This window comes from Rhineura floridana, chromosome 19 (assembly GCF_030035675.1).
Source record: "Rhineura floridana isolate rRhiFlo1 chromosome 19, rRhiFlo1.hap2, whole genome shotgun sequence".
Taxonomy (NCBI): Eukaryota; Metazoa; Chordata; class Lepidosauria; order Squamata; family Rhineuridae; genus Rhineura; species Rhineura floridana.
In genome coordinates this window covers 22,955,380-23,099,558 of record NC_084498.1, presented here as the reverse complement: position 1 = coordinate 23,099,558, position 144,179 = coordinate 22,955,380, and the positions used below count along the sequence as shown (strand labels likewise).

The 144,179-nt window shown below is 44.7% G+C and overlaps 1 protein-coding gene across 2 annotated transcripts; it reads right to left on the bottom strand.

The window, feature by feature from the left end:
* Window positions 1-50,302: 50,302 nt before the first annotated feature.
* TBX5 (T-box transcription factor 5) lies at window positions 50,303-127,955 on the bottom strand. 2 transcript variants are annotated; one of them, XM_061602480.1, is made up of 9 exons: window positions 127,871-127,955; window positions 84,555-84,727; window positions 78,678-78,772; window positions 76,018-76,137; window positions 72,787-72,934; window positions 66,576-66,728; window positions 63,742-63,833; window positions 59,101-59,327; window positions 50,303-50,977 (listed from the first exon to the last, which is right to left on the bottom strand). In XM_061602480.1, the coding sequence occupies exons 2-9, from the start codon at window positions 84,699-84,701 to the stop codon at window positions 50,391-50,393; spliced, it is 1,569 nt and encodes a 522-aa protein (XP_061458464.1). In that variant the 5' UTR covers window positions 84,702-84,727; window positions 127,871-127,955; the 3' UTR covers window positions 50,303-50,390. The 2 variants fall into 2 exon arrangements, with proteins under 2 accessions (XP_061458464.1, XP_061458465.1); XM_061602481.1 differs by lacking the exon at window positions 127,871-127,955 and adding an exon at window positions 92,431-92,471.
* Window positions 127,956-144,179: the final 16,224 nt, after the last annotated feature.

Here is a 144,179-nt window from a genome sequence, read left to right as displayed (position 1 = left end):
CATCTTTCCCAAGGTGGTGGAGAGAGGGCGGGCGGGAGGGGACTGACTAGGAGCAACAGAAAGTTCTCCTTGAAGGATGGAAATGCCCCTTGTTCACACATGGATGCAGTTTTTCTCTGCATTTAAGAACATTAGAAGAGCCCTGCTGGACCAAGTCAAAGGCTCATCTAGTCCAGTGTCCTGTCTGAGAAGGGCCATAGCCCAGTAGTAGATCATCTGCTTCACATGCAGAAGGTCCCTGGTTCAATCCCTGACATCCCTAGGCAAGGCTGGGTGATACTCTCTGCATGAAAGCCTGAAGAGCTGCTGTCAGTCAGTGTGGACAGTACTGAGCTAGATGGACCAATGGTATGACACAGCTTCCTGTTTTCTCACAGTGATCAGTCAGGGCCTATGGGAAGTCCGCAAGCAGGACTTGAGTGCAACATCACTCTCCCCACCCACAGTTCTCAGCAGCTGGTATTCAAAGGCATCCTGTCTCCAACACTAAAAGAGCATTTAGAAGAGCCACGGAGAGCCTGATCCTCCATGGATTTGCCTAATCCTCTTTTAAAGCCATCCAGCATGGTGGCCATCACGGACTCTTGCAGGAGTGAATTCCAGCAAGCAGATAGCTGTACTTGTGATTGCTGCCCTGGACTCTCCTACTGGGAGTAAGGGAGAGATATAAATTTAATAAATATTGATTGATTGATTGATTGATTGATTGATATCCTGCCCTTCCTCCCAGCAGGAGCCCAGGGTGGCAAATAATAATAAATAGCAGATGAATGGGCAGACTGTGGCCATATCCACACTACATGCTTATTCCATTATTTTTCCACTTGAAACAGTCATAGCTTCCTGCCAATGAATCCTGGGAACTGTAGTTTGTTGCGGGTGCTGAGAGTTGTTAGGAGACTCATATTCCCCTCATGGAGCTACTGTTCCCTGGAAAGAGGGATTGATTGTTAAACCACCCTGAGAGTTGTAGATCTGCGAGGGGAATAGGAGGTCTCCTAACAACCCTCAGCATCCTACACAAACTACATTTCCCAAGAAATTTCCCCCAGGCACCTGGTTGGCCACTGTGAGAACAGGATGCTGGACTAGATGGGCCACTGGCCTGATCCAGCAGGCTCTTCTTATGTTCTTATGTTCTTAAGATTATTTGGGGGAAAGCCATGACTGTTTCAAGTGAAATAATAATGGAATAAATGTATGGTGTGAATGTGGCCTGTGTCTCTCACAAAACCTTTCCATATGAGTGACTGGGAAGCCTTGTCTCGGTGGTTGTACTTGCAGTGACCCACAAAGTCATCACGTGATGCGGCAGTGATCAAGTGACGAAGAAGGCCTGCGTGGAACCATTAGCACCCGAGGCCATACTCACAGGTTAGGAAGTAATCTTGGAGGATGCTCATAAAAGCTTTGAGGAGATGAGGGTGAGGGTCCTAATCAGGGGTTAATGAGGAAAATGGGTTTCTAGCTTGGAGTATATACACTAACCCAGCTGGGGTACTTCAAAGAACTCTGAACACACTATCTGTCAGGCCTAATGGATGGTGGGGTCCATCCTAACAGGTCTGGAATTTCCTTAGTTGAACTTTGTGACAAATATAGGCCCAGGGAAGCAGTGGATGGGGTGGGGGGTGGGGAGAAGAGGAGGTGTTTAACAGCATTGAGGAAATACTTTCCCCTTCTCAATGTGGCTTTGTGTGTTACTGTTCAAGTTTAAAAGCTACGCCGTAACAGGGTAGGGAGAGACACTCCATTTAGTTCACATTTAACGCTGAACCTATCCAATGCACTCTTTCCGGAAACACCGCACAAACAGAAACACCGCCATCCTTCACCGTTCACAGCTCTCCGAATTTTGCCATGAAGTTCTCCAGTCAAGTAACGTGTACAAAAATAACAAATGTTAGGGCAAAGTGTACATAAAAATGCACGTTAACAGCAAACATAACATACCGGAAAAAAGCATTATGTTTGGGAAAGCGGCTTTGCAAAAAAGTGCATTTTAAGGAAAACGTCATTAGAAATAGGAATATCCAGAGAAATCCACACTGATGAACTGTCATGATGACTTGTTAAATAAATAAATAAACCTCAAACTGGTGGGGAAACGTCAAGGATGGAACTTAAGACTGGAAAACTGAGAAACTACGAGAAAGCAAGTTTGACTGATTCTCCCATCCCTGCATAAAAATGTAAATGTACTGCCTTCAAGTCGATTCCGGCTTGTGGCGACCCTATGAATAGGGTTTTCATGAGGCTGAGAGGCAGTTACTGGCCCAAGGTCACCCAGTGAGCTCCATGGCTATGTGGGGATTCAAACCCTGGTCTCCCAGGTTGTAGTCCAACACCTTAACCACTATGCCACACTGCATAGCCACTGTCTTTTTTTAAAAAACTTTTATTTCAGAGGAGCAGCTAGGTTTGTGCATTTCTTATTTTTATAAACAGCAGGAGGAGGTTGCCAACGTTTCCCTGCAGTCTTTGCTCTTGTGCGCTTTTCACAGCGGCCCGACATACACACAGGCAAAGGTTTCCCCCATCTCATTGGTCTCCATGCCAGGAAAAGCTTCATTTGCTCGACAGCTCCATGCCAGGAGGATGCTGTTAGCTGCAGAGGAGCAGGAGAAGAGGGGAAGAAAAGGGATTTCTTAGTTTAGAGAAAAGGCAAGTAAGAGGAGGCACGCATGGCGTGGAGAAAGCGGGTGGAGAAAAGTTCTTCTCCCTGTCTCGTATTATGTTAGACCTTGGGGACATACAATGAAGCTGAATATTGGAGGACAGACAAAAGGAAGGACGTCTTCACACAGAGCATAGGTAAACTGCGGGATTCACTCTCACTAGATGGCTTCAAACTTGGATGGCTTGAAAAGAAGATTAGACAAATTCGTGGAGGACAAGGCTATCAATGGCAACTAACCATGATGGCTGTGCTCTGCCTCCACGTCCGGAGGTAGCGTGCTTTTGAATGCCAGTTGCTGGAAACCACAGGAGGGAAGAGTGCCTTTGCATTCAAGTCCTGCTTGTGGGATTCCCATAGGTCTCTGGCTGACTGCTGTGGGAACAGGATGCTGAACTAGGTGGGTCATTGGATTGGTCCTGATCCAGCAGGAGCAGCAGCAGCTCAGTGGATGATGATGATGCCCATGTTTGGGCTCTTGGACAGATAGGGAATTTTAGGCTCAGAAGCCAAAAGCAGCCCCCCAGGCCTAGGAATGGAAAATTCTGTCAATTTCGGTCCTCTCACTTTCTCATTTTTCCAATCTTAAATTCAGTTCTCCACATTTCTGCAGCAATTTGCGTGTTTTTTTTTAAATCCTTGTGAAAATTCCCCAGCATTTTCGTGCAAATTTATCCTAATAAAACACATTTTTGTAAGCCATTTTAACTAATGGACACATTTTTTGCAAGCCATTTCTCACCACAGAATACATTTTTGTATGCTATTGTCACTCATATATTCATCTGTATGCACACTTTCCCCTAACAAATGCATTTTTGTAAACATTGTTTGGATGGCAATCTGCACTGCAAAATTTGAATAAGTGTGAATTTTGAAGGATGGCCTTTTCAGCTCTTATATTGTTTCGGCAAGTGCAAATTTGACAGATTCAGCTTGAAATGCAATCTGAATCAAATGTCTTGCCCACCCCTACTCCAGGCCTATCTATCCAGCCCTTGGGACTCTCCCTAGACTACACCTCCTCTCCCTAGGCCATACTGCACCAGCCCTGAACTTCACCCCCCTGTGAGGGCTTTTGCCTAGCCAGGATGTGTCCTTGGTAGGGATAAGGGAGACATTCAATTTAGTTGACATTTAAAAGCAAGTCTACCTAACTCTCATTGTGAAACTGAAATACAGAGTTAGGTAGACTCGCACTTTCAAAACTGAAACACAGCTGTCCTTTGCAATTTGCACTTCTCAGAATTTTGAAATTCAGTTCTCCAATCAAGTAAGGTGTACAAAAATGTACATACACTGGGGTAAAGGGAGGGGGGGAAGGGTTAGCAGAAACAGTGAGAAGGAATGAGAGGGAATGGGTGACAGAGAGAGAGAGAAGTGTACTACCCACTTTTGGCTCTGGTCCCACTTGCCACTGGTCCTGCCTACATACTAGCATATGTACCCCAAAGGATTGTCATTCAAGGGATGTAGCCCTCAACAGAGAAAAAGAAAAGGTTTCCCTGCTCCGGTTCTGGACCTAGGAATCTTCCTTATACCGGGTCAGACCATGAGACCATCTAGTTAAGTACCATCTATGCTTATTGGCAACAGTTCTCCAAAATTTCAGGTAGTGATCTTTCCTAGCCCTACCTGAAGAAGTGGGGAATTCACCTGAGACCTTCTGCATGCAATCAGATGTTCTACCCCTGAGCATAGGTCTGTCTACGCCAAGGCACTTCTAGCCCATTGCACAGATTTACCAGCTGAGCCTCTGCTCAATTTTAAGCCTGTTTTGTTTTTGGATAGAGATGGCTGATTTTAAGGGAGTTGTGCTGCCTGCAAGGCTTTTGGTGTGACATCATTGCTAAGATGCACTTTGAAAATGATCAAGTCAACACCTGCAAAGCAGAAGGAGAAAGAGAATGAAAGAAAAATCAGATAGGCCAGTTAAAATTATTACCCTTTGCCGTGCAAATCCATTTAAGCTCTCACAGTTGTACGAAAGATTAAACTGAGCCCTATGGATTCCAGGCTCGCTCTTTAATAAAACCATTTCCTTATCTGTTTCTCTTGATCCTCTTTAACCTTTTCAGAATGAACCTTGCAAAAAACAAAACAAAACCACCTTCTCTTCTCTTTTCAGCATTAGGGTTGCATTTGAATCCTTAGCCTGCGTCAAGGGCTATCTTGCTAACCCAAGAATGTTTACAGTGAGTTGCAAGTACAATTACACCGACTGATCTAATAGTCCTCTCTGTATATATTACCAAGTACTTAGGGTCTTTTTTTCTCTTCCCTTTTTTGAAAAGAAAGCCATTATGCTCAAAGCCCTTTTGAGGGTCTTTGTTTTGACAGAAGGGCATTAAGGGGGTGAAACTGATAGCATAAGTACCACTTACAGACTTTGATCATCCTGGCTCATAATTCTCTGAAGGAAAGTCTTGTATATATTAGAAGAGGAAATTAATTTTATTGCTGCTGCAGGTTCTCCCCTCCCCCCCTTCCCCCTCCATTCCAAGTTCAGGGTGAAACGAAAGTTGAATAGGCCTTTCCCAATCAAAAGCCAGCCCTCAAGAATCAGAAATGGTTTCAGATTCAGCAGGGACTGAGATGGAGCTCGCAGTTAAGATTTCCTGTCCTTGGAAAGGCAAGAGGACTGTTGGAACATCACAGGAGTGGTGGTGGGTGCCAATTGGGGCTGGTAGGGTGGAAGGCAGGGAGGCCAACAGTAGGTGGCACCAGAGTCAATGGCAGATGAGCTAACTAATTCTAGTTTTGACCCCATCCTCCTCTCTGCTGAGTTGTACAAGGGCAGCACTGAGACTAAGGAAGAGGAAGAAGCTGACAGCCAGGAACACCTCCTGGGCTGGTTATACATAAGAAGGCAGGCAAGTTTGGGCTGGCAAGTGAGGGCAGGCTGAGGTGGGTGGGACAGTACCTCACTAGCCCCAATAGACTGGCCTCCACTGCATCACAGCAAGTGATGGGCAATGCCCACCACCCCTGCAGCTTGGCTTAGAATTTGACCGTGTACCCACCATATATTTAAAGCACATTTCCCTCCCCCACCCCAAGAATCCTGGGAACTGTAGTTTGTTAAGGGTGCTGGGAATAGTAGCTTTGTTAGAGGGAAACTACTGCTTCTGGGATTCTTTTTATTTTTTATTTTGGAGGGGAGATCAAGCTATTAAAAGGAAATCAAACACACACAAACCTGACAAATAGCTTCCTACCCTCCACCACCACCCTAGCCTCGGGCAAGAGAACATTTTTCAGTCCAAGGGCCATATTCCCTTCTGGGCAACCTTCTGGGAGCCACATGCCAGTGGTGGGCAGGGCCAGAGTCCCAAGTGGGGAGAGCCATGGTTGTAAATGTTACCTTTGTCTAGTCGGCTAATTTCTCCACACAGGCACGTCTCTGGGCAAGCAAGAGGCGTTCTAGCCAGGCAAAGCACACTCAAGGAAGGTGCGCAGCAGGGTCAGTAAAGGACGTGACCTGGGGAGAGGGGCCTGTGGCTAGGGAGAGGGTGTGGCCTGGGAAAAGTCCCGAGGGCCAGATAGAGGAGCCCCGGGCCGGAGGTTCCACACACCTGCCCTACCCCATTTCTGAATATAAGCTGTTGCTGTATGATGGAGCTTCCTTGGTCTTTCATGCTGATCAGAGCCAATCAGAGTGAAAAGAGGCGAGTCAGCCACTGAGAAGACTCTCCTCGGTAGCGAACACTCTTCCCTTTCATGCTTATCAGATGTCTGTTGTTGTGGGAGAAGACATTAACCTGGATGTTGTTCTCAACACAGCAGCAAAAATGGAGGGTGTGGTATGGCTGTGACTATCATGAAGGGACCCTGCACTTCTGAATTTGCCACTACACTACTGCTCAGGTCTTACTTACGGGCTTCTCTGATATCTGGTTGACCACTGTGAGAACAGGATGCTAGACTAGATAGTCCATTGGCCTGATCCAGCAGTCATTTTCTTATGTTCTTATGAGGGGGGGTCCACTGTCCCCATGAAGGAAGAACTGACCCAAATGAGGCCCCTTGAGTTCAATTTGCATTTGTTGCAAAACCCAATGGCAACAATAGGGACAAATGGGGTTTGTTTTCTGTTATCTCATTTGCATCCACCTGCTAGTCATAAGATGCTACCTGGAATTAAAGGGCAAAAGAACACACCTTATACCTAGGCGTGTAGTGGTCCAGGGTCTCAGGGAGTCTTAGAGCCTTTACTTTTTTGGGAGCAGGGTCCCAATGTCTCTAGCATCCCACAAGCTAATCAGCATGAAAGGGGAGTGTGTTAGCCACTGAGAATAATCTTCTAACATGCTTCCTTGACTTTTCCTGCAGATTGGAGCCAATTGGAGGTGAGTAAGTCACAGAGAAGACTCTTTTCAGTAGCTAACACTCCTTTCATGATTCTTGGCTCCTAGGGCCGTCTGATGTTGTGGGAGAAGGCATTAACAAGGATCTCATTCTCAACCCCACAGCAAAAAAGGGAGGGAGTGGCTGTGACTAACATGAAGGGACCTGGCACGTCTGAATTTGCCACTACACTACTGCTTATACTGAGTCAGACCATTGGTCTGCATAACTCAGTATTATCTACCTTGACTGGCATCTGCTCTCCACGGCTTCTGGCATCTGGAGATGCCAGGGATTGAACATGGTACCTTCTGCATGCAAAGCAGATGCTCTGCCACTAGGGATGGGGGATAAATTTGATTCAGTTCGCATTTAAAGCTGGATCTATCAAATCCACACTCTCCAAAACAGTTTAAGACATAAGAACATAAGAACATAAGAACATAAGAACATAAGAAGAGCCTGCTGGATCAGGCCAGTGGCCCATCTAGTCCAGCATCCTGTTCTCACAGTGGCCAACCAGGTGCCTGGGGGAAGCCCGCAAGCAGGACCCGAGTGCAAGAACACTCTCCCCTCCTGAGGCTTCCGGCAACTGGTTTTCAGAGCATGCTGCCTCTGACTAGGGTGGCACAGCACAGCCATCACGGCTAGTAGCCATTGCTAGCCCTGTCCTCCATGAATTTGTCTAATCTTCTTTTAAAGCCATCCAAGCTGGTGGCCATTACTGCATCTGTGGGAGCAAATTCCATCGTTTAACTATGCGCTGAGTAAAGAAGTACTTCCTTTTGTCTGTCCTGAATCTTCCAACATTCAGCTTCTTTGAATGTCCACGAGTTCTAGTATTATGAGAGAGGGAGAAGAACTTTTCTCTGTCCACTTTCTCAATGCCATGCATAATTTTATACACTTCTATCATGTCTCCTCTGAGCAGCCTTTTCTCTAAACTAAAAAGCCCCAAATGCTGCAACCTTTCCTTGTAAGGGAGTTGCTCCATCCCCTTGATCATTCTGGTTGCCCTCTTCTGAACCTTTTCCAACTCTATAATATCCTTTTTGAGATGAGGCGACCAGAACTGTACACAGTATTCCAAATGCGGCCGCACCATAGATTTATACAACGGCATTATGATATCGGCTGTTTTATTTTCAATACCTTTCCTAATTATCGTTAGCATGGAATTTGCCTTTTTCACAGCTGCCGCACACTGGGTCGACATTTTCATCGTGCTGTCCACTACAACCCCGAGGTCTCTTTCCTGGTCGGTCACCGCCAGTTCAGACCCCATGAGCGTATATGTGAAATTAAGATTTTTTGCTCCAATATGCATAATTTTACACTTGTTTATATTGAATTGCATTTGCCATTTTTCCGCCCATTCACTCAGTTTGGAGAGATCGTTTTGGAGCTTATCGCAATCCCTTTTTGTTTTAACAACCCTGAACAATTTAGTGTCGTCAGCAAACTTGGCCACTTCACTGCTCACTGCCTTTGAAATTTGCACTCATCCAAATTTTGTGACGCAGGTCTCCAAGCAACCAACGTTTACAAAACTGCACATATTAGGGGGAAACGCACATAAAAATGAATAGAGCAGTGAACACAATGTAGATAAATGCGTTGCTTTGTGAGAAACGGCTTGCAAAGATGTGTGTGTCCGTCAACACTGAGCGCAAAAGATGTGTTTATTCAGAGAAATGCACCCTAAACCGCTGGAGAATTTTCATGAGGATTGAAAAAAACCAGCAACCCGCAAATTGCTGCAGAAATGTGAAGGAAGGAATTTAAGACTGGAGAAACTACAAAATGAGAGGACTGAAATTGACCGATGAACGGTCCCTCCCCTGTCGTAGGAGTCAGCCTTACTGTGAGTCAGATCCATCTAGCTCAGTGTTGTTTACCCTGACTGGCAGCAGCTCTCCAGGGCTTCAGACAGGAGTTTGTTTGTTTTGCCCCCTAGCCTTAACTGGAGATGCTGAGGACTGAACCTGGGGCCTTCTCTACCTAATGGAAGCTTCGAGGCAGGTCCCATCCATGGCATCCCTCTGTTTATAAACTAGCTGCTGCCTTCCCCCCCGTCTCGCCCCTTTTCTGCTAAGCAAACCCTCTGCGTCTGAAAAAGGAAATGCCTGGGCAGAGATAGGACCCCTAGCCCAGCCCAGCTCACCCCAGCCGTGTCATTAATCTTCCTTCTTGCAACCTCTTTCCCCCCCACACACACACATCTCTTTCACTGTCCTTTGTTGCTGGGAATTGTTTCTTGCAAGAATAACACTTCCATCAACCCTTTCGAGATGTCGAACAACTGTTCAGCTGGGTTTGAGCAAATAGGAACTGTTTATTTTGAAAGATTACCGGTTATCTCTATACTTTCAACCTCTCTCCCAGGGTTGAGCTGAAACCCGTAGCTCTAATGAAGAAGAACTGTTTTCCCCCCAGAGTTATCTCCCAACGAAGCTTGGGGGGATGAGTCATGGGGATCTGAGAGTCTCCTCTCCCGGCAAGCATCGGTCTCTGCCCATGAAGCCTCTTTCCAGACCAGACATCACCTTGTCTTGGACAGGGAGGAATTCTTTGTAATTTTCAGTCTGGCAAGCTCTGATTCAGGGGTTTCACTGGGATGGGGGGTTTCACTGGAGATGGCTGGAAATTACTGAAGCTCACCAGTCACAAAATGATGACAAATGGAGGCAGAGTTTGACATGACCCTCTGACAATTACTGACACCATTTTCCACAGACCTCTAACTGGACTTTGGAAATGGCTAAATTCTTTGTCACTGCGTTTGCTCTGCAGGAAGGAGTTCCACAGCTTAGCTTTCCTCAAGCTAAGTACAGACTTTTGCTTTGGTGGTGTTGCAATTCAGCCTCCTCATTTTAGGGAGGATTTGCTGATCCAGAGACTCTAACAAGTGAAAGGTTTTTTTCTTTAACATTTTCCCTTCACACCTACCCACCCACCCTCTATGCATCTCAAAGTATTTTTTTTACCCATCTCCTATGATTTCTTCTCCTATTCTTTCACACTCATCTTGTACCTTATCCCCCCCTCCAATCGCTAGTTCCTTTCATCCCTCTTTCTTGATCCTTTTACATTATCTTCTTCCTTTAACAACACTTCTCATTTTCCTTCCCTTTCTATTTCTAGTTTATTTAAATGCTGCTGCTGCTGCTGCTGCTTCTACTAGACCTTTTGTTGCATTTTCTAATTTCCTTCAACACCTCTTCTGCCCCTTTCTCCTCAGAGGAGGGAGACTTTCCTTCACTCCTCCTCACCCCTCTAAACTGCTCTGGGTCATGACCGCCTTTACTCAGTGTGCAAGGAGTTGCTGGTGCTGGTACCGACCCAATCAAAATGTTATGCCATGGCCAGGGGGTGGGGCAGGGAAATGAGGAGGCACCTGGCAGGTTGTGGCACTGAGGCTCACCTGAAAGTGGCCAAAGCTCCACTGGTGGGTGCCCTCCCACTGTTTGAGAAACATTTCCCTCCACCCGGAGGCTTTTCCACAAAACAATGCTGAATTTCTAAGAAGAGATGGGAGACAGACGTGTTTCTAGAAGCCTTCTATATAACCTCCTGTTGCTCAGCGATGACGGGAATGCACTCTGCATTTCCTCAGGAACACTTGAGACTTTCACTTAGTTCATCTGTTCAAGGCTTGAGTTCAGGATGCACCCTTGTATTTAACGTGCAGAATTTTTTAAAATGCAAATTGTGTTAGCTAGAGGTAGATAATAATAAAAAGTATCAGATCAGGGAATTTAACCCATTCCTTTCCTGGTGTGAACTTTAAAAATATCCTTCCTCTGAACATGCTGTTGGTCTTTTTTGGGGGGGGGTCCCCTACTGGCACCAGTGGGAGAATCCCACCCCCATGCAAATTCAAGCTTCAGAGTTGTTCCTTAGGACCGAAGTAGAGGAAGAAAGGGTTAAATCTCCTCTCCACACCTCCCCTGATGGTGTTAATTATCAGCCCTCCCAGCTGATGCAAATTACATTTTTTTAAAAAACAAAAACAAAACCACCTGAATGTTAAATGAAATAACATGACATTTATTTTGATTCTCAGACACTGAAAACAACTTGGCACAAATTAAGCCCTATCATTAATATAAGTCACACCGATGGCTTCACATCACCAATCTTGCAAAGCACTATTTTAAGGTGTCCCGACAGAACACACACACTCATGGTGACTTGTACGTCTTCCAATTAAAGAAAACGTTGACGGTTCAGAGTGTGAGTTTTAGCCAATTTAATCTATCGGTCAGTTAAATCAGTCTGCATGCATCTTCCTGTGAGAATGTGCGTACGCGTGGGCAGTTTGGAAAGTGATGGAGATGTTCATTGAAAAGTTTGGGATGAACACATGACTAGTGGAAAGATATATAAACACCCCACAACCAAATCAGGATGAAGGAATTGTTGTCTGCGGAATGAATGCTCATTGCTGTATGACCTCACTGCAGACAAATCAGAATGAATGCTGAATAAACAGGTTGCCTAGAGAATGTCTGAATGTGTGGCTTCAAGTGTATCCTATTGATACAGGCACCAGCATTGCCTTATATCAAGTCAAACCAGTACACCTTCTAACCAAGTACTGCCTGCACTGACTGGCAGTAACTCCCTAGGCTCTCAGATGGGAGACTTTGGCTTTTTTTTAAAAAAAAATGTGAACTGTTGAGTGGTAGTTTTCAGCTGTAAAACATTGAATAATAGTTCTTTTTATCTTTCGTTGCTTTTGATCATGAGCCAATTTGGATGGGAGTTTGCTCAGAAAAACAGGCTAAAAATATTTCAAATACATAAAATGAGATGAAAGCCCTACCTGGAGATGTTACTAGGGATTGCTGATGGGGTCTTCTGCATGCAAGGTTGTGCTCTCTGCCACAAAACAACAGCCCTTCCTGTTAGGGATGAAGTTGTGGTTGATAAACCTGGGTTGTACCTAAGGATGGAAAGATCTGTCTATTTCAGTTTGCTCAGTTTCTCATTTTCCCAATCTTCAATTCAGTTCTCCAAATTTCTGCAGCAATTAGTGGGTTTAAAAAAAAAACTCTTCAAGAAAATTCTCCAGCCTTTTAGTGCAAATTTATCCAAATAAATACATTTTTGTAGGCAGTTTTGATGACGGTACACATTTTTGCAAGCAATTTCCAGTTGTATAATGCATTTTTGGTATGTTATTATCACTCCTATATTCATTTTTATGCACACTTTCCCCATAACATACGCATTTTTGAAAACATTGGTTGGCGAAATTCAAATAAGTGTGAATTTTGAAGGACGTCTGTGTTTTGGTTCTCATATCGTTTTTGGAAAGAGCAAATTTGATAGATTCGGCTTGAAACGATAACTGAATCAAAATTTTCACCCATGCCTAATCGTAGCCAATGTTAGCCCTACTCAGAGTAGATCCATTGAAAGGAAATGACATGACTTACTTAGGTTCATCAATTTCAACGAGTCTACCATGAGTGAAATTTAGCAGTATGCAACCCTCTGTGTTTGTTGGTGTGTGATTTGTGAAATGCCCTCCAGATGTTACCAGCTAGATTTCTATTTCTAGATTTTTAATTTTTTTAAAAGGGGAGGGGAAGTGGAAGATAGGAAAGTGAGGAATCTTCGATCAGCTTCCTGGCCACATCTTGAAATTAGTGAAATTCAAAACTCTCTTGATCCTGTAAGAAGCAAAACGAAGACAGTCTGGGACGCTTGAAGAATCTGTGGATGGAGGTGCGCCACCTTAAATTTTACACCCTGGTGTCCAATAATCCCATTTGATTTACGAGGACTGTCCATGCTGTGTACATTTCACTTTGCGTTCACATATAAACAGTGGAAGTTTTGGAAACAAAGGGAAAAGGTTAGCTATTTAAAGGCCACAATCAACTGCAGTCAGAGTCTCTCCTACCCCAGGATTCTTTATCTGATTTTTACATATGCTGCTTCCATATGCTTTCTGGAACAAATGTATAAAGTGAACGGATGTGTTCCCATGGGTAGAAAATATTCTAATTCACTATGCAGCTGGTGTATTGAACACAAGAACATAAGAGCCCTGCTGGATCAAGCCAGTGGCCCAACAAGTCCAGCATCTTGTTCTCATTGATAGCCTTTATGAATTTGTCTCCTCTTTCCAAGCCATCCAAGTTGGCGACCATCACTGCCCCTTGTGGGGACAATGGTTTAGCTATGCACTCTTTGCAGACATACTGAGTGTAACTACGGTTATTATACTTATAGCACAATCCTAACCATGTCTACTCAGAATTATTAAATTCAATGGCTTACTCCCATTGAGGTTTAGATGGCAACCTTAATTAGTTAAGTGAGGTTTAGATTGCAACCTTAATTAGTTATAGAGCACCACTGACGTACGTGGATGGACCTTGCAAGATATAAGAGGCTAGGTCTCTGCCCTGAGGGGCTAAGTGTCTAAAATTCACTGCAGTGGAGACAACAGAGGAGGGGGGTGGGAATGTTATTGTAAACATAGCAGTGTGCAATATTTCAATGTATGATGATAAAATATTGCTTGTCTTTGTACATGTGATGTTTTTATACATATTCATTTGACACCTCAAGAAATAAATCGGGGGGGTGGGGAGAGAAGGCATGGAAATCTGTTTCCATTTCAGCAAAACATAAAACTAACGGTTGTTAATACAAAGTGGGTGGGGTTAAACTTTCCTGTTGTTCAGACAGTGGTAGCTGCTGGCCATTGGAACAGGTGGGCGGAAGGCTGGCAGCCCCACAGTAGGTGGAGCCAGAACCAATGACAGGCAGGGCCAACTAATTCTACTGTTGTCCCTATTCCCCTCCCTACTGAGTTCTACAAGGGCAACACTGAGATGGAGGAGGCAGGAACTCACAGCTACTGCCACCTCCCTCCCTGGAGAGTTGGGCTGGCTGAGTGCAGACTGAGGATGGTGGGGCAATGCCTCATTTGCCCTTAAGGACTAACCTCCAGTGTTTTCAGACTGCAGCAGGGATGAATGGATCATTCTGTTTTTGGTGCGCTTGTTTCACATATGTTAATTCATTAGTTTGTATTGTTTTTACACTAGTCTCTCCATGAAAAAGGTATTTGAAAATTTGTATGAAAAATTATAATTAGCCGAGAGCCTTAGCAGACCAACCACAAAATATATATTTTGTCACAAGATACGTATTTAAATATACATTTTCTTGCAAAATATTATTTCTATTATTTGTCACATTTGTTAATCACTTTATGCAAAAAGAAACATCTCAAAGTGAATGAACAACAAAGTACAATACAAACAGATAATAATCAATTAAAAAGCCAAATTTAAAATGCAAGAAGGACAAGTCCTACCCCACCTTATGAAAATATGTGCATCGTAATTTAAAAACATATTTTATCTCAATGTACATGTTTCTAAATGTGCTGCCATGCATTTTGAAACACATCTGGGGATTAAAAGAAAAAGATAACTGGAACACAAAATTTTAATGAGTACAGAATCTGAAGGATAATTATGCCCCAATGCTCACACTAGTCTAGGAAGTTCAGATCAAGTAGTTTGCATCAGAATCCACAAGAATCAAACTCCTCAAGTATCCATAGACACTAGTTACTTCAAATCAAGAGTGACACACAAAACACGAGGTAATTGATTTGGAGCACTGCAAAAGAACTTTCTTCAGTGAGCAAATACGACACATTTCCATGTTGCTGGGCTCCAGCTATGGAGAGATCCCAGAGAGCCTGCACCACCAGAGGGAGCCATTAGCCACTATCCTGATCTTCCATCTCTGCAACAGACAGGGGACTCTTGCTCCGGGCCAAAAAAGTCCTCATTTTCTGGCAATTAGTTGCAAATTCTGCAACTTTAAGGGAACAAACTCTTAGCACCATTCAGCATTATTGGGATCTGTGGGGCTGCTGCAACAAGATCGGGCCATAAAAGAACGTACCTGTGCACAGCCCATTTGCTGTAATCAGCTCATGACTGCAGGAGTTTTTCTTCCTGTTCCCAAAACTAAAGTGTCATTCAGTCACCGTGCGAGGAAACCCTCAGACAACTGAGCTATCCTGTTCACATTGCCATGACATAGAGAAGACCTGCTGGATCAAAGCAAATGGGTCAAACTAGTCCAGCATCCAACAGTGGTATCCAAATGGAACACAGGAGGCTGCCTTATTCCAAGTGAGACCGCTGGTCTACCTAGTTCAGTATTTTCTATATGGAGTGACAGCGGTTGCTCAGGCTTTCAGGCAGGGATTCTTTCCCAGCCCTATTGGAGACACTGAGGATTGAACCGGGGACCTTCTGCATGAAGGCAGATGCTCTACCACTGGCTACAGCCCATCACTAAAGTGAGCCAGACCAGAAACCAACAAGCAGGGCATGAGTGCTCAATAACCCTCTGATGCTCTTGTTCCCCATCAACTGGTTTTCAGAGGCATGTTACCTCAGATACTCAAGGTTGTCCATAGCCATCATGGCTAGCAGCCATTCATGACTGGCGTCCATGAAATTGTCTAATCACCCTTTTAGAGCTGTCCAAGTTGATAGCCCTCCCTACCCCCTTGCTTGAGTGACTTCCATAGTTTAGCTATGTGCCATGTGAAGAAGACCTTCCTTTTGTCTGTCCTGAATTTCCCAGTATTAGGCTTCATTGGATAACTGTTGTGCTCCAGTATTATAAGAGAAGGAGAAAAATTCCTCCCATCCACTTTCTCCCATGCATACTTTTATAAACGTCTATCATTATTTATTCTTTAGTTATTTAATTCATTTATATCCTGGCCATCCTCCCAGTAGGAGCCCAGGGCGGCTATCATGTCTCCTCCTCTGTCGTGCTTGCCTTTTAAAAACAAACTCAAAAGCCCCAAGCATTGTAATCGTTTGCTCATAGAGAAATTGCTCCAGCCCCTTTGGGATGCCCTTCTCTTCAGCTCTCAGAAGATAGGAAGATGCCTTATACCAGTTCAGATGATTGATCCACCTAGCTCAGTATTGTCTACACTGACTGGCGTATTGTCTACACTGACTGGCAGGGTTTCAGACAGGGGACATTCTCATTACTCCTGGGGATTAACCCTGGGGCCATCCTCGTGCAAAACAGATGCTCCACTGCTGAGCTTTTCCAGTTTTGTAATATCCTTCCCCCCCCCCCCGGGATATATGTGCATGAAAGAGAGGAGGGAGGGGGAGAGAGAAAAGTGCTTAGGAGGACACAGAGAGAAGCAATCTACTAGACAAGGAAAGCAGAGGGGAAGGAAGGTAGTCCCAGACCAAACCAGGTGCATCTTTGAAGCACAGAGAGAATGCGGTCACAGGCAGGCTCTACAGCACCCGGACAGCTCCCAGGTAGCAGTCAACTTGTTCCAACAGGTTCTGGAGGCAGACTGAGTCCATATACTCCAGGGATGGGGAACTTATGGCTCTTCAGAAGTTGCAGGACTCCAATGCCCAACAGTCCTAGCCAGCATGGCCAATGCTCAGGCATGTTGGGAGTTGTAGTCTAATGACATCTGGGGGGACCACATGTTCCTGACTCCTGTTATATGCCCATCTGCCCTGTTCTCTGTCCCAGGCTCTGCCTTCTCTCTGAGGAGTGGAGCTCTTTAAAGGGGCAGCCTTGTCACCTGGAGTCTTACTCTCCATCACCATTTTGTTATCTCCAGACAGGTTCATTGCCATATCTGGGGGGGAGAGGACCAAGAGGTCACAGAGGCTCTTGGAGGAGAGTGTGCCAGTTCTTTGGGAGAGGAGCTCCTGGTTTGACCTCAGGTGATTCCAGCTTTGGGGGTTCTGACAAATTGTCTGCAGGGTCTGGGTTATTGGGTTCCAGATCAGTACCCGTGTTGCTAACATGATGCCCATGTTTTTTGCCTGGCTTGAATGCGTCCCTGAACAGGAACCTAAGAACCTAAGAAAAGCCCTGCTGGATCAGGCCAATGGCCCATCTAGGCCACCATCTTGTTCTCACAGTGGCCAACCAGATGCCTATGGAAGCCTTCAAGCAGGACATGAGCGCAAGAGCACTCTCCTCTCTTGTGATTCCCAGCAACTGGCATTCAGGGGCAGACTTCCTCCAACAGTGGAGGTACAACCTAGTCATTGTGGTTATGTAATAATGTTTCTGGCCTTTCGCCTCCATCCTCCATACTGATAGCAGCACAGACACAGGGATGAGCTCTTTGCAGGAGAACATTGCGCAAGAGATGGAGCGTTTTGCCTGTTTGGTGCTGCCATCCTCGTCCATCACTGGATGCCTTTGGAAGGGACTCCAGTTCAGAGACCACAAACGTCTCCCTCTCTCTCGGCACCACGGGAGGCGGCAGCTCTTTCTTCGTTGGCTTTTGCAGCACATACACACAATGAGATCATCTTGTCAGCTCTCCATCACCTGTCTCCTGGGAGGCCATTGACCAAGAACACCAGAGCGCCTGACATGGTAGGCAGTGATCCAGGTTCAATCCCAGGAAGTGCAGTTTGACAAATGTACTGGTAACATCAAATGAGACTTCAGGGTTCTCCAAGGACTTGGCTCGGTTGGGCTTTAGGGAGGGGCCAGCATGACAGAGGACACCAGGAAGGAGTTGGAAACCATGCTTACTGAGGTCCCTTCTGGGCCCACTCATTCTCCCTTGGACAAATTCAATGAATCTCCGTCCCGATTTAGGGAGATCAATGTGGTGCTTGCTGTTTTATGCACACATCCACTCACGGAGTTCTACAGCTAAGGAGTTTCCCAGCAGTATTAATTCATAATCTCCCTCTCTCTCTCTCTCTCTTCTCCCTTTTCCTGTTAACTGTGCTGGGTTTACATGGTGACATAACCCCACTGCTGCAATGGCTGGACCCGGTGATAACTCACTCGATAGAATGGATGGAGGAGATACTCAGTTTGGCTCACGTTCTGATGTGAACTTGCCTGATTCACAGTTGCCGAAACAACGTGGAAACTGAAACACGGCCACCCTTCAAAATCCACACTTTTCTGTATTTTGCAATGCAGTTCTTCAAATAATGTGAATGAAAGTCTGCACGTCGGGGGAAACGCATACACAAAAATGCATGTATCGCTCAGAAATGCATTACATTTGGGACAATCGCATTCAATAGTGTGTGAATTGGTGGAAATTGCAAACAGAAATGTGCATATGAGGGGGAAAATGCATGCTAAAAGGCTGACCAAAAGAAAAAGGAGAAACTCAGATGGACAGATTTGAACTTGGAAGAAAGCCCCACTGAATCAGAAATACTTTCCCCCTCCCCCGGCTTTATTTATAGACTGCTTTTTGGCTCAAAGGCCCCCAAAGCAATGAACAGAATATTAATGCAAAAGAAAAAATGTAATAGAAGTACTATCAATACAACCAATCAATGCAACGTAAAATAGCAAAATCACTGGATACGCCTTCATGAAGTGCATTCATGCTCTCACCGCTGATGCATTTTCTCAGCATTCCACTTCTCACTTGGAAGGTTTGTCATCTCGTATCTTCCCTGCCACCACCTGCTCCAGTTTCTCACTGAGAAGCAAGCCCATCTGCAACCAAAGACCTTACAGAGTGTCTCCTTGCCCTAATCACACCCTGAAGGACTGACCCAAAGGGATGACTCCCCTTTGGTGCCTGTCCCTTTGAGTCTTTCCCATCAGGACTGACCCGCTACCACCAGCAGCCTCCAAATAAAGAGGCCTGAACAGCAGCCGCAGCCGCAAACAGATCTTGCTCTTCATGGGCAGGGACAGCTGATCAAACAGCAGGTTGCTGTTCTCCAGGCATAGCGGCAACAGAGAAGGGCTGGGTGAGCTTCCTTCCCAGACTTACCGTGCAATCCTATATATACCTGTATTCAAGGATCTGCACTGGCTGCTGATTCATTACAGAGCCAAGTTCAAGGTTTTACTGGTGGTGTATAAAGCCTTTAACAGTTTGTGACCAATTTACTTGAAGGATTGCCTGGCCCCATATGTGCCCACTTGACCACTTTGATGCATGGAACTTGATGGTCCTCCCTGGTGTGAGGCAGGGGTCCTCACACTATAACCCGCACACCACCGGTGATCCACGAGTTTCAGTTAAATGGTTTGTGGTGTGCCTGTGAAAATGCCACGAAAAATCATGCAGCATCTAGCACCATGCGTTACACTTACTACAACAAAAAGAAAAATCATGAAACGGTCTGCCGCGACCCTTAGCCATTTTCAAGTGGTCCATGGGGAATAAAGTTTGGGAACCACTGGTGTAAGGCAGCTAAGAATGTTCAGCTACAGATTGGACATCCCTTTGGTCTCTGCGTGTCCTGAACGATAAGATCAAAAGACCCTGTCATCTTGTCTCACCGATAAGCACTTGCCGTTCTCGTGATACTGAAATGCAACTTCCTGTTGCACACTGACAATTGGCACGCACGACTGCTTTCAGTGCAACCCCTTCCCCTTCTGTGCACTGTGGGGTATGCGTGGGTGGCTGACCTCTCTCTCCTACAACTGGGGCGCAAGGCAACCCACCAGGTCACTTCGGCGTGGGCACGTGTCCCACAGACCCAGCATTAGCCAGCCCCGGGGATGTTTTAAACCATTCGCTTAGGCTTTTCACTTAGTGCATTCCCAGCTCATCCACTCTGCATTTCAGCTGGATCGGCTACACCAGATGGAACAAGCCGACCTCTGACCCCTGAGGAGCAGTAATGGATTGGAGTATTGATCCCGGCACTTGTCACAGCAAGCCGAGGTGCCACAGTTAAATCCCCCAACCTTTAAGCGGTGCCTGGTTTCTGTATGTCCCTGCTTCCCTAATGCAGATGCAAGTGAACATGATGTCCGACAGCCTGTCCCCTGTCAAAACACACAAGGTGCTACAGCCCCCCCCCCCCCGGAATGCCACTGATGGCAATCTCCACCTCCACCACCCAGTGCTGCTGCAGCAGTTCTGGAAGCATCACGCATAGATGAATTCAAGTGTAACGAAATCTACTTGCACCGGTCAGAAAAGAGAAGGTGGCCTACATTAAAGGTGGACTGACTTCAGTCTTGCATGTCTACCTGGTTTACTGGCATTTGGTTGATTCCATTGTGTGCTATATTTTACAGAGCAAGAATGCACGTGCAAGATCTCTTCACAGTTAAGGCAGAACTTGCCTAATATGGCTTGGGACACTAGGATCTCATAGAACGTCTCACTTGGCATGAATCTACTCAGATCCTATGAACACAGGAACACAGGAAGCTGCCATACCGAGTCAAACCATTGGTCCATCAAGCTCAGTATCGTCTGCACTGACTGGCAGCGGCTCTCCAGGGTTTCAGGCGGGGAGCCTTTCAGGACATTCTGCATGCCAAGCAGATGTTCTGGTGGCACCTGTGTTGTGGAATGCCCTCTCTGACGAGAAGTCCCATCAATATTGGCATTCTGCTGGCTCCTGAAGACATGCCTGTTTAGGCAAGCATCACCCTGACCCTGAACTTCTGATTTTATTAACTGGATTTTTTAAAAAGTGTTTTAACTGTCATGCTTTTTGACTGTTTGTTTTATTGTATACTTTAATTAGGGATGTTTTAAATGTTCTGACTGAATTGTTGTTGTGTATTTTAATGACGTATGTATTTTGTAATTGGTTTTATAGTTGTAAAACACTTAGAAGCCATTTTGGCATATAAGCAATATATTAATTAATTAATTAATAATAGGTTGTATCCCACTAAGGTCTACTCAGAGTAGTTCCGTTGAAATTAATGACCCTAAGTTAGTCATGTTTATTACTTTCAATGAATCTACTCTGAGTAGGACCATCACTGAATACCCCATCACCATCATCACCATCACCATCATCATCATCATCATCATCTGCAGATGTCACGCAGCTTTATCTCTTTAGATATTTGAAAACAGCTGGCATGTCACGCTTTCTCTTCTGCAGGCTAAACAAGGTCCAGTTCTTTCAACTGTTTTTCAGAAGACTTTATTTCCAGGCCTGTTACTATCCTGGCTGCACTTGCTGAGGTGGCGGGCAGGCGAGTGCACCTCGATGAAAGGGTGAAGCCACCTCACTGTGCATTATGTTCCTTTAAAAAAAAATGCTAACAAAAAGAAAAATATAAAAAAACCCACTGCCAGCTAACATTAACTATAAAAATATGCCAATGATCCCAACTTCATTGTATAGATTAATATAGATCGGGTTGGGGAACTTGTGGCCCTCCAGATGTTGTTGCACTATAACTCCCTTAGTCCTTGGCCATTGGCCATGCTGGCTGAGGTTGATGGGAGTCAGAGTCCAGCAACCACTGGAGGGCCACAGGTTCCCCACTTCTGGTACAAGCAGTCCATGTGTCCAAAGAGGTACCTAAATAAGACTGACAATAAGCCATTCATTCATACTAGGGGCTCCACCCCTGTGCGCTTCACTTGCCAACCCCACTTACCATCATACTCTTTCCCCCCCCCAGGCTGCCAAAGCCCCCTTCCCCTGTGGGCCACTGGAACTCCAACCTCCGGCCACCAAACCTGCTGCCCAGCCTCCATGCTGCTGCTTCTACCACCACCACCCTCCCACCCAGCCTCCCGCCCAGGCTGCAGCCACCAACTTCCTGCCCAGCCTTCTTATGTAGGGCACGGCCACTGAGGCCCAGGCTGTGTGGCTTGCTGGCTTGCCCTGCCCCCATGGTGACATGACAGCTTTGATTTCTATATATATAGCAGTAGCCATATAACCTTACATGATCTGTCCCCTCTGCTCATATTGAATAAGGAACCGAACCAAATAAAAATGACAACATTCTTGAGCCTTTCTCAGATGCTGCCAAAGAAATAGTCTTGGTGGAGAATCTTTTTCAGTCCAAGGGCCACATTCCCTCCCAGGCAACCTTTTGAGGGCCACATGCCAATAGTGGGTGGGGCCAGAGGAAAAAGTAGGCAAAGCAACAATTGTAGTTTTTTTTTTTAACCTTTGTATGGTAGGCTAGTTTCTACACCCATGGAACACACCCCACTCTGTCCTTCATTGAGGCAAGAAAGAGGCATTATCAGGGTTCAGAGACACATTTCAGCCAGGCAAAAAAACTTGGGGTGCAAAGCAGGGCCAGTGAGGGGTGTGGCCTGGGGGAGGGGTGTGGCCTGGGGAGAGGGGGAATAGGAGAGCATCAAGGGCTTTACTGGGAGGAAATTTTTGGGGATGGACAGTGGGGAAGGGGGATGCTGTGAGTGGGGGAGGATTCAGCATTCTCCCCCTTTGCACCCCTTGTATTTCATGTGCTTGGGGCAGAGTCATGTTTACATACACAGGTCTCTCTCTGTCATGTTGAGTTTGGTCTTAATGATCAACAGGATCCATTCCATTAGAGCCTCGAATGCCATTTATTTCCAGTCTCGGGGAGGCGCCTCACAAGGATTCCTCCCCTCCGAGAACCCTCTTCCCCCATCCTCACGATAAAAGGAAGTCAAGATGCTCAGCAACCTTTGGTGACACCTGCAGCCATCCAGCCCTTGAAAAGATACAGGAGGAATTCTTAAAATATATTTCTCAGACCACAATACATTCCATATGCTTCGAAAGCGGGCAAGAGAGTGAAAGTGGTGCGCTCAGCTACCTCTGGCAAATGTTTCATTCCCACACTGGGGAAAACCTTATCAGTGAGTCTCCCCATCTTCACAGCTGGAAGGAATTTAGAGGCAAATCCTACCATGCTGTTGCAGAGGAAAGCTTAGCTCAGAGAAGCACTTAAAACCCACAACTGCTTGGAAAGAAGCAGAGCTTGGGGTTCCCATTAAATATCGGTCAACAAGCCTTCTGTGAACATACATCCACTCTCTATGGAGGGCGCAACCTGGGGAACTAAGCCCATCAAAGCGCCTGACCAGTGGCAAAAGTAGTTTGTGCAAGGAGCGTGTGTGTGTGTGTGTGTGTGTGTGTGTGTGTGTGTGTGTGTGTGTGAGAGAGAGAGAGAGAGAGAGAGAGAGAGAGAGAGAGAGAAGACGGAATCCTTATGGAGAGAAGAGGGATGGCCGGAGTCACAACAGACAAGATGGTAGATTTCACCAGCTATAGTGACAGCTACCGACTTGGATGACTACAATAAGAACACAACAAGAGCCCGGCTGCCAGATCAGGCCAGTGGACCGTCTAGTCCAGCATCCTGTCCTCACAGTGGCCCACCACATGCCCCAATGGGAAGCCCGCAAGCAGGACCTGAGCGCAACAGAACTCTTCCCTCCTGCGGTTTCCAGCAACCTGCATACTGCCTCCAACAGTGGAGGTAGAACATAACCATCAAGATTAGTAGCCATTGATAGCCTTATCCTCCCATGAACATTAACAGAGGATGAGGCAAATTCATGGGGATAAGACCACTATCCATGATGGTCTACATTCTACATCCAATGGCACAGGCAGCCTACCTCTGCAAACTAGCCACTGGGTGGGGACAGCACTGTGGCATTCAGGTCCTGCATGCGAGTTTTCCTTAAGCATCTGGCTGGCCACTGTGAGAACAGGATGCTGGACTAGAGGGGCCTTTGGCCTGACCAAGCAGGGCTATTCTTCTTTATTTTTGTTTATTTAAAAGCATTTAAAAGCACTTACAAGCTGCTTAATACTTTAAAAATCCCTAAACCGTTTTCTTAGGATAGATTCCAAGGCCTGAATATTTAACTCAGGGCAATCCTATATATGCTGATAGTGAACACTTTCCCTGACAGCTGGTCTTTTTACAGCATCGCCCATGCAGACAAGAGAGCCATCACTAGGATTGGGGGAAAGTTCATAGAAATACAAAAAGTATTTAGGAGAAAAACAATTCAGGAAGAGGGGGGAAAACAAAGCAACAGCCCAATCAGAACTGAGCATATCCCTAATGCAGCCTTTGCATAGCTGTTGCCTGGCAGAGGTTTTGGACCACAATTCCCATCAGCTTCAGCAAGTGCAGCCGGACTCACATCAGCCCTAGCCAAATACAGCCCTCGTGCTGGTTGAGGCTGATGGGAGCTGTAATCCAAAACCTCTGCAGGGCATCAGGTTGGCGAACACTGCCTTAATATATGAACTTTGTGTTGGGTTTTAAACTACATTTGTCATCAAGCTGAGCTAAAATGTAGGGTACAAATATATATTTATTAAATTGATATACCTCCAAGAAGGAGCCCAGGCCGGCAAACAAAAACACTAAAAGCACTTTAAAACATCCTAAAAACAAAAGGTTTTAAAACATATTAAATCAAAACATCCCAAAAACAACTTTTAAAGCATCTTAAGAAGCCATTCCAACACAATCGCAGACTGGGATAAGGCCTCTACTTGAAAGGCTTGTTGGAAGAGGAAGGTCTTCAGTAGGTGCTGAAAAAGAGATGCCGCCTGTCTAATATTTACATGATTCACTAGAAAAGACAATAATGCTGGGAAAAACAGAAGAGAGTAGAAAAAGAGGAAGGCCAAACAAGAGGTGGATTGATTCTGTAAAGGAAGCCACAGACCTGAACTTACAAGATCTGAACAGGGTGGTTCATGATAGATGCTCTTGGAGGTCACTGATTCATAGGGTCGCCATAAGTCGTAATCAACTTGAAGGCACATGACAACAACAATATTTAAGGGGAGGGGACTTCAAAGGGTCGGTGCCACAACACTAAAGGTCCGGTTCCTATGTTGTGGACACTGAGTCTTCAGCTGCTCCTGATAAGATGGTATCTGTAAGAGGCCCTCATCTGCACAGCGCAGTGATCAACTGGATATATAAAGGGTAAGACGATCTTTCAGGTATCCTGGTCCCAAGCTGCACAAGAACTAGAACCTTGAACTTGGTCAGGTAGCAAATGGGCAGCCAGTGCAATTCTTTCAGCAGTGGGCAGAGCTTGGAAAAGTTACTTTTTTGAACTACAGCTCCCATCAGCCCAATCCAGTGGCCATGCTGGCTGGGGCTGATGGGAGTTGTAGTTCAAAAAAGTAACTTTTCCAAGCTCTGGCAGTGGGGTAACATGTTGGCAATACCCTGCCCCAGTGAGCGGTCGCACTGCTACATTTTGCACCAGCTGCAGCTTCCAAACCAACCTCAAGGGCAGCCCCACATAGAGAACATCACAGTGATCAAGCCTGGAGGTTACCAGTGCATGGACAACAGTGGTCAGCCTATCCTGGTCCAGAAACAATGACAGCTATCTCACCAGCTGAAGCTGGTAAAAGGCACTCCTAGCCACTGAGGTCATCTAGGCCTCTAGCGACAAAGATGGATCCAGGAGCACCCCCAGACTACAAACCTACTCTTTCAGAGGGAGTACGGCCCCATCCAAAGCAGGCAATTAACCAATTATCCAAACTCGGCAACCATCAACCCACAGAGCCTCCATCTTCCTAGGATTCAGACTCAGTTTATTGGCCCTCATCCAGCCCACCACCAAGTCCAGGCACTGGTGCAGGGCTTGCACGGCCTCTCCCAATTCAGATGTTACAGAGAAATAGAGCTGGGTATCATCAGCGTACTGCTGACACCTTGCCCCAAATCTCCTGATGATCACTCCCAAGGCCTTCATATAGGTGTTAAATAGCATGGGGGACAAGATGGTCCCCTGCAGCACCCCACAGCACCACTGGCAGGAGGCCGAAAGACAATCGTCCAATGCTATTCTCTGAAAAAGACCCTGAAGGTGGTCTACATCCAGCATTCTCTGTTTGCTAGCAGACGTGCTCTTGCACTAGCAGGTGGGTGCATTTTAATGTGCAAGAGAGGAATCAAATGCAACAGTTGTGCTAGCAGAAACTCGTTGCACAACAGCTTGCACAATCTATTTGACAACAAAGTTACCAGTAACCTGCTTATTCATACTGTTGCACAACGTTTATTTATTATTTGATTTATATCCCACCCTTCCTCCCAGCAGGAGTCCAGGGCAGCATGTTCCATGATGCGCATGGGCACACACAAAATCATCAGCAGAACAAGCATATCGCGAAGTGACTTTAACTTAGCGCTGCGTTGGACGCAACCTGGTATCATTAGTTAACAAATAATTGGCATTGCCAGTTCATTGGAGTGTTCCATCAGCGGAATTCCCAAATTCAGGGAAGGAGAGGTCCCACTTAGCAGATCACCTGGACCTTAGACACAAGTTTTCAAGATGATGCTAATCTGATATCCCAAGGACAGCCGGGGTGGAGACAGTACAATGTGATCTCTAATGGAAGCATAACTTTGCTGATGGAGATAGACTGAAGAAAGAGGTGGTGGCTACAGCAGGAATCTTCTGCAGAACCAGCCTCTTGGCCACGCCTCTGCATATCTGCAAAGTGAAACGGATTAGCAGCTCACTTTCAATCAGGCTGAATTACGAGCTCAACGATTTGCCGGACATTTTACATGAAGCAGAAGACGTGTTATCTGATGAAAATTGCTTAATTTAATATCCTAGGCTTGACAAGGTAGCGAACTGTACATCTCTGGGAGTATATGCCAGGGCAGATGATTTTACTTAGCTGGGAGGATTAAGCAATCCACCCCCTTTGCTTCCATTACCCACACACACGTACAAAACCCAACTCCTGCAGAATTGCTAGAGAGATTCTCGGACCCTGGTAGTGCCATCAATAGCAAGATAAACACAAGCCACTGTGATTAGAGCATCTGGCTGTGATGCTTGCTCAGACTTTAATACTTAACCTTAAACCATTTACTTAACCTTTTTGAGCAAGCAAGCAAGCCCTTTCAGCATCTTGTATTCACCATTCAGTTAAGGTAAGGCAGGGCTGGGGGAACTTTTCCAGTCCAAGGGCCACATTCCCTTCTGAGCAGCCATCTGGGGCCGGATGACAGTTGCTGGCTTGTGCAGTTGTGGCAAGCTGAGTAGGCCCTAGCCAGCTGGGGAGGACTAGCTTCAGAGGGTGGCAATGGGAACCCCCCTCTGAATACCAGCAGTCCATTTCCACATTCAAGCCAGACAAATCCAGTTGAAAAGGGTATTGAGCAGGACCATTGGTGGGTGTGGCCTGGGAAGACAAGGTGTGGCCTGGGGAGGAGGTGTGGCCTAGAGAAAGCTGCAAGGGCCAGACAGAGAGCCTGGAGGGCCACATTCATCTCCAGGACTTCAAGTTCCACTACTGAAGAAAGACATACATACTCATCCAAGCCTGGCAGGCACCCAAAATTGAAGAAGCGGTTCTTTAATTTTTGACATGGGGGTCTAGAATGAGTTTCTGACAAGGCTAAGGACTGCATTCTTCATAACTGCTAAGCTGCTTGTTGTTATATCTATTTGTGCTTGTCCCTGGCCCACTGAGACAAGAAGGAACTAGCTGACCACTGCCTTGTCCAGGCAAATATTTGGCTAGCATTTCTGGTCTCTTCCCTGGCCAAGCATTACAGGAAAAGGGGAGGTGGTGGCTCAAACGAGTTTGAAGCATGCGCAGCTGGCCTACCTCACAAGGCAGGTGTATACATGGCGATCATAACTCCTTCTTGGAGGACGGGTGGGGTACAAATTTAACAATGAATGATGATGTTGATTTAAGGGTGGGGGGGAATTCAGTTTGGGTCACATTTGAGTGAGAATCTGCCTAATTCAGATTTCCAGAAACAATATGCAAACCAAACCCAGTTATCCTTCAAAATTCACATGCCTCTGAATTTTGCAGTGCAGTTCTCCAACCAAAAATGTGAACAGAAATATATCTGAAATGAAGTTGTATACATTCATGAAAATAACATACAAAAAATGCAGTATATCCTTTTTTCAGAATGAGACACTTCAAGTTGAAAAAAGAGTTTAAAAGTTTTAAAAACACGAACAAAACAAATACATTTTGTTAGAGAAAATTGCTTGTATCTTTCTCTCCAAATACACCATTCTAAACGTATGTTATCCAAAAATATACATTGTAATATGTATTTAGCTGCATGCTTACGTGTTTGCATTGGACGGCAACATTCAATGTGAAATCTGAAGGATGACTACATTCAGAGCCACTTTTTAATCTGTTCATATTGGGATTTGCAAAAAAACCCCCAAACCCACAAATTTCGCAAGCGTCCCTGGATTGTAAAAAACTGCCCGTCAGATGCAGCTCAAGGCTAGCAACTCTCCTGGCCAAAGGATCATTGCAGGAGTGCCTCTATGAGTAATAAAGTTGCGCTTCCCATAAAATTAAAGCAGCTGGAAAGAGTTAAAGCCCCCTCCTTTTCCAGAAGTTGATGGTGATAGATCCAGGAGTTAATGGGAATCTTTTTTTATTATAATTTTCAGGGTCTCACATCTTTATGGGGAGATGTGCAACAGCATTGCCTTAGGGCAGGCTGCAGAATAATCCCGAAGATAAGAAACATTTGGCAAGCCTGTGTGAGAAGCTTGCTGGCCTTCCATGAAGGGATCCACCCACGTGACGGGGAAAGATTTACTGTAGCCAAGGGTCTGCATTTAAGCAGAGATGACAGCTTGCCTCAGCTTGGATGGGCCTTGATGGATTTGCTATTCATGCCAAGAGGCGTTCTGAAAGACCTACAAACATATTTAAGCGACCTGGAATTTCATCTGATTGAACTGAAAGAGGCTGGTTCCTTAGAACTGCCTCACTAAAGACCATTTTGCTTGGATTAATATTAGTTATAGTGTAATCAACAATACGGAAGCTTTGGGGGGGGGTCCCCTCCCCAGATGACTCGTCATCATGAAGATGATGTCAATGCTGCTAGGATAAGGGGGCTAGGGTTTTTTTCAGGCTTCGATTGCTACAATTGCAGAAGGTCGTTGCAGATGTAACATCCAGATAGAATGAACAAAGGTGAGAGGTGGACCACACCCCATTGGTGTCACCATCAAGAGTCCACGTCAGCAAGGGAGTCAGCTATAACACCCTGAAATCCTAGAAGCTAGAAATCCTGATTTGTGATGCTGTGTGGGCTTTTATTTCTCTTGTTATGTAGAGGGTTAGTTGGTAGCTTGGTGCTCACCTGACCTCTGTTTGGTCATGTCATGTCTGCTTTCTGGGGGGTAGAGGGGGAGAGACAAGGCAGTGGTACCAGTGCTCTCGGGGACTGGGGGGGCAGCTCTACCTCCTCCTCTGACATTTCCAGACGTTCTTCCTCAGGCTCAGAGGACCCCTCAAGGGGATCCTTGGAATTGGATTCAGGGGGCCCTGCCTGTTCCTCAAGATCCCTGTCCTGTGTGGTGGCTAGCTTGTCCTCCGAAGATTCAGTGTCCAGCACCTGGTCAGGGCTAGGCACAACAGAGATCACACTACCACTAAACTATGGCCCTTCCTCTATTTATGTATTTATTTATGTATTTAAAGCCCCACCCCTTCACTGGATGGTCCCAGGGTGGGCTGCCAAAAAAAAAAATCACATTGCTTTAACATTGATTGGTATGGTTTTTACACTGCTGAGAACTTTTTAAAAGTGCCAAGCGGCTTCAGAAAACCTCTGATAAATCTAGAAACGCCAAACCTCAGTATGGCAATGACAAAATAATGACAGATTCTACATCCATATCATAAATAGCAATGGCAGTGACAAAATAAGCAAAGGGCAGCACAGAATAGCGATGTTGAATAGCGATGGTGTAGTGGTTAGAGTGACAGCCAGTGTGGCATCGTGGTGAAGATGCTGGACTGCGACCCGGGAGACCAGAGATCGAATCCCTGCACAGCCATGAAGCTCACTGGGTGACCTTGGGCCAGGCACTGCCTCTCAGCCTCAGCAGAAGGCAATGGTAAACCCCCTTTGAATACCGCTTGCCATGAAAACCGTATTCATGGGGTCACCATAAGTCGGGATCGACTTGAAGGCAGTCCATTTCCAATTATTGGTTAGAGTGTTGAACTAGGACCTGGGAGACCAGGGTTCAAATCCTCACTCAGCCATGAAGCTCATTCAGTGACATTGAGCCAGTCGCTGTAACCCGCTCCACTTTATGTACCTCACCACAGGGTTGTTATGAGGATAAAATGGAGAGGGGACAATCATGAATGCCATTGGGCTCCTTGGAGGGATATTTATTGTTGTTATATGAGCTGCCACTTTGAGTTAGATTTCTGCAAACCGTTCCTTTAAAAAAGAAATTTCCTCATTTCCCCCATTGCTCTTCTTTTCCCATTCAAAGCAAACTCACCCCTGGCTAGCCACAAGAAAGAACAGCCCCCTCTCCCATTTATCAGGCTTGCAAGTTCTTAGGCACTGGCAGGCTCAACGGCCATATGGAATGAGTTGCCCCTTTTCATTCCTTATCAGAGTGCAAGACGGTGGGGAGGGGAGGGGGAGAGAGAGCGAAAAAAAAAATCCTTAGCTTTTCCTCAAGTACTCCTACAGCTATGCAAACAATGGGATACTTTAACCCTTCCTTGGCAACATATTTTATTTATTTTTTAAAAGGTAATCCGAGGCAAAATGCATACCTTAGATATTGATCTAGGTGTTACAGGAAATGCCTCCAAATGGAATGAATGTTTGCAACTGAAGAAGCAGTTTTGTTCATGCATCAAAATAGATTTAGGGATATATCCATTGCAAGAATGTAATAAGTGAGGTTGTGGGGGAAAGAATGAAATCCGTTTAGTGTGGTACTGAAGCAGAATATGAAAACAGAGAAATAATTAAATTGACTGTTCTTGTGAAAGGTTCTAAAGGTGCCTCCAGGCAGTCAGTAGTATTTCACGAGGGGGAAATTTAGGCGTGCACAATTAAAGTGGATTCAAGTGCTCTGTCACCCTGGAACAGCAGTTTAGCAATAAGGAATGGCCTTTTTGCGATTTGTAAAGTGACGGGGAAATGCATCGAAAAGCGTGGAATGCATGAAAGATGGATGTGCAAGCAAATTAGGATGAATGTTCATTGTTGCATAATCTCCACTTAAGCAAATTGGAAAGAATGCTCAGTAAATACCTCGCATAATCTAACCTCCACGTAAGCTTTGTGTGAACAAATCAGGATGAACGATCAGTAAATAAGTTGTCTGGAAGAACCCTTAAAATTACAGGTGGAAAAAAGAGTTCCCCAAATCAGTATATTCAGTATATCAGACAAAAGTTGGATTTTTAAGGAGCAGAAACAGAGCTGTTTTAGAGGCTTAGAAAAAACAGAAAGGAAAAAAGATTAGTGAGAGATGGAAATGTTTGGTTGTTTGTGTGTGTGTGTGTGTAAGTAGAAAACTTTTTTTATAAGCTGTGAACCATACCTTATAAAAGTTATGCAAGCATATGGGTGTATTAACCTGAACATTTATAAATAATTTTCTAAACAGAAAGAAAGAAATGGCTATTGTTGGAAGTGGGGCAAGAGCAGCTCCTGTTTTGTTCTTTTGTTCATGTTCCAGAAGGGAGATAGAGTTAGGATGGATAGGCTTGTTTACCTTTACCTGTGATGCTCTGACTTCCTTCCTTCCATTGCTAGACTGATAACATCTTAAGGGAAGCTTATTTGCCCCTCCTCCTTCTACCCTTTCCACTACTTTCTTCTCCGACTGTCTGGGAGAGAGGAGACATCCTTTGTCTCTGCTCTCTCTCCTAGCATGGGGCTAACTCCCACACCTGGGAGTTACACCTCTAACTTAGTTAGTTAGTTAGAACTAGGTTTGCCTTTTTATCTACTATGTATTTCCATAAATAAAGTAGCTTTTCTTATTTTACTAAGTCTCAAGTCTCAGTGATCCTGATGCAGGGTAAAACCCTGCTTTCTTAGGTAAATGCACGCACACGCCGGCACACTCGCATTTCAACATTCACTGTTACTCTCTGCTGCTGTTGTGCTGCTTTAAACAATTTTAGCAACACAAACACACAGCAGCAGCTATTTCCTCCATTTGGGAGCATAGATATCATGACTATTCACAATCAGATTGCTCAGCACCTTGGACAGCTCCTTGAAAGTTTGGAACAAAACCCAGAGTGGATTCCACTGCCCCACTGACATGGAGCCACGAGCTGCCCTTGTTCAGGCCCACAGACTGCTGACCATGACCCAGTCCTGACATTGGTTAGGAGGGAGGTCTTGAGCCAAGTGTCCCCTCAAGCCTAGAGCCGGCAAGGCCAGGATGTGCAGCAGCCAGTGGCAAAGGCCATTGTAAGCTCCCTCTTGTTCCAGGCATCATTCAGATTGCCAGCTACTGTCATTCCTCTCCCTTATTACTTGTCTTTCTTTCTCTATGAGGAATAGGATTCAAGATGCTCAAAGACCAGAAACGATGAAAGTAATTTGCTTCAGCTCTGGCCAACTTTTTTTTTTTCATTTCAAAGAGACCCATTTTTGTGTTTTTCTAAATCAAATTTCCCTCCTCTCTCTGACCGAACACGCAGCTTTGAAAACACGTTTTTAAAGCCTCCTTTTCCTCTTTCCCTGTGTCTATGCCTTCTTCCCTAAGCCCAGGCTATGGTGAAAGTCAGCAAAATGGGCTAACCTGAGCTTTCAAAGTCATTTTCTTGGACACAGACCATGAGAATATGTCCAAAAGCGCTTCTCTGTGGAGGGATTTCCTTTCCATTTGAGTCCACTTCAAGGCACTGTGCGAGCTTAGCCAAGTTATTTCTTTTCCCTCTCTGTCTCTCTCCAAAATAATATTTGAACCCATCAAAGTAGGATTTACAGAATGACTGAGATGCCTCTGCAAAAAAAAAAAAAAAAATGAAGCCGTTTGTGTGTCTCCCTAGAGATGAGCCGTAAGACTGCTAACTGGTCAGAAGATGAAGAGGCCTGGACTGGATTCAGCAAGGAGGAAAGGGGAGCTGGCACAAGAATACGCAGAGCTGTTGGCTGCAAAGGAAGTTCAACACCCAGGACTTCTGTTCTAACGTTGTCTATGGCCCCATCTACAGTTTAGAAGTCCTGGCGTCCCCCAAAGAATCCTGGGAACTGTACTTCATTAAGGGCCCTGAGAGTCATTAGGAGACCTCTGTTCCCCTCACAGAGCTACAATTCCCAGAGTTCTGTGGGAAGGAGGATTGATGGTTAAACCAATGGGAACATAGGCAGCTGCCTTCTGCTAACAACCTAAGAACAACTTGCTGGATCAAGCCAGTGACCCATCTAATCCAGCATCCTGTTCTCACAGTGGCCAACCAGATGCCTCCTCTGGGAAGCCCACAAGCAGGACCTGAGCGCAAGAGCCCTCTCCCCTCCTGTGCCCAAAAGATTAAAAAGTGTGATTTTAAGGTAATTGATGTTATATAATGTAATAGTGATTTGATTGTAGATTGTGTTTGCTTTGTTTGTTTAGGCAAGCCTATCCACACCTATAGATGTCAATGCGTTTTAATAGTTTTAGTCTGTTGCAAATTTTAATTGTTTTAAAATATGTTTTTTAATTACGTGTTTTATCAATTTTAGGGGTTTGCTTTTTATAAACAGCTTAAGAGGTCTTTTTATACAATCAAGCAGGATATAAATTCTGTTAAATAAATAAAATAATGTTTTAAAAAAGCACCAGCATTTATTAATATGATTCAGACATGCCGAAGAGCAACATATATCAAACAGACACAGCAGCGGAGCACCAAAGAAAGTGCAGACCAGGGAAATGGGGGAATCCTCATGCTTCCAACCGAAACAAAATGCAGGATTGGAAAAGGAATGAAGATGATTTATTGTAGCCCAACGCATTTCGGGTTAACATGCAACCCTTTATCAAGGGCAAACTTAAGGAAGTTTAAGACTAGTTCCTTGTAAAAATGACAAGTAAAGTTCAAAGGTGCATCATACTGGTCCATCATTCAGCGGGTCCAAAGAGCCGCAGCCAGATTGTCAACTTGGACCTGTTACAGGCAGCAGACGACTCCCCTGTTACAACAGCTTCACTGGCTACCGGTCTGCTTCTGAGCACAATTCAAAGTGCTGGTTGTGACCTATAAAGCCCTATGCGGCTTGGGTCCAGGCTGTCTGCAGGACGGTATCTTCCCATATGATGATGATACTTCCATTTATAGACTGCTCACTCTCTCAAAGATCTCAAAGCGGTTTACAATAGAACACACAAGGTACAATAAAAACCATATCAAATCAATTTACAAAACAATATACACGAACAATATATATGTACATAAACACAATATAAAAGTCAAAGTATTGCAAGCGGTATAATATAAATAGCAACCAATATAAATAAAAAAAAAATTTCCCCCTTCTCCCAGGCATTTTAGCATGTGTTTTAAATTGTGTTTTAAAAGATGTGTTTTTAAATTTGTATATTTGTTTTTTAATGTTTTTAGTTATTGTAAACTGCCCAGAGAGCTTTGGCTATGGGACGGTATATAAATACAATAAAGAAAGAAAGAAAGAAAATGACACACAGCACAATACAACCATTTACCATCTATTCCATGCAGCCACCACCATCACTCGCTACCTGAAACATATCAACCAACCACTCATATAGTAAGCCTCTCATATGAGCCTGTCTGAGCCCTGAGATCATTGGAGGAGGCCATTCTTTCGATCCCACCACCCTCACAGGCACATCTGGTGGGAAGACAGGAAAGAGCCTTCTCGGTGGCTGCCCCAGGCTTTGGAACTCCCTTCCGAGGGACTGGCTCCCTTCCTGCTGTGCTTCTGTCAGCAGGTGAAGACTTTTCTGTTCCGACAGGCTTTAAGAGTCCAACCTTATGGCCCTAATCTATTTCCACCTGTTGCAGGACCTGCTAGAGCAAGAACCCAAGAATCCCCCTTTAAAAACCACTGGTGATAAAAAAGCATTTTGTAGACTGACAAATCCAGCTTTCTTTGGTTTCCTATACCTGCTCTGTGTCAGTCCTCCCTGCCACCCACTGTCTCTTCCCGTATTAAATAAAAATGTCTAGCGCTCGCTCAATGTATATCTCCTATAGCCTAATAATGGCCTCATTGATCTCTTTGGCAGCCTCTGCCATTTCACAGCTCTTGGGGAGCACACCCATTCTGAATTGTTAGGCTGTGCCCACCTGGCTTTAGAGCCTCCCCTTGCCCTTCTCTTCTCAGAGCCAGGGTGAGTCATTGATCTTGTCTGGGGTTGCATTGCTTTTTGAACCTGGAATTATTGTGGACACCTCCTCTTCTTCCAGGCAGAATAGCCTTCTTGCAACCGCAAGTGACTGCAGCTCTTATTTTAATGTGGTTTAAAGTCTTGGCTTGTGCAGAGAGGCGGTAACCATATCCCTTTTCTTGGCTCCTCTGCAGTCCTCAGTAAAAGGTCTTTCTTTCCCTTAGATTCCCTTTGATTGCAGGCGGAGGTAAATCGGAAGCCACACACACACACACACACACACAAGACTTTTGTGATTTATGGCATGTCCCAATCTTTTCTCTATCTCCCTTTCCTGTTGCATTTGACTCCAGGTACTGATGTGAAGCAGCCTCAAAGAATAGCTGCTCTATCGTCTCATCATATGGAAGTCAGATGTAGAGGGTTCTTCTGCCTCTCTGCCCTGCCTGTGGTATTTAAAATGTCCCTTGCTCAGATTAACGAAGAAGCAGCGTTCGTGTTTATTAACATAAATGTATTAGTTGCTGGCATAAAAGCTGTTGTGGTTCAGTGACGTTATTAGGAGATGGCCTGGAGAGCTTGTGTCCAATTGCCAATAGATAAAGATGTTTCAATGGTGGTTGGTGCCCATTGAGAGCCAGTGTGGTGTAGTGGTTAAGGTGTTGGACTATGACCTGGGAGACTACGGTTCAAATCCCCACACAGCCATGAAGCACACTGGGTGGCCTTGGGCCAGTCACTGCTTCTCAGCCTCATGAAAACTCTATTCATAGGGTTGCCGCCATAAGTCGGAATCGACTTGAAGGCAGTGCATTTACATTTTTGGTGCCCATTGGGACTGGTGGGGTGGAAAGCAGGGAGCACAGCAGTAGGTGGCGCCGGAGCCAATGTCAGGCAGAGCCCAAGTAATTTGAATTTTGTCCCACGTCCTCCCTGCTGTGTTCTGCAAAGGCAACACTCAGACTAAGGAGGAAGAACCTGACAGCCAGGGCCACCCCCTGGGCTGGTTCTAGGTAGGCAGGTTAGCGCTGGCTGAAGATAAACTGAGGATGGAGGGGTAGTGCCCTATTTTGCCCTAATGGACCAGTGTCTCCATTGATTTGACTGTGGGCATGGACTGCTAGAAAAAGTTTGCTTAAGGCAGGGATGGGAAGCCTGTGCCCTTCCAGATGTTGCTGGATTCCATCTCCCATCATCTCTGAACACTGGACAAACTGGAAGATGGAGTCCAGCAACATCTGGAAGGGCACAGGTTCCCCATCCCTGGCTTCAGGATGCCTCAACGAAGGGCAAAGATGATGGCCAATAAGACAATTTTAACAAAAGCATCACCTGCAACTCTCCAAAAGGCAAAATATGGAGATACAGGGAAAGCGGGGTACAAGTTGAATTGCCAAAGGTCTCAGGGGGTTGACATGAAGTATGGCATCAGTTTTAGCTTCCTCCTTAAGATCTCAAGGAGAAGGAGGGAAATCTCAAGGGGAAGAGCCAGGATCAGGGGCTGTGCTATTTTCTCTTTGGGTGGATGAAAACTTTTGCTGGTAGCTCCATGTCAGTGGAGCAGCAGAATCCACTCCAGGTTTGGCCCAAACTTTCAAGGTGCTGTCTAAGGTGCTGAACTGTGGACAGCTCCTTGAAAGTTCAGACTAAAACACAGATGATTCCATTGCCCCATTGACGTGGAGCCACCGGCTGCCAATGCCCCATGGCCATCAGCTTACATCTTGTACTGCCAGGATCTTCACCCAAATGTAGCAAGCTCCACCCATACCCACCAGGCTCCACTCCCAATCTGCCATGTACTGCCCCTTCTCTCTTGGATTTCTCTTCCTAAGCCTCAGAATCTTAGGCACTGAAGAGCAGGCCCCCCCAAGGAAAATTACTAGAAAGTAAAGGCTATCCTTTGCAAAGAGGGACGTTTGGACCATATTTAACAGCAGTAAATGAGTAATATCAGTATTGCTGCTGAGTGCTGTTGCACTCAGGTCCTGTTTGTAAGCTTCCCAAGGGCATCTAGTTGGACACTGTGAAAACAGGATGCTGGACTAGGCTCCAGTAGGCTTGTCTTGTGCGATTATTATTATTATTATTATCAAAATAAAGAATGATTTAAAACACGCTACAGTTAAAAAAATTTTTTTAAAAAGCCTTTTAAAGCTTTAAAATATCAATACCCACCATTCAAATATGCAATAGGACAATCCCGTTAAAACAGGAGGGTCAGGTCAAGAAACCAAGGGAATGCCTGCATAAACAGGTGTGTCTTCAAAAGCCGGAAGGATGAGATCTCTCATATTTCAGCAGGGAGTGCATTCCGCAACACCAGTGGCCCTGATGAAAAAGCCTTTCTCCACATCACCACAAGGCAATAATCACAAGGCCATGTTAAGACTACTTCTACCACAACTACTAATTAATGATGAAGGTATTACATCCATCTTTAGTGAAGGCTGGTCCATTTGGGCCAATGGGGCACAGCCCCGCTAAACTCTGTCTGCTTTCAGCTGTTCCCCATCTGCCTGCCTCCTGACTTACAGTCAGTCCACTGCCCGTCAGCTTCTGTAATCTCATTGTTGCCCTTATAGAACTCAGCAGGGATGGCACCAAAATTTGAACTAGTCTGTTCTGGCCAGAGCTTGGAAAAGTTACTTTTTTGAACTATAACTTCCATCAGCCCAATCCAGTGGCCATGCTGGCTGGGGCTGATGGGAGTTGTAGTTTAAAAAAGGTTAACTTTTCCAAGCTCTGGTTCTGGCCATCATTAGCTCTGGCTCCCCCTTCACAAACTACAGTTCCCGGGATTCTTTTGGGAAAGGCTTGGCATATTTAAAGTGGCATGATACTGCTTTAAACATAAGGTGCAGATGTGACCTATATCCGACATCAGTCATGCCCACAGTTTCTCTATTCCAGAAAATGATGGATTTTGTTTTGAGTGCATCTGAAGGGCTTTGTTTTGAGTAGGAAAGTGTCCCATTAGTTTGGGATGGCCTCCCCTCTCCTAAAAGGGCTCCTGCTGGGAGGAAAGGCAGGATATAAATCAAATAATAAATAATAATAAATAAAAGGCATCTGGTAGTTTGACTCCTCAGTCCAAAACACATAGGGTTGTATCTGTCAAACTCAGAGTAGATCCATTGACTCAGATCCATTAATTTTAATGGGTCTACCCTAAACAGAACTTAGCTGGATGCAACCCATAAGATGGGAATCAGACTGAAGTTTGATTTCAGTAGAACTGAAATCTAGGGAAGTGGCTGCGATTCTTAACTCTGTTCCTTCTCAAAAGGCATTCTGAGTCTCCTGGTACCATATTGACTCAATCCCATTGAAGTTAAGAAGGCTTTCCCTGATGGAGAGCTTTGCAGATGGCAAACAAGAGCTTCTTCTTTTTTAAAAATCATGGAACCATATCAAGTGATTTTTCTTGACAAACTGGTAACTCAAGAAGAACTCTGGGCTTTTCCCCTCCAGGATTGCAGCAGCAATATTTCCATAGAACTCCTACTTAAGTGAAGCTTACTCCTCATAAATCATCTCCCTTTGCCGGCCACTTCTTGATCAATCTTTTCCAGGTGTTCCTACCAGAAACCCACTGAGGCCTGCCTTGTGGACTGGGATTTTGATTAGTTTCTAATTATCTGGTGTACTCAAAAAGCGTGATTTTTAACTTGGCAAAAGCCTCTCACTCGCAGCCTTTGTAAGTGCAAACGTCAAATGTGATTGGAATTTGATTAGATTGCACTAGAGCTAGCCAAGGTGGAAAACAATGTTTTTCGAGGCACCCAGCGCATTGTGAGTAGCTGCAATTCTTGTGATTTGTCTTTCCCAATTGCAGCTAGGGATGGGGGGGGAATTGGATTCAGTTCACATTAAAAGATGAACATACCCAATTTGCCCTTTCCAAAACAATATGCACACTGGAACACATCGCTCCTTTGAAGTTTGCACTTCTCCAAACTTTACAATGCAAATTGTACAAACGTGTACAAAAATGCATATACTACAGCACAGTGTGCATGTAAATGCATAAGAATTGAATATAACATACAAAGGTGTATTATACTAGGGGAAATTGCTTTGCAAAAATTTGTGTATTGGGAAAAATTGCATACACTTAGGCTGTGAGGACACTAGTCACCTACAAGAAAGGATTTCCATTGGCTACACCTGCAGAGGCAACAAGTAGATCTGCTGATCAGTGGTGAAATCTGTTTGAAGCTGATTTTAAAAAAAGAAAAAGCACACTCAGGCTGATCCAACCAGGTTTTATGGTAAAAAGGGGTGGAGTTTGACTAGCGCTGTGTGCCTCCGTTTTCACAAGAGAGAGGTGAAGACACACCTGAACCGGCAGAACAGTGAGTGTGTCTCTACTCTCTACTCAAAGTGTAGTAGGGAAGCTGCATACAAAGTATAGTTTGTACTGTGTGGGTGGGGGGCACACTGCTGTGGAAATGTGAGGAATGAAATGTGAGGAATGAAAAAATGAGCAATTGAAATTGAAATATTCACCCATCCCTAGAAGCAGGAGCCAAATGGTCATTTGTCAATGGAGGGAGCCTCTCTGCCTCGCCTCTCGCTTTGATGCAGACATGTGGAATGGTTGCTGAGGGAGACAGTTTGGGGGAGAGAGAGCTAAACAGCAGTTGCCCCAGCCAGGCACGTGAAAGGGGCTTCACAGGCGCTGACATATTCAGTGTGGATGGAACATAGTGGCCAGCGCTAAAGACAAGGAGAGCATTGCACCTGAGGCTGTTGGACAGGAACTCCCACAGGCACCTCCCAGACCACCAGGACTTATAGATCCAGAGCATGGACCCTCAAAGTCACCTTCACCTGTGTCTGGAGAACTAGGTGCCTCCCACTGCACATCACCAGTCTGACAGCACAGGAGGGAGGCTATGGAGCACAGGAGAAGTGCCTGTCTTCAGGCCACAGGATTGGCCTTTAAGGCTCTGACGTTCTCTCAAGGAGAGGTACCTGGAGGAGGTAGCCTGGAAACAGAGCCTTACAAAGCATCGGTCAGTACGCAACCTTTGTTGGAGAAAGTTGCTCACTTGGAGCTGTGTGTGATCCAGCAACCCAACCAAACCCAACCCTCGCCTTGCCATTTTTTCTTTGGGATCCAGTATCAGACCAAAACATGACACTGACCTCCCTGTTGCTTCCCCCTGTTCCTCTTGGTAAGCAACAATGAACCACCTCAATGGAGACTAGTGTAACAACTCCACCTCATCTGGTGAGCTGCTTCTGCCTAGGACAATACACACAGACAACCAGCTTCCCAAGTGGTGATATATACCCCAAAATAAGTTACCTCTTGGTAAATGGTTATCCATATTCACCCAGAGCCACAAAATAGTAGTGATCGCACAGAAGAGCCTGTTCTTTGTGGCTTGCACCCAAAGAGGTAAAACCCTCATTTGGGGGAGCTACAGTGCTAAGACGCCGAAATATGTTATGTATATATTCAGTCGGCCAAGAAAAAGCTATAAAGCACACATTTGGAATAAGAAGAAGGGAGATTTATGGGGCCTTTGCAAATCTGAGTCATATCTTACTGAATCCCCTGGGCTGGGATACGCTAATCATTAACATACTCCATGTATGGACACGCGGTGGCAGGAGAATTGTTTCCTTCTGGCTACAGCTCATGCTAAAGACATGTTAAGGATTGAGCTACCCTTCCTGACAGTTGGGTAAATGAAAGGCCAATTCATTCTGAGCTTGGAGGGGGTTTCTCTGGCTATTTTATTTGTTTTGGGGTGTGTGTGTGTTTAAAAAAAATGGGGTTTTTAATATGCTTCTTTGTTCAGCCAAAATCTTGACAAATTATTTTCTGAAGGAAGAAAAATGGATTGATTCTCAAGCATGCACTTCTACATTGCAGAAATCACAGCCATGAAAAGATCCTCCCCTCTTCACTCTACATACGCATTTGCTCACTTTTAAGAAACAGAACTGCTTGGAGACAGACCTTGCGCTTCTACCTTTGAGAAGAGATTGAAATCATAGACTTAGTTTTCAAATATAAAGGGTGGTGTCCAAGCTAGTCCTGCTCAAAGCAGACTCACTGATGTTAAGATACATGACTAACTTAGGTTCATTTATTTCAAGGGGTCTACTCTAAGTAGGGCTTAGTTGAATACAACCCCTACTATTCCACCTCCTAAATAAAAATAAAATGCTCATAAGTCCATTGCTGTGACCCACCAGTTTAAGGTGTGACCCACAAGTATGTCCCACCTCCACAGCTGTGACATAAGACATATTTACAAGCAGTGGAGGCTGGTCCATTAGGATGAATGGGGCACTAGCCCACCAATCTCAGTCTGCCCTCACCAGCCCCCACCTGCCTCCTTTCAACCAGTTGGGGGGTGACACTGCCTGCCAGCTTCCTCCTCCTTAGTCTCGGGGTTGCCCTTGTAGAACTCAGCAGGGAGGAGGATGGAGACAAAACTAGAATTACTTGGGTCTATCTGTCATTGGCCTTGGTTCCACCTACTGAGCTTGGAAAAGTTACTTTTTTGAACTTCAACTCCCATCAGCCCCAGCCAGCATGGCCACTGGATTGGGCTGATGGGCGTTGTAGTTCAAAAAAGTAACTTTTCCAAGCTCTGCCTACTGTTGGGCTCCATGCCTTTTGCTCCATCAATCCCAATGGGCACCAACCACAATTGAAACATCTTTATCTATTGGCAATTGGACACAAGCTCTCCAGGTCATCTCCTAATAACTTTGCTGAACCATAGCAGCTGTTATGTCAGCAGCTAATACATTTATGTTAATAAATGTGAACCCTTCTTTTTCATTAAGCTGAGCAAGGGACATTTCAAATACCACAGGCAGGGCAGGGAGGCAGAAGAATCCTCTGCATCTGGCCTCCTTCTTTGAGGCTATCCATCTCAATGGGCACCGGCCAATGCTGTTGATAAGAGATTCATATCACAGCCTTCCAAACCAGTTCTAAGCTTAATATTGTTGTCCTGTGGAGATGCAGTGGATATATGTAGACTAAGAATGCGGACCCTCCAGATATTGTTGGACCACAGCTCCCATCAGCCCCAGCCAGCATGGTCAAGGATGAGAAGGTCCCAGGCAGTGGTGCCTAGAGGCGCCAATGTCTGTGGGGCAGTGGAATCTGTTCTGGGTTTTAGTCCAAAACTTCAAGGAGCTGTCCAAGGTGCTGAGCCCTACTCCCATAACAGGTTCAGCACCTGGAACAGCTCCTTGAAAGTACAGACTAAAACCCAGAGCTGATTCCATTGCCCCACAAACATTGGAGCCACGAGACTCCCCAGCTCCAATGTTCCCCACTACTGGTATAGACCAACCTCTTGTCAAATATAACTCCCCACCCCACCCACAGATTTCTGACCAAGTAGGTCGGGGTGGTTGACCCCTGCACAGTTTGGGGGCCTAAGTAGGCTCACAGGACAAAGATGGTCCAGTCCTAAGCTAGTACACAGGAACACAAGCTGTTCCCAATCCCAACCTCCATGAGTGTTCTCTGCAGGATCCCATGCCTCTTCCTCTGAGGTCTCCCCAGGGCTCTGGTCAAGTGGAATTCTGACAATTATCCAGTATATGCCCTTGCTAAATCACTCCACTGTCTCCGTTTTGCCTTTTGATAATACTTGTTAAAGTATTTTTTTTTACTGTTAGTGGCTTGACCTATCGTTCATCAGGCTTCCACAGGTTTTCTAGAGGTTAAATGTCAGGGTGGGAATCAGATGTCTGAGTGTGCAAGAAATAATCTGTTTAGTTGCTCCATTCATTTTAATTAGTAGCAGTTCTGTTCCTTTATTATTCACTTGTTTGCTTTCATTTATTTTCATAACAGTTTCAGAACCAGTACACTCACTTGGGATATTCCGGCAAATTTGGATTTGCTTTCAGGAAGGCTTCTGGTGCCTGTAACTTTGGTTCTTTCCTTCTGCTGGCACGATATTTTCAGGCATCCTATTCTTTCAAGGCATCAGTCAAGCCAAGTTTCAGATGGGATATAAAAAGTAGTGCTCTTTTAGAGGCAATTTTAAAAAAACAGACGTATCCTATAAGCTTCCCATTGCTTTTGATAGGAGACCCTTCTCCTGTAGGAGACTCTTCTCTTTCTTCCAGGCACAAAAGATAATCGTTTCCCATAGGTCCTGGGCCTATAGCACTCAGGACCCTTGGGAAATGACAATGCCAAGTGATCTTGACACCTACAATGCTGTTCCTGGTCCAGATGAAGTCTGCAGAAGCAGACCTTATAAATGCCATCACCACCACTGGATAAATGTTAGAGGGCAAAGAAGTCTAGTTAAAAACTGAGTGCAAACTTCAGAGAGGTTTGGGCTCAGCACTGTCTTTAGCCTGGAATCTCTAAACTTTGGGTGCAACATTACCAGGAGCCCTTTCCAAAAACACACAAAAGATACCTCTTGACTTCTACCAGCAGCTCATTTCAAATCCTAGGGGCCACAGCAGTAAAGGCCTCGCTCCTGGCTGCTCCTAGTCTTTCAAAGGGAAGGAAAGTAGCACAGGACCTAATAGGAAGATCACAGCTGGCATGTATCTGTTTTGCATACAAAAGATTCCAGATTTAATCCCTGGCATCTCCGTGTAAGACTGGGGGAGATCCCTGCCTGAAACCTTGGAGGACCACTGTCAGACTGCGTGAACAATATTGACCAAAATGGGCCAATGGTTTAATTCAGTATGAGGCAGCTTCCTATGTTCTTGTGTAGGCCGATATATATCTGAATCTGTTACAGTGTGAAGTCCTCTAATAAATCAGAGTACTGTTCTAAAAATTATTTGTGGACAGTAACACACAATAGAGAGCCGGTGTGGAGTAGTGGTTAGAGTGTTGGACTATGGCCTGGGAGACCAGGGTTCGAATCCCCACACAGCCATGAAGCTCACTGGGTGCCCTTGGGCCAGTCACTGCCTCTCAGCCTCAGAGGGAGGCAATGGTAAACCCCCTCTGAATACCACTTGCCATGAAAACCCTATTCGTAGGGCCACCATAAGTCGGAATCGACTTGAAGGCAGTCCATTTTCCTTTTCAACACACAATCAACTAATGGCTCAAAAAATTTCTCCCAGGATCACAACAGCGCCCTTTCCTTTCCTCTATGGGTCTCTTTGTCAAAGCACATTCAAAGAGTCCTAATAAAAAAGTGTCCTTGAACTCTAGATCTTTTCTGACTAGACAGTGGGTTCAACGTTAGTGAATAGATATGTGTCATTGTGAATCGCTGGGAAATTTCTAATTTTTTAAAAAATGATTTCTATTGCATGTGGTCTTTAAAATGTTTTTTTAATGTTATGCCTATGTTTATGACCAAAGTGTTGTCTCCGTGACACTAATTTGAGTTTGTTTGAATGTTTTTAGCTCCTGAGGAAGAAATAAATTCCGATACTTGTTGAGCAGCATAATAAATCTATGACTAGCACCGGAGTTTGTATCCTCTTTTTGACCTTTGTTTGCTGCTTTCCCCCCTTTTTGTTCCTGCTAGACAGTGGGTGGCACAGAAAACCATATAACAATTATGTAAGACATGTTTCTGTGTGCATGACACGTCTACGCAATTGTTTTAAAAGCAACTGGAAAATGTCATAAATGAGCACCATTTGTTTCAGCTATAGAAACAAAGTGGAATTGAAAAGTGTGCACTCCAAATGAAAATCTCTGTGTTCTTTCATTTCAGGTCTCCAGTTCTCCTATTAATGTTATAAACATTTTTTGCAAGCAATTTTCTCTCCCATAATACATTTTTGTATGTGATTTTCACCAACGCATTCACTGTGTACAGTTTCCCCTAATACACCCACTTCTTTTCCACTCATGGGTTGGAGAACTTCCTTGCAAAAATTCAGAGAAGTATGAAGGAAAAGGCAGACAGGTTTAAAAAAAAAAAAAAGCCCCCCCCCCATACACACACTTTCTACCCATTAGGGCTCTGAAATTAGCAATTCCTCCACTGCAGACACAGGTATACATCACAAACAGAGGGGGAGACAAAGGTATCAAGATACCTTGTACTTCATAGCACATGGTATTTATTAGACACAAATGACCACACAAAAATATGGAAAGATTAGATAGCAAGAGATTTCTCCCACCCCCTTTAGAAACATAGATGTGGACATATTTGTAACCTAAGTCTCTCAGGCATGTGGACATTCATACACATTCGTTTTCTTTTGCAAGTGTACATATTTATTCTGTTTTCATTTGTAATTTTTTAAAAAATTACAGTTTGCAAAGGGGGGGAAGGAATCCAAGCTTGCAATCAAAGCATTGATAAAAATGAACCGTTTCCGACCAGCTGGGTTGCTGATTTTATTACCTGTTATGACTTATTAGACTACTGATGTGTCAATAAATAGTACTAGTAAAATATTACATCTAAAGCACCCTGCAATTATATTTTGTTTTCCCGTTTCACAAGAATCCCACTTTGCTCAGCACTTTTTAAACACAATTTTGTTTACTGCCTTGGTTCACATATGCAGATAACATTCTTGTAATTCTTTTCTTTTTAACACAGGAAAACAGAAATAATTAAAGGATCATTTTACAAATTAGATATTCCAGTTGTTAATAAACTCACAGAATTTGACTTCATCCTCCCCGCCCCAATCCTCCCCAGGTTTAGATTTTTTTAATAAAAAAAATGGTCTTATGGTAGGTCTGCACTGCTGTGGAAGTGCTTTTAAAAGACCATTAAAGGTTTGTTGTTGTTTTTTAGAGATGCATGCAGACTAGGAATGTTGTGCAGCAGTTTTCATCATTGTTGACAAATCCCTCAGTGAAAATATTTGCTTAAATTACCCTCACTTGCTTTTGCCCTCAGTTGCCTTCAGTTGCCCTCAATGACAACCTGAAGTCTGATTGGTTGCATCAACCTCCATGAATTTACTTAATGGTATTCAGCGATACATTCATAGCAGATGTGGCATCCCATTCAGCCTGACTGGGTGCCTAATTTACTAGAGAGGAAAAATCAGCAAGCAGAAGAAATGATGGTGCTGCTGGACAGTCTGGGGCAAAAATTAGGAAAGATTGACTCAATGTAAGGACGTGATCTGGTCCAAGACCTGCATATGGCAACGTGCTGGGGGATTGTTGGAAGAGTCGGAATGAGGTGGATTCTATGTCCCATAGGGACAGCAAGAAAATAATGCCATGAGGACCTGAATTCCAGACCCTCAGGCTTTTGATGGAGAAACATCTACTCCACAAACTTCTTACATTCATCCTCCCAAAATCAAAGCTGCCAAAACACTGACTAATTTAAATTGTCCCTCTGTAGTGGCTGCTTCCAGATTAAAGGGCATTTCTTGGAGGTGACGCATTACACTGAGAGGGCTCCTATCATTCCATAACATCTAACATTAGGTGCCATCTGTGCTACACTATTGTTGTTGTTGTTGTTATAATGTCCTACCCTTCCTCCTAGAAGGAGTCCAGGGTGGCATTTAAAGCAGTATCATACCATTTTAAAAAGTCATGGCTTCCCCCAAGGAATCCTAGGAACTGAGAGTTGTTAGGAGCAGAGCTTGGAAGTTACTTTTTTAACTACAGCTCCCATCAGCCCAATCCAGTGGCCATGCTGGCTGGGGCTGATGGGAGTTGTAGTTCAAAAAAGTAACTTTTCCAAGCTCTGGTTAGGAGACCCTTGTTCCTCTCACAGAGCTACAATTCTCACAACAGTTTAACAGTGAATCCCTTTTCACAGGAAATTCTGGGAGCTCTAGCTCTGTGAGAGGAATAGGGGCTTCCTAACAACTCCCAGCACCCTTAACAAACTACTGCTCCCAGGATCCTTTGGGGAAAACCATGACTGTTTAAAGTGGGATGATTCTGTTTTAAATGCATAGTACAGATGGGGGCCTCAGTCAAGACTAGGCTGATTAACTGAAGTGTATTAATTTAAAGTCAGTTGTGTACAACCCGTTGTTCCATTATAAATCCTCATTTCAGGAGATGAAAAGGACTCCCCATATGATGCATCATTCTAGACAATGTACAATCACACGGAAGCAATTTAAAATGGGCATCCAATAGCCACTTGCTCCTGGGCATCAGGGAAACAGATGGGTTATATTTACACTACAGCCATAAGCTGATTGAACCATAATAACCTCTTTTTAAAGAACCTTGGGGATTGTAGCAGGGGGCCAAGGACATGGATAAGGAGCCTGTGGCCCTTCAGATGTTGTTGGACTCTAACCCCCACCACCCCTGACCATTGATGACTGAGGCTGATAAAAGTTGGAACTCAATAACATTTGGAGGGTTGCATGTTCCCTACCCCTGTTATAATTAGGGGAGCTGGGCCTCAGTTGTATTAAATCCCAAAATAAAATAGTTTGGGTTTCTTTCAAAGAAAGCTGGTGCCCATCATCTGGTGGTCAGGGATGATGGGAGTCATAGTCCAACAGCATCTAAAGGGCACCATGTTGTGGAAGGCTGCATTAGCTCATCAACTATGTGCACATCCAGCTTTATTATGTGTTATGTCATAGACCAGGGTAGGGGACCTGTGGACCTCCTGAGGTTGTTGGACTCCAACTCCCATCAGCCCTAACCAGCATGGCCAATGGTCAGGGATGATGGGAGTTGTAGTCTACAAAAAAGAAGAAGGACAGAAACCCAACCTAGACAACCTCTGAAAAACTCAGTTGGTAATATATCTATTAAAACATCTAAAGCTGGTTGACAAATAAAAAATTTGACTGAATTTGAGAAGCCTACATTATCAAGGATTTTTACCATTCATTCACTAATCCAAATTAAAAGACTGAACAAGATATACATCTGTATAATATGTGGTGTAGGTCAGATTTATTAGCTACAAGTACTAAAAATGCCAACGGAGCTCAGGAACATCCAATCAACAAAGCCCAGGTGAGTTTTTTTTTAGCTAGAGCTGTAGTCTAACAGCATCTGGAGAGCCACAGATTTCACCATCACTACACTACAAAAAGGTGTGAGTACCTGTCGTCTTTGGGCCAGACTAAACACTTTAAACATGTAGATACTTCCACAAAGGGCAGCTAAGAGGCTATCCCCACACACAGAGTATGTGAGATCTAGCAGAACTTCCTCATATCTTAGTATTGTGATGTTCCATGTTTTCCTACCCATTCCAGCCATGACAACCAATGGTGTGATATGGAGAGAATGTTGTGATGTCGGGGCATGGATAAGTTTTAGCAGACATTAAGGTAGAAGTTTCTCCTTATGGGAGGAAGGGAGGGATAATTATAATAATAATATAATGATGATTATAATGATGATGATCATGATCATCATCATCATATTGGACCTCAGCTCCCATCAGTCGCAGCCTGCATGGCCAGTGGTCAGGGATGATGGGAGCTATAGTTCATCCACATCTGGAGGGACAAAAATTTCTCCTCCCTGCTTTAGAGGGAGCAGAATATCAGATATGTAGCTGCCATTTGCATCACATCTAGCTGAGCTCCAGGGATGAGGAACCTGTGGCCCTCCAGATTAGGGATAGGCAAATCAGCCCATTTCTTTCTTTGCATTTTTCATCTTAAATTCATATTTCCACATCAGTTTGCAAAAAAAAATGTTATGAAAAAATATCCTCATGAAAATTTATCAGCATTTTACTGCAAATTCCTCCTAACAGACACATTGCTGCATTCAATTTTTCCTATGATACACATTTTCCCCAAAGCAATTTCCCCTAAAGCATTTTTGTACCTTATTTTCACTAGTACAGTATATGCATTCATACGAAAACTTTACCCCAGTATGCGCAGTTTGGTACACATTACTTGGGCGGAAAACCCAGTAATATGGGGTTGCAAAATTCGGAAAAGTGTGAATTTCAAAGGATTGCTGTGTTCGGTTGGCGTATTGTTTCAGAAAGTGTGAATTCTGTAAGTTTGCCTTTAAATGTAAAGTGAAACAAACTCCTCCATTATACCTACTCCAGGTGTTGTTGAACTCAACTCCCATCAGCCCCACCCAGCACAGCCAGTGGTCCAGGCTGATGGGAGTTGTAGTCCAACAATATCTGGAGGGCCACAGGTTCCCTATCCCTGCTTTAGTCCACAAAAGGCTCTGCTACAGTTAGGAATGGGGGAGAAATTTGATTCAGTTCACATTTAAATCTGAATATATCAAATTCCCACTTTCTGAAACAATGTGGGAACCGAAATAAAGCCATCCTTTAAAATTCACCCTCATCAGAAATTTGGCGATGCAGTTCTCCAACCAATATTTACAAAATGCATATATTGGGGAAAGGGTGCATAAAAATCAATATATTCATGAAAATAAAAAACTACATTATATTAGGAGATCTTGCTTGCAGAAATGTGTTCATTACTCAAAACTGCAACCAAAAAAAGTTTATTAGGAGAAATTCACACTAAAATGCTGAAGAATTTAATGAGGATTTAAAAAAAATAATAATCACAAATTGCTGCAAAAGTGTAGATAACTGAATTTAAGACAGGGAAATGAGACAATTGACCAAAATTTACTGATCAGCCCATCTCTAAGCCTGTTTTGTCTTTTATGGTGCCCAAGATTCTTTGTGATTTAAAACATGAAGTCTGCACCACACAAGATCAGGGCGAGCATCTCTTATAATAGATGACGACAGAGAGCAGGCAACAGATCACATTAGAGGGAGAGGGATGAAGCTTCTCATTTTCTGAGCACTCCTTTGCTCCTATATTTTGGCATATTACTAAACAGAGTAATGGAGTACAAAATGGAGTACGAAAAAAAAATGGAGCAAAACCAAGCCATAAACTTTTCAAACTCGAAGTGCTTGTCAGAGGTAGGTACCAAATTGTTTTACCTGTGGAATATTTCCCCACCCCCTTAAAAGGAACCTTACACACACTTCAACCTCACCCTCCTACCCTTTTTAAAGTCTCTGTAAAAAGGGACAGGTTCTTTTCAAGAGACTCGGAAGAATACATAGATAGATATAGATAGACAGATATATATATATATATTATCATTTATTATATAACAATGTCAATATCAACACCAAAAAAGGAGAGAGAGAGAGAGAGAGAGAGAGAGAGAGAGAGAGAGAGATTCTAGCTGTTTTGTTTGCGCCCTTCGAGCTTGTGTCGAGGAAGGGAGCAAAACTCCCACCTTTCACCTGAAAACAAAACCATACAATAATGCAATGAGGGCACAAGTCGGTGTCGTAGCAATGCAAACTCAGTGTTGCTATGTCTGGGCATGGGTGGTGTGGAAAGGGTTGGATCAGTTGGTTGATGGTTGCTAGAAAGGGAAGAAAGCAATACAATACCATGGTCTGCCCAGAGGATTGGACGCTGTCCATCTCTCGAGTGCTTAGATATGAACATTCAGTTTAAAGCAAGTCTTGCAAAAACAACAACAACCCACCCTTAGCTGGCAGTGAAACCTCCCCAGCAAATTCTCTCCCTTTGATTGCCTTGTTAGCTGTTCTCGCTCCATTCTGGCACCATGCCCACCCCGTGCACAGAATGGTATTGGTGAGGGGAGAGGGCTCGGGGCACCCCGTGAGAATAAAGGAACTCTGCCGGCTGTAAGCTGCTCGCAGGCGACTGGATGCTTGTTTGAGGTCCACACTGCCGGATGATGGGCTGGTGAGGGACAGCGGTTTGGTGCTGGAACATGGTGTGTGTCTCCCCGATTTGGGATGAGGTATGATTGGCGACCGTAGCAAGGCGGGGCATGAGGGGGCCGGAGGTGAAATGGGCTGAGAAATGTTGGTAAGGCAGCCTGTCCATGGGCTGCATGGCAGTCACTGTACAGTTGCTGTAGGGTGGCACGGCAGACCAGGTGTTGCAGCTGATGTCTTCTAGGCTGGGCACGGGCTCCGTGGGTGGCGCAGAGCTGGCGTACATGCAGGCTTGGCGTTGAGCAGACTCGGTCCTGTACGCACTGGCATTCAGTCCCTGCTGCTGGGAGTAGGTAGAACGATAGAAAGACTCTTCTTCTGGAGGAGACGTTTCCATGTAGGGCTTTTTGTAAGGATGGTCCGTGGTAGGACATTCTTCATCTGATGAAGACACACACACAACACACACACAAACAGTGAATGGGGCAAATGATGAGAACATCAGAACAGTCTTGCTGGATCAGACCTATCTCAGGGCTAAGGAACTCCACCATACTGGAGGATCCTCATCTCACACACATGGGGCTAGGTTTGACAAGTGGGTGGAGCTGCCTGCCTGTCAATCACCTGGCATCACAATGACAAGCTGATGGGGAGTGCTGTTGCATTCGGGTCCTGCTTGCCCTTGGAGCATCTGTTGGTCACTGTAAGAACAGGGTGCTGGACTAGATGGGCCATTAGCCTGAGCCAGCAGGCAGACTCTTACATTCCATAATGGAAAATTGCTTCAGGAATTCTCAAGGAATTTATTCAGTCCATATTCTGAAGCAAATCAACCTGAGCTGCACTTCCTGGGGAAAAATAAAGAGGGCTGCACCCATTTCTCTCTCCCCCGTACAGTGAGGGATGGCATTGGTGTATCATCATATCCTGTTGCTCCTGTGGCATTTGAGGCCACCTTGATAGAATCACTTTAGTGCAGGCATATTTGAGCATGGCTTATCACATGCTGTTGCACTCAGGTCCTGCTTCTGGGCTTCCCCGAAGCCAGGAGAGGGGAACCTTTGGCCCTCCAGATGTTGCTGAACTACAACTCTCACAATCCTTGGCCATAGGCCATGCTTGCTGAGGCTGACAGGAGTTGTAGTCCAGCAACAACTGGAGGGCCAAAGGTTCCCCACACCTGCTCTAGACATCTGGTTGGCCACCATGAGAAAAGTATGCTGGACTAGATAGGCCATTGGCCTAATCCAGCAGCCAGGCTCTTCTTACATCCTTATACTTCCCTTCCTATGTGTCCAGGGTGGACCTGTGATTAAAAACACATGGCTGCCCTGCCGCATCTACTTGGGTCCTCAGCGTGCAGAGCACATGAGCTGAATAGAGATGCTCCTGAGGAACAGTAACAAGTGATCTGAAACGCTCTGTGTGTGTGCGATCCTGTTCCCCCAACGGACTCCATTTAATTGCACCCCTGCTGAGACCTCGCCACAAAATAATTGACCAGCTGCTCGAAGGGACGGTGGAAACAGCACCAGGATCAGAGAAGAGCCTATCTCTTTCTCGTTGGCTCTGTGGATGAAAGTCTAGCATTAGAGAGATGCCCAAGTCTAGCCTGAGGCCTATCATGGTGAGGGTAATAGATGCTGCCCTAATTAACACTGTAGTATAGTCAAGACATTGTCTGCAGAGCAAAAGGGAAGCCTTCTTAAGAATTGTGGAGGGCTGAGGAGGGGGAATGCCCTTGAGGAATGGTGCAGCACAAGCAACAGAGCGGCGGCAGCTGTAGGAGGAAGCCAGCATCCTCTTTAATTGGGGGAAATCCAGTGGCACTGGGAGAGCATCTATTCTGCATGCAGAAGTTTCCAGGTTTAATCCCTGGTGGTATCTCCAGATAAGGCTGGGAGAGATCCCGCGTCTGAAACCCTGGAGGTTCGCTGCCACTCAGCATAGACAGTACTGTGCTAGATGGACCAAAGGTCTGACTCAAGCAGCTTCTTAGGTTACGGTCGCAAGATGGCAGCTGGTATTTGGAAGCATCCTGCCTCCACCTATGGAGGCACAGCATAGCTATTGGAGCTGGCAGCCAATGATAGCCTTTTCCTCCACACATTTATTTAATGCTCTTTTAAATCCATCCAAGCGGCTACTAGCCATGCTGGCAGTGTTCTCCATCCACTGTTGGAGGCAGGATGCTTCTGAATACCAGTTGCTGGAAAACTGCAGGAGGGGAGAGGTGCTGTTGCATTCAGTTCCTGCTTCTGGCTTCCTATTGGGGGCATCGGATTGACCACTGTGAGAACAGGATGCTGGACGAGATAGGCCACTGGTCTGATCTAGCAGGCTCTTCTTATGTTCTTCGTCTAAGGCAGTTTCCTGTACTGCCTGATATGAAGAATGTAGGAAGGGTTTGCTGGATGAGCACATGAGCTAACGGTGAAGAAAGTACTTCTTCACATTGTTGTTGTTGTTAAGTGCCTTCAAGTCGGTTTTGACTTATGGCGACCCTATGAATCAGCGACCTCCAATAGCATCTGTCATGACCCACCCTGTTCAGATCTTGCAAGTTCAGGTCTGTCACTTCCTTTATAGAATCAATCCATCTCTTTTTTGACCTTCCTCTTTTTCTACTCCCTTCTGTTTTCCCCAGCATTATTGTCTTTTCTAGTGAATCTTGTCTTCTCATTGTGTGTCCAAAGTATGATAACCTCAGTATCATCATTTTAGCTTCTAGTGATAGTTCTGGTTTAATTTGTTCTAACACCCAATTATTTGTCTTTTTCGCAGTCCATGGTATGCACAAAGCTCTCCTCCAACACCACATTTCAAATGAATTGATTCTCCTCTTATCAGCTTTTTTCACTGTCCAACTTTCACATCCATACATAGAGATCGGGAATACCTTGGTCTGAATGATCCTGACTTTAGTGTTCAGTGATACATCTTTGCATTTGAGGACCTTTTCGAGTTCTCTTATAGCTGCCCTCCCCAGTCCTAGGACATTATTAAACTATGGAATTCACTCCCACATGAGGCAGTGATGGCCACCAACTTGGATGACTTTAAAAGAGGGTTAGACAAATACATGGAGGGTAAGGCTATCAAGGGCTAGTAGCCATTATGAAGGTGCTCTGCTTCCATGACTGGAGGCAGCACGCTTCCAAACATCAGTTGCTGGAAACCACAGGAGGGGAGTGGGCTGTTTCACTCAGGTCCTGCTTGTGAGCTTTCCATAGGTGCCTAGTTGGCCACTGTGAGAACAAAATGCTGGACTAGATGGGCCATTGGACTGATCCACAAGGCTGTTCTTCTTCTCCTTATTATTATTAAATTTTATTTATACCCCGCTTTTCAGCCAAAGGCCCTCAAGGCAGCTTACAAGAAAAATAAACACAGGCATAAAAATACAATAAAAGCAATACAATTTACAAAAATTAATTTAAATAACAAATAACATTATCATTATCGGCACTGCCAAGAAAGAGGAGGTGGTGTTAGCGGGGGCAGCAGTTCTTATGTCTCATGTGCTCTTTACTGGTTCCGTGAATCCCTCAGTAAGTCCTGCATTTTCTCTCCCCCAGTCCTTTCCAATACAGTGGCCCAGTTTTGATCTACTCAAGTCTCTCGAAAAGTTCAGCCAAGAAAGGCCAACTGATGCCCTGGAGATGTCCCATTCCGGCTATATAGAACATGCAGGGAGGTATCTGACAGGACACAGCTTCTCTACGATTAAAGCATGTGGCAGCTTTGACAAATGAGCCCTTACGCTGCCCATCAAGCTTGAGCCATTGGGGAGATAGCAAGGAGGCAAGCCCCCGCCTCCTGTCCTGGTCACCTCGTAGGGCTGGGCATGCAGCTTGGGGAAGAGATAGTCCTCTCGCCTGTGACAATATGAGGAAATTAGATAATGCGGATGAGGGGAGAGGAGTGGAGATGAGAGAAGCCACCCACTTAGTGGGAATCCCAACACTGGAAGGAAAACTTTTGTCGATTCTTTATCACTCTGTGATGTTGGGAGACAGATGATGGATTGCCTCTGTGTTGTCAGGGTACACCGTAATCAGAGTTTGGGCCAATCTTCTTTTGTTGTTAAGGCTCGCTTTGGGAAGTTTTGGGGAAGGGATGCAGGCAGTGGATAAGGAGGGTTGCATAGCTAATAAGATCATGTAGGAGCTTAAATCTGAATAGATTTGTTGTGGCATAAATTTTTGTAGATTATAACTGTGTATACACCATACATTTAAAGCACAGTGCTTCCCCTAAAGAATCCTGGCAACTCTAGTTTACCCCTCACTAGGGATGGAAATCTGTCCATTCCAGTTCTCTCGGTTTTTCATTTTTCCTGTCTAAAATTCAGTTCTCCACATTTCTGTAGCAATTTGCATTAAAAAAAACAGCCCTTGTGAAAATTCATCAGCATTTTAGAGTGAATTTCTAATAAACATATTTTGGTATGCAGTTTTGGCTAATGTACACATTTTGCAAGGAATTCCTCCAAATATAATGCATTTTGTATGTTATTTTCATTAATATTTTCATTTTTATTCATATTTTCTCCTAATATAATGCATTTTAATGAACACTGTTTGCCTGCATTGAGCAATTTTCCCCAACCTGCATTTTGGTATGTTATATTCACTGACATACACATTCTTGTAAACATGGTTTGGTTGGAGAACTGCATTGCAAACTGCAGAAAATTGTAAATTTCAAAGGATGACTGTGTTTCAGTTCCCATATTGTTTCGGAAAGTGAAAATTTGATAGATTCCCTTTTAAATGTGAACTGAAATGACTTTCCCCCCAGTTCCTTGCAGAGCTACCATACCAGCACCTTTAACAAGCTATAGTTCCCAGGATTCTTTGGAGGAAGTCATTCCCTTTAAATATGCTCTCAGTGTAAGGTGTGTTTGCAGACTGTTTCTATGGGTGTGAAACCATTGATCAGGCCGTTTTTAAATCTTTGCTGAATATTAGACAAATTCATGGAGGACAGGGCTATCAATGGCTACTAGCCGTGATGGCTGTGCTCTGCCACCCTAGTCAGAGGCAGCATGCTTCTGAAAACCAGTTGCCGGAAGCCTCAGGAGGGGAGAGTGTTCTTGCACTCGGGTCCTGCTTGCGGGCTTCCCCCAGGCACCTGGTTGGCCACTGTGAGAACAGGATGCTGGACTAGATGGGCCACTGGCCTGATCCAGCAGGCTCTTCTTATGTTCTTATGTTCTTATATACTTAGAGCACAGACTGACCATGCATCTCTGGTCAGAACAAAGTCTCACTAAATTCAGTGGGACCTACTCTCAGGTAAGGATGTACAGGATTGCTGCAGGTAAGGATGGAAAGATCTGCCGATTTTGGCTCTCTCGGTTTGTCATTTTTCCAATCTTAAATTCAGTTCTCCACATTTCTTCAGCAACTTGCATTTTTTAAAAAAGAAAATCATAAAAATTCTTCAGCATTTTTAATACAAATGTCTTCTAATAAACTCATTTTATAGACACTTTTGATTAATGTACACTTCTTTGCAAGCAATTTCTCCTAATATAATCTATTTTTGTATGTTATTTTCACTAAAATATTCATTTTTATACACACTTTCCCCCAATATATGCATTTTTGTAAACAAACGTTCAGTAGAAGAACTGCACTGCAAAATCTGGATAAGTGCATCTTTTGAAGAATATAGTAGTTTGGTTCTCATATAGTTTTGCAATGTCAAATTGGATGGATTCCCCTTTAAATGCGAACTGAATTGAACTTCTCCCCCATCCGGAGTTGCAGCCTTAACCTTATTTTCTTGAACTGATTATCTGTGACAATTAAAATATGTGTGTGGGTTTATTTTATTGTGTTTTGTTTCAAGCATAAACCACTAAGGTTTCAAATAAGGTTTTAAAATGGGTGCTGGAAACCTTCAAAATGTTAAAAATAAATCAATGGATGAACAGATTCAAAGTCAGGCACAAAACTTCGCGGCAGTCCTACTCTCATGTTCCCCATTCCCTCCCCCCCTCTCCGACTCCAACCATGTGGCCAAAGGATTGGTGGAGCCTGTGTAGTCTCTTGAAATAGCAGTAAATTTCACCCCTCTGAATAACCTTGCATTAGCTATTTAAGCATTGGAATTAATCCTGAATCCTTTTCAGAGGCCTCCCGGCCTGATAAGCTATCTTTATCCCAGGCACCAGCTATCTTCCTGGATGTGGATTCAGCTTCTCTAGAACTATGCGGCCACCTCTCTGCGTTTCATCTCTGCTGGTCTTGGTAATGCAGACTGAAATGGCTGGAATGGCGACCTGATATGAAAATCAGCTTGAGAAAGAGGAGGAGCGGGGTAGAGAGACAGAAGCAGAGACCAGTAGCTCAGTGGAAGAGCATCTGCTTTCCATGCAGAAGGTCCCAGGTTCAGTCCCCGGCATCTGCAGATAGGGCTGGGAAGGACTCCCTGCCTGAAACGCTGGAGAGCTGCTGCCAGTCAGTGTAGACCATACTGAGCTAAATAGACCAAGTGCCTGACTCAGTATGAAGCAGGCTCCTGTGTTCCAATGGAGGCAGACTAAAGATCAGATTGGAGGAATGAAGCACTGAAAGGAAAGATCAGATGGCAGGACTGATGCCTTGTTTCTGTTAAGGACTGACACATACTAGCACATAGAGATCCATGTTGCAGAAAAGATGGGTCAGGTAGGGACAGGGGGGGTACAACTGGATTCGGTTTGCATTTGAAGCCAAATCTATCAAATCTACACTTTCCGAAACCATACGAGAACTCAAAACAGCCATCCTTCAAAATTCAGAGTTATCCAAATTTTGTGATGCAGTTCGCCAAACAATGTTTACAAAAATGTATATGAGGGGGAAGGATGCATAAAAATGAACATATTCAGGAAAATAACATACAAAAATGCATTCTGTTAGGAGAACATGCTTTCCTTGCACTGAATTATTGGATTTTATTGTGTATATTTATATTCCTCTGTTGTACACCGCCCAGAGAGCTATGCTAGTCGGGCGGTATAGAAATTCAACAAATAAAAATAAATAAATAAATAAATAAATAAAAATGTTCACATTAGTCAAAGCTGCATATAAAATGTGTTTATTAGAAGTTCACACTAAGGCTGTGAGCACACCAGTCGCCAACAGCAAAGTGTTTCCATTGGCCACACCTGGAGGGGCAACTGCCCAGCAGTTAGTAAAATCGCTTTGAAGTTGAATTAAAAAAAAAAAAAAGACTTGGGCTGATCCCACTGGGTTTTACAGTAAAAATGGTGGAGGGTTCACTAGCATTGTGTGCCCCCATTTTCAGAAGAATGGTGGAGGCACATTGGAAACAGCAGAACAGTGAGTGAGTCTCTACACTAAAATGCTGAATTGTCATGAAGATTTTTTTTTTTAAAAAAATTGCAAATCGCTGCAGAAATGCTGAGAATTTAATTTAAGATTGGAAAAATGGGACCCTGGAAAGCCAGAGATGGATGAATCTGTCAGTTTCTCATATATCTTGCCATTTCTCATTTTCCCCGTGGGAAGTTCACTTCACCACATTTCTCCTTCAGCCTTCATGTCCTGTTGTTGTTCTCAAAAAGGTCTCTCCAAAAATTCATCCACATTTTAGGGGGCATTTCTCCTGCCAGACCCATTTTTATACGCAGTTCTGCCGACTAGAAACTTTTTTTGCAAGCCATTTCCCCTAATACCGTGCATTCTTTTGTACGCCATTTTCACTGATACACATTTTTACATGAGCTTCCGCCTAACACACATGCGTTTTGTCCACATCATTTAGTTGGAGAGTACATCACAAAATCTGGAGAAGGGCGAATTTCAAAGGATGGCTGCATTGTGGATCGTGTAGTGTTTGAGGAAGTGACAGGTAGATACACCTGCAAATGCAAACCAAAATATCTTCATCCCCTATGTTTTGCCCCTGCGTGCCATCTGTGTGTTCGTTAAGCGTGCAGAAAAGTGCCCTGATGTGGGAAATGCCAAGGATTCTCTCTCACTCAAGCACAGGAACATAGGACACTGTCTTATACTGAGCCAGACCAGTTGGTCTGCCTAGCTCAGTCTACACCAGTGGGTCCCAACCCTTTTCCCCCATGGACCATTTTAAAATTGCTGATGGTCTTGGAGGACCACTTGCTGGCTTTCCTGCCTGTGTTAGCCATTGTGACATGCCGTGCTAGATGCTGTACGATTTTTAATTGCATTTTTATTGGTTCTTTTAATTCTTATATTGCATTTTATAGTATCACAGTTTGCATTCCACAGAAGCAAAAGAAAAGAAGCAATTAAAAATCAAGATGAATATGTAATGTGGACATACCACAGACCATCTGAATGAAGCTTGTGGACCACTGGTGGTCCACGGACCACCGTTTGGGAACCCCTGGTCTACACTGATTGACAGCAGCTCTGAAGGCTTTCAGGCAGGGAGTCTCTTCCAGCCCTGACTGGAGATGGTGGGGACTGAATCTGGCCCCTTCTGCACGCAATGGTCTGTCGCTGAGCCACAGCCCTTCCCCAAAGCACGACACGGGAGGAAGAGTTGAAGCGCCTGACCTTTTCTCTTGGTGCAGTGGTATATCTGGCTGTGGTCCTGTGATGCAGGGTACGGGTTGGCAGGCGGGAGCAAGTCCTGAGAAGTGCTGGACACGCCGTTTTCGCACTGGAACTGAGGTCCAAGGTTGGAAGAGGCAGAGAGTGCCCGGGTCTCACCACTGAAAGGGCTGTGGCTGGAGGCCACTTTCTGCCGGATGGTGCTCCTGGGGACCACTGGGTATTCCTTGCTGAAAACACAGGCACCATATTACTTAGATAGTTAGGCTGCATTCAGACACAGGGTTCATTGCATTGGTTTGACTGATGATAACGGTAGCGCTTCTGTCCCGATTTCTAACATTTCTTTCACACTGCAGCACCTGTTGCCTTATGGAACGGTGGCTTTTTTTAACCAATCCACCACCATATCTTTCTAAATTTCATTCATGCCAGTGTGTGTGGTGGGACACAACAATGAACGTCATTGGACATGTTGCTGCTTCCCCATCCTTTCCGTACATGTAGACTTCTGTTCCTCCCATGATTCCTCTGTGAAAACAGCAGGAAAGAACTGTGTGCTGGTATCCCATTATTATTATTACCACCCCATTCACCCTGAAAATCACAGGACTAAAGTGATGAAATCCCCCAAATTTCATCACTTTAGTCCTGTGATTTTCAGGGTGAATGGGGTGGTAATAATAATAATAACAACAACAATAACAACAACAACATCCTGCCCTTCTCCCAGTAGGAGCAGGGGTGCAGTTGTCCAGAATCCCATGTCTCCAGGATCCTATGACCCAATCAGCATGAAAGGAGAGTGTGTTAGCCACCGAGAAGAGTCAGTGCACTGCTAATTAGAGTGAATCAGAGTGAAAGGAGGTGAGACAGCTATTGAGAAGACTCTTCTCAGGAGCTAACACCCTGTCCTTTCATACTTATTGACTTCTAGGGATATTTGTTGGGGGAGAAGGCATTAACAAGGATCTCATTCTCAACCCAGCAGGGGGGGGAAGAGGATGGGAGGGGTGTGGCTATCATGAAGGGCTCCTGCGCTTCTGAATTTGCCAATACATTAGTGAGTAGGAGACTAGGGTTGCAAATGGATTTTACCTGGAAGCAATTAATACGGAAATGAGCACTAAAGTTGCACTAGATTCCACTAGATTTCCAGACGTGGCTTTTCCATCATGTGAAAGATCAAATAAAATGCGAAAATTATCAGGTAAGGAAACGTCAGGGAAATGGAATGAACTGCTGTCTGAATGCAGCCTTATTGAATTAGTTAGTTAATTTCTTGGTATATATATCCCACCCTGCCCCTCCCATGGGAGCACAGATAAGTAAATTAAAAAAAGTACATCATAACAGTGAAGGTTGCTTCCAGATAGTTGCTATTTTCAGGTGGGAAATGGAAAGCTAGCAGACCCGTTGGTTCATGTAGCTCAGTACTGTTAACACTGACTGGCAGCTACTCACCACGGTTTTAGGCAGAAGCCTCTTCCAGCCCTACCTGGAGATGCTGAGAACTGAATCAGTGATGTTCTGCATGCCAAGCAGATGTACTAGAACTGAGCTACGGCCCTTCACTACACTGAGTCAGTGCCTTGGTCTATTTAGCTCAGTTTTGTCTACACTGACTGGCAGTGGCTCTCCAGGGTTTCATATTGGAGTATCTCCCAGCCCTCCCTGGAGATGCCAGGGATTGAACCTTCTGCACACAAGGCAAATGCTCTACCACAGAGTCTACAGACCTTCCCCATAATTGGGTTCATGGCAGATTTGGTACAATTAGGCCATGATGAGGGCAAAGGGGGAGGGGAATGTCTCTCATACGGTTTCCAGCTGTGCTGACAAAATCCTGAGAGTGGCTATCATCTCACAAAAACATCCCTTTAAAAAAAAGTGGGGGGGGGATGGTCGGGACCTATAAATATATATACAAGAAAAGGCAGTGCATTTAACACAGATTAGAAACATGTGCTCTTTTCTGTCCGCAAAAAGGAGACACAGTTCAAGCGCGGGATGGCTGGACCCCTTTGCGTGCTGTGCTCTCCAGAATCTCATTGTTACATTTATGTCAAGAACAAGTTGGAGTCGGAGTTGACCACCTGTTCATAATTTTTCTTTAACTGATCATATTTTAGGAGCTTTATCCATGTGATGCTGGACATACTTTTTGGGGGGTTTCTCTGCTGTTGCTGTCGTAAAGGCAGAATTGTGTCTCTAATGCTGGTTGTGTATGCACCATGTGTTTCAAGCACACGTCTTCCTCCAAATAATCTTGGGAACTGTAGTTTACCCCCTCACAGAGCTACCAGCCCCAGCCCCCTTCACAAGCTACAGTTCCCAGGATTCTTGGAGGGGAATCAGGTGCTTCAAATGTGCTTTAAATGTATGCTGCATATGCAGCTTATGTCACAGTGAATCCTGCCTTCAGTTTATTAAAAGAAGTAATCTTAGCTGATTATATGAGATATACTTCAATAATCATTACACTAAAAATGGATCCTATCTTCTTAACAGTTTCCATTCCTGACCCACCATCCCAAGATGGAACAAGAGCCATGTGACGTGTACGATGATAAGCCCCACCCCCCCATGTGTCAGTTATATACCCTATATCAGGAGTGGGGAACCTGTGGCCTTCCAGATATTGCTAGACTACAATTTCCATCAGCCCTGGCCAGCATGGCCAACGAACACAACTGGTCATGTGAATGTTCACTGCTTTTTAAAAAAAGAGTCAGAGAGAAATCAAATTGAAAAAATGGTCTAAAGCAATGATGGCTGGTTCCCATTGGGATGGTGGGGAGGAAGGCAGGGAGCCCAACAGTAGGTGGAGCCAGAGCCAATGATTGGTGGAGCCACAGCCAATGCCAGGCAGAGCCAACCAGTTCTAGTTTTGTCCCATCCTCCTCTCTGCTGAGTTCTACAAGGGCAACAGCGAGATTGAGGAGGAGGAAGGTGACAGCCAAGGCCACCCATTGGACAGCTGTAAGTAGGAAAGCAGGCAGGTGGGGGCTGGCTGAGAACGAACTGAGGTTGGTGGAGTAGTGCCCCATGTGCCAGCCTCCACTGGTCCAGGGATGATGGAGGGGAAGTGGGCTTGTTCACAGTACAGGTATTAGCCAATCGATAATGCAAAGCTGACTCATGCTGCAAAGTTTCAAGAGCCATTTTATAAACGCTCGACCCTGGAGGTGAAAAAGTGCATTTGTACACAACGTGTTTGAGTGAGTTTCCTAAGCATGTCAGCTGCTCACGGACATGGAACTTTAGGTGCACCGTGAGTCTTGGGATGCAGATAAAAGAGGGAGGAACATAACTCAGTCGTAGGGCATCTGCTTGGCATGCAGAGGATCCCAAGTCCAATCCCTGGCATTCTAGGTAGGGCTGGGAAAGATTCCTTACTTGAAACTGTGAAGAGTCTGTGCCAGTCGATATAGACAGTACTGAGCTAGAAGGACCAGTGGTCTGACTCAGGGCTTATCCACATGGGAGCGTAACTTCATACCAAAGATGCTGTTTTTACCACCGTTTACTATTTGCACTGTCCACAGTAAGGGCTCAGTGCCGGCTGCAAATACATTGTTTTCTATTTACACTGAGGGGAAGGATCAATCACACCATTTCCTAGTGACCATGCCCTCTAATTTAACATTTCCACTCCCTCTCGTTGCCTGGCAACCGAGCATGCTCAGTTTGTTCTACCAGTAAGTTTCATTTAAAAAAAACCTGGAAGTGCCATTATTTGCACTTTCACTGGTACAATACAGCTGAAATACAAATCTTTGTTTGAGCCACGTTATGCTTACGCACACAAGTTGGGGGGGAAGAAAAATAAGGCACAGTTTGCAGCAACATAAAAAAAAGCTTGCAGAACGGAGGAGAGCAGTTGTTTGTCAGTCCACAGGAAATTAAATGAAACAAAGGGAAGAGGAGGGAGCGGGCGTGGAGAGGGGAACAATTAACATACCCACCTAAAAGCATCAGAGCAAAGTGTCTGCAAGCACTAGATACGGAGTGAAGACACTTTTTTTCTTCCCTTTTTCCATTATCAGTGGATTGGGTTAGTACGAATTTACAGCAGGGAAACTGCGTGATAGCTTCTGTTTGCCAGTAACATCATGTGAACCATGAGAATTAAAAGGGGATGTGAGTAGCACCAGACACACACTAAACCACCGTGTAGATGAGCCCTTGGTATAAAGCAGCTTCCTACGTTAAGGGCACAGCTGAAAGCCAAATGCCCATCCTTTTCTTTATAAAGTAGGGTCAGGAGCCTCAGGACTGGGAGCCAAATGCAGGCTTCCTGGCCTCTCTAGCTAGCCTTTGGAACTCTCCAGAGGTCACATCCCTCACTGGCCCTTCTTTGCATCCCAAATGCTTCTGCCTGGCTGGCATGTGTCCTTGAACTCTGATGATGCCTCTTGCTTGCCTGGATAGAGATGGGGAGCCTTGAGTGTGCATAGAAACTAACCTGCTGTGCCTGCTGTACCGAGGTAGCTTTAACATTAATTTGTGCTGCTCACTTTTGCCCCTGGCCACGCCCACCACTGGCATATGGCCCTCAGAAGTTTGCCCAGAAAGGAATGTGGCCCTTGGAATCCCCATCCCTCTTCTACATAACGATATTATAATCATTATTATTTTTACCTCTGCATCCTTGACATTCTGTGCAGCTCCATGTCATCACTGCCTCTAAATCCTTTTGCAAAGGGATTGTTTTCAATCTTGAGCTGGGTGATCTGTAAGGAGAAACCAGAAAAAGGACAGTCAGAGCTTTGTTGATTCCGACAACAATCCACCATCCAGGACAAAGAGATTTGCCTTAAAGCACACACACACACACACAGAGAGAGAGAGAGAGAGAGAGAGAGAGAGCTCTTCAAAGCACAAGCCATGTACTGCAGCGTCGTGTGTGGCAGACAGTGTACCAGGGTCCCAGTAAATCTCCTGCTTCTGCAGCTGGAAGGCAGCCACTGGGATGGGTCATAGCTCAGTGGCAGAATGCATGCTTTGCATGTACAAAATCCCCAGTTTCAATCCTTGTCATTAGTGGAGACTGGTCCATTAGGGTAAACGGGGGCAGTGCCCCACCAGTCTTACTCTTCCCCTCACCTGCCTGGCTTTTTACTCACAGCCAGTCCAGGGGATGGCACTGCCTCCGAGCTTCCTCCTCCTCAGTCTGGGCAGGTCCATGCCATACCTTTAAAGCACATCCAGCACACATTTAAAGCACATGGCTTCTCCCAATGAAGCCTGGGAAGTGTGTTTTCCCCTTCACAGAGCTGCCATCAGCAGGGAAGAGGAAGGGGACATCACTGAAATTAGTCAGGTCTGCCTGCCATTGGCTCTCTGCCATTGGCTCTGGCTCCACCTACTGTTGGGCTCCTTGCCTTCCGCCCTACCAGTCCTGATGGATACCAGCCACCAATACCTGACATCTCTAGTTAAAACGAGTCCACACTACTTGTGACCTACCAAGCTGAATGCAGCCCACCTGCCACGAACTGAGGCATATTAGATGCTTGATAACACCCAGTTTTTGTAGTCTCTGGCAAGCAGCAAGAATGGAAAGTTTATCAAGCCTCTGGAGGGACACCCTAGTGTGTGGTTTTTTTAAATTAACAATCAGTCCATTACTGCTTAATGCCAAAATAGGCGTCTAAGCAGTTTATAAAACTACATTCATAAGCATAAACTATATTTTGTTTGTTGTTTTCTGCCTTCAAGTCAATTACGGCTTATGGTGACCCTATGAATCAGTGACATCCAATAGCATCTGTCATGAACCACCCTGTTCAGATCTTGTAAGTTCAGGAATATGCAATAAAACCATTCCAGAACGCAGTAAATAAAACAGAAGGCTCAGAGCTCCTCCAGGCACCCTTTTTGTCGTGTATTCCTCTGCGATATTGGAGGGCCGCTTCCAAGGCATTCCTTATGACGAACGAGTTTGTCCCTGTATGTCTGCTGATATCGAAACAATAGCTCATGTTCTTTTTGTTTGTAACCTTTATAATGCCGAACACTCCAGATTCATTCTTCCCATTATCAAAGGTTTCTCTGGTAGATCTACAGATTGGTATTTGAAATACCTATTGTCTGACACAGACAAGTCAATTTCAGTGCTAGTTGCCAAGTTTTTTAATTCAGTCCAGAGTATACATAAGATAGTTACTCTTTAAACTCGTGTGTTTTATGGTAAAGTTATCCTATATTACTGTATAGCTATACACATTTTAGATTGCTTGTCTAATCAATTGTATATTTGGTCTGTGACCGCATAATAAAATTTGATTGATTGATTGGTATCGTGTATTCATGATGATGTGAACTCACGATGGTATGGGGGCAGTTATAAATAGTCCTTCCTTCAATACTATTTGAGCTTACCAACATTTTAGGGGAGGCATAGTGCTTTATTTCCAGTCAGCGCATGTCCTGTTTCACCTTCCTGCTGAAATCCTGTGACTTTCATATCACAAACGAACGTTTTATCCTGCTTGTTGTTGGAAGTGGGGCAAGAGCAACTCCTGTTTGGGTTCTTTTGTTTGCATTCCATAAAGAAGATAGAGTTTGGGTCCTCCAGCTGGCTAGGCTTGCCTACCTTTCCCTGTGCTCTTCTCTGCCTAACTTCCTTCCATTGTAGACTGATATGCACAGGGAAGGTGACCTGCCCCTCCTTTGTCTTCTTCTTCAACTGTCCGAGGAGAGAGGTGACATCTTTGTCTTTGCTCTCTCTCCTGAGCCATGAGGGCAATACCCACGTCTGGGCATTGCACCTCCAACTTAGTTAGTTAGTTAGAACTAGGTATGCCTTACCTATCTGCTATATATTTCTATAAAGTATCTTTTCTTATTTTAGCCAGTGTGGCATTGTGGTGAGAGTGTTAGACTATGACCTGGGAGACCAGGGTTTGAATCCCCACACAGCCATGAAGCTCCCTGGGTGACCTTGGGCCAGTCACTGCCTCTCAGCCTCAGAGGAAGACAATGGTAAACCACCTCTGAATACCGCTTACCATGAAAACCCTATTCGGAGACGAGGGAATGTGGAAAAGGGGGTATGGCTGTGAGGAATGTGTGGCATGACTATCATGACAGGACCCTGCACTTCTGAATTTACCACTGCACTACTGGATCTTGGCACTATCTGTCAACTTCCTCCACCTCCTCCATTGTAGAACTCAGCAGGGGAGAAGATGGGAAGAAATCTAGAATTAGTTGGCTCCTCGAATTATTGGCTCTGCCTACTGTTTGGGTGCCCTGCCTTCCACCCTGCCAGTCCCAATGGGCACCAGCCACCGTCGCTGTCAGCCAGTTTCAAATGCTTGTCCGGTCTCCGGGGTGAGAGGAGAGGCTTCAAAAGCCAAGCGAGCCAGAGAGGAAAGAGCAGAGATGACTTTCCCTCGCCTGGCTGTTGCCCTCTGCCCCAACAAGGTTCCAGTCCCTGAGAAAGGTTTTCAAAGCGGGGGGCCGTTTACCTTATGATTCTGGTAGGAGGTCACAGCGATAAAAGCTGTCTCCGGAAAGACATGGGTGCAGAAGGCCGTGTTTTTCGAGCCGAATCCATTGTTCTCGTCTGCTTTGACGATATGGAGTCTGGGCTGGTATTTGTGCATAGAATTGAGGATGATCTGGAAGGAAAAAGAGAGTAGGTAAAAATGCAGCAAGCTCAGGGCTCTGTGTGGGCGAGTTTGCTGAACAAATTATCCTGTGAAGAAATTCCATAAAGAAAGCCTACTTTATGGCTGTGAGCACACTAGTCATGGAATCGTATGTTGGAAGGGTCCTATAAGGCCATCCAGTCCAACCCCCTGCTCAATGCAGGAATCTAGCTTAAAGCAGACCCGGCAGGTGGCTGTCCAGCTGCCTCTTGAATGTCTCCAGCATTGGAGAGCCCACCGCCTCCCTAGGTCATTGGTCCCATTGTCGTACAACTCTAACAGCTAGGAAGTTTTTTCTGATGTTCAGCCGAAATCTGGCTTCCTGCAACTTGAGCCCATTATTCCATGTCCTGCACTCTGGGATGACTGAGAAGAGATCCTGGCCCTCCTCTGTGTGACAACCTTTCAAGTACTTGAAGAGTACTATCATATCTCCCCTCTTCTTAAGGCTAAACATGTCCAGTTCTTTCAGTCTTTCCTTATAGGGCTTTGTTTCCAGTTCCCTGATCATCCTCATTGCCCTTCTCTGAATCCCTTCCAGTTTGTCAGCATCCTTCTTAAAGTGTGGTGTCCAGAACTGGAAGCAGTACTCAAGATGAGGCCCACCCAGTGCCGAATAGAGGGGAACTAATACTTCTCACAATTTGGAAACTATACTTCTGTTAAAGCAGCCTAAAACAGCATTTGCCTTTTTTGCAGCCACATCGCAATGTTGGCTCATATTCAGCTTGTGATCAACAACAATCCCAAGATTCTTCTCACATGTAGTATTACTGAGCCAGGTATCCCCCATCTCATTACTGTGCATTTGGTTTCTTTTTCCTAGGTGTAATCACTTTCCCAGTAAAAAGTAAAATCCAAACTGGGAGGATACGGAGTCAGGGACTTCCAGTCTGTCAGTGTTTTGGGATGGGATTCAATGACATATTGGCAAACTCAGGTTGTGTAGTTAAAGTTGAATTGGTGCTCAATAAACCCACTCCTCCCCCCCATCAGACTTTTTGCAATAAGGAAAGTGGTGAGAAAATGCTTTGGACAGTGTGGGATAACACTTGCTTTGATAGAAAGTCATTTAACCTCCCCTCAAACAGGTCAGAATAAATGCTCAATCAACATCCAACATCATCTAAGGGTGCTTCTATACTGTCACTATTTTCAGGTGGGATTCAATCACACACCTGCAAATTCAGGTTGCACAGAGATTGGTGATTGGGAGGTCTTGTGCAACAAACTCCCAAAGATTAGACTTTTTGCAATGAGGAAAGCAATGGGAAAGTGTGCGATTTGCTTTGATACAAAGTCATCAAGGCTTCCGTCAAACAAATCCCACCCAGTTTAATCTGAGTTTGCTTTTCCCAGGCGGAATCTAATAAGTATATACATAAATAAATGTTGCCCCCATGACCCATTTGCAATTTCTCAAATATCTGTTTGCAAATTAAGTCCCTGCTGGGAAATGCCCAAAGCGTGTTCTCTTCCACTGAACTACGGCACTTCCACTAAACAAACAGGAAGCTAAGAACATAGGATGCTGCTTTCTACTGAGTCCATCTAGCTCAGTCCTGTCTACACTGACTGGCAGCAGCTCTCAAGGATTTCAGACGGAACAATTCCCAGCCCTACCTGGAGACGTTGGGGATCAAACCTGGGCTCTTCTGCATGCAACTGCTGATCCTGTGCTGCTGAGCTATGGCCCTTACTGCAAGAAACTGTCTTGCAGCAAGTTCAGGTGATTTGTCCTTCTAGCCCATATTACCTGCTCTGGCTGGCAGTGGCTCTTCCGACTCTCAGGTCTTTGCCATCAACTCCTCCTGTCAACTCCTTTTAAGTGAAGAAGAGAAGGAAGTTGACAGGCAAGACCATCCCTTGCACTGGTTATAACTGGGAAGGGCAGGCAAGTGGGGGCTGGCAGAGGACAGACTGAGGTAAGTGGAGCAGTGCCCCGTTGCCCTAGTGGACCAGCCTCCACTGACCACAGGTTCCCCACACCTGATACTGAGAGCCCACGGAAATGGAGTGGAAATTACTCTCAGGGAAGTGAAGTGCACAGAATTGTGGCGTGAGGATTGCACTGCCTTCTCTAAGAGGGGCTCGCCTGGTGCCAACCTTGTGGCCAACCTTGTGACCTTTGTGCCACCAAGCTGAAACCTCAAGCATTTTAGGTATTGCTGTTTCACCTTGAATCTGCTTCTTCTTATTAATTGCTTTGCATTTTTCCCTGGTCAGTATCATTTGAATACTTTGCAATCTACCTTGGAATCTATTCGGATGGACGGCAGTCTTATTAATATTTTAAATAGAGAATCACCCTTCCTTAGGTCTTTAAGCATCTCTCGCTCTCTCGCTCTCTCGCTCTCTCACACACACACACACACTCTCACTCTCACTCCATTTATCTATAAAATGTTTCAGTCTAACATTGAAACTCTTTCCAGAGGGGTGGCCATGTTTATCTTTTGCCGCAAAACTAACCAACAGTCTTGTTTTAAGACTAACAAATTTATTCTGGCATATGCTAATATAATAATGGTAATAACGGAAGACGACGAGGCAGCATGCACTGTAATAAATTTGTCTTAAAGATTCTGTGAGATTTTTGATGTTTTAGACATCAAACACTTACACTACAGACACTTACTTGGGAGTAAGCCCCATTGAACTCAATGGGTCAGAGAGGACATTATAGAACTCTCTGTTAATCATTAAAACAAGAGGAGAGAAGACACAAGGCTACCTAGAGGCTTTTATTATTATTTGAGAGCCAGTGTGGTGTAGTGGTTAAGGTGTTGGACTATGACCTGGGAGACCAGGGTTTGAATTCCCGCACAGCCATGAAGTGCACAGGGTGACCTTGGGCCAGTCACTGCCTCTCAGCCTCAGAGGAAGGCAATGGGAAACCCCCTCTGAATGCTGCTTACCATGAAAACCCTATTCATAGGGTCGCCATAAGTCAGAATCGACTTGAAGGCAGTCCATCATCATCATCATTATTTATTAGGTCTAAAAGGTCTCCAAGTGCCTGAGGTTTAAAAACATAGATTATGCCATTAAGAATTACCCTCAACACCAGATATTTAATGGGGAAGTTATGATTAATCACACCATAATCCTATACATGTTTATGCAGAAATAAGTCTCACTTTTAAATGGGGCATACTACCTAATAAGTATGTGTAGGATTGCAAAAAAGGGGGGGAAGTCTGCACATGCTCAAATGCCTCAAGGCCTAACACCAGATTATTATTATTATTATTATTATTATTATTATTATTATTATGGAGATTTGTGTGTGTTGTGTCAGTCTCTAGCTAGATATCAAGATTAATTCAAATATAACCTGCCCTGGGCTCCACTTCAATCTAGGTTACTAGATCAGTTAGCATGTTTACAAGGTGCTGCTGTCTTCCATTTCATCTCACATCTCCCCTCCGTGTGTCTTCAGGCACCTCTTATACAGCCAGAGCTCAATTGGAGCCAACTGTTGACAGGGTACGGCTGCCACCAACATGCATCAAGCACACTTCCATCAAATTAAGACCAACTTTATTCACTGTTAAACACACTCCTGGCCCAGATTTCTCACCAAGCCCCTCTGCATTTCACCTGTCAGCCTCAGCTTAATCTTTTTCTCTCGCTGTTGGGGAAAAAAATCACAATTTGTTTCTTTGTTTCCATCTAAGACAGAAGAGCCCTGAAGCTGAGGTAGGGATGGGTGAATCTGTAAATTTTGGTTTCTCTCACAGACTTCCCTCCCCCCCAGGCTTCAGTTCTCCACTTTCCCACATCAGTTTGCAATTATTACTTTTTTTAAAAGTGCTAATGAAAATCCACCAGCATTGTAGTGCATATTTTTCCTAATATACATATTTTTGTATGCAGTTTTCCCAAATATAATGTATTCTGAATGTTATTTTCACTTACATGCATTTTTATACATGCTTTCCCCCAGTACATGCATTTTTTGTACACGTTACTTGGCTAAAAAGCAGCATCCCAAAATTTGGAGATGTGCAAATTTAGGCGGACGGCTATGTTTCAGTTTCTGTACTGTTTCAGAACGTGTGGATTTGCCTTTAAATGTAAACTGAATTTCTTCTCCTATCCTTAGGTTGAGGTTTGGACATAGAAATAATATTCAGGACATTGGGAAGTCTGGAACCTCTCCCTTTGGGAATCTAAACTCTGACCAGTTTTTCTAGTGATGCACATGAAAGATCACAGAGAAACTAAGAGAGTTTCTTTCTTAAAAATTAAGTGAAAATGTAAAATAATAATTTTTACATTATTTCTACTTTATTATTTTATAAACTTGGAACCCCATAAACAATACAATGTGCATAATGTTGGCTTTAATAGATATTACATCTTGTTTGAATGTGTTGTATTAGGTTTCCTTTTCTGCAAACAGAAGGAACTCGTCAACCAAGATTTCCCTGTCTAGCAGAAAACTTTACTCATTTACCTTGACTGTTTTACAGCATACACATGCATTTACATTGTTCCAAAACTATTCAGCTGAAAACTCTGTTGTCTTTTCAGTACCTACTGAAGACCTTCTGCGTTCAACAAGCCTTTTAAGTAGAGACCTTATCCCAGTCTGCATCTGTGTTGGAACTGTTTTTAAGATAACTCTAAAGATGTTTCTAAAGGTGCTTTTTAAAATATATTTATAGGATGTTTTGTTTTTAAGATTTTTTAAAATGTTTTGTCATTTGTTTGATGCCCTGGGCTCTTTGTAGTATTAGTATTATTTTCCTCTGCTGTCTATACATCTGTCTGTCAGTCTAGGCAAGGAGTGGGGAACCTGCAGAGTATTCTTTGTCCATATGCCCTGCTTGTGGGTTTCCCATGGGCAACTGGTTGGCCACTGTGAGAACAGGATGCTGGACTAGATGGGCCTCTGGCCTGATCCAGCAGCCAGGCTCTTCTTTCATTCTTATGTTCTTATGTTCAGATGTCATTGGACTCCAACTCCCATCAGTCTCTGCCAGCATAGTCAATAGTCAAAGATGGTGGGAGTTGTAGGCCAGCAACATCTGTAGGGCAGGCCACAGGTTAGCCACTCTGATCTTGCACAAAGGCTGTGAACACACAGTACATTTCAAGCACATTATTTTCCTCAAAGAATCCTGGGAACTGTTTGTTAAGGGTGCTAGGAATTGTAGCTCTGTGAGGGGTAAACTACAGCTTCCCAGGGTCTTTTGCGGGAAATAATGTTCTTTCAATCAACATTCTTAAAGTTTAAGCCCTCTTTCAACAAGCCTTTTCCATAGAGACCTTATCCCGGTCTGCGTCTGTGATGGAACTGTTTTTAAAGATGTGTTGTAAAATTGTTTTTTAACGATTTTTTTAAGATGTTCTGTTTAATATGTTTGTAAAGGTGTTTTGTTTTGATATGTTTTAAAGTCTTTTGTTTGTAAGATGTTTTAAAGTGCTTTTAATGATTTTGAATGCCAACCCGGGCTCCTTCTGGGAAGAAGGGCAGGGTATGAATTTAATCAATAAATAATAACATAATAAATAAATTCACCTTTTGTTATTGTTGTTGGTTCATGACACAAAATGCTTAATTTCTAAAATGAAAAGAAGTGCGAGGATGTGCAAGCCTGCCTAGACTTTGTTTTACTTTTGCCCCTAAACCAAAGATGAGGAATCTGTGGCCTTCTAGATATTGTTGGATTATAACTTCCATAATCCTGGGCTATGTCCAAGCTGCCTTGGGCTGCTAGGAGCTGTAGTGTAACACCATCTGGAGGGCCACAGTGTCTCCATCCCTGCCCTAAACTGAAATACTCAGAGACGGTATATGATTACTCAGTAGTGAATCAAAGACACTCTGTTCACGCCTAGAGCCACCATCTTTATTTTTTCTCATTTGTTACAGGCACTTAAAAAAAGGTTTCTGGGGCTAATGTGTCAAATATGGACCCAATGAAGCTTTGATTGAAGGGGAGGAGTTTTGCTTTGGAGAGAGCTCCAGTGTCAGTCCGCCCCAGCCAAGATGAAATGGAATCAGCCAGGTACTTACGTGGCCAAATGGGTCAAGATGATTGTTCGTCAGCTTGAGTTTTTGGAAGGAAACCAGCTGCCTCATCCAATGGGCCCCAGTGGCTGGAGAGTCTGGGTGGACGTACAGTCTTCCTGGCATGGCAGGTTCAGCTTTCCCAGTCACTGACCTAACCCAAAGCAACACAATGTTGTTGATTTTTTACTCCTTTAACCTCATTAGAAAAATTGGAAAAGCCCAGCAACTGGGGGGGGGAGGGGATTGAGAGAGAGGAAAAAAAGAATTGTTGAACTTTGTGTCACTGTGCACCTCACTGTACAGGAGAGCGAGTTGGAAGAGTCCTGAAATCATAGAATGCAGCAGAGGCTGGTGCCCATTGGGAATGATAGGGAGGAAGGCACGGAGGCCAACAGTAGGGGGAGCCACAGCAAATGGCCAGTGCTGCTAGGACATAAGAACGCCAGAAGCTGCCTCATATGTAGTTAGAAAATTGGCCTATCTAGCTCAGTATTGTCTACACTGACTGGCAGCAGCTCTCCAGGGGTTCAGGCAAGGAGTCTCTTCCAGCCCGACCTTTGAGCTATGGCCCTTCCCCAAAAATAGGCCCTGGTAGGTTGTTAGTAAGGGGGTAGGCAGGTGGGGGCTGTCTGAGGACAGTCTCAGTTTGATGGGGCAATATCCCGCTTGCCACAGTGGAGTAGCCTCCACTGATAGAACGGACTGCACCATTGCAGACTACAGCTAAGCAGAGGTGTAGTCGTGCAGGGTCTCAGGGGGTCTTAGACCCTTTATTTTCATGGGAGCAGGGTCCCAGCAGGGTACATCTGTCTCCAGCATGCTATGAGCCAAACGGCATGAAAGGGTTGTGTGCTAACCACTGAGAAGCATCTTCTAACATGCTTCCTTGTCCTTTCCTGCTGATTGGAGCCAATTAGAGTGAAAGGAGGAGAGTCAGCCCCTGAGAAGACTCTTCTCAGTAGCTAACACTCTCTCCTTTCATCCTTATTGGCTCGTAGGGACATCTGTTGCTGTGGGAGAAGGCATTAACAAAGATGTCTTTCTCAACCCAGCAGCAAAGAAAAAGGGCGGGGCATGGCTGTGACTATCATGAAGGGACCCTGCACTTCTGAATTTGCCACTACACTACTGCAGCTAAGGGAATCCCATTTGTGAACAGACAGCGTTTTGGGGATTTGTCAAGGAAGATGACCCAAATGGTACTGTCCTGCCTGCAGTCTGAAGTGATACAGTCCTACTCAGCCGCCTCGTTCTGCTGTTTGTCACTCGGTAACTTAGAGCTGCTCCACGCCGTGTGCAAAATGGCAGGATTCTAGACTGTGTCACTTTGGACTGCTCTGTTCTCCATCCCAGGCAAGGAAGAGTCATGATCAGAGCTCAAGGACGTCTTCCAGCCAGGGGACAACACTCCATGTGCAAAGCGGAGCCAGTGAGGGGTGTGGTCTAGGGAGAGTTTCAAGGGCCAGATGGAGAGGCCTGGAGGGCGGCATTTGGAGTCCAGGGGTTCTCCACCCCGATTTAAAGTATAGCGGACACAAAAATTCCTAATCCAAGGGAAAGAGAATCTCACACCACACTGAAGATTAATTGTCTCATTTGGTTTTGCTCTGGGCAGATCTGCATTTTGTTTTTAACCCTTGAATCATGCATGGTTCTTCTCTTGTTCCCAAACCAGAATTAGGTCAGCCAGTGTTATCTACTGACCTTTCAGCCAACCAGAACTATCTAGCTAACAGTGACAAAACAAACAGCTTTCAGTAGTTTTGGAGGCAGCAAAGAGAAAAAAAAGTTCTATAAACTGACCACATAAAATCACCCACTAGGGGAAGGCTATAGATCAGTGATTCTCAAACGGTGCGCCCAGGCACACTGGTGCGCCCTCAGAGGTGGCTAGGTGTGCCTCAAATGTTATGAAAGTATATTTTAAAAATGAGAAGAAACCCATTTGTATAGGGTAAGTAATAGTTTTCTATAATTTATTTTTATTCATAGTTTAAAACATATTAATATATTTTTAATTTTGTACATGAAGTGCGCCAGAATTTTTTTATATGTTTTACAGTGCGCTGCGAACAGAAAAAGTTTGAGAACCACTGCTATAGATGAAGAACCCTGGGGATGATCCAGCTAAAACAGAGTGCTCTGCAGCCTAGTTCTATTTATGCTTTTCTCAGGGGTAAGTGGGATTTATTCCTAAATGTGGATAGGATTTCAGCCTGAAAGCATAATTGATTCCAGTAGAAGAGTTAAGTTTATGCTTAACACCATAATCCTATGAACTCGTCCTTGGGAGTAAGTTCTATGAACACTTACTTGGGAGTAAGTGTCATTGCCTTGTTTCCAAGTGAACTATTTCTTCCGCTGAAAAGCAATAATCAAATCTGTGTGTGGGGGGGAAGGGTCAACCCCTTGACTTTTATTTGCCACATTTGTATCACACAATTTCCTTCAAGGAGCTCAAGGTAATACACATGTTCTCTCCCCACCCCTGGACCAGTGTTCTTATCCTCACAATAGCCCTGTGAGGTTGGTTAATCTGAGCGAAGGTGACTGGCCCATGGTTACATAACCTTGTGAGGATTTGAATCTTGGTCTCCCAGGTCACAGTCAAACACTCTAACCACTACACCACACTGGCTACTTTTGTAATAGTCCCTTAAAGAGGTGGGAGTAAATACCAATGCAAGTGACCTGAACTGGGAGGAGAGGGAGACAGACAGAAAGGCAATCTATTCTTCCTTCTGATGATTTCTCCTCTAAAGCATTTGTTGGTTTTGCAGGCTTTTCTCCTCCCCTTCCTCCCTTCTCTTCCTGTCTTTGTTCTCAGTTGGTTAGTGATGGCTCCCTGGGTGTGGGCTGCATGGCTGCTTCAGCATGTATGACTTTACCTCTTTGTAAGAATAAACCTTATGTTTCTTTATTCTTTCAATGACAGAACAGAATGGTTACTGTTGTTGTTGTTGTTGTTATTTGATTTATATCACTCCCTTCCTCCCAGCAGGAGCCCAGGGTGGCAACTTCAGCACTGTTACTTCAGCACTGCGCCGCAACACAAAAACTCTAACAGTTAGGAGGTGAGTCTTGTGAATTTTAGTAAGGAGTGGACTGTACCCGCTTCCCACATGCACAATAATTTGAGCACTGCAGAAATGTATAGGACTTTCAGGTACCTGACTTGGGCAATAACAGTTCTGTTAGCCCTAGCCATGTCACCCCCCTCTTGCGACTGCGTACCATTTATTATCTGCAAATTTGTATCTGTGGTCATCAGAGGGGACAATATCCATCAACAGAATGTACTTCGTTTTGGGGTTGAGTCCTGTGACTTTCACTTTGTAGCTGGGGAACATGCGTCTGAAAAAGGAAAGCAAATATATAAACGTCAACAGAGAACTCCACTGATCTGGGAAAGTTTATTCCAAAGTAAATCGCAACTGCCACCTATCATAGTATTAACAAGGTTCAGGAGCAAGGGGCAAACATGTAATCTGAGATCCAGTTACTGTTAAGGGGTGTGATCCACCTGTAAGTTCTCCTACACAAAGGTCATGGGTCATGCCCAAAATTCTTACAGCTGCAATCCTAAACATTTACTTTTATCCTGCTACTGCTAGAAGGCTACGCTCTGCCTCAAGAGACAGCATGCTTCTGAATATCAGTTGCTGGGAACGACAGCAGGGGAGAATGTTGTTGCTGCACCCAGGTCCCACTTGCCGGCTTCCCATAGACATCTAGCAGCCACTAGGGATGGAAAGATCTGTCAGTTTTGGCTCTCTCAGTTTCTCAGTTTTAATGTTAAATTCTCTACATTTCTGCAGCAATCTGCATTTAAAATAAAATAAAAAAATCCTTATGAAAATTCTCCACCAGTTTATTGTGAATTGCTCCAAATAAACACATTTTTGTAGGCGGTTTTGAGAAAGGTACACATTTTTGCAAGCCTTTTCTCATCATGCCTTTTTGCCTGTTATTGTCACTTGTGTATTCATTTTTATGCACACTTTCCCCTAATGTATGCATTTTTGTAAATGTTGTTTAGTTGGTGAACTGCATCCCAAAATTCTAACAAATGCGAATTTCAAAGGATGGCTGAGTTTCGGTTCTCATGCTGTTTTGAAAAGTGCAAATTTGATAAAATCTGCTTGAAATGTGAACTGAATCGAAATTCTCACCCATCCCTACTGGTCATTGTGAAAACAGGATACTGGACTAGATGGGCCACCGATCCAACAGGGTGCTTCTTATGTTCAGCTAAAGATGTTTAGAGAGCCAGTGTGGCGCAGTGGTTAGAGTGCTGGACTATGACCTGGGAGACCAGGGTTTGAATCCCCACACATCCATGAAGCTCACTGGGTGACCTTGGGCCAGTCACTGCCTCTCAGCCTCAGAGGTAGGCAATGGTAAACCACCTCTGAATACTGCTTACCATGAAAACCCTATTCGTAGGGTCGCCATAAGTCGGAATCGACTTGAAGGCAGTCCATTTCGATTTCCAAAGATGTTTAAGATTCCCGCCCCTGCCTCTGTTAAAAGAACTTGTCCAATATCTTACTCCTTTAAAGAATTTCCCAAGGCAGGGTTTATTCTAATGTGCAGCTAGACACATTTTGTGCAGTGTCAAAAAACATGTGCAGTGTAAGATAAGTTTTTGTATAGTTGAGCATAAGGGATTTAATAAGGATCTAGGCAGTTCCTCAAAAAACAAATAGATAAGGGAAGAGAAAAGAAATAGAACATGAAGATAAATGCTGGTTCCTTTCAAATCTTCATAACCTTATACTGCTTGTCAGAGGGGGGGATTGGTAAAAAATGAGGCGCTGGCCTTCATGTCTTAATAAAAGTACTGTGGGTGCCAGCACAAAATGGCATGGTCAGCAGAAAAAGAGGTGTTGACGAGTACAAAAAGGGCTGCTAATGGTATATTATGGGATAATTGCTTAACTAGTTTGAGGGCAGGCAGTATGCTGGCTGCTTGTGAAGTTGGAAACAAAGCTTAGAATAAATCCTGTCCCAACCAGACCTCTGTGTAAACTATTTTATATATATAATTCTTAAATTTGCAACCTGCCCTTCCTGCCAAAGGAGCCCAGGGCAGCAAACACCAAAATGTTAAAACAACATAATTTAGAATAAAATAAAAATTTAAAACAATTGAAAGCCATGAAAAACATGTAAAAACCTTTTAGAACATCTAAAAAGTTTTAAAACAATCACATACCCTCACAGTTATTAATTTCATGGTTGCTAATTTCAAAGACCTATGGCGCTCTCTAGGCAGAATTGTTGTTGTTATTGTTTGATTGGCCTTCCTCCCAGCAGGAGCCTAGAACCCACAACCCGCTGAAAAACACAACAGAAGCCTGCAGTGGGAACCTATGAATATTTACTCGGAAATTCAATGCAGCTCACTCTCAAGTCATCGCGCACAGAACTGCAGCCTAATAGCATTCAGTTCATATTATTAATCCTGTTCACTTCAAGGATGCAGCTGCCCCAAAGTTCACCCTGATATACACCATCCCCTTAGAAAACCTCCCCGCTGCCTGCTCCATCACGGTATTTCACTTTTTCTTCTTTTTAGGGGAATGGTCCAATCTTTCATTTTATTTTATGTGTCTCTCCATAGATCCATTAATACATCAGAAATATCTATACCCCGCCTTTGACCCCATCCCCCAAAAAACCTCTCAAGATGGCTTACATAACTACAACATAGCTTACAGCATAGACGTAACGAATACGCAACCTCGGTATAAAACCAAAACTGCAAGCAGAGATAGAAGATAAAATTAGAACACGCATAAACAAGTGGCTTTCTATTGACAAGGAGTTTTTCTCCACCACTTTCATGGGCCCTTATCTGGACTTTTCTCTCTCTCTCTCTGGATGCTTACCTTCCAGCTTTGGTTATAATCATTTCGGTTCCCACGTCATGAAATTTGAGCCATAATTCTCGCTCGTGCAAAAACACTTTGATGCCCTCCATGCCCTGGAAAGGGAAGACAATTGGGGAAGACCCAAATCATTATATTACCATAGGAAATGCAAACCATGGAGAAATCAAGGGCATTTCCCCCAATTCTCTATCAGTAGTGTAGTGGCAAATTCAGAAGTGCAGGGTCCCTTCATGACAGTAACAGCCTCTGCAGCCACCTTTTTTTTTTTTTTTTTTAGCAAAGTAGAGAATGAGATCCTTGTTAATGTCTTCTCCCTCAACAACAGGAACCAATAAGCTTAAAAGAGAAGTTAGCTACTGAGAAGAGTTTTCTCAGTGGCTGACTCACTTCCTTTCACTCTGATTGTCTCCAATCAGCATGAAAGGACAAGGAAGCATGTTATAAGGTTCTCCTCCATGGTTGACACACTCCCCTTTCATGGCAATTGGCTCATGGGGTGCTGGAGACATTGGGACCTTGCTCCCAAAAAGGTAGGAGGTCTAAGACCCCTCCTGGGACCCTGGACGACTACACCCCTGTATCCCTATCAATAGAGAAACTGTCCCCAGAAGAAAATTGGCAAGCTGTGGTGCACTTTTGTGATGTTTTATTTTTTAAGATGGTTTGTTTTTCAGTTGTTTCAAGTTGTTTTTAGAGTTTTGTGCCTTGTTTGCCTCACTGGGCTCCTTCTGGAAAGAAGGGCAAGATAGAAAATTAATAATAATATAATAATAATAATAATTTTCCCACTATACCTTTTCTAGTGTACACCTCCCCCCTCATTTAAAAGGCTTTGATCCAATGCACGCTGATTTGGGAGAAATCCCACTGAGTTCAAGGTGTCTTACTACCTAGTATACACGCATAGGGTTGGTCTACATGGCTGTTGCTAAAAATGCCAGCTGTGAACATGGGCTGGTTGCTGTGCAACATGTGAAACAACCTTGAGAGAGAGAGAAAGGTCATAAGAAGCGTAGAAAGTTGCCTTTCTATCTAGCTTAGTATTGTCTCCATGGACAGGCAGCAGCTCCCCAGGGTTTCAGGGTGACTCTCGCTGGCCTATCTGGAGATGCTGGGGATTGGGCAAAGCAGTTCTTCTGAGCTACCGCTCATCCCTATGGCCTAGGATGCATCCACCCCATACATTTGGGAGACTCATTGTGGTGTAAAGGTTAGTGTCAGACTATGACCTGGGAGAGCAGGGTTCAAATCCCCACTAGGCCATGAAGCTCACTGGGTGACCTCTCAGCTTAACCTACCTCACAGGGTTGTTGTGAGGGGGAGAACCAGGCACGCCCCTACGAGCTCCTTGGTGGAAAGGTCAAATAACAACAATAATAGCACACTGAATGTACATTTAAAGTGCATGGCTTCCCCCAAAGTATCCTGGGAGCTGTAATTTACCTCTCACGGAGCTACAATTCCCAGCATCCTTGATAACGCTACAGTTCCCGGGATTTTTGGGGGACGGAAAGGATGTTTTCAATGCGAGTTAAGGTGCTTTAAATGTATGGCGTGGATGTGACCAGTTAGCGGGAGCCCCCTCGCGGCCGCCGCTGCCGCCGCTTTTCCTATGGGGCTAGAGGACTTGGCTGCGATCCAGCCGGCTTCCCCGTTATCCCTGCCTAAACGGGGGTGGGTTGAGGTTTTTATCTCCCGAAATGGCGAGGCACGGCCATGAGGGAGGGAGTGGGCCAGAGATGGGCCAGTTCAGTTCGTGTTCAAAGCTCTCGGCCGCAGATCTGCCTAGCGCCAGCGGCCGTGGGAGCCGCTTGGAACGGCCTGATAGGAGCCGGCCTGATAGGCGCTCGGCCAAGAGCATCAAAATAGAACGGGCTAAAAGAGGCTCGGGGGCCAGGAGAGTTTTCCCTACAAAGGCGGCGGCGGTGGGGCGGGAGGAACGACCACAGAGAAAGAGGGGGGGGTCTGGAGCAGAAGGGGGCTGAAAAATTGATCGGAGGGGGTGACCCACGGTTTATCTCTGGCCAGCAGTCACTCAGAAGCCCATCCCAAGGTTTCTCTCTCTCTCCGAGATTTCATGTCCCAAAAGCGCAATGCCTCGCCGATTGCGTTTCTGGTGCAAGTTCTGGGAAGACAGGGCAACTCACTAGAAACCAAGTTGGAAGCGCATTGGATCCAGGAGTCCAGATCGTCCCTCTCCCCGCACCCACTGTGTGGTGTTTTTTTTTAATGCTTATGCATATTATCATCGTTTCGCTTTTACTATTTACAACTGCATATATAGCGTCGTCAATATATCTGTGCAAGCACCACAATTTATTTATTACATTTATATCTGGCCCTTCCTCCCAGTAGGAGCCCAGGGCAACAAACAAAAACACTAAAAACACTCTAAAACATCATAAAAACAGACTTTAAAATATATTAAAACACAACATTTTTTTAAAAAAAATCTTTTTAAAAAGCGTTAAGAACATCTTAAGTAATTCCAGCGCAGACGGAGGTTGGAATAAGCTCTCTACTTAAAAGGCTTGTTGAAAGAGGAAGGCTGTGAGTGTGTGTGTGTGTGTGTGTGCACGTCTGCGTGCATAGATATGCCAGTGCTAGTTAGAGCTGTCTTCAACCAGTCAAGCTGCAATCATTTATTATTATTATTTCTCACCCTACCTTTACCACCAGGTTGCAACGAGGTAAAAATATAACATGAAAATCCGTTGCCATTTACAAAAAGAGCAAGATGGGTCCTAAAAACCTATCTCAGGAGTCAAAGACCCAGGTAAAGAGGTACATCTGTACACACTTACCTGGGTGTCAGTCACATTGGAGTCAATGGGGCAGACTGCTGAATAGATCTGTATAGGACTCCACAGTTCCCCTCCACAGGTGGAAACAGCATACTCTTTAAGAAGCACGTGCTACCACTCATTGGATAGTATGCAATGCTCGAGAGGCCTTTGTTCATTAATTCCAATGGGTCTACTCTGAGTAGGCTTTGGTTGAAGACAACCCAAAAGCCAAGTTTAAAACTGCAGTTCTATGCACATTTATCCGGGACTAAGCTCTATTGTGTAAATGGGGCTTACTTCTGAGTAGACCTCCATAGGACCGCCCTGAAAGAGGGTCTTCCCCCATGCCCTCACACACAAGAGCTCCAAACAGGGCAGAGAGGAGTGTTCCCCACCGCTCAAAATTCGATCTGGCCGATTAACATTGTAATCAACCGACACTCTGGTTGATTAATCTACTCCCAGTCGCAGAGCAGAGGTCAGCTTCACCCCATGACGTGCTTTGGCAATGAAAGGCTGACTCATTCCCTAACTCTGGGAACTTGTCAACGCGATCCTGTGCGGTCCCAATGAAGTCAGGGGGGAGAACCTTTGAGTAAGGCTGCAATCCTGTAGTACCTACTGACCTGGACGATGCCTCTCTGAACTCAGCGGGAGTTCCTTCGGAACAGATATGGACAAGATCGGGCCCTAAAGTGTCTCTAGGACTGCATATTCTGTCATTTAAAAATAAAATTAGAATATTCAGGTACCTCTTTCCAGCTGCTGAAGTTCTCAAAGCGGTTTGCATAGTGAAAGGTAGCTTAGAAACCTATGCTCCCTTACATTTACTTAAACACACACGAGCGCTGTTGGTAATTGGTAGGGTTGACAAGAGAATGCTTTAGGCTGCATTCATTTGCTCATTTACCTGTGAGTAAGCCCCACTGAACCCATCAGAATATGGATAGGAGAAAGGGGCTAAGCCATCCAATGAACACAATGGGGCTTGCTTTCACGTAAGGCATTAGGCCACCGGTAGGCATCACCATACATTTAAAGCATACCCACCTCTTCCCAAAATCCTGGGAACTGTAGTTTTTTAAGGGTGCTGAGAACTGTAGCTCTGTGAAGGGTAAACTACAGTCCCCAGGATTCTTTGTGTGGGGGGAGTGCTTTAAATGGAATGGAATGGTATTCAACGTTAGCCCTACTCAGAGTAGACCCACTGACGCTAATGGCCGGGACTAAGGCTGCAATCCAGTACATGTCTATTCAGAAGTAAGCTCCATTGGGTTCAGTGGAACTTACTCTCAGGTAAGCGTGTATTGGATTGCAGCCTAATTTGGTTCATTCCTTACAGCGGGCCTGCTCTAAGTAGGACTCAGCTGAATATCACCTAGGGTGTGTAGGGAAAGAAAGAAAGAAAGAAAGAAAGAAAGAAAGAAAGAAAGAAAGAAAGAAAGAAAGAAAGAAAGAAAGAAAGAAAGAAAGAAAGAAAGAAAGGCAGCTAGCTGTGTTAGTTTGTCCAATTTTGTGCTCCCTAGATGTGAAGGCAGTTTTAGACAAAATACTCTCAACACATCTACAAGGACACACACACCACCATTTCAGAGCGAAAGACGGTGGTGGGCCACAATCCGAGGACACCTTTATAAAAGCGGACTTTTAAATGGGGGGGGTCCCTTATGCTGCTTCCCTTCTCCATCCGAAACGGCAGCAATTTGGCAAAAGGACTGCTCGCTGGAGAAGGAGCCAAAGCGATCGATTTTTCTTTCCTAGCAAAATCAAGGGTGCGTGTGTGTGCGTGTGTGTGTGTGTTTGCCGTAATGCGGGCGGAGAGAGAGGAGGAGGAGGAGAAGGAGGAGGAGAGGATCCGGTTCGAAAAAACAGATGTTGGTTAAGTCGGGATGAAGAATAAACCGGGGGGGTCAGGACAGAAAAGCTGACGGGCTGAAACAGGGGTTGTAAATGTATGCACACGGTCATACACACACAGATACATCCTTCCCCCTTCTGATGTTTGGATCCATACAAATACGCATCGCTCTGTATTAATACGTCGCTCCCGGTGGTGTGAGCACCGTACACGCGTCTTGGGGAGCGGACTCACGACTACTTAGCCCAGGTTAGCTCCCACTTCCCTTTCTCTACTCTTCGTCTTTAAGCGTGATCATGTCCGCACAATCAGGAAAGCGTTACGGTTTGTGGGGGTGTCTGCATTTCACTGCCACTGCGATGTGCCCAAGGCGGCCTTCGCTGGTGTGGTTGTGAGGACGGGTTCGGCAACGGCAGATTGTTCCGGGACCGATCGACAGGGTTGTGAGTTTGGCTTACATAACCGTGCCTGCCTCAAACTGGGCTAGGCAGTGCGCAGTCCCGATGCATAATACCGTGAGAGTGAGATGGCCTGCACTATTTTGCTGTCCGAGGCAGAAAATCAATCCAAATATATATGTATCCTGTACTTTTACCCCAAAATTTGCCGACTTGCGAAGGACGGCCTCCTCCTAGTCAACCTCAGGGCCCGCCCTGCTGCAGAGTCGAATAAACGCATCCCCCCCCCCCCCGGCATAGAATCAATCCAAATATATACATCTATGAGTTGCATTGTGATTTTGAAGTTGGGTTGTTTTTAATGTCTTGCTACACTATGTTTCTCCAGATGTAATTTGCCCTGGAACCTTACAGTCAAGGGTGGTGGTGATAACTACTATTACTACTGCTTTACAGTGCAATCCTAACCATGTCTGCTCAGAAGTAAGACCTATTGAGTTAAATGGGACCTATTCCCAGATAAGTGGAGCTCGGATTGCAGCCTAGCTGACCCATTATTGTTATCATCATCATCATCATCATCATCATCATCCTACTTAGAACAGACCCACTGAAACGAATAGGCATGACTTACTGGGGTCAATAAATTTCAGTAGGTCTACTCTGAGTAGTACTAACCTTGGGATCCAGCCCATCATCATCATTTTTATTTAACGAAGGGTGGAGAGAGTCATGGGAATCGTCTCTGATTTTCTTCGACCCCCTCCTTCCCCAAAGAGATCCACCTTCTGTTGCTCCCCTTCCCCTTCCAACACCCCCAAAAGCAGCTTACCTGTTGGGTGAAGGCGGCCTGGGGCGAGGAAGGCTGCTTGCTGCTGGCCCCCAGCTGGCTCTCTGGCTTCCCGTCGCTAGCCAGCTCCTTCGTGTCTGAATCGCCCGGCGTGGCTGGGAGCCCGAAGCCTTCTTCGGAGTCCGCCATGTTCCAGGCTGCTGGCCCCCCCACTCCTGGGCAACATTCACACAGACAGAAAGAGAGAGAGGGGAATGGGGGAGTCGTGAGTGGCTGCGACAAGGGAAGAACAAATCTCAACTGTCCTCTAACTCACCCGCGTCCCCTCTTTGCCCCGGGGGGATGTCTAGCTAGAGAAGCCGAGCGAGGCGCGGACAGGCCTGGAGAGAGGAGTCGTCCGCCAATGCCAATTCCAAGCCAGTTATGTTTGCATGCGTGACTGCCCCGTTGCTTCGAACGCGAGGCCCGATCGGGGAGGCCAGTTGGCGGATCTCGGCTCTTTCCTGCTTTCCGCGTCGACTGATTCCCAGATGCTCACAGACGGTCCTGGGCTGAGGACTGAGCAAGTCGTGGAGGTACGCGGCGTGGTCTCGCGAAAAGGCCAGCCCATTCTCAGGCCTGTATATGTACACATATAGCATTCTGTGTGCATACAGAGTGTGTGTGTAAAATCCCCTTTTAAACCTTTGGATACTAGGTAACATCTCATGGAGCTGTAAGTCATAACAACAAGAACCATCGCATGCTACGCCTATGTACAGACCTCGTGTATCTGCGTGTGTGTGTGTGTGTGTGTGTGTGTGTGTCGGGGAAATGTGTACACACGACCAGTGGAGCTTTCTTACAGTATCCTAAGTCTGGAGGGCTGGGACAACCCTACAGATCCTGGCTTCCTGGGAAGTAAGACCCGTTCAGGTCAACGTGACTGCCTTCTGAATAAATCTGCACAGGCTCCGGCTGGCCGACCGCTTAAACCGAGCAGAAGTCTGGGGTTTAAGGATGTCACCATAGCCAGGACTGTAATCCAATCGTGGGTTTGTTGTTTTGTTGGGCTAACGTGGCTACCAACCCTCTCTGCTGTATACACGTGATAACACTCAGACAATGTATGCATACATATAGATAGCATATATGTGTACACACATATATACATCTCTATATATGATATGTACACATGTTGTGCCTGCACACATACAAGCATGAACATGCAGAGAGTCTATATGTACACAGAAAGTTATGTATACGCACATACAAGCACGAGTACAGACACACATATATTCTATATGTGCACAGCATGTTATATACACCCATATACGGCCTTTATATTTACATAAAATATACATACATGAATGAGTGTGCATGCACATTCTATGTACACAAAATATTATATATGTACACATACAACAAGCATGAGTGTAAACACACACACACTATGTGCACAAATTATTCTGTATCCGCACAAACAAGCACAGAAATGCACACACACACATTCAAATTCCACCAGAACACAAAATATTCTGTAAGTGCACATACACAGTCTACACGTACTCATAAAATAAACACAGGTATACACCCATGAATTTAGAGGAACGTGCCTCCAATGCGTGGGCCTATATGCACACATCTATGCGCAGAGAGCTCAAGGTCAACAAAGAAAGGAAAGAGACATGAATCCTGGATGGGCTGAGGAAGTAGCGCGCTCGACTTCCATTGGAAGGTGCTTGCCAATTTTATCTAGAAAAGACCCAGAAAGATTTAAGACAAGACTTCCTTTCTGAACCTCTCAGTGGGAAGCCCTTTTCCAACAGAGGCCAATTATTGAGCCTTTTCCATTTTCCTTCCCCCCCCCATTGCTCCGTCTCAATCGTCAGAGCAATACCTACGGCTGAAGGCACTCCAAGGGCGAAGGAAAGGAATATATATATATAATCCCTAATTAAAAAACGCTCTACTTCGCAGCTTTAAAAACAGACAAATACTGGAGCCACGTGATCTACATGATGTAAACAATTTTGCCCCCACCAAAGAAGGGAGAAGTCGATTTTCTCTCTGATAAACACGAGATTGGACACAAGCGGCCCAGTTTGCTCTATTGCAAGCCGCGGAGAAAATAGTCATTGCTGGAGGAGGAGGAGGCGACCTTGGCTTTACTTTTATGATAAGTTAAATAATTTTTGACCATCGTTCCCGTGTATTAAATGCGTGTACGGCTTTGAACTTGAGAAAGATTTCTTGAAAAAGGCTCTTCTAAAAATCAGTACGAAAATAGCAAAGAAGGGAAATCCAGCAAATCCCCCCCCAAAAAATTAAGTTTCTTATAGCAAGATCCTAAAGATATGTATTTACTTGGAAGAGAAAGTGCCATTGATTTCCTTGGCGTTTGCTTACAAGTAACGGCGAATGAAATGAAGCGTCTCAGAGCAATATTACACAAAAATCTCTATTGGAAAGTGAGCCCCACTTATTAAATAGAACTTACTGACAGCTAAGTTTGTACAATATAGAATTGCAGGTTTAAACTGCAGTCCTGGCCTCACTTATTAGAAGTAAACCACATTGAAAGCAAGGTTAGAAACCGTGGTTAGAATTTAGGACAAGGTAACTCATTTTCCCCACTACATTAAAACTATAGTATATTTTCCTCGAAATGTCTATTGAAGTCAAAGGGATTTACGATTTTATTTTTTAAAAAACACTTGAAAAACAATACTGAAATGTAGGGGAAATATTTCCTGGTGGTTTAAAGTGGGTTGTTGTCATAGTTCAAGGGAGGGCGAAGCAATAGTTTTAAAGAAATGTAGAAAAAGTGATTGTATTGAAGTACCTGTTGAAACCGATTTCCAGAATATTCGACCTAGACATTTCAACCGCAGTTTTTCCCGCTTCCAATAAAACAGAAGCCCACGAACTGTAGAAAAATCGGATTATTTGTGTGCTTGTGTGTGTTGTTTTGAATAAAATAAAATATCTGAACTTGGTTCCTATCAGCAACCTTTAGCTAACATTAAGGACGTTTTCTTATTGGTAACAAGGGAGAATTTAGCACGGGGGTGATAACAGATTTCAATCCAGTAGCGGGGAAAGCGATCAGCCCGATTCAGACCGCAAACCCAGGCAGGCTGATTTGCGAGTTACCCTCCCTGAAGTCTAGGGAATTTACTTCGGAGTGAACGTTGATATAACGGGACTGCAGAAGCCGTTTCAAAGGGATCTCTTCCCACTCCGCCTCTAGAAAAAGCAAAGTGCTGTTATACCTCACCCCGGGCATTCCCGAGGGTAGTTAGCGAGAGGGAAGCGCTTCAGAGGTAGGAAGCGGGGTAGTCCGGCGGGGAGAATTAAAGCTGGTCTGAGCCTGTTCTTGAGGATGCGTCCTTGGTCATTTCTAGGCTCCGAAGGGAGGGTACCAAACGCCCAGCTCTCCTTCAATGAGTCCAGATCGCCTCCTGTCCATTTCCGATTATATCCCCCTGAAAATCCCCCCCGGCTTTGGGGGGGAGGAAATGTTGGCAAAGCGTCGCGCGGCATGAACAAAACGATCGCGAGAGGGACGCTGGCAAGCTCAGGAGCCCGCCTCTTGCAACCTTAAATCGCTCAGAGGAGGGGGGGAGAGAGAGAGTAGATATGGCCAGAGCCCCCCTCTTCCTTCTCCCTCCGAGAGTTCCGGAGAGCCTGTCCGCCTTGACAGAACCAGACCGCGGCTGGGCGAAAAATGCAGCCAGCCAGCTCGCGCGCGGCGCATGGAACCACCACAGCTCTCACCCAAGCGCTGGGGGGAAGGAATGAAAATGGGGGGGGGGGAGTTGGCTGTGTGTATGCGGGTAGGATCCACGCATGCACACACAAATCAAAGGGCCTGCAGGCTGGATCGCGCGCCCCCTCTCCAAGGTCAGGAGGCTCAAAGCAAAACACGATCTCCCAGTCATATCTCTGGGGCCTTGCTCGAAGGGTAGTTGAAATCCCCTCCCTTTCTTTCTCACTCACACACACGCGTCCAGATTTCGGTGACACCCCCCCCGCCCGGCTCGCTCCCGATCGAGCCTCGGAAGCCCGGCTCCGGAGGCGCAGAACCGCCATTACTTGCCTTCTTTCGGCCCAGATCCGTGCAGTCACCGCATCTCGCTCAGACAGCCCGTAGCCTGCAGGCAACATCGCCGCAGCCAGCCGCAGCCATTCTCGCAGCCCCCAAACGACGCGAGTGAAAGCCTTTCCTCAGGAGAGCATCAATGCGATGGCAAGGAGGGGGGGGAAAGGGAAGGGAGGGAAAGTCCTCTCCCGCCGGGGGCCCCTCCCCACCCCCCCAAAAAGGCCAGTCTCTTCGCCGCTTCTCGGCCCCTCGCTCTCCTTCCTCGCCGATCCGACTCCTGGAGATGCGGGTGTCTCAGCCGTGTCAGAGGAGCTTCTCCAGACGACTCCCTACAGCAGTGAAGAAAGGCTCTCGCGTCGTCGTCCCCCCCACAGCCCCTATTTCTCTCTTCCTGGCCGTTTACAGATCCCAAAGGCGCTTTTTTTGTGGGGGGGGGAATCAAAGGAGGGGAGGACAAAAGTTTTCTTGAAGAGGAGTGTGGAAGCGACGAAGGCACAGCCTGGAGGAGGGAGCTGGCTTTCTGGGCCGCGGGGGCAAAGGAGCGCCGGGCGGAGCGATCGGCCCTCGGAGCCCGTCGCCAGGCGAGTGCGTCGAGCCGAAAGGCAGCGCCGCTGCTCCAAGGAGCGCCCCGCGCGCTCTAGCCAACCAGCGGCGGGGGTGCCACAGGAGGCTGGCTCTCGCTCTCCTAGCCCTCCCTGCCTGATTTTAACTCCAAGGCCAAAAAAAATAAAAAAATATATATATATTTTTAAAAAAGACAAAGACACTCTTCGGGATCTCTCGATTTCCTCCCCCCGTTTCCTCCCTCCAGCTTCTAGTCATGTTTCTCAAGCAGAAAGAAAAATTCGAAGCTTGAGAAATCATCTCTCTCTCCTCCCTTTTTCTTTCAAGAAAGAAAGAAGGAAAGAAAGAAGCCGTTGGGGTCCCCCCCTTTCTAACACAAACCATCCCCCCCTGGTTTCCTCTTCAGACCCTACTACTGTGATACTACTACCCTGCGTTACGTCTAAGGAGAGCTACCCCCCCATACACACCAAAACGATTACATATATTCAAGGGTGGGGGAAAGTGTTGCCTGTGTAACACCGAATCACACACGGGTCGGTTTGGGGGTCTTGCTGAGTTCGAGGTCAGGAAAGGCAGTTCTCCCTCCAACCCCCCCCCCGCGCGTTTCATGCTGGACGTGTAACATTGCAGCTTATGGAGAGTTTGGGCCTCCAGATGCGTTTTGCAAATGGTTCCTACAAACAAATACATCCCATCTGACCCTACTTCTCCTCTTTTTAGGACAATGATTATTTTTACTACAAAGTTGTTTTTTTAAAAAAGGACCCCCTCCCTCCACTCAATCTCCTCCCTTCTCTCTTTTTTTACTCTTTTCTACCACCCACTTTTATCAAGGCAGAAGGAATGTATAGGATGAATACACACACACACGTGCTTCGAGAATGGCTACACTCAAAATAATCAACCCGTCAAGACGGCCGAGGCTGGGTGGGTGTTTTATCTGGCCTCTTAACTTTCTTTTCTTTTCTCTGAAATGTATTATTTTTTAGGGTAAAGTTGAATAGGTCAAAGAGAGAATAGACAGCCTACCAGACTCTTTCTGCAATCTGAAGAGAACCAGGTTGATAATGGCCACTAGTTATTTTTTAAATATATATATGGAGATCCTTTATTTCAAACTCTCTCTCTCTCAATCTATCCACACATGTAGTTTGGAATAAAGGATCTTCATTCAGATCTCTTGGTTTCTCCCACCACTTTCGAGCTATTGGCTTTTTTAATTTTTAATTTTCCAACATGCAATTTGAAGGTAACCAGGTGCTTACTCGTCTGTCCACTGAAACGTCCACCCGTGGGCAATGGGCCTGGGTCCTCCGAGAAGTGGGGATTCGATTGCAACAGATTCACAAAGGAGTGAGCTCCATTTGAACCACGCGGAGCCGACTCGATAGGATTCCGCTGTCACGGCTGCGATCCTACACCCGCTTGCCTCCACGAGTGAAAGGCCCATTGGAGTCAGAGGGGGGGTTACTTCTGAGTAGACAGATCTAAGGTGCCACTGTAAGTCTCATGGCTTTGCCCTCATGCCCTTAGACCCATCACCGGGTGCAGGCAAGTTCATCCTCTCCAATAAGACGCGATCTGCTTGGATCGCTTTTCAAGTAGAGGCGAAGGGGGTCGTGGAAGGGGTAGAAAGGAGCAAAGCCTCGTTCGCTGGAGTTTGCAAACGCCCCATTACAAATCCTTCCTATTCACAATCAATTTGAAAAACAACATGGGCTGTGGAAGCCTGCATCCAGTACGTAATCTTGTTATACGAAGGAAATACGTATTGTATGCCTATGTTGTACGTCGCCCAAAGTGGCTGGACAGCCAGCCAAATGGACGACTAATAAATTCAATAAATAAATAAATAATAAGTAAAGAAGCAAACAAAACACACGTGGGCACACACAGACCAGCATGTGTAACATACACACAAACAACCCATTTCTCTGCTTCCCTTCGAATATGTTAACATATGTCAGGACAACACCTATTAGAATCCATTATTTTGCTATAGATTCGCGCATCATGCACACCATGCATATTATTAATATAGAACACGTGCTTTTAATGCTCATCTTTTGCACACGTGCGTTGTATATATGCATCCCAAATGGTTGTGTCGTGAGTGCGTGTGTGTATGTATGTGCATGGATATAAATATACACATTCACCTAGCCACATGACTGTTGTGTAGGTCTGTATGCACACAGAGAGGAGTCTAGTCCTGTGCTGACCATATGCATATGTAATACAATTTACGCTGTGTGTGACAATCTGGATTTACTTGCTATGTACATTCACTGAGAGAATTCTACATTGGTAAACCCATGGCACATTTTAGAAACCAACTTGAACCTTTGACCACACCCGTTTTTTTTCCTTTGGGGTAAAATCGAGGGATTTCTGTAGGCTGGATTTTTAAATCAGGTCCCGAGGAAAATCAGTGGGGTTTCTTTCCCAGTTCGCTGCAGGTTTACTCTGGAGAAGTAAACTATTTTATCCTACCAAATTTAGAGCTGATGTAGAAACTAAATCAAAATCTCCTCTGCACATTTATTTTCTCTCACTTCATGAAAATGTCCGGAGAGATAGATAGAGCTATTCCTGTATTGTTTTCACAGGACATTTTCAATATACAAAATGTCCTGGATATATTTTTTGTTTAAAAGACAACCTCATCCTGTTTTGAAACTTGTCCACCGCTGTTCGTGTGTACTTGTTAGACCCACACAAAAAAAATGGAGGCCTGTCACTGTCCTTCAGCAAGCACAACATAAATTTGCCACAACCCAGACGAAAAAAGGTGAGCTGTGAGTTTATAGACAGAAACACAAATATGCGCACGCGCTGTGTTAAAATCCTGTTGGCTACAACGCGCTATGTTAAACGGGTCTGCAATCCTGAGCACAACTCGGCTCCCTCAATCCCCTCTGAAGTCCAAGGGCTTCGTGCAATCCCAGCCATAACTTTCCCCAAAGTAGTTTCTGTACAACATGGAGGCACGGCGAAGGATTTCTCAGGGACATCCGTTTCCTTGGGACGAAAAACCCACGTGCTTAAATCTGGCCCATTGCAATCAATGGGATCTCCGAGCGCTCCATCTTGGCTGGATCATCCCCATGCATAAGGTCAGGCCAACCAACGACTAACCATCCCGAAAACAATAACCATACAATATTCTTGCTTTCCTTCTCCGCCCCCCCCAACACGTAAAATAACGTAGCTCATTGCAGTGCAAAGAGCCTGATCCTTCACACTCTGCTAAACGAACTCTCTCACCTTCTTGAGACCCCAACCGGCTTTGCAAGGAGTCCGCAGGCGACGTGAAGACCGCGGCAGATGATGGTTCCCCTCCCCCTATCTCCCTGCTTCAGGTTAAAAAGAAACCAAAACTTTCGGGGGAGGGGGTGGGGGGAATCCCCGGCTGAGGCGCTGTACAGTTATCTGTCAGGGTGAGACAGGCTCCCAGCTCGCGAGCGATTTGTGGTCTCTGACAAAATTAAATATTACTGTTTATGACCAGCCATACGCCAACAAAATAAAGCGGGTTCGAGGCGATCGCTCCTATCTCACCAGCGCCTGCACCTATAGGACACGGAGACGTCACCACACACGCAACCAGCCCCTTTTGTCACTCTTGAGCGCAGCAGTAAAGGGAGGTTAAGTTGCCTTCTTCTGCATTAAATGTCCCATCCGTGGCTTCCCCCTTCCTCCTCGACTTCTCGCCTGTGTGTTTGGAAGGATTGCGGTGAAAAAGAAGGCAGCCCTGCTGGAAGGAGGCGTGTGTGTGAGTGGGGAAAGAAAGTGGGGGTTAGATAGGGAGGGATGAAAAATCCGATTCTCTGGAGGAGATGTGGGGCTGCAGGGCCGTAGCGCTAGACCGCAACTGCGGTGGAATTAACTGGCAAGCTGTCTGTGTTACTGGGCCTATTATTCCTCTGTATCAAAGGCGGGGGAGGGGCTTTTGCGAGGGGCGACATACAAAGGCGATCTGCACAGATCTGACATCTCAGGAGCAGAGGTGTAATCGTTTGGGGTCTCCGCGGTCTTAGACCCGCTTTTTTGGGAGGAGGGTCCCTACATCTCCAGCATCCTATGAGCCAATCAACATGAAAGGGGAGTGTGTTAGCCGCTGAGAAGACTCTTTTTACTAGCCAACACTCTCCCCATCCATGCATATGGGTTCCTAGGGGCGTCTGTTGTGGGAGAAGGCATTAACAAGGATCTCATTCTCAACCCAGATCTAGCTGGAAAGTAAGGGGTGGGGGAGAAAGTAATGGGGGCAGCACCAAAGGGGGAGCAAGGGGGCAACAGCCCCATCAAACAAGGAGTTTGCCCTCCACCTAGTATATGTTGCCCACCTAGACATATACTTAGCCCCTTCTGTGCCCCCCATAATGTTTTTTTCCTGGTGTCTGTGCCCCCCCCATTTTTTTCTAGTGCCCTTGCTGAGAAAGTCACTCCCCTCCTCACAGATCCCAAGTCGGGCTCCATATTTCCATGACAGTTTGCTTAGGAATTGTCCTCTGTTTACTGACTGGATTCAGCCAGAGCCTTCCACCTTCCACCTCTGAGGGTGTCTGTTGAGCTATTTGGGCCAAGGCCCACAGGAGGGCCTGAACACTGGTTTGGGGGAGAAGCAGCAGGCGGGGAGAGGTGGGGGCACCTCAAAGTTTGGATGAGGGCATCAGAGGGACCCCCAAAAAAAACTACCCAAGGAAAGGCCCAGAAAACAACGTCCCCTCTCTGGCCTGTGGCCTGGCTGCAGGGAATGCCCAAGCACGTTGATCTTTGGACTCAGAAGAAAACACTACTACTGAAAAGAGTCTTCTCAGATGCTGACTCACCTGTTTTCACTCTGATTGACTCCAATCAGCATGAAAGGACAAGGAAACGCATTAGAATAATCTTTTCAGTGGCCAAAAAACACCTCTTTCATGCTGATTGGCTCATGGGATGCTGGAGACATCGGGACCCTGCTGCGTCCTGGCTTCCAAAAAAGTAAGGGATCAAAGACCCTGGATGACTACACCCCTGCTCAAAACAAAGCCACCCCAGCAAATGGAAACTGATTCCCTCGTCTTCTGTATGTGATATGAGATGAAATGGACTGCCTTCAAGTCGATCGCGACTTATGGCGACTCTACGAATAGGGTTTTCATGGTAAGCGGTATTCAGAGGTGGTTTACCATTGCCTTCCTCTCAGGCTGAGAGGCAGTGACTGGCCCAAGGTCACCCAGTGAACTTCACGGCTGGGTGCTGATTCGAAGCCTGGTGTCCCAGGTCGTGGTCCAACACTTTAACCACTATGCCACACTGGCTCTCTTGTATTTGATATGCCACCATTTAAATTCTGGACCGGTATGTGTGTTGTTTGCTTCTTCTGAGGACAGCGAGGAAGATCCTGCCAGTAGACGAATTGTAGGTTTCCCCCACTTGATCTCAAGTAGAAGCCCCTGTTCCTGATTGTTTCAAATAAACAAAGTATTGCACTGCTTCGAAAGAATACTGTTTTGTTGCAAAATATCGAGACAGTCCTCTGTGCCTACTTTGCAAAACAGAGAGAACACCAGGATGAGGAGTTCTTTAACAGGAAATAGGGAACTAATGCATTTTGATAGCAATTTCGCATTACCTAGGAAAATACATGTAGAACTGCGGTTGAAATCCAAGAATTAAGCTTCACTGAACTCATCGGGGCTCGCTTCTGAGTATATATGCTTAGCATCGTACAATCTATCCCTAGAGGCGTTCTCCCTGAGAGAGATACTTATTGTAGCGCTCAAAGTATGCCCTCTGGATTTGGCTACACCAATAGCCATTCTGTGAATGAATGATCTCATAATTATACAGCCCAATAGATATGAAGCTGGATCATAAGCATATTTGCTCAGAGGAAAGCACTACTTAATTCAAAGGCACATACTGTCTAGGAAATGTGCTTAGGGATACAGCCTAAAGGATATTAGTAAAAATGCGGACGAGTAAAAATTCAGATGCTTTGGGACTAGCTGTTCCAAATCAAGGTATTAATTATCCTCCTTTTGGGTTGTGATCCTAAGCACAGCTAGCTGGAAGAAAGCCCGATTGGACTTCTGAGTAAATATGTACAGGATTGCTCTATTCCTTTTGGGTTCTTCCCACGCAACACGGATCAACACAAGTTACTGCAATTATACATCTCTACTTTTTCCAATCGGCATTTAATGGAGAGGGTTAAATAAACTCAGTAAACCATCTTCTGGTGGTCATTGTGTGTCTGCAGGACAGAGGGAGCTATTCAAATCGAACTTGTTTCCAAATGAATGTGCTTCGATTGGGAGTTCCTTTTATTGTTGTATTTCAAATAAACATAGGCAGTTTTTTTGGCAAAAGGACCACACACCTCGCAAACCAGTTTAATGTTAAAACACAATGTTGCAAGCAAAACAAAACACAAGGTCGCTTTAAAAAGGAAAGGAAAGGGGGGGAAATTGCACCATCAAGGCAGAGGTTAAGCTAAAGAACTGAAACACTTAAAAATACATTTTTTTAAAAAACGGCCCCAAGTAAAGCTTGCAGAATTTCATAGCTCTTCCTAAACGTGGTGGGACAAATTCTATTGCAGAATAAAATGTCCCAGGAAACACACAAGAGTGGGGGGGGGGGTGAAGAAGATGGTGGTTACTTCCTCTTAATATTTTTTTTGGTTTCTCTGTAAACTCCCTCTTTTGGGGGGATTTTCCTCTGTGCTCTGCACAGCTGCACTAGCTGACCCTTCTGCTTCTTCTTGCCCTTGTAAAGTTGCCATCCAAAGCAAATCAATCTCCTTGGAAATCGGTTGGACTTACGTCGGGGCCCTAAGACGACAGACTGGACCTGTGGATCTGCTCTCTTGGAGGCAAAGCGGGACCGGTTTGCCAGGCGAGTCAGGTCGAAGCGCGCCTGCATGTTGCATTTGGACTGGAGTGAATCGGATCTTTAGCACCAATTGCTGGGATGGGATTCTCCCCATTTGAGTGGCTGAATGGGCAAAAGGGCAACGAATCCGACCATGGGGCTCTGCAGCAGCCCCGTTGACTCCCGATATCTGGTTGCCGACCCCTCTCCTGTCTATCCACTATTTCTTGACTGAGAAATAAACACTGAAATCGGTGGAACTTCCATCTAAGTCATTACAATTAGGTTCGGATCCGTGCAACCAGGTTTCACAATCGCACCCATCCAATATGAATATATACAGATGGGTGAGCGTGGCATTAAGGGAAAGGCCATTTCAGCTGTTCAAACTGTGCCACTTAACCACTAAATTCTATGCACAACTTTACTCAGAAGTAAGCCAGTGTGGTGTAGTGGTTAAGGTGTTGGACTACGACCTGGGAGACCAGGGTTCGAATCCCCACATAGCCATGAAGCTCACTGAGTGACCTTGGGCCAGTCACTGCCTCTCAGCCTCATGAAGACCCTATAGGGTCGCCATAAGTCGGAATCGACTTGAAGGCAGTAGATTTACATTTAACACCTGATGTGTTCAGTGGAAACGATTCCCTAGTAAGCACACCTTCATTCAGCCGGCTGTGCCTTTGGCACCTTCCGTGTGTATCCTAGAGCCCTTTTGCTGCACTTGAAATGCTTCGAAATGAAAAAAATATATATATAATATAAATAATATTTCAGCAAGGAATCTCCCCTTGGACCCCAGGATCGTCGCTGCTGCAAAAGGCTGAATTAATTTTCCCTGGAGCTGACTCTTGTGGTTTTATTGTTTATTTCCTCCTCTTCTTGCAGATACAAGTACGCAAACCCTTAGAAAACATGATTATATTGTACAATACTACATAGTGGAGCATCAAAGACTGAATGAAATCTAACCATGAACTAGAGAAAACTCCATTGGCACAGGAAAAAAAAGCCAAACACCCCCCATGGTTTTGAATAAATCTGCATTTTTAGCAGTACAAGGCTGTTAAAAGAAAAGTGAATGTCACGTTTACTCGACATTATGCTGCCTGCAATCCACAAAGAAAAGTCTATATCTCCACTCCACAGTATTTACATAAACATACACCCCTCTTATACACAGGGGAATTTTTGAAATTTAATGAGAAATAAGAGTCATAGATTGCAATATGCGCCTTTCCCCTTTTAGGATCCTTAGGATAGTTTCTTGGGCTACTAGGCTGCACCAGACTTTAGGGCTGCAGGGAAACTATTTAGGACCTCAACTTTTACATCTCTGCAGCCTGAGTCCATTGTTAGGTAAGTTCAGTGGGGTAAGATCTGCCCCGGTGTAACCCACACTTCTTCAAAGGGTTAAAGCAACTTACCGAGAAGTGAAAGAAAGGAGGTGTAAAATGTAGGAAAACACAAAGAGAGTTTTGTAGGAAGCACCATTTACTTTGTTACTTTGAAGCTGGGAGGATGGCAACAAGGCAGAGGGCCTTCTCAGTGGTGGCCCCCAAATTATGGAACGATCTATGCAACGAAGTGTGCCTGGCGCCAACGCTGTTATCTTTTTGGCGCCAGGTCAAGACTTTCCTCTTCTCCCAGGCATTTCAGCATGCGTTTTTAAATTGTTCTCAGTTTTTTTTAAATTGTGTTTTAAATTGTTTTTGTGTTTTAAAATTTGTATGTTTGTTTTTATGTTTTTAATTGCTGTAAACCGCCCAGAGAGCTTTGGCTATGGGGCGGTATATAAATGCAATAAATAAATAAATAAATAAATAAAGGATGCAACTGAGATCTGTCCGTCCGTCCATCTGTCTGTCTAGGGGGAAGGAAGGAATGGCTGTTAGACGCCAAGCACTGCTTTGGAGATCAATGGTGTGGTGTAAATTAGTTAAGCAGAGAGTAACAGCAGTCTGAAATGCTAGTGTGCCAGTGTGCGCGTGCGTTTACCTACGAAAGCAGACTTTTGCCCTGCATCATAAGATCTGACAATGCAGGAGAATATGCGTCCAGGGCTATGCCAGACTTTCTCCATGAGGAAGTCACAGAGCACCAGACTACAGTTGTGTACAGTCCAGAACAAAATGGGGTTGCAGGACACATGAACTGGACTCTTGGACAGATGATTCTGTTGGAAGATGCACAGTTACCACAAACGTACTGGGGAGAAGCTGTGGTGACTGCCACCTACCTGCAGAAACGACTTTCTGCATCTGCAACCAACAAAACGCCATTTGAACTATGGCATGATTGGACACCAAGTGTGTCTCACCTTCGTGTATTTGGGTGCACGGCCTTTGTGCACATCCCAAAACAAGAGAGGTCAAAACTTGACAACACTGCCAGGGAAGTAGTATTCATTAGATATTCTTCAACACAGAAGGGATACCGAGTAATAGATCCCAAAACTGGGGAAGTTGGAGTATACAGAGCTGTCCACTTTGATGAAGGAAAGTGTGCACACCAACCAGAAGGGGTGCCACATGAAACAGATGACAGTGAAATGGAAGAAGAAGCTGAGTTATTCTTCCACCACAGAAGGTATAACAATAACACACCTGCAGAGGAAGGTGAGGAGCCTGATCCACAAGAGGGAACTGAATCAAAACAGGCAACAGAGCCAGAAGGGGCAGCTGAAGCGCCCAGATGCTCTGAACGCACCAACTGAGGTGTACCACCAGAAATACTTGCTTACCTCATGAGGGATGAACTTCCAGAGTCAGAGACCTGGAAAGAGATTGAAGCCTTACCCAAAGCTGAAGCTGAGAGGTGGAGGCAACCAGTCAAGGAAGAGCTGGAAGCTCTACACAAAAGTAAAACTTGGACACTGACCAAGCTTCCTCAAGAAAGGAAAGCTGTAGGCTACAAGAGGAAATTCAAGAAAAAGCCAGATGCTAAAGGAAACGTTGAGAAATACAAGACAAGCCATCAGAAAATGTTTGTATATCAGTACTGTTACCAGGCCAGATGTGGTGGTAGCCGTCGGATACCTGTGTCGAAAAACCAGCTCGCCAACCAAGAAGGACTGAGAAGCAGTAAAGAGAGTGGTGAGATATCTAAAGGGCACTACAACCATGAAACTGAAGCTAGCAGCTACCTAAGATCTCAAACTAGTGGGATATGCAAAGGCTGCTTGAACTGTTCAAAGATTTAGGCATCTCTATACCTGGGCCTGTTGTGATGCATGAGGACAACCAAGGATGCATCAGAGTCATAGAGTCAGAAGGGGTGAGTTCACGGACCAAACACATAGACGTGAAACACCATTTTATTAGAGATACCTACCGCAGAGGACTACTCAAGATGGAGTATTGTTCAGCAGAAGACATGACTGGAGACACTCTCACAAAGGCGTTGGGCAAAGTCAGACATTTCAAGCTGCGAGAAAAGATGAACATCGAAGTGGGGCAAGAGCAACTCCTGTTTTGCTCTTTTGTTTATGTTCCAGATGGGAGATAGAGTTCGGGTCCTACAGATGGCTAGGCTTGACTACCTTTACCTGTGATGCTCTGACTGACTTCCTTCCCTCGCAGACTGATATGCTCAGGGAAGCTTATCTGCCCCTCCTTCCGTCCTTTCCTTCTCTTCTTCGACTGAGAGAGGAGACATCCCTTTGTCTTTGCTCTCTCCCTCCTGAGCTATGAGGGAAATTCCCAAGCCTGGGCGTTGCACCTCCAACTTAGTTAGTGAGTTAGAACTAGGTATGCCATTCTATTTACTATGTGTTTATATAAATAAAGTAGCTTTTCTTATCTTCTTAAGTCTCAGTGATCTCAATGCAGGGTAAAATCCTGCTACTTAGGTAAATACACACACTAGCACACACACATTTCATTGATCTCTGCCCATTTATACAAATTTACATAACATTCCTGTCCTTAACAAGTAAGAGCAGAAGAAGAGCCTGCTGGGTCGGGCCAGTGGCTTACCTAGTCCAGTATCCTGTTCTCACAGGGCCAGCCGGATGATTTACCAGCGTGTGTGCGTGTGTGACCTGATCAAAGAAATCTCATGCAATTGCATGAGGATTTAGTCGATTAATCAACTAAACTATCTGCTGTATCTTCATATGGGTATAGCAAGTGCACACACATCAGTTCTGAAGCAAAGAAGCATGCCTTCTAAATCCTTAGATGACGGGCAGTGCCTCACAGCCAAGGGAGGGATTCTCTCCGGTGCATGAGAAAGGGCCTCTTTTATAGATACTGCTTGCTGCCTGCAGTTTTAGGAGTACTTATATATTTTGTTCAAAAAAACAAAATTAAAAACCCACCCATCTGTTGTCCAAGATTACTGGGATCACCCCGTCAATCAAATAAGTTTGAAATCGGTTAAACCTCGCAACCGTATTTAGAAGCAAGTGCCTTGACGTTCACCTAAGCCTGATAGCATTCAGACCCTTCCGAGTTTCTTCCCAGCCTAATCCGAGGCGTGTCTACACCAGAGTGAATCCCATTTGGATTCAGTCCGATTTACCCTCAAGTGAGTGGGCGTAGTCTGTAATCCTAACTCAGTTTAGTGGGGAGGAAGCCCTGCTGAATTCAACAGGATTTAGCTTTGCTTAGGCATGGTTAGGGTTACGCTGTGTAAATCCTGTATTCAATATAGGACAACCCTAACAGGACCAGCCCGTCACTCGCATAAGAAAAGCCTTCCCAAAGGGATATTATTAACCTTCTCCTAATGTTCAGATGCACCTATACATCATCATCATCAACAACAATAAAATATGTACACTTAAATCTCTCTCAGCACATCTGAAAAACGCTAACACAACGGTGGTTACAAAAATCTGATCCTGGGGAGCTTCCAGAGACTGTCGCTGTTTTCGGGTGAGAAGCCAAACGAGAGCCGATGACCTTCTTACAAACCATCTCCGCATATATTTCCTCTAATCGAACCCTTTCTTTCAAAAGAAATAAAAAAGAGAGAGGACATTTCCCAGCTGTAAATGATGTCTTTATATTAACGGGAGCGTGGGGGTGGGGGAGGTGGCCACCCGCTTTCTCTCCATTAAATATTTCCCAAATATCATCTGCTTTATGTGATCTACGGTTACATTTTTAAAAAGTAGCCCGTTAATGAATCCATCGGTTAAAAGCGAGACGGGTAAAGAGAGGTTTGAAGATAAGATAAAGGCCAGGAATCTGTGTGTTCGGTTCCTCCCCCCTCCCCCATGCCTCCAATTTTGATCCCCAAGTCTGAATAAACGAGAGCTGAATAAATGGGAGGCAGACGTGGTTTGGTGAGAAGGAGCAAGTGCAGGAATAGTTGCAGATTAGAACAGGCAAAACATTAAACAATCTCCAAAACAAAGCGAACCGCCGCAAAGTTAGGGCTTGGGAGGAATTCGATTTTGGTGGGAACGATTCCCTCTAGGCAGACGCTGGAGAGAAATGGGGTAGAATCCGTCCTGTGGACGCTTCTCCTTAAACTTTCAGAAGTAACAGTCCTAGAGACAGCATTTCTCCAGGAAACCGCCCCAAAGCAGGTCGTGGTAGGGAGGGACCCGTTCGCACTCCGCGGCAAGTTGCACAGAAATGAGGTCGCGGCTTGGTCTCTATTTTACCCAGCCAGGAATATTCCCGTCGATCTAGCCAAGAATCCCCCCTTTGAAAAACCCCATTGACTTAAAGCGAACGAATTAAACACGCGCTTTTGGATCACTACAGCCGAGATTTAAACGCGCTGCACTTTGCTGGATCCGGCCAGATGCCTCTATTTAAAGACATCAGAGGAGAGCATTTTCCCAAGCAAGTGAGATTGTTCTCCCGAGGAGGGTGGTTAAAGCTTTGGGGCAATCTACGGAGGAATTTAACTAGCCAGCTCTCTACCAACCCAGAATTAAGTTACACGAACCCTCGCAGGGGAGTGCGCCGCACAACCCTAGACCCACTGCGCTGGACAGGTATTGTTCCCTAGTTAAGACTTGGGGTCAAGAGTGCCGCTTTTGATATATTTACTTCGAACGTTCTAAAAACATGAACGTTACGTTTACTTTGTATTCATCTTGATCGCCCTGGGCACGTTTTCCTGTCAAGGCTGCATATCAATGGAACAAATACATTCACAAGTTGGATGGACATTTCTCAGAATTTGCGTTGTTGTTATTTATTTACTTATGATAAATCAATAGTCAGGATTTTCCTCGATATAAACATGACTTTAAACAAACAAAAGCAGGAGTGACGCGGGTTTCAATAGCAACGATTGCATCCAGGAAAGTTTGCTAAGGAAGTGCCCCAGCATAGGATTCTGGAAATGCGGCCCGATTTTAGGTCTAAATCTGTTCCGAAGTAGGTCCCACTCAATATAATGGGACTTAATCCCAAGTAAGATTGAACAGGGTTGCGGCCCTAGACCCTTCCCTTAACATAAAAGGGTGTTTGTCTAAACGAATGTGTATGTGTGAAAGGGGGGAACCACATAGGGGCAGTCTCCCCCCCCCAAGTTATCGTATTTTAGGAATGCCAATTTATCTGGTTACTATGAGTTAATATTATAGCACCGTCAGGGCACAAGGAATCCCATATCAGCCAAAAGAGAACTTCTTACTTCAGGGGAAGAACTCAGTGGCAGAGCATTTGTTTTGCATGCAGAAGGTCCCAGGTTCAATCCCCAGTGTCGTTTTAGGGATACGATATATAAAGAGAAAACTATTATATGTAACCACATGCATGTTGACTGAATTTAAAGTAATCTTGTTTATTCCTTGTCTAAACAGGAAATGTGAGGCAAATGGGGGGGGGCGGGGAGCTGCTGAGGTGTGTGCCTTGTTCCCTCTCCACCCCCCCCCATTTCCCCTCGAGACTGTAGAGCATTAAAAACCTCGTACTGTCATTGGCGGCCGTCGCTTGGCGCCGGTCAGAATAGGCTCAACCAGTTGTCCCCTAGCGTGCTACACATCAGGGAAAATTTAATCACTAGAAAGCCAGACCTAGCTTAAAATGGAAACCACAATTTCCCCCTCCCCAGCCTTTCTTTCTCCTTCCTACCCACCCCCCAACCCACCGAGGTGGAATGGTCAAGGCTTTCGTTAGGCAGGCAAACGAATTTTTTTTTTCCGGTGGTGGGGTTTGATATTTGAGGAAGGGAGCTCTTCCCCCTCTCTAGAAAAGATTCTCAAATGCAAAGATGTATCACTGAACACTAAAGTCAGGATCATTCAGACCATGGTATTTCCGATTTCTATGTATGGATGTGAAAGTTGGACAGTGAAAAAAGCAGATAAGAGAAAAATCAACTTATTTGAAATGTGGTGTTGGAGGAGAGCTTTGTGCATATCGTGGACGGCAAAAAAGATAAATAATTGGGTGTTAGAACAAATTAAACCAGAACTGTCACTAGAAGCTAAAATGATGAAACTGAGGTTATCATACTATGGACACACAATGTGAAGACATGATCCATTAGATAAGATAATAATGCTGGGAAAAACAGAAGGGAGTAGAAAAAGAGGAAGGCCAAACAAGAGATGGATTGATTCCATAAAGGAAGCCACAGACCTGAATTTACAAGATCTGAACAGGGTGGTTCATGACAGATGCTCTTGGAGGTCACTGATTCATAGGGTCGCCATAAGTCATTGGAGGCACATAACAACAAGCAGGACATCTGCAAAAGCTGTAACATGCCAGCTGAACAAAACTGCCCTTTACCTGTGATGCTCTGACTAGCTTCCTTCCGTCCCAGACTAATATGCTCAGGGAAGCTTATCTGCCCCTCCTCCTTCCTCCCTTCCCTTCTTCTCTTCTTCGACTGTCCAAGGAGAGAGGAGTCATTTTTGTCTTTACTCTCTCTCCTGAGCCATGAGGGCAATACCCACATCTGGGCGTTTCACCTCCAACTTAGTTAGTTAGAACTAGGTATGCCTTTCCTATCTACTATGTATTTCTATAAATAAAGTCGCTTTTCTTAATTTACTAAGTCTTAAATCTCAGTGATCCTAATGCAGGGTAAAAGCCTGCCACTTAGGCAAACGCACACACTGGAACACACGCAGCTCAGACCGCTGACAATCTGCTAATATCTATATAAATTTACATAACAGGTCCATCTAACGTATGCAAGCAAGATCCGTATAGAAGGACATAATAAGATTGTTCAGCATATCCACAGTTCAAAGTCGCCAACTTTCTTTGAAGGGTAAGGAGGGTGCAATTTGATTCCCGTCAGATAAGGGCAGAAGCAGCAAACTGGGTTTCCGGTCAACTGCCCCCCCCCATCTTCATCAGGACCCAAATTACGGAAGTCTGTTCAAACACAATAATAAGGGCAAGAACAGCAGTGAGAAACGACTGGGCTGTTAATAATATTATCAAGCTTTTCAGGTTGCCGCTCTTCAAAATCTGTAATGTAGTCACTCTTACCTGGGACTGGACACGTGAATTTTTTTTTCTTCATTTGCCACTGCCCCTAACGGAAGAGTTTATCTCCTCACTTCCAACACAAAGGGCTGGTTCAGACGTGCTCTCGTAATTATAATCACGTGTTATTATTTACACAACGCCAAAAAAGACGTGGGAGGGCTGCCTGGAGGAGCTTATATCTACATCAAGTGATTATTCCCACACGTGTGACTGGGCTATCTGGGCTTAAACATTACAGATCGAGCTTTAATATCGCTTCAGATCACAATACATCTCAGTGGATTCAGATCACACATTCATCCGAAGGTACACGTTTCCCTATATACAATCCTCAACCTGTTTACTCAGGAGTAAAGATTAAGAAAAGCTATTTACTTTAGATTTAGTTTCCCATCGACATTTCATTTTTCAGAAATCAATGTTATAATACTTTAGATAAAGGAAAACGGGGTCACCTTAGCTGTCAACGCCGGTGTCTGAGACGGCGGAAATAGTTTATACATGCCGTTTCCCTGCCCTCAACGTGATCCTGGATACAACGAGTGTCCCCGCCAACATCCAGGACAATTCCAGAATAAAACATGAGCGCACATATATTCCTTCACACTTACAGCAATTAGGAAAAGGGTCCTGTCCTGACCGAGAACAGGGTACATGCATTTTTTTAAAAAATCGGTTTCTGATCGTGATATTCCATAAATGGAGAGGGAAAGGAGCCCTCAATCTTTACTGGGAAATTTAGAAAAAAAAATGGGTTACCTGTCTACTGAAATGAGGGGGGGAATAACCCTTTATTCATCTTCCTCCCATTGTAAACGAAAGGAAAAATAACAGGAAAGGAATGGGAAAACAGCATAAATGGAGGACCCAAAAGAAAACAGTATAAATGACTTTCGAGAACTCTTTCTCCGAGACTTATGCTACAATCCAATACATGCTTACTCAGAAGTAAGTTCCATTGGGTGCAATGGGACTTACTCCAAGGTGTGTATTGGATTGCAGCTTTTATTCATTCTCTCTCTCTCTCTGCATTTTCACACAATATTTTATATGCACACATTTCCCCACTGCTTCTCTGACTATTTGGCATTGGGCTGTTAGATCTGCTGGGCTTTTTTAAAAATGCTGTTGTATTTTAAACTATTTGTTGTTCATTTTAGCTGCTTATGGAACAAAAGACTCACTCACATATATATAGACATGTAAGTGGTGGTGGTTGTTATGTGCCTCCAAGTCGACTACGACTTATGGTGACCCTATGAATCAGTGACCTCCAAGAGCATCTGTCATGAACCACCCTGTTCAGATCTTGCAAGTTCAGGTCTGTGGTTTCCTTTATGGAATCAATCCAGCTCTTCTTTGGCCTTCCTCTTTTTCTACTCCCTGCTGTTTTTCCAAGCATTATTATCTTTTCTAATGAATCATGTCTTCTCATTATGTGTCCAAAGTATGATAACTTCAGTTTCGTCATTTTAGCTTCTAGTGACAGTTCTGGTTTAATTTGTTCTAACACCCAATTATTTGTCTTTTTTGCAGTCCATGGTATCCACCAAGCTCTTCTCCAACACCACATTTCAAATGATTTTTCTCTTATCAGCTTTTTTCACTGTCCAACTTTCACATCCATACATAGAGATCGGGGAATACCATGGTCTGAATGATCCTGACTTTAGTATTCAGTGATACATCTTTACATCTGAGGACCTTTTCTAGTTCTCTCACAGCTGCCCTCCCCAGTCCTAGCCTTCTTCTGATTTCTTGACTATTGTCTCCTTTTTGGTTAATGACTGTGCTAACAACAACAAGCCATGCCCTTATACCAGACTCTCCATTTCAAATTTCCATTTTCTCCACCCTCATCCGTCAGTCAATATTCAGGAGTCACTGAGCATGTTCAGTCTTCACTGGGCTATTTTGTCCCCCCCCCAGTTGTGCCTCCCCCATAGAGTTTTTAGTACTTCTGTAAACGTGGAGATCATCACCACCCATAAACTTCCAGATAACTCCCAGGCTGTTTTATGAATGGATAAGGACCCACAGTTGGAGAATGAGTAGATGGGGTTGATTTTGTGAATACAGAAATGTTCGTTCATTCATTCACTCCTCCCTTTTCCAGAGGACCTTGAAACCAGGTTGTGAAGAGTTTCCAACACCACTGGTAGGATGAACATTTGGGGTCTGATCTGGACCCTGTCAGAATCACCCTATATTCACTGTATTTGGAGAAGAAAGCTCAACTCTTATTCTTTTAGGTATCACTGAGGCTTCCTCCCCGGTAGGATCGAGCTGCACGTCTCATTGCAAGAGTACTTTCAAGGTCTTCTCGAGCGACATTGCTATAAACCGCCCCGAGGCCACGGGAAAAGGCGCAAGGTAAATAAAAAAGTAAGTAATATGTACCTTGAATGTAAAGGCATACTGACTTACAGAGCTGCCCTATGTATGCCTACTCGGAAGTAAATTGAAATCACATTTCAAAATGTGTTTGAAATCAGTCGGGAAGTTATAGCCGAAGTCTTGTCGTGTTTACTCAGAGAAGTACCTTTGAGTTCAATGGGACTTACTCAGGAGTAAGTATGCACCACCCTGCACGTTTACTCACAAGAAAGCCACTCCTAGTTTGTGACTGCAGCCCTAAATAACCCCTCCCACAGCTCAGAAGCAAAATGCATTCATTTGCTGTACTGTACAATTCTCTGGAAATGATGCAAGTGTTTAAAAGTCTCCTGTGAAGGCATATAGAAATAAACTGAATCTATTTCGGTTTTTGAGGAGTATGGGGAGCCAAAATGGATGAAAGATCGGGGTGACAGTGACTGGTGTTTAATTCGAGAAACCTATCAGCGCTAAGGGCATATCATGCCAAGTGCTGGCCAATGCACCAGCAATGCTGATTGGGTCCTCAGGTTCGAATTTGCTGGGTTCGAATTTTCGCTGAGCAAATTCGAACCCTGGTTGAAGGACCCCGTTAGCATCGTCAGTGCAGTGGCCAGGAATGGTATGGTATATATTCTAGCATCGATTCGATATCTGAATTAACAACCAGCTCCCTCCCCTCCTCTGACCTTCCTGTTCGGCTGATGGTTAGAAGAACCCTCGATTTCCTGGTCAGATCAGGTCCTCCTCCCCTCCTGAGGTCTAAACTCCAGCTTGGGGGAAGCAGGGAGAGAGAGAGAGTTCTGTAGATAAGTGAAAGTGGTATTTTTATATGCTGATAAAGCCGGACTTATCTGAGTTTCTTTTCTCTCTCTCTCTCCACCCCCCATCTTCCCAAGACTCCCTAATTGGTCATTCACTCGCCTCCAAAGGGCTCAGCCTTTTTAGCATGCTATTTCGAGCCCTTCTTTTTGCCCTGGCCCAGGTGGAAAAGCCTCAGTCTGTTTCTTCTCGGGCATGCAGGCGGGCACAGGTGCCCTCCCGGACACTATCATTTATGATGCTAGCCCTCATTAAAATCATGCCGGTTTAAAAGTCTCTCGGATGGTCTTTCGGAAAGTAAGTAAATAAATAAATATAACCATAATTTTTAAGTCACTGGGTTGGATCCAGTGCCAGTCCTTCTCAGAGTAGACCCATTGAAGTTAATGTATATAGTGAAGAGGCTTATTTGTTTCAATGGGTCTTGGTAAACCACCTCTGAATACCGCTTACCATGAAAGCCCTATTCGTAGGGTCACCATAAGTTGGGATCGACTTGAAGGTCATTTCCATCCATCTCTGAGAAGAAAGTTAGAAATGAGCCATAATGCCAATCATCACAAGGTGTGTATGATTGGACTGCTGTAACCAGCCCTGAGACCTGTAGTAGTATCAGTTATTATTATTATTTATATATTATTATTATTTACTATTATTTATTTACTAGCTGTTAAGGAGGGGTAATATTCTAGCTCTGTTTCACTCATAACCCAATTCCTTGGGCCCACACGAACAAAAGTCTCCCTCTTTTTGATGATCTCTGCACCTGGTTTATTAAAACATTATTTGCTTTGCAGAGCCTGAACTAAGCAGGGGATTTGACTAGATGATCTCCAAGATCTCTTCCAACTCCTCCAAGATCTCTTCCAACTCCTCCAAGAAATTAAAAGTGGCTCATGTTCTTCCACACACACACATACATACATTTGCCCTCACAATAACATATTACAAAAACGAGGCCAGAGGGAAATGAAATGCAAAGTGGCACTTCACAAAACAGTTTTTGGTGGCACAGACATCTCAGCATCAGCAAGCCAGTTAGCACATGTAATGTGTTTCAGTGATACCACTGAAGCTTTTGATTTCAACAGGAGACTACAATATGATACCCTTGAACTACCATACCTCACTACATTTGTGGACTAGAGCTAGACCAAAGGATTTTTAGCACATGATATGATCCCCACTCAACCATGAAGTTGACTTGGCCAGTCACTCTCTTTCTGCCCTACCCATCTGACAGGACTAATGTGAGGATAAAGAGAGTGACAGAGTAATGTCATAACACCTTGAGCTCCTCAGAGGAAAGGTGAGATATCAATAAATAAGATTGCTTGATATAGTTTGGTTATAAGCACCCTCTTCTAGTCAAAGTGGTTTAAAGGTGGATATTTTATTTCATTTTTTTCATTTATACCCCACCTTTCCTCCAAGGAGTTCAAAGTTGTGTAAGAGTATCAGTTTACATGGAAGGAAGACAGGTAGATGAATACAGGTCAGGTACAGCCTAGCCACCTCGGAGGACTCTCTCTCTATCTCCCCTCTGGCATGCAAACCACCAAAACTGGAGTTGCAATTTTCCATGTTTCCAGCAGCAACAACAACAATTTTTATGTATATCCCAGCTTTCCTCAAAGGAGTTCAAGGCGGCATACATTATTATCAAGAAAATGTATACACAGCTTGGTTTTTTTTAACAAAAAAATCTCCGAAACATTCTATACATCAAACTGAAGATAACACACTTTAAATCCACAGTCTGCTCAAAACAAAAAAATACATAAAAACAACATATAGTTATTAAGAACACAACTGAAAACAAAAGATAAAGTCAGTTGCTTGTAATCCAACTAAGTCGTATTCAGAACCATTAATTTCAATGGCCTAAGTTAGTCATGCCCATTAACTTCAATGGGCCTACTCTAAGCAGGGCTAACATTAGATACAACCCAATGAAACTTTAAAACAGATATAGGTGACTAAAGTTTGAACAGGCTTGCTAAAACAAACAAAAAGGCTTTTAGCAGGCATCTAAAACAATGCAGTGACCAGCATCTGCCTGATGTTAATTGGTGGAGAGTTTCAGAGCATGGGTATCACATATAGTTCTCCTCTTTATTTTATTCTCACAACAACCCTGTGAGGACCCCACAGGCTCTCTCCAAACACAACACTAGTTCTCCCACAAGCATGCCTACAACTGAACTTACTTCCAAGAAAGCATTCAGACGATGGGCCCACAGTCCTGAGCATAATTGTTTGGATTCCAGTGTTTCTTCAATATTGGATGCCCAGATATTGTTGCACCACAATCCCCAGACAGCTTAGCTAGTGGTCAACAGAGGAACGTTGTACAAAGCTGCCTTGCACTGAGTCAGACCATTGGTCCATCTAGTTCAGTATTGTCTGCACTCACTGGCAGCGGCTCTCCGGGGTTTCAGAAAAGGATTTTCTCCTAGCCATATCTGAAGAAGCTGGGGATTGAACCAGGAACCTTCTGCATGCAAAGCAGATGACCTGCCACTGAGCTATGCCCTTCCCAAAGGGAGGAAGGATGATGGGAGTTGGTCCAACCGCATCTGGGCTCCCAAGGTTGAAGAACACTGATCTAGAAGGACCATTGCAGTCTTTTGGTCTCATTTCACATAAGCATGATTGTGATTTGGTTTCCATCATGGGAGAAATATGGGTATAAATGAAAGAAAACAACACCAACACCAAATTATAACCAGCTAAAACCCAAAGACATGGGCAGACAGCAAAACAACAGAAGCAAAGAAAAGTCCTTTGTTGACTTGGCATTTAAATATGATTATGACTTAGAAATAAGCTCAACTGATTTGTAGACAGGATTTGCTCCCAAACCCCTTACTGCTCAATGAACACCTTATCACTTTTAATATTTAAGATGCAATCCATGGCCCAGTAGCAACAGCCTCAAATGATTTGAATGATCCTGCGTCGCACCCTTGGAGGACTTTTAGCAGAGCTATGTTTTTTGTACTGATGTAACACCAGCAGGCATCTTGAATCAATTGGTGTACATAGATAGCTGGAAGGGCTTGAGTTGAAATTTGATTAAATCCACATTTTAATGTGGGATATAGGAATTAATTGAGCCCACTGCCCAGTCAATCAGCCCAAGCTTTCAGGCCCCATTTAGAGCTGAACCAAAGCTTTCAGGAACTCTTGATCAGCAGTTGCCAGTTAAGTGTGGCATATGGCTTCTGAACAGAAACAGCCTTTGGACATGTTAAGATTCCCCAATCAATCACATAGGAGAAAGCAATATCTATTACGACAGTGTGGGGAGGAGTCTGCTTGGTTTTCCTGGCTGCTTTGAGAGCTCTCAGGAAAAGGGCGGGAGACTCACCTCATTTGGGACCATGGCAGAGGCCTATTTTCATAGAAAAGAAATGGCAAACACTCCTCTTTAAATGAAAGGGAGCAGGATTGCAGCAACCCAGTGAAGGTGGTGGCTGCTATTTCCTTTTGACTCCCAGCAATTTCATTTGTATGAACAGCTGCAAGGAATTTCTCCTGCCTACAACCTCCTCCTTCAAAGGCACAAAGAGGAGAATACAGCAGATGCACGCTTGTGGCCCGTCATCAAATGTTTGGTGCTAGGAAGTAAAGAAATCAAGTGATGTTACATGCAGGTGCACAGGGAGACAGCTGCATTATAATCTTTACCCATCAGTCTCAGCGACATAGCTGGCTCACAGTGAGCTGATTAGTCCCTGTGTCCCTGTGGTGTCTTCTCTCACTGGAACGAGCCCTCCAAAATTTCAGGCAGATGGTCTTTCCCAACTTTGTGGCGACATCCTTTTAACTCGGCTTTCCCCAACTTGGAGGTGCTCTCCAGATGTTTTGGACTACAATCCCAATCACCCCTGACCACTGGCCATGCTGACAGTGGCTCCCATGCTCAAAGTGGCCAACCAGATGCCCATGGGAAGCCAGCAAGCAGGATCTGAGCACAAGAACTCTCTCCCCTCCTGCGGTTTTCAGCAACTGGTATTCAGAGGCACACTGCATCTGACAGCAGAAGGAGAACATAGCCATCATGGCTAGTAGCCACTGATGATATTATCCCCCATATATTTGTCTACTCCTCTTTTAGAGCCATCCAAGCTGGTGGCCATTATTACCTCTTCTGAGAGTGGATTCCATAGTTTTAACTGTGCACTGATTGAAGAAGTATTTTCTTTTGTCTTCTGACATTCAGCTTTGCTGGATGTCCCAGAGTTCTAGTTTTATTGGGAGGGGGAGAAACCTTTCTCTATTTATTTATTTATTACATTTATACAGTATCTCGCCCTTCCTCCTAGGGGGCAGCAAACAAAAACACTATAACCACTCTAAAATATCTTAAAAACAAAAGACTTCAAGACGTATGAAAACAAAACATTAAAAAAAAAAAAGCTTTAAAAACACCTTAATAAAGTAATTCCAGCACAGACGCAGACTGGGGTAAGGTGTCTACTTAAAAGACTTGTTGAAAGAGGAAAGTCTTCAGTAGGCACTGAAAAGATAACAGAGATGGTGCCTGTCTAACATTTAAGAGGAGGGAATTCCAAATTCTAAAGGTCCGCTTTCTATGTTGTGTGGATCGGACCTCCTGATAAGATGATATCCGCAGGAGGCCCTGACCTGCAGAGTGCAGTGATCGACTGGGTATATAAGGGGTAAAACGATATTTCAGGCATCCTGGTCCCAAGCTGCATAGGGTTTTGTACACCAAAACCAGAACCTTGAACTTGGCCTGGTAGCTAATAGACAGCCAGTGCAATTCTTACAGCAACGGGGTAACATGTTGGTGACACCCTGCCCCAGAGAGCAGTCAAGCTGCCGCATTTTGCACCAGCTTCCGGACCAACCTCAACCTTCACTTTTTCCATATCAAATATGTTGGAAGTGTGGCAAGAACAACTCCTATTTGGTTCTTTTTGCATACCTAAGGAGAGACAGAGGGTCCTCCAGGTGGCTAGGCTTCCTATCTGTACCTGTGTTCCTCTCCCTGTCTCCCTTCCATAGTAAACTGATATTCTCAGGGAGATTACCTCACTTCCAACTTGCCCAGCTTCTTCTCAGACCAGCTGAGGGAAAGTAGTCATCTTCCCTTTGTCTCTCTCCTCTGGCATGGAGGCAATGACCCAGCCTGCCATTGCACCTCCAACTTAATTAGATAGCTAGAACTAGGGCCTTTCCTATCATGTATGTATTTCTATTAATACAGTGGTCTTTTCTTATTTTTGAAACAAGCCTAAAGTCTCAGTGATTCAAAGCAAGGTAAAAGCTTGGTTTCTCTCGGGTACACTGCACACGCGCTGCACAGAACATTGAGCGAGCTACACTCAGCTAAACTCTGCTAATTTTATCTATACAACAATATATGCCTCCATCATGAGCACATTCTCATTCTGCATGCCCTGCCTCCTCCAGGTTAAAGTAGTCCATTGAAACTGCCTTGCCCATCCATCCTCCAGACCTTTGTCCTCTCTGTAAGAAACCCACTAAAGTCAGGACCATTCAGACCACGGTATTCCTGATCTCTATGTATGGATGTGAAAGTTGGCCAGTGAAAGAAAGCAGATAAGAGAAAAATCAACTCATTTGAAATGTGGTGTTGGAGGAGACCTTTGCAGATACCATGGACTGCGAAAAAGACAAATAATTGGGTGTTAGAACAAATTAAACCAGAACTATCACTAGAAGCAAAAATGATGAAACTGAGGTTATCATACTTTGGACTCATCATGAGAAGACACGATTCACTGGAAAATGCAATAATGCTGGGAAAAACAGAAGGGAGTAGAAAAAGAGGAAGGCCAAACAAGAGATGGATTAATTCCATAAAGGAAGCCACAGACCTGAACTTACAAGATCTGAACAGGGTGGTTCATGACAGATGCTGTTGGAGGTCACTGATTCATAGGGTCGCCATAAGTCATAATCGACTTGGAGGCACATAACAGCAACAAGAAACCCATAAGTGATGGATTTGAATGCTTCCCATTCCATTTATCAGGTAAGAAAAGGTAAGAGAGCAGAGACAGGATCCAAAATGTTCTAGAACAGGGCTTCCCAAACTGTGGTCTGTGGACCACCAGTGGTCCGCAAGCTTCATTCAGGTGGTCTGCTGTGTACGTGTGTTTATTTGTGGTTGAAGACATGAAATGGCACATTCATCACATTAAATATTCATATTGATTTTGTAATTGTAATTTCATTGCTTCTTTTATTTCTTATATTGAATTTTATGGTATTACACTTATGGAATTCAAGTTGCAACACGATAAAATACAGTATCAATGGCACAAAAGAAACAATAAAGATGCAATTAGAAAAGCCATACAGCACCTAGCACAGTGCATTGCAATTGGTACAACAGGCAGAAAAATCATTGAAGTGGTCCTCCAAGACCCTTGACAATTTTCAAGTGGTCCATGTGGGAGAAGAAGAAAAAGTCTGGGAACCACTGCTCTAGAAGCAGAAGCCAAGGGACCAAGCGAAAGAGGAGCCTGCCAACATTACAGAAGAAAAATAAACATTTCTCTTCTAATTCCCTGCCATTTGCAACACAGCCTCCAGCCACCCTCCTCTTCCCCTTTCCAAAGCAAGTGTACAAGATGTGGAGAAAACAAGACACATGGAAAACTGCAGGAGCTGAAGCCAAGAAACTGACATGAGCCCTATTATTTTAGGTCCTCCTTCACATGACAAAACTGCTCCTTGCAACCGAGGTGAGGTTTATGTGTGTGTTCAATAAAGTGGCTGCTTTTTTTCCTCTTCAAAGTGCCCAGGAACAGCTGGCGCATGCTTTGCAAGAGAAAAGGGGTCTGCCTATATTTATTTGTACTTTTTTCCTTTGGCTTTTATTCTCTAGTACTAAGGAAGCCATTTATTTAGGGATCCGTTTTCTAAAGGGTGATCAAAGGAACATGAATGGGCCAGAGCCCTTCCCGACACGTGCCAAGATGCTCTGTGGTTACTAGCAGTCACTGGAGCAGATAATCTCTCTTTCTGCCTGATTGTGTAGTATAATTCTTGCTTAAGGAGAGTGTGGCATTTAGTTCCTCCGTTAACTGGCCTTGTTCCAGTATGGGGTAGTGATCTAGGGCAGGAGTGGCAAAACGTCTTCAGCCCAAGGGCCACATTCCTTTCTAGGCAACCTTCCAGGGGCCACTTGACCATGGTGGGCAGTGCTACAAGCAAGTGGAGCGATGAATGTTCATTTTACCTTTGTACAACAGGCTTGTTCAATGGTGGCTGGTGCCCATCAAGACTGGTGGGGCGGCATGCAAGGAGCCCAACAGTAGGTGGCGCCAGAGCCAATGAGAGGTAGAGCCAAGTACTTCTAGTTCTTTCTCCATCCTCCTCCCTGCTGAGCTACAAGGGCAACGCTGAGACTAAGGAAGAGGAAGGTGGCAGCCAAGGGCCACCCCTAGACCTGTTTGTAAGTAAGAAAGCAAACAGGTGGGGGTGGCTGAGGGCAGATTGGGGTGGGGTGGGGCACTGCTCCATGTGCCCTAATGGACCAGGCTCCACTGGGCTCATTTCTACACACATTCACACATCCTTCTCTGTCCTCCTTCCAGGCAAGGAAGAAGCATTGTCAGAGTTCAAGGATGCATTGTAGCCAGGCAAAAAGTAATAAAATGAAATGAAATTAAAAAAAGTCAAGGAGGTTGCAAAACAGGAGTCATGAGAGTGGTGGCCTGGGGAGAAGGGGTGTGGTTAAATGATGGGAAGTGATACTCCATAGTTTTGTCCCCGTCCTTCTCTCTGCTCAGTCCTACAAGGGCAGCACTGAGACTGAAGAAGGAAGCTGGCAGCCAGGGGGCACCTGGGCCTGTTTGTAAGTATGAAGGCAGATAGGTGGTGGCAAACTGAGGGCCAACTGAAGTTGGAGGGGCAGTGCCCATGCACCCTAATGGATCAGCCTCTACTGCTGATTGAGGCTGCGTACATACCACACATTTAAAGCACATGACTTCCCCCAAAGAATCCTGGGAAATGTAGTTTACCCCCAAGCTACAATTCCCAGCATGCTTAGCAAACTACAGTTCCCAGGATTCTTTCATATAAGTGACCCGTCTGCATCCAAGGACTGAAAATCTTTCCTTGCAAATGGCCGCAGGTTCAAGAACTCAAGCCTGGCGGGAAAACCCTGGCCGCTCCTGAACTGAGTGGTAACTTTCCATGCCTGCCAAACCCCACACTGTCACATCTAGTTTACTGAATGGGATATGTGTGGCCCATCCAACTCACACCCTGTCCACACCTGTTTATGCTCTCCAGCCCTCCCCCCCAAGGCTGTCTAGACAGAAGAGAGTAACAGAGAGCTGCTCTGCGGAGTTTGAGAACCATTTTATTAATGCCATTGCTTTGTTCTTCAGTTGTGTACGTGGGTGTTTGTAAATGCAAAGCTGATTATTTCCTTGTCACATGATATCTCTCTTCCCCCTTTTCTCCCTCCCTCCCTCCCTCCCTCCCTCCATATCTTTGAACAGGATCAGGAAAGTGTTGGGCGATAGCAGATAATTTAGCTTAAGCACAGCAGGAGTCGAGCTGCATGCGCTGTGCGATTTATCTGAAAGGAGCAGGCTTTTACCCTGCATTCAAATCGCTGAGACTTTAGAAAATAAGAAAGGTTACTTTATTTACAGGGAAGTCGTAACTAGTTCTAACTGACTAAAAGTTGGAGGTGCAATGGCCAGGTTTGGACATTGCCTTCATGCTGCTGGAGAAAGTAACAAAGAGGTCGCCTCTCTGGGCTGGATGGGGGAGTAAACAGGAAGGAGAGTTAGAAGTGAGGTCAGCTGCCTGAGAGTATCAGTTTGCACAGAAGGAAGACAGGTAAGATGAATACTGGTCAGTGACAGCCTAGCCACCATAGAGGACTATCTATCTCCCTTCAGGCATGCAAAAAGAACCAAATGGGAGTTGCTCTTGCCACACTTTCAGCAGGAAGAAACATGTTCCTATTCCTACACCATCACGGGGGGGGGATGCATTATTACATATACGGCTGGCCCATCGAGTTGCAATTTGAGGAGAGGGTTTGGAGGGATTTTGAAGGCCAAAACTGGCTGGCAGAGAAAAGGTTACATTTGTGAGATGGGGACATTGGGCGGTAGCTAGTCATAAGAACATAAGAACATAAGAAGAGCCTGCTGGATCAGGCCAGTGGCCCATCTAGTCCAGCATCCTGTTCTCACAGTGGCCAACCAGGTGCCTGGGGGAAGCCCGCAAGCAGGACCCGAGTGCAAGAACACTCTCCCCTCCTGAGGCTTCCGGCAACTGGTTTTCAGAAGCATGCTGCCTCTGACTAGGGTGGCAGAGCACAGCCATCACGGCTAGTAGCCATTGATAGCCCTGTCCTCCATGAATTTGTCTAATCTTCTTTTAAAGCCGTCCAAGCTGGTGGCCATTACTGCATCTTGTGGGAGCAAATTCCATAGTTTAACTATGCGCTGAGTAAAGAAGTACTTCCTTTTGTCTGTCCTGAATCTTCCAACATTCAGCTTCTTTGAATGTCCACGAGTTCTAGTATTCTGAGAGAGGGAGAAGAACTTTTCTCTGTCCACTTTCTCAATGCCATGCATAATTTTATACACTTTTATCATGTCTCCTCTGACCCGCCTTTTCTCTAAACTAAAAAGCCCCAAATGCTGCAACCTTTCCTCGTAAGGGAGTCGCTCCATCCCCTTGATCATTCTGGTTGCCCTCTTCTGAACCTTTTCCAACTCTATAATATCCTTTTTGAGATGAGGCGACCAGAACTGGATTAATGCTTTGCAAAGAATATGCATATAAACCCCAGAATTGAAACTGGGTTCTGCTCCAAATCCCAGCCTCCCAAGGCTTTAGCAAAACAATTTTTGGGGGATTTTGTGCCCTGGATTTGCATGCCAGGTGACATTTGCAGGTTCAGACATTACTGCAACCAGTTAACCTGTGGTGCATGATCACTCATGCAAGCCTTCTTCTAGAGTGAGCAATGGGACATTTGAAATAAAACAACAGTGTAGACTTTTGTGAGTAGAAATGTGAGATTTCTTTGTCTGTGGTCACCATGTAAGTCCCACCGACTAACTCCCCAGTATCCCAAATTAGGATGTTAATTTACACATGTAGAAAGAAACAGAAATATGTTACTCTGTGTGTGTGTGTGTGTAAATGGCACTGAGGCCAAGGGTACAATTGTATGCACAATTATCCAGGTGTTAGCTCCTCTGAGTAAACATAACAAAGGATTGTGCTCCAAGCCATTGTTAAATATATGTATCTTCTGTAGGCAAATGTATAAAGCTCTGGTTAAAAAGAAAAAAAAGTGGAAAGCAGGAAAAATACCTGGCAAATGTTGCTGAACGCTTCTCACAATAGGAGTACTCATATGTTTTGGTACACAGTGACAGGGTTACTAGAGAATGTTTGCAGGGTGCCAATGTGTGTCATAGGTCCTGATGAATGGATGCATTACTATCAGTCATTGTTCTCTGACGACAATGTGAGGGCTAACCGAACATCAGATGTCCCAGGGAATTTATCTCAGTGGCCTCCAGTAACCACAACTGAGGTAAAGAGCACCAGGAATAGATTTTATATCACCAGAAGTTTTAAAAGTCAGTTAACAGCTGGTTGACTTCTCTGCTGGCTGTTGTATTCACTTACATTGATTCAACAGGGATAATTCTTGAAGCCTGGAGTGCTGCTGTAATTGTCCCTTTATATAAAAAGGTGCTGAAGTTGATCCAGCAAATTACCACCCAGTTAGCTTGCAGTCTGTAATTAGAAAACATTATGCAAAGCACCCGCATAATAAACTAATGGACTGGCTAGAAAATGTAACCATTTGGTCATAGGAACAAGCAGGGTAGATCTACAACAGATCATTGTCTGGTCTTAAACCATTTGATTGAGAAATAGTCAACAAAACCAAACCGCAGAGGTACTCTGTATGCTGCTTGTATTGATTTAAAACAGCATTTGACTCGATTTCTTGCACAAGACTTTGGGGGAAATTGGCCTCATCAATTATAGGCAAAAGACTCCTCTTCTTTTATTTAAAAGTTTTAATAATAAGGTGTGGCTGAAAATACAATGTACCACAGATGGATATCTTACAGATCCTGTGCCATCTACTAAAAGGGATTAAGCAAAGTTGTATCTTGGCTCCTGTCCTGTTCAACCTATATATAAATGATATTTCTGAGTTTCTGTCATCACCAGCTTATCACGCCCCTAAACTGGCCACAAGAAAAGGATTCTTTTCTATTGCATGCAGACAATGCTGTAATCATATCCCAAGCAAAAGTGGGCCCGAGGAGACTGTTGGGGGGGATTTTCTATGTACTGACAAAAAAAGCACCTTATGGGGAATTATAGCAAAACCAAGATAATGGTCTTCTCTAAGCAATGAAGATTCCCAAAATGGTATTTAGATAAACAGCTTGTTGAACAAGTAAGAGTGTTTAAATAGTTGGGCATAGCTTTTCCAGTCCTCGGGGACATAGTCAGCTCAACAAGAATATGTGGTAGAAAATGCTATGTGGAGTACCAAAACTCTAATAAGTTGTTTTCCACACAGAGGTCCATAACTTTATTCCTGTAGTGCTTGAAGTATTCAAGGCTAAACCTTTACCTTCATTACTTCATTCGACTCTGGGTTAATGCTAATTTAAACCCTCTGGAAGTTGTGCAGTCTAAATTTCTTAGACAAATTTTCTGCTTACCAGGTTGTGTCTCAAATGCCGCTCCGCGATCCAAAGCTGGTCTCCCTTGTGTTCTTATCCAGGCATAGCTGAGGACATTTAACTACTGGCTTTGATTGAAATTGGTTCCTACCAGTTTGCTTCTTTTAGTTTCACTTGATTCGCGCTAAAATAACTGGCTGAAAGCCGTTATTTTAAGGCAATGTCTTTTTGGCTTTGCACCACAACGTTTATGAAGCTTAGGTTTGAACAAAGCAAAAGATGTATTGAGGCAACACCTGTTTGACACTGTACAACAAAATAACCGGTCTGCAATGAGAAAACTGAGCCCTTGGCATGATAGTTTTCCAGTTACACTTCTTGATATTGTAGCATCTTACCTACAGGACCTAACATTCCCCAAACACAGAAGAGCCTCCTTGAGTGCACATCTGAATGTGCTTCCCTCAGCAGTACTTGAAGGTTCGTATAAAAGAATTCCATCACAAAATTGGGTATGCCCATGGGGAGATGGTTGTAGGTGTGGGAAATTGCAACTCAAATTTGAGGTTGAAGTCTACATGCCTGATGGGAGATAGAGATTGTACTCTTGACCTCAGTGTCATTTACTTACACATACACACACACAGTTAGATTTTACACACACACAAAGTTATTTTATTAGATTCATATCCTGCCATTCCTCCCAGTAGGAGCCCAGAGCGGCAAACAAAAGCATGAAAACACTCTAAAACATAGTAAAACAGTCTTCAAATTACAACAAAACAGCTTAAAAACATATTAAAACAAAACATATTTAAAGACATTTTTTTAAAAAGCTTTAAAAAGCTTTTTTTTAAAAAAGGTTTACAAACATTAAAAAGCAATTCCAACACAGAGGCAGAGTGGAATAAGGCCTCTACCTAAAAGGCTTGTTGAAAGAGGAAGGCCTTCAGTAGGCTGTCTTTACCTAGACTCATCTACCTGTCTTTCTTCTTCCCTTAGGGAAGCTTACCTCTCCTTCCAAAGTATCTTTCCTCCTTCTCTGACCAGCTATGGGACAGAAGATATATTCTCTTTGTCTTCCTCTCCTCTAGCATGGGGCCAGTGATCAAGCCTGACCATTGCACCTCCAATTTAATTAGAACTAGATTAGCTTTCCTATCAACTATGTATTTCTATAAATAAATACAGCTTTTCTTATTGTAACAAAGTCTAAAGTCTCAGTGATTCAAAGCAGGGGAAAAGCCTTCTCCTTTCAGGTAAATCACATACTTAGACCACTGCCGATGTTGCATTAGAGCTAATCTCTACTAATGAATATTCAACAGAAATGGCAGTGTTGAATCTGTGGCTCATATGTTGTTTTGTACTTTCTACAGAGATTCATGTAGAGAGTTTATCACCCCATTATTTTTGTCTCAGCTAGGGCATTCAGCTGATTATTATGTGACTTTTCTCCTTGCAGATCAAAACAAGCTGGTGAGTGTAAAAACTGCAAAATTCCTAACAATTGCCATGAAAATAAGGGCCACTGCAATCCTCTGAATCTGAAATAGTACAATTTTAAAATTCTAATTGAGTTGGTAATTACATCTGTTTAGTAGTTTTTTATGCTTATATTCATATTATCTTTATATTCCTACAAAATGAATGGTGTTTTAATTTAGTTTGAAAATTTTACCTCTAGTTGTTTATTGATGTTTGTGTTTTATACTTAAATTGCAAAGAACATTAGCTGATGCAAGTAAATAAATAGAAACAAATAGAGACATGTTTCTAACTTGGGGTGTGTGTAAATTGCACTGAGGTCGAGGGTATGATGGTATGAACCATTGGAAATCATTTTTTAAAATGTGGCAGCAACTACTCTTTAGAACTCCCCACCTATTGACATCAGGCAGGAGCCTTTGTTGTATTCTTTCGGTGCTCTGCTTAAAACTCTTGTTTAGGCAAGCCTATCCAGATGCATTGATGCTGATGTGTGTTTTTCCCTCCGTTGCTATTTTTAATTTCTTTGAAAAATGTTTTAGCTGTTTTATCAATAATTTTAATGTATTTTGTAAACTCCTTAGAGGTTTGTTTTACTACCAAGCAGTATATAATTTTAATACATAAATACATAAATAAATAATCTGGCTGTAAGCCCCTCCGAGTAAACATAACAAAGGATTGTGCTCCAAGCCATGGAAGCCAGTGGATCCCACTATAACTTGTGGTGGTGGATTTCATAAATTAATTATGCACTGAATGGGTCAGGACTCAGGCATTATTTCTGAAGCATGCACAGGCTCAGACTCTGGCAAGCCTCCCAGGTGATGGACATCATATATATAACAACAATACAAATGTGTGGCTTGATGCTCAAATTGTCCATGGCTCTTGGTTAGTTTTGGAGGTCTTTTGACTTTCAATAATTTTTTCTGGACCATCTCTAGTTGTGAATGTACTTTTTTTAAAACTGTTTTCGGTCATGTATTTTGCATTGTTATGACCTGCCCTGGGACCTACTGGTGAAGGGCAGGCAATTATTTATTATTATTATTATCATCATCATCATCATCATTGTCATCGTCATCGTCATCCTCTTCCTCCTTCTCATGGGGTGGGAGGTAACTCCCCTGTCCCCAAAAGTGCATGTGCACACACTCACACAAACACACACTGCACTGTACTTTAAGATAATGCTCCAGCTGGTGAGAAGGCGGGTTGGAAAGGAATAATCAATCTCCAGTGAAATCCATCACCAGGAAAACATTACATAAGTGATAGTGATAGTCAAGGGGCAGAAGAATGAAAGCTCCCCTCCCCCCAAAAAAGGGGCAAAGACAGCAAGCAGCTTTGGGCAATGTCAGACACAAGAGGGACATTCTTTTGTGGTGGGATGCCAAGAGAGAATTGAGCAAGAGAGGCAAAGGGGTGGGGAAAACACTAAACAACCCCCTCCCTCCACCTTCGCCACTCTTTGAAGCCAATCCAAAGATAACATTAATTTGTGATATGAAGATGCAAGCTTAAAGGAAAGATATGAAGGGTCTATAGAATAAACAGATGGAATTGCTTGCTTTGGAACTCCATATACAGGATATGTTGGAATATGTGGTTTAACTCCAACTTGTGGGTTGAGGCTGCATGGGGTTAAAAAGGGTAGCTAGAGAGGAGACCTCCTGATTGCTAAGCTAATGCCTATCCTTTGACCTCCTGCTGTCTCTCTCTTCTTGCTAGACTGATATGCACAGGATGTGGACCACTCTCCTTCCTCCTTCCTCCTCCTTCTTCCTCTTGAGAGGGAGAGCAGATATCTTCTCTTTGTCTCTCCCTCTCCTCCAAGCATGAGAGCAAACACCAGGCTTAGTGTTTGCATCTCCAACTTAGCTAGTTAGCTAGATGTAGAACTCTTTCCTATCAAGTATGTACTTCCAGAATAAACTAGTTATTTCTTATTTTAAAGCTTAAAGTCTCTGCCTGACTAATTTGCAGAAAAGGTGTAATCTTTAGCAAAGATTCAAACACATACAGGCTCACTCAGTCCCTCCATTCCCAATTTCACCACTCTGGGACAGGATACATATCAAGGACATTGAAAGCGCCCCCTCCCCAAGAATCCTGGCAACTGTAGCTTGTTAAGGGTGCTGGGAACTGTAGTTCTGTGAGGGGGTAAACGACAGTTCCCAGGATTCTTTTGGGCATGGGTATGCTTTAAATGTATGGTGTGTATCCAGGGAACAGATAGGAACATAGGAAGTTGCGTTATACCGGCCCCTGTAGCTCAGTATTGTCTATCCTGACTGGTAGCAGCTCTGCAAGGTTTCAATGGAGATGCAATGGGGATTGAACTTGGGACCTTCTGCATGCCAGACAAGATGCTCTGCCACGGGGCTACCCTTCCCCACATCAGATTCTATTTAAGGAGCCCACACATTATGTCCAAGTCTTCTCGTTCAGCTCCCCTTCATTTAAAAAGGGTGTGTGGGGAAGTTCTCGGAGAAATGAGCCCGCACAGTGACTGCGTCGCGGGACCTTGCCAAGATCAGGTTGCAGTTTAATAGCCTACACAGGATAGCTTTTAAAAAAAGCCTCCCCTTCCTTCTAACTACAAAACCAGCCACTGCCCAATTTCCCTCCGCACACCTGATCCCGAAGTTCTGTTCATGTATGCGGGCATCCAAATATTTATGGCATCATAAAATCATACAGCAATCCCTCTGGCCGTATGATTTCCCTGTCCTAGCCAAGTCCATAGAGCAAGTTCTGCTTTCAGTTTGCGTACAAAAGAGAAAGTATTTTGTTCCTTTCATATCTTGTGCGCGCGCGCGCTCAAGAATGGAGGGGGTCAACGGAGAGGTTATAGCGAATTTGGGGAATAGGTTCCCCTCCAAACATGCACTGGGAATTTTGGACAAATAATCCTCCCTATTCCTCCCTCAACGGTCCCCTTCTAAGGTGTGTGTGGGGGGGAACCTTACACCTGTGCACGTCCTTCTGCTAGACACGAATGGCCAAAATGCATGATAAGGCATGAGCAAGATCTAGGGGAACTGAATCATTTGGGAAGGTGTTCTCCAAAGAGCTCCACGCCGCAGGCTTTCGCCAAAAGTTGTCGCATCGGCTACAGGCTCATCAACGCTCCCATATAGCGCCAAGGTAAAAAAAGAAAGCACAGCCGGCCTACACTTAAGCACTTTTAAATCTGCGCCTTTACGCACCCTTATGGGGGGGGGAGTACCACTGTGGGAGCTTTTGCCCAGAGGAAAGGCCTCGATTTCAGCCTGAGGTTATTGAACTTTCACTGACCCTTTGACTGGAAGCTGCTCCCGACAGGAGGAGTCGTAGATACTGATGATGTTAAATGATGATGATGATGATGATGATAATTATTATAATAATTATAATGTACAATGAGAAAATGAGGCATTAAAATAAAGCTGGAAGAATTGAATATTTGCGTCATGCTTCATTTATTGGGGGAAATCCTGGGCCCCAGTATGGTCTTGTCTTTTTCCTATACCTGTCTCTGTTCTGGGTAGCTTAAAAACAGGACAGTCTCAAGCAGAAACTGACTGTTTCATTCCTGCAAGTGTATATAAATATGTATCTGACACACAACAGAAAATGGAATAGTTGCCTGCCCTTATCCTATCTCATCCAATACGCGGTATACATTGGTAGATCCAATTAGATTGCCAGCCTTTGTCAGTGCAAGTGGGTATACAGTATTAATAAATTCAACGCGCGCACGCACACACGCACACACACCCTTACAAACTATAGGTCTGCATTCAACGGAGGCAGCAATCCAGTTCACACTTACCCGAGAGTCCCATTGAACCCAAAGGAGCTTACTTCTGAGTAGACATGTATTGGATTGCAGCCTAAGTCATGCTCAGAGAAACCCGTTGAAATCAATAGACATGGCTAACTCAAGTCCATTGATTCTAACGTGTCTACTCTGAGTATGGCTTAGTTGGATCCAACCCATAGTCTTATTACAAATATAGTCATGAGGATAATGATTGCACACCTTATATTTGTTGGAATATGCAACCTATTTCATTTTTAAATTACCAAACAGTATTGGGGTAAAGCTAACAGGGTGATAAAACAACAGGTTACAATAGACTAGGCGGCATTCTGGTGACACCCTCACACACACCCCGACCCCTGCATAAGAGAACTTAGAAGAAAAGCTGAACGGACGGACGTTCCTATACCTCTTACAAACAACTCTGAATAGAAACAATTAAATAAGTGCTGCGACGTCGCCTTGGAAACACCTCGTATCTGGAAACTCTAGACGATGTATATGAACTCTCTCTTAATATCAGCTACAAGAAGGGTTCCAAACACCCCGAAGCGAAATGCAGAGAGAATGCACATACCTGCTAAATAAATGCAAAAACTTGTCGCCATTGTTCTCCTTGTCAGCGTCGTAATTGTTATCATGCTATTTAGCGACTAAACGTGGATAGAATGTTACTGCTTTTGGAGCACAATCCTTTGCACGTTTACTCAGAAGTAAAGCCCATTCCGTCTAACCCAGCGTGCTCCCCATAGGATCACAGCCACAGTAATATTTTAGGGCGTGCCATTGATGCCAACGAAAGTGACGCTAAGATGGCAGCCTTGGAAATGAACTGCAGCGGAAGGATTGTGAGTTACGGGATCGAGCTGAGCTTGTTTGGATCAGACTCTTTTTGCTGGGATAACCGTGATCGCCTCGATCTAACTTGGCAGGAAGCAGCAACGGCTTCCAAGGGAGCTCGCCACGTGGTTGCTTAAAACTACAGGTGGAAAGACGGCCTCTCCGACCCGTTCACTCGGACAGTGCGCTCCAAGCAGAATCCACGCGTATGCGTCTATGTGCACGTGCGAACGCGAGGATAGAGCGTGATCCGCTCTTCAACCCGAACAGCCTAATTATAGATATTTACGGGCGCTTAAGAGTGAAACGTTTTCTCATTTAAATTCTTTCCATTCAGGATGCGGCGGAGCTTGGAAGGACATGACATCCCACCCTCATCCCGCTCGGCGCTTGGCTGCATAAAGAAATACGGGCAATCCCAGCTTTAAAATGTAAGAGCCATTTCATATGGTGATTCGGATGAAGGTTTCCTCCTCTTCCTCCCTGCATGCCAGAAGAGAATAGCTCCTGTAAGACTTTCTGGGATATGCATCCCTGGAATAACCCCCACACCTCCCAATAGTATCCCTGTTGTATCCTCTTTTATTTTCATAGTCTCAGCAGAACTTGTGTGTTTTCAAAAGGATAGAAATAAAATACCTTGAGGTATGGGGGGGGAGGAGGAAAGGAAGGAGAAAATGTAGCCAAAACCTACCTCGCAGGGTTTTCGTGAGGATAAAATGGGGAAGAGAAAACCCGTGTATGCCACCTTGAGCTCCTTGGGGTGGAAACGTTTAAAAAGAAAAAGAAAAAAAAAGAATGGGGATTGTAGGTGAAAATCTGAAGTAAGCAATTCAGGGCAAAATAGGAGAGGAGAGGGGAGGAGGAGGGGAAACAGTGACTCAATTCTACGCACATTTACTCGAGAGTAACTGCCTCTGAGTTCAGTGGGCTCTTCTCCTGAGTAAATCTCTGGTGGGCTCTCCTCCTGAGTAAATCTCTGGCCGCCAACCCAGATTTGGAACCTATCGGTTCCTATAAGCAGCCGGCTCTCATTCGAGAAGTCCCAGTGGGTTTCTGTTGCGCTGTGTGTAGTTGTTTCTTAATTTCGTTTTAAAGCAGCACCACAGCAAGCAGAGAGAAACAGCAGATGTTGACATGCGAGTGTGCCAGCGTGTGCGTGCGTTTGCCTAAGAAAGCAGGCTTTTACCGTGCAACAGCATCACTGAGACTGGAAACTTAGTAAAATAAGAAGAGCTACTTTATTTAGAGAAATACATAGTAGATAGAAAAGGCATACCTAGTTCTAAGTAGCTAAGTTGGAGGTGTAACACCCAGGTGCGGGAGTTAGCCCCATGCTTGGAGAGAGAGCAGAGACAAAGGGAGTCTCCTCTCTCCTGGACAGCTGGAGGACAAAGGAGTGGAAAGGGCAGAAGGAGGAGGCGCAGGTAAGCTTCCCTAAAGGCGTCACAGTCTAGCCACAGGAGGAAGTCAGTCAGAGCATCACAGGTAAAAGGTAAACAAGCCTGTCCATCTGGAGGACCCTAACTCTATCTCCCTTCTGGAGCACAAACAAAAGAACAAAACAGGAGTTGCTCTTGCCCCACTTCCAGCAGTTTCATGGGTCTTACATTCGAGCAATCGCCCTTCGGAATTGTGGTTCTAGCTAAACAGCTACGTTGGCGGTACAAAGACCAGGCATGGTCTTTGACATGATATAGATGAGAGAGACAAAAGGAAAGAGAGATGGAGAAGAAGCAGGAAGGACAGTTGAAATGAGTGGTCAGCTTCCCTAAGAGTATCACTTTACAGGCAAGAAGATTACCAGATGAGCAAAGGAGAGGTGCAGCCTAGCAACTTGGAGGATTCCTCTTTATCTCCCTTCAGGCATGCAAACCCATCCAATTCGAGTTACATTTCTCACAATGCCAACATACAGAAGCTCCTAGCACAAAATAATGTGTTTAATCTGTATTAGGCTATGGTGCCACACAGTGGGTCCTCCCGCTGCTGCTACAAACAGCTACCGTTCTGGCTCTAGATAGAAAAACCACAGGTCTACATATGTCTTAAGCACACCATTCATGCCTGAAAATCACAAGCCTTCCATTAATATCCCAGCACTTCTGGAATTCCAACTGAGGATAATTTGTTTGCCACAGGTTTCAGGGGAGACTTTTTATCTGTCCTCTTTGTTTGGTGGTGGTGGGGGAGAGAAATGAAATGTAATGAATAATAAAATAAAATAAAAACCAGCCCTCCTCCCAGAGTGCATCTGGACAACATCATGGGCTTCACTGACAAGGCAGGCTGTGTGGAAAATTTGTTGCGCCAACTTTACCGCCTTTCTTAACCAGCCCCCAGCCCAACACACACCCCGGTGTACAAAACAGAGGATGACTTACTGGGCAGGAAGGTGGAAGCTGAGCTGTCCTCAGTGAAAGGTTGTTCAGACAGGCAACACTCAGGCGAAACCTTTCATAATATCCCTGTTCTCTGTCTGAGGACGGTGCAGAAGGCAAAGTCTCCAAATGAGATATTCGCCTCTCTCCAAATGAGAACACCTGCTGTAGATTAGCCTTCCTACTGCCCAGCACCACTTCACAATGAAAACATTTAAAACAAAAATATAAGAAAAGAACTTCCTTCTTTTCACCCCACACCCCCTTTTTTTGGCACTTGGGATCAGGATTCAGAAGAATATGTGAGGTGAGGGTGACTGTAGATGTTTCACTTAAGGAACCAACATCCAACACACACACACACACACGAGAGAGAGAGAGAGAGAGAGAGAAACATATATGTACATACATACACATATAGAGATATTAAAAAATACATATAGATACGAATTTCCAGAGGGGTAGCTCTATTAGTCTGTTACATCAAAAGCAATAAAGAGTGTGTTGGAGATGGTGGGATGCAACTCAGTTTTCTGGAGAGCTTGCATGGGGAAGGGTAGATAGAGAGAGGAACCTCCGTGCTTCCTAGACTGTTCATCTGACCTAACCTGTGGTGGCTTTCTTTCAGTACTAGGCTGATACCCTTAGGGGTTGCTGACTTCATTTCCTGCTCTTCCCTTCTTCTCTGTCCCACCTTGGGAGAGGAGACATCTTTCATTTCTCTCTCTCTCTCCCCTACATTTTACAGTGGCACCTATTTTTAGTTGTCAAGCCCTTTTCTACATGCAAATCACCTGTTATGGCTCTCTCCCACCCAAACCCCATGTTACTCCATAAAGCACCATAAACACTGGTGGTGTAAAAACCAGAGTAAGAATAGGAAATATCCTGATTCATCTGAGAAACCTAGGGGCCCTGACTGGCTCTTGCTACAAAAGCTGCTGCTGCGGTTGAAAGAATCAGAGACCATCTTGTTGCTAGTCTTGAAAGACCTGCTGCTCAGCATGTCTAGAGACTATTGGGATGGAGTGTTCCTTAGGAGTTCTTGTAGGTCAAAATTTAATTTTAGAGATGCATTATTTCTGCTGTTATTGGGATTTGTTTTTGTATGGTTAGTCATTAGTATGAATTAAGCGAGGCTTGCTTAATTTATTTCATATTTATTGAGATGTTTTAATTTATTCTTTATGACTCTAAATTTTGTTATACTTTTGTCACTGTTTGAGTGAAAGATGTATATTTTGATGGTGTAAGCTGTCTTGAGCATGGTTTAACTATGGAAACGTGGCATATAAATAAATGACAATGATGATGAAGAAGGTTTCATGTCTATATCTAATAAACCTGTAAGCCATGTAAGCTTATGCCATGGTCAATTTGCTAGTATTGATTTAAGATGCCACAAGCCTCTTTGTTCCTTTATCTATTATACACACACCCCATTTTCAGGTGAAGCAGGAGACTGATTGTGATTATCATCACATGCTTCTTTACATAATATAACCAGAGGAACCCACATAGGTTGCTTGTATGCCCCTATGAGACTACAGTCTCTAAAAACTAATGCCACAATACTAAAAAAAAAGCAAGAGATCTCACATTCATGTACATGAATTGAGATTTAACAGAGAACAAAATAAGGCAACAAGTTCAGAATCACCAATATACCAATAGAGATGCTACAAGCTACTGAGACTGAATCTGTCCAAATTTTGACAGAAATTTGTCAAGAAATATGGAAAACTAAACAATGGCCCACAGACTGGAAGCGTTCAATATATATCCCACTTCCAAAGAAAGGGGATCCCAGAGAATGCAGTAATTACCGAACCATTGATTTAATATCCCATGCAACTAAAGTAATGCTCAAGATTTTACAACAAAGGCTCTTACTATATATGGAGCGAGAAATGCCAGACGTCCAAGCTGGATTTAGAAAAGGAAGAGGCACCAGAGATCATATCGCAAACATACGTGGGATAATGGAACGGAGCAAGGAATTTCAGAAGAAATTCTGGCTCTGCACTCCCTACACTGACTGGCAGCGTCTCCCCAGGGTTTCAGGCAGGAGCCTGCACAAACAGCAACTGCACACCTATTATTCGGACTTGGGCCCAGCGGATTTACAATGCCTCCCTTCCTCCCCGTCGTCTGTCCATCCGCTGCCCCCTGAGCACGCTGCCTATCAAAGCCTGGCCTGCAGCTGTCTAGAGCCTTCTTTCTGCCACCACTCCTCAACCGCCTCGAATCAAGACCCCCAAGATAGAGAACATTACCTCCGAGGCGAGAAGGCAGCGCAGGCCCCCGACAGGTGGAGAAGCAGGACGCAGCCTCTCCAGACAGCAGCAAACTTTTCTTTCTTTCTTTCTTTCTTTCTTTCTTTCTTTCTTTCTTTCTTTCTTTCTTTCTCCCGTTTCCGGTTGTAACTACTAGGCAGCCCAAGGAGGCCTGGCTGATGAGGTATCACCGAGCCCTCCGCCCCTCGCTTTCTCCCTGCCGCTTGCTCTGAAGCCCGACGGCCAGGAGCACCTCCGCGCCGAGCTCCACGGGGCTGCTCAGCAGCCGGTCCAGGGCAGCGGAGAGATGTCGAAGCCCTTCTGGCAACAATCACTTCACGCGAGCGCCTGCATTCCAGTTCCCTCGCGCTTGATTCCCTACCACCAAGTTGGAAGTCACACCTTCCACAGGACTGTTGAGCTCTGGGCGGCGGGGACGAGCTGCTGCTGGGGTTACCTGGTTCTGTAAGACTCCACTAGACCAGGAACTCTACCTTGCCATCAAGTCCACTTGCTTGCTTGTCTCCCTTCTCTCCATCCCTCCCTCATTTTCTTTCTTTCTTTCTTTCTTTCTTTCTTTCTTTCTTTCTTTCTTTCTTTCTTTCTTTCTTTCTTTCTTTCTTTCTTTCTTTCTTTCTTTCCCCTCCTCACTCCTTTTCTATCTCCTTCCTTCTTTTTCTTTTCCTCCCTCCTCCTCTCTCTCTCTCCTCCCCTGGTATTTAGAGACATATAATGACTATCTTAAATACATTAGAATCTGCTGCACTTTCTCAGTTCTACAAACTTGTGACATAAAAGTTGTATTCTATTTTTGTCTGTGGAGGTTATGTTTGGCTGGTGTTATAAGGGCGAGTCTGGGAATTGTTTTTGCTGGAGAGTGGAGAAACCTAACAAGCTATTTGAAAGCCTTTCTGATGCCTTAAAAATGGAAAAAGAGGCTGATGTTACTAGATCAGCAGAAAGAAAGGAATGAGAAAGAGAATAGGTTGTATTCAACTAAGTCCTACTCAGAGTAGACCCATTGAAGTTAATGAAGTGTGTTGTTCATGTTTATTAACTTCAATGGATCTACTACTCTGAGTAGGACTAGCATTGAATAACTCCCAATATAAACATACACATGTACATTTATATATAGGGAAGGAAAGGACCTAGTAAAACTGTAATCATAGAATAGTACAGTTGGAAAGGGCCTACAAGGCCATTGAGTTCTGCTTCATGTTCTGCTGCACAATAGTCTGGTTGCTATAGCAGCAATGGCTAAAGACTTACTTAATCACATTTAACCACATTCTTATAGTTATAGAAATCTATGAAACCCAAAGTGCAATACAGCATATTCATGCAATAGTGAGTACTGTCCACAATCCTAAATCAGAATCAATGACATTACAGCACTCTTACTCTCCCTCTCTTGCTCCTGCGGTCTTATTAGATTTCAGGGGTGATCTTCTCTCCACTTTATGTGTTAATATGCATATATACATTGGGTGATATCTGTTGCCCTGTGTGTAGTCGTGTTGCTTATTTTCGCTTAAAAGCAGCACCACAGCAGCAGAGAGTAACAGCAGATGGTGACATGTGACTGTGCCAGCGTGTGAGTGTGTTTGCCTAAGAAAGCAGGCTTTTACCCTGCATCAGCATCACTGAGATTGGAGACTTAGCAAAATAAGAAAAGCTACTTTATTTATAGAAATACATAGTAGATAGAAAAGGCATGCCTAGTTCTAACTAACCAGCTAAGTTGGAGGCATAACGCCCAGGTGTGGGAGTCAGCGGGGTAGAAATAACGTTTATTATTATTATTGTTGTTGTTGTTGTTGTTGTTGTTGTTTTCTTGTTGTCAGGTTTGAATCCAGTTGTGCAATTTATTTCACAGTGCTCCCCACCACCCCTCTACAGATATCGACGGTGATGAAAGCCAGGGCTTTAAATCAAGGGTGTGGAGCCTCACATCTGTGGTCCAAATGCAGCTCTGCAGGCCTCTCTGTCTAGCCCTGGGAACTCTATCCCCATCATGCAGCAATGTAGTGGCAAATTCAGAAGTGCAGGGTCATTTCATGATCATCACAGCCATGCCAAGCCCTCCATTTTTGCTGCTGACTTGAGAAGCAGATCATTGTTAATGCCTTCTCCCACAACAACAGACGTCCCTAGGAGCCAATAAGCTTGAAAGAGAAGAGTGTTAGCAATTGAAAAGAGTCTTCTCAGTGGCCAACTCACCTCCTTTGATTGGCTCTAATCAGCGGGAAAGGACAAGGAAGCACGTTAGAAGACTCTTCCCAGTGGCTAACACACTCCCCTTTCATGCTGTTTGGCTCTTAGGATGCTGGAAACACAGGGACCCTGCTCCCAAAAAAGTAAGGGGTCTAAGACCCTCCAAGACCCTGGATGACTACACCTCTGCCATCATACACCTCTGCCATCATCTCACATCCCCTCATCAGACACATTCCTCACAGTCCCTGGTTTGTACCCTCCTTTTACCTGTCTGGAATATGTTGTTGAACTCTGATAATTTCTCTTGCTTGTCTGGTTGGAGGACAGAGAGGGTGTGTGCGAGTCTATGTAGTAGCTAGCCTACTGTACAAAGGTACTTAAATTCATTGCTCCGCCCTTTTGCCTATGGCCCTGCCCACTGCTGGCATGTGGCCCTCAGAAGGTTGTCCAGAAGCCAATGCAGCCCTCAGGCTGAAAAAGAGGTCCTCTACCTCTGTGTTAAATAAAGTTGTACATAACAAACACTATGCTATGGTCAGCAAAAGACAAAAAGGCTAGTCTTATATGAGATAATAAATGAGCACTAATTTGAGATTTTAAAAAGGCGTCAATCATAGTCCTCTGGGAGAATATCTCAATCTCCCAGGAAGCTCTGCTGCTGACCTCAGACTAACAATGCTTTCAACAAAAAGACTTCAAAGGAAAGCTCCAATTTGGAATGGCTGGACTACAATTTATCAGCAAATTAGATCCCCCCCTCCACCCCCAATTCAGGCTTAATCACAACAGTGAGTTGCATTTGCACTGTAAGTGTGGGATTAGCAGCTCATACCTAGAAAGAGAATATTACCACTAAATCATTCTTAACCGATTCCCCTCCCCCCTTCCCAAAAATAGCTTTCTTCAATGATGGCATTTTGAAAGCATCTGAGAGCATGGCAGAGCTCAACAGAATTTGGATGAAAGTTTGGTGGCGCTTTGAACTTACCTGACCCATGTGACCCTCAAGAACCAGCAGTCCAAACATTTAGTATCACAGACCAACATGGATTTGTCTGCTTAGGTCTCTGTCAAACAGCCCCTGATTTCAGTCAGTTGGATTAGAATAAAAGGAGATGGGTTGCTCGAATTTATCTCTCCTGACATCTTCCTTAACTACTTACTAGAATTAAAGGTTGGATAGCTGTTGGTATGCATGGAGCCTGGAGATAAATGGCAATGTTGCATTAATCAATGAGATTCTTCCTCCCTCTCCCCCACCCCCAACCACAACCCAATTAAAGAAATGTTTGGTTGTTTTCTTTAAATGATTAAGAAAAGACCTGACAAAACACATCAAAGACTCTGGTGTGACATTTTGTTCCTGACAGTTGCTAAACACAAAAGCAGGGTAAGAAGCTAACAGCCTCCTCCTTCTTGTTTGTCCTCAAAGTATTCAATTCAGAGGTATACTGTCTTAGAACCTGGAGGCTCCATTGGCTAAGGGGGGGGAATACATGCACCCTTAGCCCATCTGTAATCCTAGCTCTAGAGATGGGGATGGGCACTCTGTGGTTCTCCAAATGTAGTTGAACTCCAAGCCACATCAGCTCCAGCCAGCATGGGCAATGGTCAAGATGGTGGGGATTATATCAGAACATAAGAGCCCAGCTGCTAGATCAGGCCAGTGGCCCATCTAGTCCAGCATCCTGTTCTCACAGTGGCCAACCAGATGCCCATTATGGAAAACTCACAAGCAAGTTCTGAGCACAAGAGCACTCTCCCCTCCTGTGGTTTCCAGCAATGGATATTCAGAAGCATATTGCCTCTGACCATAGAGGTAGAGTGCAGCCATCATGGCTAGTAGCCATTGATAGCTTTATCCTCCGTGATAATATCCAACAATATCTGGAGGGCCATAGATGTCCCCTATCCTTGCTCTAGAGAAAAAGAACCAATGTGATGTGGTTGTAGTGCAGGTGCAGGGAACCTTTGGACCTCCAGATGTTGCTGAACTACAATTCCCAAGAGCTCAATCAAGCATGGTAGTGGCGGGAGTTGTAGGTCAGCAACATCTGGAAGGCCAAAGGTTCCCCACACCTGTTGTAGCACATTGGGTGAAGGAGCAACTAGACCTGGGTTCAATTCCCTGCTTAGATATGAAGCTCACTGGGTGACCTTGGATCAGTCACTGTGTCTCAACAACATACCTCCCAACATCTGGCTGGCTATTGTGAGAGCAGGATGTTCTAATAGATGGGCCATTGGCTTGAACTATCAGGGCTCTTCCTGTGTCCTTATGAGAATACCATATACTAGCAATGGGGAACCAGTGGCCCTCTGGATGTTGTTGGGCTACAACTCCCAGCAGTCCCAGCCAACATGGCCAATGGTTAGGGATGATGAGAGGTGGAGTCCAATAACTTCTGGAAAGCCCCAGGTTTCCCATCCCAATCCTGAGCTAGATGGACCAGTGGTCTAGCTCAGTATAAGGTAGCTTCCTGTGGGTTGTTGGTTCCCTTCCATGGGAGAAGGCCAGGCATGGCAAGTCTGGTTTTCAGTGATGGCTGGCACTAACTGGGACTGGTGGGGTGAAAGGCAAGGAGCCCAACAGTAGCTGGAGCCAGAGCCAATGACAGGCAGAGCCAACTAATTCTAATTTTGTCCCTGTCTGTTCTGCTGAGTTTTAGGTCACAGACTCACTTGTAGTTGCGCTGGCTTCAGTGCTTCTCCAGTTCTGTTTTCTGAAGCCAGACACTTGTACTTACGCTGAGACTAGTCATGTTTTATATTCCAACATGATTTCACAACTCCATAAAATGTAACTCATCAGTCTACTCACCGTCTGCCAGGAACAGAGAGTGGCACTCCAGCAGAGAGGAAGGAGAATGCTGAACCTCAGCACAGGTGTGGAGCGAGCTGTGTAGTTTGTGGGTGGGAGGGGAATTATTAAAAAAGAGGGTTAGATATTATGGCAGTCCAACAGTAACAGAGCATAGAGTGAGGGCTGACAAGGAGCCAGCCCTGATAACAGCACTGCGGGTCTCTGGATGGCTTCCAGTCGAACAAATGCTGTAAGGAGGGTTGGAGGGTGCTTGTGAGTGTGTTTTCCCTCCCTGAAAGGAATTAAAATATGGGACAGAGTTATAATGTTCAGAATACCAGACTTTGTTCCATAAGCACGTGGCTAAAGAAGATGGTAGAGTGTGCTTCATTGGGGAACGGCCATAGCTCAATGGCAGAGCATCTGCTTTGCATGCAGAAGGTCCCAGGTTCAATCACCAGCATCTCCAGGTAGGGCTGGGAGAGACCCCTGTCTGAAACCCTAGACAGCCTCTGCCAGCCAATGTAAGCAAGCAATAATGAGCTGGATGGGCCAGTGGGCTGGCTGAGTGTAGTGAAGGTCTGTAGCTCAATGGCAGAACATCTGCTTTGTATGCAGAAAGCCCTGGGTTCAATCCCCAGCTTCCCCCGTTTGAATTCCTGGAGAGCCGCTGCCAGTCAGAGTTGATAGTATTGATCTAGATCAGTGTTAGCCATCTTGGTACCCTTCAGGTGTTGTTGACTCCAGCTCTCACCTTCCTTGGCTGTTGGATCATGGCTGACTGGGGCTGATGAGAGTTGGAGTCCATCAACATTTAGAGGTCACCACACTGGCTACCTGGGAGTAAGATGGGTCAACGGTCTGACTTGGTCTCAGGCCACTTCCTATGTTCTGGTTCATAAAGGAAACTGGTTCATAGTCACACAGAGTGCACCATTTACTTGGAAGTTAGTCTCATTGTGTGATTGATTTCCAAGTAAAGTCACGCTTTCGATTGCAAGAAAGCAATGAACTTTTTTAAAAAAGGTAAAATCTCATGCTTTGGACATGATGGCTTTGATTAGTAACCAGTCACAGATAATTTGATTATGTATACTGCTTAGAGAGAGTTCTATGATTAAGCTGTCTATAAATATTTCTTAATAACATTAATAATGATGATGCTGGGTTGTATTCAGCTTGGTCTGACTCAGAGTAGAACCATCAAAATTAATAAATCTGTTAGTCATGTCTATTAACTTCAGTGGGTCTACTCTGAGAAGGAGTATCATTATTTGTTATTGTTATTATTATTATTATTATTAAATTTTAAATTTAAATTTATATGCGGCTTTTCCATATAAATATGCTCAAAGGGGCTCACAAAAGAACAAAAATGCAAAGCGCTGCATCAACAACAGTCAAATACTAATTTATTCTAAAACATAACAATCCAGCAAATAACTGTTTGATTACATAAACAGTATAACATTTAAAGTCATCATAAAACAAACTATTAATCAGTTAAAACATGTAAGTTAATAACATAATCAACATTCCAACACAAAAATGCAAGAAAACGGTTTTCTTGCACCAGATTTACAGCCTCTGCTGAGTGCTATCCTTGTTGCTGTCAAGAATATTCCCCAAAAATAACAATAACAGCAATAATTTTATTATTTATAATCCTATACAAAATCTACTTCGAAATAAAACCCATTGAGTTCAATGGGACGTACTCCCAGGAAAGCATGCACAGCACATATAGTACTTCCTTGTAAGCTGCTTAGGATTCTCATAAACCACTTAGAGGGGTTTTCCCCCACAACCAAGCCGTATATAAAGCATTTAAGATTTTTTTTTATTTTAATGTGTTTTAAAGTCTTTTTTAAATGATGTTTTAAAGTGTTTTTAGTGTTTTTGCTTGACACCCTGGGGTCCTTCTGGGAGGAAGGATGGGACATACATTTAATAAATAATAATAAAATTTGTTAAATAAAATAAATAAATATAGGATAGGGTAGCAGTCTTAAAGCCCCACTAGTTTTAATGGGGTACTTATGGCCTGATCTTATCCATGTGTGGTCAAAAGTCTTGGTGCCAGTGAGTTCCAAGGGAGATTATTCCCAAGCATCAACTTGAGGGTGTAATCGATTTTATTTTATTTATTTTTTTTATTTATGCACACACATTTAGGCTGCAGCCCAAACTGCCTTCAGAGGCAGCCCCACTGAATTAAAATAAGACTTATTTCCGAGAACACAAGGTTATCATTGCGCTGGAAGTGGACACAAATAAAATACAGCCTTTTAGAAGGAGCATTCCCATGTCTATTTCCTCAGAAGTAAAATACTAATAATGGGTACGATCCAACCTTGGTCAAGCTTTTAAAGGGAGCAACCATATGTTCATTTACTTGGAATTAAATAATTAGCACGACTCATCCAAGAGCGAACTTTCAGACGGAGAGTGCAACCATACGTTACTCGGAAGTCAAATGTCAGTAATGGGCACCTCAGACGTAAATCCAGCCAAGCCAGCAGAGTTTACACCTAAGCAAAGGCGCTTCGGATTAGCCCACCAGCCTTTGATTTCCATAGCAGAACTCGAAGGGAGTTCTTCAGGATGCTGTGGAACTAAAATCGTTTCCTTGGATGTAAGACGAATTGATCTCCCAGGGATTTGTGGTCACGATCCAGCTCAATTGAAGCCCTCTGGCATCACCGAGGGAAATTTGAAACGCCTGCTTCACCCTCCTACTGAAATCAACAGGGATTTAAAATTTGGTGGGATCGTGCCAATATTTACTAAACTATATATTTTGCTCAATGACAGCCAGATCGCCTTCCGGGTTCATTCTGATCCTAAGCAGGCGAGGAGAACGACCAGCCCAAATAAAGTAACGGGAACGTCTTCTTTTAGTGGAACAATAATATATTCCCTTATTTTATTATTTTATTTATTATTTAATTTATATCCCACCCTTCCTCCCAGCAGGAGCCCAGAGAGGCAAACAAAAGCACTAAAACACTTTAAAACATCATAAAAACAGACTTTACAATACATTAAACCAAAACAACTTTAAAAACATTTTTAAAAAGCTTTGAAGACATCTTTAAAAAAAAGTTTAAAAACATTGTTTTTTAAAAAGGGTTAAAAGCATCTTAAAACGTAATTCCAACACAGAAGCAGACTGGGATGAGGTCTCTACCTAAAAGGCTTGTTGAAAGAGGAAGGTCCTTCAATAGGCGCCGAGAAGATAACAGAGATGGCGCCTAATATTTAAGGCGGGGGAATTCCACAGGGAACATATTCCCTTCCTTCCCACCCCGTCCACGGATGCAATCTCTCCTCTACTTCTGAGATCGACGGGAGGACTATTGAAGATCGGGCTGCAGGCCTAAAATCTAGTGACGTTTAAGGGAGTTAACCTGAAACTCCCTAACGCTTGCATTTTAAGTCTAAAGCTGCAATTCAAGACACGTCTACTCAGAAGTAAGCTCCACTGGCTTCAATGGGACTTACTCTCAGGAGAATCTGTACTGGATTGCAGCCTTAGCTGCTATCGCTGTTAAAATACGCTACGTTCCCCTTTTCACTTTAAACAACTCTGGAGCTAGCCAATAAAAGGCTTTTATTTTGCCACACAGGAACCCACAGGGAATGCGCTCGTTAGAATGGGATTTCACCGGCAGGCTCGCCCGCTCACTTTCAGTTGTCCTTGTTCCGAAACTTTACAAACGAAGGCAGCGGAAACAGCCACTTGAAACTGACTCGTGGGCTATTTCAACCGCGCGCCCTCGGTCCTTGTTTGGCCTTATCTGGATCCAAAGTAGAGGCGGAAGATCAGCTGGTCTTTTCCTGCTACGAGGAAAAGAAAAGAAACAAGGCTGAAAGCTTCCAGCAACCCTAAGATGCGCAGCATCTAACTGTTGGAAAGGGGGCAAGAACAACTCCTGTTTGGGTTCTTTTGTTTGGGTTCTAGAAGGGAGACAGAGCTCGGGTCCTCCAGCTGACTAGGCTTGCCTACCTTTACCTGTCCTGTGCTCTGACTAACTTCCTTCCGTTGTAGACTGATATGCTCAGGGAAGCTAACCTGCCCTTCCTCTTGGCAAGCCTCTGTTGAACTCACTGGGATTTGGGGAAACGCCTTAGTTCAGAGTCTAGAGCATTTGCTTTCAACGCAGAAGGTCCCTGGTTCGATTCTGGGCATCTCCAGGTTGGACGAGCTGGTGGAGAAGACCCCCCTCCCCATGCCTACCTGGTAGAGAAGACCCCCATGTCTAAAATCCTGGAGAGCAGCTGCAGGTCAGTGTAGGTCAGGGCTTGCCAATCTAGTATGCGGGCTTGGCTGATGGGAACTGTCAACCTAAACTTCTGGAGGGCATCAGGTTGGCTAAGGCTGGTGCAGGTGATACGGGGCCAGAGGGACGGAGAGGGGTCTGACTCAGTTATAGGTACTTTTCCAGGTTTCTAGGGACTCTTATCCGGATTTAGGAACCGGCGTACAAGATCGAACACACGTGAAGAAGCTTGGGGCTCTGGTCCAGATCTCCCTCTCTTAACTGGTCCTAGGGTAAGGTCTGAAGGCACATGGGGCCCAACCACATTGTTGAAGCTAAGCAGGTGTGGGTCTGGTCAGTGCCTGGATGGGAACATATCTTTGCCGCCTTGGGTTCTTTGGTGAAAGACAGGCATGGTAGAAAAATAAGGAAATAAATAAGCAAATAATCTGTGAAACAAACAAACAAAAGGAAAATTTGTGGGGCAGGAGTATGAGGTGTCTAAATAGGAAAAGAAAAGAACTGATTTTTGGTCTTGTAGCCGCAGTACTTCCGGCTGTGCCTTCTAAATAGCTCCAGCGGAGTGAGTAATGGGGCAATGGCGTTGCATGCAGAAAGTCGCATGTCCAAGCGCCAAGTAAGGTGGGACTGTCCCCTGCCCGAAAAAGGCTGGAGAGACGCTGCCAGTCAGAGTAGACAATACCGAGCGAGATGATGGGCCAATGCTCTGGCTCGATATTAGGCAGCTTCCTATGTTAATAGGACTTGTCGACGCCCCAGTCTTCCGCAGTAGCGCCTAGGGAGGCCTAAAATGGCAAAAACGCGAAACCTAAGGCGAATGTTGATAGCGACGTTTTGCAATAACACCGTCGTTTTGAGTTGAAAAGCGGCAGCATTGAAAGAGCCGCAGGGCCAGTCAGTCAATCGTTCAGAGATTTAGGAACTTAAAAAATAAACTCGGTTTCATTCAGTCTTTGACCCTTTTTCCTGCAGAGAAACTGCTGGGTAAACAGCGCCTGCTCGTCTTTGGGCTCTGCGCTTCTCCTAAGTGGGCGGTGGGGGAGAGTAGTCTTGGGTTGCGATTCACACCAAGTCAAGCATTTAAAAATAATAAGATTCCTTTCACCGGGAGAATCCCGAACACTTAAACTCAGAGAGAGCGAGAGAGAGCGACGCGCGCTGGACACACCGGTTGCTGTAAAGGGATCCACTCTGAGAGGATCTGTTGCTTTTGAGACTGGATCAACATAGTAATCAAAGCTCGCAGCCTTTTCAGCTTCACGAGCCCGCGCCCGCCGCTTCTCTCTTTCCCTGTGGTATATGGTATATAATATATAGTTTATATACTGGGATTACCACCAAGGGGCCACTGCGAGAGGAAACGGTCCAGGAATTCCTCTCCGACGCAGTAACACCGCCGTCTTTCAGAAGCCCCAAGATCATCAGGGGTGTAGTGGTCCAGGGTCTCGTTGGTCTTAGACGCTTTAATTCTTGGGGAGCAGGGTCCCTATGTCTCCAGTGTTGTATGAGCCAATCAGCATGAAAGGGGAGTGTGTTGGCCATTGTGAAAAGTCTTCTAACATGCTTCCTCGTCCTTTCCTGCTGTTTGGAGCCAATCAGAGTGAAAGGAGGTGAGTTGGCCATTGAGAAGACTCTTCTCAGTTGCTAACACACTCCCCTTTCATGCTGATTGGCTCCTAGGGATCTCTTGTTATGGGAAAAGTTGTACATGGGAAGAACTGAGGAGTGTGTAGATGACAAGCCTGGGAAGCATGTTAGAAGACTCTTCTCAGTGGCTAACACACTCCCCTTTCATGCTGATTGGCTGGTAGAATGCTGTAAGGCAGCAATCATAACCACAGTTACTTTGAAAGAAAGACGCATTGAACTCAGTGAGGCTAACTTCTGAGTAAGCACGGATGAGACTGGACTTCTGAATGAAGAGAGGCCAAGGTGAATTGAAAGGGGAGTAGGAAAGGCAGTCAACGTTTCTCCCCAAAGCCAGGCTCCTCCCCTTTCAGATTTTAGCCTGAAAATCCATTCATTTCCAGACTCCGTAACAAGTTTCCGCTTTCACTCCCCCACCCCTACTGGCCCTTTGTCTCAATCGACAGCTGAAATGAAGAGGCGGTGGCAGGGGATAGATTTAGGGGGAGCAATATTCTCAGCACTCCACTTGTTTTCTTTTGACACCTGTCTAATGAACATATATAAAGGAGATGCATTCTTTTAAAAAAATCCAAAAAAGGACCCTCTTTATTGCCCGCAAAGGGAGATCAAGGCTTTGCCAGTAGAATGTAAAACACATTTTGGATTGTATTAAGGGGCTGCGTTTCTCCTCCCCATTTAGCTGTTCTTGGGCCCCCTTTTTTATCCAGACAACCCCCATAAGCCCCCTCATGCATCTGCAGGCTTCCCTTCATCTGTCTTTTCCCCACTGCAGGTGAAACAGGACACGGCCTGCCCAGAGGAGGGAGTCTTCTTCTCAATGTTTTTTTCTTCCTTAGAGGGAATGGCTGTAGCCTATAGCTCAGTGACAGAGCATCTGCCTTGCATGCAGAAGGTCCCAAGTTCAATCCCCAGCATCTCCAGGTAGGTCTGGGAGAGACCCCTGCCTGAAATCCTAGAGAGATGCTTCCTGTCAGTGCAGACATGACTGGACTAGATGGCCTGACTCTAGTCCAAGCATCTCCATGTGTTCCTTTGTAGTTGGATGCAGCCTGTTATTATTTACATGGGGAAGGGCCATAGCTCAGGGGCAGAGTGCCTGCTTTGCATGCAAAAGGTCCCAGGTTCAATCACTGGCATCTTCAGGTAGGGCTGGGAATGTCCCTTGCCTGAAACCCTTGAGTCGCTGCCAGTCAGTGCAGACAACACTGAGCTAGATGACTCAGAATAAGGCAGCCCATGTCCCACCATCTCTTTGCATCATCTTAGGGGGAAAGAGCTGCAGCGTCATGCTACCTGAGCCCCAGTAGACCATTTGGGCCCATCTTCTTTCACTTGCAAGAGCCAACCATGTGGCTCAGGGGCAGAGCATCTGCTTGGCATGCAGAACGACCCAGATGCAAACTGGGAAAGAAACCCTGTTAGACAGTAGTCAATACTAGAAGACAGGCCAGTGGCCTAACTCAGTATAAGTTTTGTTGTTGTTGTTATGTGCCTTCAAGTTGACTATGACTTATGGCAACCCTATGAATCAGCTACCTCCAAGAGCATCTGTCATGAACCACCCTGTTCAGATCTTGTAAGTTCAGGTCTGTGGCTTCCTTTGTGGAATCAATCCAGCTCTTGTTTGGCCTTCCTCTTTTTCTGCTCCCTCCCGTTTCTCTGTAGCTCTGGGGATATACACAGAGGCACAAGCCTAAAGATGCTGGCTATGTTTAATCATCGACTAAGCCAAAACCACTCTGTACGTGCTCAGAGAGGTGCTGGTCACCAGTTAACGTGAATGGGAGAAATGGGAGATTTATTTAACAGAGATCATATGTAATCTCTGCAGACTGTTCTTCAGTTGTGACCCCTGAAGAATGCCTTTAAATAATAATTGGCTAAAACATGTTGGGCTTCTTTTGAAAATAAATCCATTTTTTCCCCAGCAACTTGGGACACATTGTTTTTTGGTCTGGGGGTTTAATTTTGGAGGCTCTCCTGTTTTTGTATTCCCTGACAGCTTCCTGTGTTCCTTGTGGTTTTGGCCTGGGACATACAGGTGACTTCAGTAGTCTTTACTGGCAGAAATGGTAGCAATCACATAGACATAGTAATGACTTTCATGTGCTAAGCATTCAAGGGCTGAGAGGAATCTAATGTAACAGGATAACAGGTAAATTGTTCAAAACAAAAGACATGTTAATAAAGTGCGGATCATGCTAAGGAAATGAAAGGCTGTGGTCCTTGTGATTGACAGTGGCTTCTGAAGGGATCTCAAGCAAGGCATCCTCACTAGGCACTGCATCCAGAAAGAGGTGGCACCCAAAGCTGCCACAGGGACTCTCCAAACATCCTTTTCATTGCACATTCATGATGATTTGTGCTCTTGATGGTATCATGTTGGCTGTATGTGATCGTAAACATCACTTAGCTTCTGCAAATGAAGCCTCTCTGAGCATTCCACCCTCAATGCTCCATAACTGTCACCTTGGTAACAGCATTTTTTTTGGCAATAAAGCAGTAACACTAGGGAAGAGTCACAGAACAACTAATGCTCACCGATGGTGGAATAAGCCTTTATCTCCAAAACCTGCTGAGATCCCAGAAGAGGACTAGAGACACAGGAAGCGTCCTTATACTGAGTCAGACCCATTGGTTAACTGAGCTCAGTATTGTTTACAATGACAAGGCTGTGGGTCTCCAGGGTTTCAGGCAGGCAGTTTCTCCAGCTCTACCTAGGAATCCTGGCAAATGAACCTGGGAACCTCCTGCATGCAAGGCAGAAGTTCTACCACCGGGCTACATTCCTTATTTTGACATGTGTGAAATAATTTAAGTAGAGAATCTTTCTTAGGAGCACTGTGGACCTGCTGTTGAAATACAGCCCTTGACCATGTGCAAGTTAACAGCTTCCTACTCTGAAATAAGTCCCTTTTTCTCCAACGGGATTCACATCTGCACCATACATTTGAAGGCCATGGCTTTCCCCAAACAAATCCAGGAACTGTAGTTTGCTAAGGCTGTTGGGAACTATAACTCTATACGGAGTAAACTACAGTTTCCAGGATTCCTTTGAGGGAAGCCATATGCTTTAATGT

What these genes read in the sequence shown, in the direction of transcription:
- TBX5 (XM_061602480.1), bottom strand. Translation starts at nt 84,701, where the DNA reads ATGGCGGACTCCGAAGAAGGCTTCGGGCTCCCAGCCACGCCGGGCGAT. An exon ending in CCTCCTACCAGAATCATAAG is followed by an intron (nt 63,834 to 66,575) that starts GTAAACGGCCCC and finishes TTCTCCTTACAG; the next exon opens with ATCACCCAGCTCAAGATTGA. An exon ending in CCACTGCACCAAGAGAAAAG is followed by an intron (nt 50,978 to 59,100) that starts GTCAGGCGCTTC and finishes TGTCTTCATCAG; the next exon opens with ATGAAGAATGTCCTACCACG.